The sequence below is a fragment of the Bos taurus genome, chromosome 10, assembly GCF_002263795.3.
Source record: "Bos taurus isolate L1 Dominette 01449 registration number 42190680 breed Hereford chromosome 10, ARS-UCD2.0, whole genome shotgun sequence".
Lineage (NCBI taxonomy): Eukaryota > Metazoa > Chordata > Mammalia > Artiodactyla > Bovidae > Bos > Bos taurus.
In genome coordinates this window covers 2,413,250-2,557,428 of record NC_037337.1, presented here as the reverse complement: position 1 = coordinate 2,557,428, position 144,179 = coordinate 2,413,250, and the positions used below count along the sequence as shown (strand labels likewise).

At 38.9% G+C, this 144,179-nt stretch overlaps 2 protein-coding genes across 3 annotated transcripts; one reads left to right on the top strand and one right to left on the bottom strand.

Moving 5' to 3' along the window:
* The first annotated feature begins 53,795 nt into the window (after positions 1-53,795).
* LOC104973030 (uncharacterized) lies at positions 53,796-59,799 on the top strand. Its single transcript, XM_010808855.1, is given in 3 exon segments — positions 53,796-55,552; positions 55,554-55,888; positions 59,498-59,799. Coding segments are annotated over 3 exon segments (2,394 nt in total).
* Positions 59,800-70,142: 10,343 nt separating this feature from the next.
* On the bottom strand, positions 70,143-143,864 carry YTHDC2 (YTH N6-methyladenosine RNA binding protein C2). 2 transcript variants are annotated; one of them, NM_001192811.1, is made up of 30 exons: positions 143,492-143,864; positions 141,421-141,511; positions 135,078-135,274; positions 133,554-133,753; positions 131,932-132,098; positions 128,054-128,156; positions 127,078-127,234; positions 122,367-122,474; positions 119,799-119,947; positions 118,115-118,250; positions 112,963-113,089; positions 112,510-112,575; positions 107,395-107,573; positions 107,059-107,155; positions 106,893-106,980; positions 106,726-106,806; positions 104,781-104,863; positions 102,068-102,173; positions 100,273-100,392; positions 99,681-99,953; positions 94,071-94,197; positions 92,811-93,016; positions 92,267-92,462; positions 91,303-91,412; positions 88,917-89,209; positions 84,555-84,732; positions 74,236-74,439; positions 73,314-73,496; positions 72,030-72,117; positions 71,390-71,916 (listed from the first exon to the last, which is right to left on the bottom strand). In NM_001192811.1, exons 1-29 carry the CDS (start codon positions 143,673-143,675, stop codon positions 72,037-72,039), a joined length of 4,290 nt encoding a protein of 1,429 aa, NP_001179740.1. In that variant the 5' UTR covers positions 143,676-143,864; the 3' UTR covers positions 71,390-71,916; positions 72,030-72,036. The 2 variants fall into 2 exon arrangements, with proteins under 2 accessions (XP_059746587.1, NP_001179740.1); XM_059890604.1 differs by lacking the exons at positions 135,078-135,274; positions 143,492-143,864 and having other exon boundaries at positions 70,143-71,916.
* Positions 143,865-144,179: the final 315 nt, after the last annotated feature.

The following is a 144,179-nucleotide window of genomic DNA, read 5'->3' as shown; positions in this document are numbered from 1 at the left end:
TACTGCTGGCCTAGAGCACTGTCTGCTTATAGGAATATACCAGTGTCTCCTTCCACCGCTTCTAGAGCACTGTCCATTTACAGGGAAATACTAGTGTCTCCTTCCACAGCTGGGCCTTATGCTGAGTGCCATGCTCAATGCAGGGTGTTACTGTAAGCCTCCTGCCAGGTATTCTCAGAGAGGGATTATACCACTTAACACACACCAGAGCCTCAACTGTACATACCACCCTCACACACACCCCCACACACACCCAGCCACAGACAACCTAAAGGCATAGAAACTATCCAAAAAGCTCGCTTTTCATCACACTTTGGGCTGCCAGCTTATTTAGCTTTTGCTCCATAAAATTTCAAAAACCATTCAGTTTGGCTACCTCTCCACAAAATGGGAAGAAAACTGCTTAACCTCAGACTTTTAATCCCCATATCCCTTCTCTATAAAAGAGTGAGAACTCAGTCCTTTTTGGTTTTACCATATTGCTAAATTACCCATTATAAAAGCTGGTTCTTCTTTTAGAAAAGGATGGCTAAAGAATTGATTTTTAAAGGAAATAAAATCAAGCAATTGGGGATAATTTCCCTAGTAAGTTTTGGGTGTTTTCGAGGAAAAGTCACAGCAAGCGGGCAGAAGAGCTTGAATTGCTGAAAATGCAGGATTAATCCCTGTCCCTCCACTCCCCTACTCCTCCTTTCCCCCTCCAGAAAGCATGGGGTTTCCCTCTGGCTGCCAAGCAGGAACTCTGTTACCTCTGACATTATCAAACTCTGATTTTCATACAGCTTAGATTTTAAGAACAACTGTGTCCCTTGAAACATATTAGCCACCAAGAGGTGAATGTGATTGGTTCAACCTTAATGAGGAGGAGGGTGTCTGTGTTTGGAGGGTGGGGGTGGTTCTTTAACCTCCTGCATAAAGAACCACAGCTTTCCTGAATCAGAAATAAAGTAAAAAAGGAAATCTGTGGATACTCTGGTTACCTGGCAACCCAAACCCATGGGCGGCCTGGCCTGCATGCTAAAGCCCTGCAGCATGAAAGATGCAGTCAGAAGGGATTCCCTTTATGTGCAGCTTCTGGTCCATTCATTCAGCCTCAATTATTTGGTTTCCAAGTCAGTAACCCAGATTTCTTCAGGCTATAATACCTGTCTCTGCCAGAAAGGAAGCTTCCACTAGGGAATTTACCATAACACCTTTTAAAATGAATAAATGTTTTGCAAACCCCTCTGGGAAAATGGTATCGAAAGGGAAAATCAGGAGTGGATGGGGGTAATACCGCATGGCTGCCCCGCAGTTCCTTCCCATGGCTCGAGGAAACCTGCAGCATCTTGCCTATTTCATCCCAACCTCACTGCCTGAGGCTCCACTCGGGAAACTGGCTATCACACTGCGATGTATCTATAAATAATCAGCCCGAACAGCCACCTGCCTAGAATAACAGTAAAACAGAAAGAGCTGCAGCCTTCCACACCTTTGCTTCAGCTTCGGAGGTTCCAGTTCCACCCCTACTCCAGGCTAAGCCCCTGTTCATCATTTTTTGTTCCATCTATTACCTAAACTAGAAATAATATTCTAGTGTTGTTTCTGTTGCTGCTGCTTTGAGTTTGTGAGTTAAATAAACGATCTGGAGACTACTTGAGAACCACGTGCTGAATTCTAAACTAGAAAACAATATTAATAAACATTTCACTCTTGACAGAAGAAAAAGGCTGTGTTATCTCCCTAGGTTTTTAGACTAAATATCAATGGTTCTTACAGTGATTTTGTTCATCCCCACCCAACCAATCAAAACAAATTTATCCACTCAATGTCTTTTAAAAATCTAGTTTTCCCAGAGCCTGGTCCATTGTTCTTCATTTACATGTCTCCGTTCAGTTCAGTTCAGTCGCTCAAGTCATGTCTGACTCTTTGCGACCCCATGAATCGCAGCACGCCAGGCCTCCCTGTCCATCACCAACTCCCGGAGTTCACTCAGACTCACGTCCATCGAGTCAGTGATGCCATCCAGCCATCTCATCCTCTGTCGTCCCCTTCTCCTCCTGCCCGCAATCCATGTCTACCAGTGACTTAAAAATTTCAGTGAAAATCAAGTCTTAATGTTTTTTCAATTTATCAGCATTTTTGTCAAAAATTTCTATGAAGGATGGGGAATTTATAGGTCTTACAATATAGAAAGAAAAGTTAATCCCCTGTAAATTTTATTCATTTAACAAAAGAAGATTGAGGAGCTAACATATATGACACTCTGCTGAAGTGTGTGTGTGTGTCTGAGGCAGGAAGACAAACAGAACACAGTCTATTCTTAGAGAACTTAAGTTCTAAAAGGAAAGACATTATATGTGTGTATACATTTTACTGTTACACAAGAAAAGTGCTGAAGACAAAAGAAACAAGCAAATGTACTCTGACAACCATGTGAGATAGTTACTAGTATTTTCCTCTGGGGTGATAGAAAAAGCCAAGAAGGCTTTAGGGAAACAACAGCTTTGGATGACGCGGACGGATGGGTAGAATTTCAGTAGGGATGGAAAGGGCAATCAAGCTGGAGTAAATGGAGTGACCATAGGCACAGCAGACAAGAAAGTTCAGGCAACGCCCAGAAACTGGTCAAGGGTCCAGTACAGACAATGCACAGGATACAGAGCTGTCCATTTCAAATAGGGAATATCAATTAACATACAATGATGCCTTCCACAATTCAATCCCTCATTAATTCAGCAAACCCACTCGACTCGGCAGGGGCTTAAAAATATTTTTTTAAAAACCTTAAACCTAAAATTCTGCTATAAATTTTGATAAGGCCCTTCCCCAGAGTTGTTGATCAGAAATCATGTCTGCCTTGAGACAGTTGATGTTGCTCAAACATTCTGTGTTTAATATACCATTTATGAAGAAGTTTCATCATTCCAAGGAGGCAACAGAACAGTTTGTTGTTGAAGGAAACTGGTTCAAAGCAAAAAACTTTCACACCATTACAACCATCCTGACTACATGCAGTCACGCAAAAGTTATTTCTTGGGTTTCAGAAGAATGTCTTCAATAAGTCCAGGTGGGAGAAGGCGAGGGTGGGATGATTTGATTTGAGATGATTTGAGAGAATAGCAATGAAACATGTATATTACCATATGTGAAATAGATGGCCAGTCCAGGTTCGAGGCATGAAACAGCCAGTGCACTGGGACAAACCTGAGGGATGGGATGGGGAGGGAGGTGGGAGGGGGCTTCAGGATGGGGGACACATGTACACCCATGGCTGATTCACGTCAATGTACGGCAAAAACCATTACATTGTAAAGTAATTAGCCTCCAATTAAAATAAATTAATTAGAAAAAAAAAGTCCAGGTAAACAGTAGCAACTGCAGCAGCAGTGAAACTGAGAAAATAGCTTTGAGAAGTGGCAAACATTTGAAAATTGGTAGGAAGCTTCATCACGATGCATCCTTACCTCTAATATTGAGATCATGTGATGTGGCCTGTATTACGAAAGTTAATCCAAGCTAAGGTACAGCTATAAAAGTCACTTCCATCCAAGCACCTTGACAGCAGTCTTGTCATTGAAGGTATTAGCCTTGATTTAGAGAGTTCTCACATTTATATTTTGGCTATACTATCTGAGCCACCAAATAAAGCAAGGACATTAGGTCAGCACAAGTCATTACAACATTATAATGGCTAAAACTGAGTTACCTAATATTTTTCTAAACCATCTTTGCAGGTCAAAGGTTATTAGTTAAAGACAGACAGATAAAAACCAACAGTTATTAACTGCTTGTTCTGTGCCACATTAATTATCACATCCAAGAGACAGAGGAATGCCAAAGGGAATATAATTAAAGGTAATGCTTTCATTTAAGCTGTGATAAACATAAGTCTCTGGCTGAGACTAGCCCAACATCTCTTGACCTCTTTCCCCCAGCATTTTCCAGGACATTTAGGGGTTATCTAAATAACCCCTAAACATCTAGGATTGAGATACTAGAGCAGACTGAGGCTGAGGCAGAGTTGCAGAGATCCAAAACTGCTCCTCAAGAAGGAGGCTCAGGAAGGAGGGTCAGCAAAAATGATTACCACAATTAAACAGACGGGATTCAAAGCAAACCGATCCATGTGACATCGTGGATTCTTCCAGGGTGAGGAGAATAAAGGACACAGCACCAGGATTCTCATGACTTCCTCTCTGCAAGAAGAAAGAGAGAGCTGAACCATGTACATATTACACAGCATTCAGCTTCAAAGGGCTCTACTCACTAGGGAACATTCTTCACATTCACATACATGGACACAAAGTTTTCATTCACATTATGAATGAGCTTGATTTTCCTTGAAAAATCCATGTCAATGGAATTCCATGGGTTAGCACTACAAGAATAATGAGGGAGATCTCCTTATTTGTAGACACTGAAAAATAAGTCTGAGGATTTTTAATTATTATTAACTAATTTCTCTCTTTTATTGTTACCCACAAAAGATTTTTTTTGTCTTCAAATCAACACCAATATTTCAACTCCATTTTGATGACCTACATCAAAAGTCATAAAAACTATGTATAATAATATCCCTGAAACCAAAGTATGTAATGCTACGATCATAACAAGGTATTTCCTGATTATTTGAACATTGTAAGTATTTAGCCTAATTAGAGAATCAGTTCAGTTGCTCAGTCATATCCGACTCTGCAACCCCATGGACTGCAGCACGCCAGGCTTCCTGCTCCATCACCAACTCCCAGACCTTGCTCAAACTCACATCCATCAAGTCAGCAATGCCATTAGAGAACAGGCTTGAGCAAATGAGATCATACACGTGAAGACACTCTGTACCCGCAGAACACAACATGAACCTAAGGGGCTTGCTCCCTTCCTATTCCCTGTGCTCTTCAGATACTACTGACTCACAGTAAACAGGGATAAAATCTGAGGCCGTGTCTCCTGTAAGTAATGTAATGTCTCAGTTACTGTCACAGTCACTACTGCTTTATGATAAGCCTTACAGTTGCATTCAAACTGGGTATGAAGTTTACTACCATAATTAGACTGAATTATACAAAATGCTCATATTCAATCATTTTTAACCTACAAGAATGGCCATTCCATGTTTCAACCAAATATAAACCATTAGCTTTTACTTTTTACATCCCTAATTACACATATCACAAATAATTTGCTAGGATTCTGATAAGATTTACATTTAAAGAAGATGAGTAGGAACTATACTGTGCCAAAGAATGAGAGTACTCCAGAAGAATTCAGAAGAAGGAGATAGGAAAGGGGCAGCTTTTCTGACTGAGATTGACGGGAACGTACATACCAGGAGGGGACCAGTGAAATAAAAGAAATACCAGATAAAACACGTCTTACACTGTGATCTGGAGACGTGCTGCTAGCTGCCTGTAAAATGATATTAAAAGCCTCTCTCTTCTCTCAGAATATCACCTAATGCCCACAGCTGAGGATAATAGGTACTAAGAGCCCCCACATTCTAAAGCGAACTGCCGGCATGCTTCTACAGAACTAACAGCCATGCAGCCATCACCCACTACTCCCACCAGCCTGTATAAGTAACAGATTGGAAATTCTAGAATCCCTACAGGTTACTGAGCTGTTGGTCTAGCAGTGGTTCTCCAACCAAGTAGAGGCTGAAAATGTGAGGAGGCATTTTGGGGAATGTTACTGGCATTTAATGGACAGGATCCAAGAATGTTAAAGATCAATGCAATATAAGGAGAGCCCTGCACAGCAAAGAATTTTCCTGTCCAAATTTGCAACAGTGCTCATATTAAGCAATACTAGCATCAGGAATTCCTTGGCAGGCCAGTGGTTAGGACTCCACATTTCCACTAAGAGGGGTCCAGCTTCAATCAGAGAACCAAGATCCTGCAAGATGAATAGCGAGGCCTAAAAAAAAAAAAAAAAATAGGCATAAGTATAAAAAGATGAAAGCTTCCCATTTGTTATGGATGGACCTTGGGGGTATTATGCTAAGTGAAATAAGCCAGATGGAAAAGACAAATACTGTATGATTTCACTCATTTGTGGAATATAAAAAATAATTAACAAAATAAACACACAGATACAGAAAACAGAGTAGTGGTTACCTGATAAGAAGGTGGGTAGATGGAGGAAGACAGAGTAAAGGGGGTCAGCTCGATGGAACTGGATGAAAACTAAACTTTTGGTCATGAGCACACTGTGGTATATAAGAGTCCAAAATACAATGTTGTTTAACTGAAATTTGTATAATAATATAAACCAATGTCACCCCAATAAAAATCCACACACACACAAATACATAGCCAAACAAAGGGCTTTAAAACATGAAAAAAGAAATCCTGGCATAAGGTGAAAGTCCCATGGCTGTTCCACTCTGCTCTGAGGACAAGGCTATTCTCTTGCCCCAGAGCTGAGTGGTATGGGATTTGAGAAATTAGCAGTGGCTGCAAAGAACACCGGACATCCGTTCCCCAGCCAGACACCACGTATTTGTGGACTTCTTGATCTGCCTCTGCGACCTTTTCAGCAAAGAATACAAGGAATTAGCTGTGGGAAGATGATGGCCGAAGAAAGGGGTGGCAATGTAGTGGTCTGCCCCCCACCTTAAGTGTACCTCCTCTGAGTCAAACGGACACCGTGGGAGCCAGGCAGACTTGAGCTGTGTGGCCAAAGGGCAGCCTACTGCACAATAAAAGCATTGTCATTTGATAACAGCCATACAGAGGACATGGCCAGCCAAGGATGATACAGCATTCTCAAACAGGAAACACGTGCCCCTTCCTCCATTCTTCCTCCCAAACCTACAAGAAAGAGGAGCCCCAGGAAAGGGAAGGAAAGGGAGCTCAGAACGAAACAAGGAGCAAGCCAGGCTCCCACCAGTGCAGTCCCCTCACCAACACAGGTCTTGGGGGACTCAAGCCAAACCTGGCAGAGGAGAGTTCTCTACTGGGGATGAGGCTGAGGTTTTAGTCTGATTAAATTAAGCTGGCCTGGAATTTTATGCCCAAAAGTATCCAGGAAGCAGTGAAATCTGCCCAAGACACTGTTGAGATGGAAAAGACTTGGCAGCACATGTTTGATGGTAAAAAGGAAAAAAGGAGATAAGAAACCAAGCTATTTCACATTTGCATCTCACCAAATCCTGGTTAATAACAAACGTTCTTGGCTGACACTTTTTCTACATGAAAGTAGAATGGAAAGATTTCTAAAGTAACTAAAAACTACCAAAAATTTCATAATAACAGCTGTCTGTATTGGTCAGAGTCAAAAGCTACAAGCAACAAATGAATTTTAGCTCTCTTAGGCAAAGAGTGAATTTGCTGGAGAATATCACAGGCTTACAGTGTTCGTTCATTCAATAAATACTTATCAAGCACTACTATGTATCAGATATTATTCTGGGCACTGGGATACAACAGTGAACAAGAGCCAAATTTTCTTCCTTCATGAAACTCAACCTCTAACAGGAGAGGCAGACAAAAAAAAGATGGTAGATGATGCTAAAATAAAAACTAAAGCTAGGATGGGGAGAGGGAGTTCTGGGATAGGCGGGCTGCTCCTTTAAATAAGAACAGTTTCAGGAAGATGTCACCTGTTTAAGTTAACATGTGAGCAAAGTCCTGGCAGAGGTGAAGACATGGAGCAATCCTGGCAGTAGATATGGGCCTTCACCCCCGGACGCTCCAACCACTGCAGATGGCACCGATGGGCTGTGACCACCAACAAATTCTAACCATCCCTTCATTGGTCTCCCCCACTGGTTCTCACCCCTCACTCTTAGCAGAACATCTATATGGCTGAAGGAAACCAGGATATGTCACCCCAAAATGTACCTCTTTGATATAAAAAATAATTTCAAGCTGAAGGCAATTGGGCAACAGCAAATGCAGGAAACACTCCCCATATCCTCCCCCGTTTTCTGCCGAAAAGCAGGATATAAATTCTGCTTTAACTTACCAGCCCAGAGACCCCACCAGAGGAACCTGTGTGCAAACCTTGCTCATTAGTTCCCTCCCAGATATTTACCTTCCCAGTCTGCAGTCCTTGGAAGCCTAAAATCACTTTCCTCTGTCTTGTCACTTCTCCACAAATGTACTGTTCTTCGCTGAAGACTCTATGTAAGCCAGACTTCTAAGCCATCATCTGAGTTACTCTTTATAATGGACACGCACTGCACGTTAGTCAATTGTCTCTTGTTAATGTGTTTGTTTTTAAAGAGCCCCAGCTGAAAAGCTTTCTGCATGTGAGTATGCATTTCAGTAGCGTCTGACTCTTTGCGACCCCCTAGACTGTAGCCCTGGAGAAGGCAATGGCACCCCACTCTGGTACTCTTGCCTGGAGAATCCCAGGGACAGTGGAGCCTGGTGGGCTGCCGTCAATGGGGTCGCACAGAGTCGGACACGACTGAGTGACTTCACTTTCACTTTTCACTTTCATGCATTGGAGAAGGAAATGGCACCCCACTCCAGTGTTCTTGCCTGGAGAATCCCAGGGACAGTGGAGCCTGGTGGGCTGCCGTCAATGGGGTTGCACAGAGTTGGACATGACTGAGGCGACTTAGCAGCAGCAGCAGCAGCAGCAGACTGTAGCCCACCAGGCTCCTCTGTCCATGGAATTTTCCAGGCAAGAATACTGGAGTGGGTTGCCATTCTCTGTTCCAGGGGATCTTTCCCTCCCAGGGATCGAACCTGAGGCTCCTGAGTCACCTGCACTAGCAGGCAAATTCTTTACCAGGGTGGCTTCCCAAGTGGTAAAGAATCTACCCGCCAATGCAGGAAATACGGGTTTGATCCTTAATCCGGGAAGATCCCCTGGAGAAGGAAATGGCAACCCACTCCAGTATGCTTGCCTGGGAAATCCCACGGACATAGAAGCCTGGCAGGCCACAGTCGGTGGTATCACAAAAGAGTTGGACAGCACTGAACGACTACACAACAGGAATGAAGCTGAAAATGTAAGGTGGTTGGAGGTAGAGTCCTGCCCTGCCCTGGGGCCAAGCCAGGTTATGTGAACCCTGCCCTGGTTCCAGGGCTGGGCAGAGGGAGGACAAGCAGAAGCTACATTCAGTGGGGTTCCTTCTGCTTTGGAAGGATGGATGACTACCACACTGTTGCTCTTGAGAACCTACTCTGTCTTTAAAGAGGTTAAATGGCTTACTCTGGCGCTATGAGGTGGAGCAGGAATTCAGACTCGGTTCTCAGCTAACCCCAAATCCCATGGCCCTAATCACAATGAGAACTGCCTCCCCACGTGAGCAATTCCTTGTTTCTTGCCAGCAGGTAAGCGGAGGGAATGACTGCTCCCAAGATCACTGTCAGCCATGGACTCCCTAAGAAAGTATTTTGTATCAAGTCTCAGGGTCCTCACTCTCATTTCAGGTCTTCCTTACAGCTTGCCTCTCCTCATGTTCTCCCTGCAAGCAGCCAGCTCCTAATCAAACTAGCTAATGGTCTGACCCTCCAGGTCAGGCAGTCAGTAAGTTCAGTCGCTCAGTCAAGTCCGACTCTTCACCACCCCATGAATCTCAGCACACCAGGCCTCCCTGTCCATCACCATCTCCCAGAGTTTGCTCAAACTCACGTCCGTCAAGTTGGTGATGCCATCCAACCATCTCATCCTCTGTCATCCCCTTCTCCTCCCACCTTCAATCTTTCCCAGCATCAGGGTCTTTTCCAAGGAGTCAGTTCTTCGCATCAGGTGGCCAAAGTGTTGGACTTTCAGCTTCAGCATCAGTCCTTCCAATGAATATTCAGGACTGATTTCCTTAGGGTGGACTGGTTCCTTTAGGGTGACCCTCCAGGTCACTGCTTCTCAAAATGTGGTTCTCAGAACAGCTGCACATCATCTAAGACGTCATTAGAAATGCCGAATCTCATACCCCACAGCCAGATCTACTTAATCAGAAACTGGGGGTGGGGAAGCAATCCGTTTTAACAAGGCCTCCCCTCCAAGTGATTCTGATAGAAGCTTCAGTTGGAGAACCACTGCTATAGGTCCGCTGTTGCAGACACGGTACCTTCTCAATGTGGGTCCCCATTTGGAGCAGCTGTTGACCTATTTGTCAATAAACTCCTCTCTCACAGACACTGACTGGCTTCACAAAGCACCCCCAGCATGTGCACAGGAAATCTCGACCTTAAAAAGGCTGTAAGAATTTGTTCTTACCTATAAAGTCTACATCAAGCCTACAAAACCTTCAGAAATTAAAGTCAACATTCTTCTAAAGAGAATGTGCAGATACGTACAGTCCTGCATTCTGACGATCATTGGTGGGATAGATGCCATGATACCTTGAATTATGAGGCCACTGGGAAAAACTATGTGTTTATATATGGCATCCATGATATTAAGAGTGCTTGATAAATATTTTAAAAATACTTTTTGATTTATTAGAATAGTTGAATCCTGACTATCTTGTTGGGTAACTATGTATCGTAGGCTTTCCATGGGTACAGAGTTCACTCACAGTGAAATCCACAGAAAGGCAAGATGATTAAAAACAGTGAAATTGTTATGGCTTTTATAAACGCAGGTTCATACCCCTGGGCAAAGCTTCCTACAGCTCTTTTTCACCAAAGCAAAATGAGACTCCTCTGTTTCCATGGATTTATGATTCTCATGAGCTTTGGGAAAAACATTCCAGTATTCATCCCCAGTGAAATTTTACTTCATAATACCTCACAAAATGACTTTTTTCTGACTTCTAAGTAACTTGCACATGTCTTTTGATAGCTTAATTTATTTATTAATAACATTTAATTGTTCTTATTACTGAAACTATATATATTCATTGTAAAAATGACAGGTTAATTTTGTTAAATCACTACTTTGTGTTTTTCTTTTCTTTCTAAAATTCAGTTTTATAATTAGTAGAACTTATCAGGTGATGAACCCATTTTTTTAGAGCTTAATGCAAGAAAGCAGTGTTGGTTTCTCTTTCTCTGATGCCAAATAGCAGCCCTATCCTTATGTTTTTCTGAAGATGCTGGTTAACAATATTGAATAAAATGCACACTGTATTTCAGTGAAAGTATAAGGTCAAGTTAAGTAAAATATAGTTATTTAAAATGCATTTAATATCTTCCTGCAGTCCTGAGTCACGTTTTTGCCCAAACTTTTCTTAAGCCAGTGAGAACAAAACAATCTGCCCCTCCTGTACTCTTCCAAGGACTGAAGGCTGTTTTATAGATGAGACTATTGAGAAACTCTAAGAGTGAGGAAAGACAGGGTACAGAAGATACAGTGTCTATCCATGGTGATCCAGTGTAGCTACAAGGCAGCTCTACCATGCTGCTCGCCACTATTACTGCAGTCTGTCTTGATAGAAAGAGAGCATCATTTGTTAGCAATAAAATAGATGAGCAGTTCAAATTAGATAAGAATAGGGGTACGCTTGGAGAAGGCAATGGTACCCCACTCCAGTATTCTTGCCTGGAAAATCCCATGGCCAGAGGAGCCTGGTAGGCTGCAGTCCATGGGGTCCCTAAGAGTCGGACACGACTGAGCGACTTCACTTTCACTTTTCACTTTCATGCCTTGGAGAAGGAAATGGCAACCCACTCCAGTGTTCTTGCCTGGAGAATCCCAGGGACAGGGGAGCCTGGTGGGCTGCTGTCTATGGGGTCACACAGAGTCGGACACGACTGAAGTGACTTAGCAGCAGCAGCAGCAGGGGTAAGCTATAGAGTTTTTCGGTAATTTTTTTATATTTGTGATAAGAAAACGTATGTGATGTGTTAGGTCCCATCATCTAAATATATCTAAACACGCTTTGCCAGACACAACATGTTATCATTGATTCCAAGGTAGTACTTCATTAGATCGCAAATGTAACAAAGAACCTTCAGAAAAATAAACATAATGAAGCCTAAAACTCGAGGAGGAGAATGTATTTTCAAATCTTTATTTTTTTAGCCAACACGGAGTTTCTGCAGCAAAGAGCCTAAAGCTGAACCACCTCTGTCAGATAAGGGGGCTAGCAACTCTCAGCAGAGGCGGTCAAGGGGCCTCAGAGTGCACAGAGAGCAGCCTGGGCTTGAGGGCTTCATCACTATGAACCCACACCAGGAGCACAGTTAGTGGCCATTCCACAGCTCTTGCTGGAGAATACAGGCAAGGAAAAGGGCATTAGTCTACTATAGAGCTGACATGGTAAACAGGAGTCAGAATTCTTGCAGAAAATAAAGAAGTGTTCCATTTCTGCCACCTGATGTAGCAGGCAGACCTTAATAATCCCCACTTCTTGATGCTAATGCCTTTGTAAAATCCCTTCCTTTTGAGTGTAAGATGCATGACTTGTTCTAACCAATAAAATATAGCAAACATGATGGGCTGTCACTCCCACAATCATGTTACATGACTCTGTCTTAGCGAGAGTCCTGGGCTGGCCTTAAAGAAGCAACCAGCCATGTTAGAAACCAGCTATGGAGGGGACTTCCCTGGCAGTCCAGGGGTTAAGACTCTGCTCGAGGGGCACAGGCTGCATCCCTAGTCAAGGAATTACGATCCTGCCTGCCATGCAGCCTGGCCCAAGAGGGGAGAAAGTGCCGATCAGAAGCCAGACGTGGAGAAAGTCGCATGGCTGGTAACTGCACAGCCTCTAGGATCCAAGAGGGCTTCCAGCCAAGAGCCAGGGAAGCAGGGGTCCCCAGCCACTCAGTCACAGGAGTGAGTTCAGGTCTAGAGCCAGTCTTTCCAGTCAGGCCTTCACCTGAGAGTGTGAGCCAGCTGGCATTCTGACTGCAGCCTTGTGAGTGCCTGGGCAGGGGGCCCAGCCAGCCGTACACAGCCTCTTCACCCCACAGCAACTGTGAGGTCATACACGTGTGTTATTTTAAGCAGCTGAGTTTGTGGTAAGGTGTCATGCAGTGTAGAAAACGGATACACTGAGTCAACATGGAATCTTTCCACCTTGAATCAACCGAGTTTAGCTGACCTTCTTCCCTCATTTCTTTGTAATGATTCCAACCCTCACTACAGCGGACCTGACACCTCTGTGAGGTTTTCTTAACTTCAGAGAGGTCTCAGGTTTTAAGTGAACCATCACACATACTTAATTCTTTCACAGAACTAAAGATCACATCTATTGGAGATAATGAAAGGAATTGTCTAAGTATAGCTTTGGTATATATTAAGCTAATCTTAAAGAATGGAGAACTGTGGAAAGCAAAAATAGAACTTCTGGATTCATTTACTTTATCATTCTATAAAGTAAAAACACAAGAATTCATTTAAGTAGCAACAAAAATGTGACTCGGTTAACTTTTCTTGCAGTACATGAACCACAAAATATCTCTGAGCAAGGAAGAGTTCATTCTTAAGGGATTTTTATCTGGATAATTTTTTAAACTTTTTGTATAAAAACATATATGGGAAACATGGCTTTACCAGGCTTTACCAGGCTTGAGATACCACCAACAATTTTTCACTAGTTCAATAAATATTTACAAAGAACTCTGTGTCCAGTCATTCTTCCAAACATTTTTTTTTTTAATTTACAAGTCAGTAAATAAAGAACTTTTCCCATATGACACAGCTCAGTGAGAGAGTAGACGATAATAAAAATAACAAACAACTAAATAATTTAGTGCCTTAAAAAGCGAAATGCATGGTGGAAAAATAGAATAAGAAGGGGTAGGTGAGAGCTGGAGAGGTGAGCATGATGCGTGGAGGCCTCGGTGAATACATGAGATCCGAGCAGACTTCCTGCAAGTGATGGATTCAATCAATCAGGTATCTGAGGGAAGCATATGCCACATGGAGATACAGTAAATGCAAAGGCTTGGAGATGGGAGCATGTCAGCCTTTCCTTAAGGAAGATAGAGCAGCCACTTAAAAGTTAGCCCAGAAGTGCTCAAACTTTCTCAAAGGTCATGGTACCCCAAGGTTGTCAGTAATTTTTTTTCATGGAACCCCATGCCAAAATAAATACCTAATAGTTCCTTTCATTGAGTAGTTAGATCCCAAACACCAAGTAAGTATTCACGTCCTAACAATTTTAGTAGCCATTTGAAAAAATAACACACATAAACTGAAGGGGAAAAAAATAGTTTCACTTATTGTAAACTACAGTCACTTACAAACGAGGCGTCTATGAGCCTTTTGGACACTGCACGACTCCCCAGTTGTCAGAATCAGATCAGACACTGCCACCCTCACTATTACACGTTGATTTTTACATTTTTGTTCTTCAGTCGCCCAGTCATGTCCGACTCTTTGCAACTCCATGGACTGCAGCACGCCAGGCACTCCTGTCCCTCACCATCTCCCGAAGTTTGTCCGAGTTCATGTCCATTGCTTCGGTAGTGTTAAAATAGTGCTTGCTTTTTATCCCCTTAACCTCAATAAAGCCAGCTTTGCAGAAACACGTCATTTAAAGGAATATGAGCGCAATCCAATACCGTAACTCTGAAGTAGTTTGCTTGGTTTCTGACAGGTGATGCTGTTTCTCTCAAAAATCACAGAGTCACAGGGCATCTCTGTGAGTTTGCTGCAGTTCCCTGGGGTGTCCCAGCACACAGGTTAAGATCTGTGGTGTTAACATACACCTGAACTTCTTCCCTTCTCTTAGATCAAGCTATTTCTAGCCTCTTCAGTAGCTTCTCTGGCTTTTCTTTCAAGAATTCCTCCTCCCTCATTTCCATTCTGAGTATCTGCTATAAGGAATCTTTTTGCCGGTTCTTTACCACTAAAGCCACCTGGGATGCCCTATTGCCTCTGTGCTTGGTTGCTCAGTCATGTCTGACTCTTTGCAACCCCGTGGACTGTAGCCCACCAGTCCCTGGGGATTCTCCAGGCAAGAATACTGGAGCAGGTTGCCATGCCCTTATCAGGGGATCTCCCCAACCCAGAGATTGAACCCAGGACTCCCACATTGCAGATGGATCCTTTACCGTCTGAGCCACCAGGGAAGCCCCGTGATTGCCTCAATAAGGGATAAATGTATAAATAACGAGGCAATCATTCCGAGGCCTTTATTCTGGTGAAGAACTCATTTCCTTTGTCCTCTTAAGTTCTTTAAAGGATTTATCTCCTTCTGAATGTTTTTAACACCAAACTGATCATAACACAATGAACGAATCAAAACACATCTCCTCACAGCACCTGTAGACAATGGGAAGCTGCGGGGAATAGTCCCTCTGCCCACAAAAATAATTCTGCTTATTATGAAAGCCAGTAATCTCTTCTGCTAAGCATTTGCTGTTAGACATTACCTTAAGGCTTAACTGTTCAGTTATCTTAAAAATCATACTAATAGTCTGAATCATTGTAAACTGTTTTTTAAAGGGCAAAGGAACATTTCGGTCCATTATGGGAATTTCCAAGAACTATAAGAAAACCAATACTTTCATTCTGATGAAAATTAAAGTCAGTAGCTTTCAGAGAAGGAAAGACTAGTAAACATATTCTCATCGTGAGAATCAATCACACACCTCCGTCTCTCCAGACCTCCAGTCATCTTCCGACTGCTCACGTGAGACAGAGTCAGTGGTAGGAGGGCCATTATAGCCCATTACCAATACCACACACCGTGAGACAGAGCTGCCAGCAGCCTGGCACTCTGTCCCTCAAAGTGAGAATTAAATCAAATTGCATTTGCTTTATGCAGAGGTAAAATCAGACAGTAGGTCCCTGGTCACCCCTTCTCCTCCAAAATAAAAAGGTCAGGATTTCTTATCAAGGAAAACGGGAAGAAAGTGGCTTAAAATAGACCTCTGCGTATCTGCATCCTTGGCTAATTACAAAATGAGAGATTCCCATCGCTGCCAGCACTGCCGGTGGGCCAGTCTTCTGCAGTGACGGAGCGCCATCTAGTGCTGACATCCTTGAGACACTGAAAAGCACCGAATAAAGGGCTCCCACAGGGAGAAGGCAATGGCTCCCCACTCCAGTACTCTTGCCTGGAAAATCCCATGGACGGAGGAGCCTGGTAGGCTCCAGTCCATGGGGTCGCTAAAAGTCGGGCACGACTGAGCGACTTCACTTTCACGTTTCACTTTCATGCATTGGAGAAGGAAATGGCAACCCACTCCAGTATTCTTGCCTGGAGAATCCCAGGGACAGAGGAGCCTAGTGGGCTGCCGTCTATGGGGTCGCACAGAGTCGGACACGACTGAAGCGACTTAGCAGCAGCAGCAAGCAATACTAAAACAAAACAAAATCAACAGAGTGCCTACTATGTATCTTGTGCTGGCTTTTTCTTCACAATCATGCAAAAGCTTTCAGAGACTTAAACTGCCCTAAGTTTTGTGGAAAAGGCTTAAATTGTGGTAGCAGGGGAAAAGATGCTCTATTGGAAGTTTTGCCGGTGATTCTCTCAACATGAACTGTGAGCGTGGAGGTGGCCATTAGGCAGCTCAGCTTAAGCAGAACCCTGATTACATTTGCTGCACCTCTTCCCAGAAAAAAACATGTGGCTACTTAGCATTTATATTGCACTTTTCATCTCTAAACCACTTTACAGAACCTCTCTGGTGAATTCCCCCAATGCCCTGGCAAAACAGTTATTACTCTATACTATTAGCTTCTTTATGAAAGCTTCTGATGGCCTTTTCCACTGCATGGCAGTGAACTGCGTTTACCAAAGGGAATTTCTCCAAAGACTCATGTCCAGAATCAAAGAGCAATTATCATCTGAAACCTTAATGTTCCTCCTTTTCTTTTCTAGGGGAAAAAAAGGCTCATCATTAATTTACATAGTGAACATACTGACCCTTTCCCATTCAAAGACAAGACTGTCAGAATAAAGGAAAGACTGCATCGTCAATGTTCCTAATCTTCCATTACTGCTATCACAGCGGAGGACCCTGCCCTAAACCAACAGCATCGTCGTGTCCTTAAAATAAAGAAAATCCAGGAGACAAATGAGATGGGCGGGCTGATAAAACAGGACCTTATAAACTAGGATTCTGTGATACATTAAGGACCTGACCTTTTTTATTTAAAATCTAAGCATATGTCATTCTTAATCATATTTCGTGGAGCAGCTATTCCTTATTACATTTCAGTCAGTGGTGTAATTTAAGAGAGAATAGGTTAAGAAGCTGTAGTCACATTTTCTGTATATAACTGAAAGCTGAGCATCTTAACTGGACTTTTCACTTTTTAAAAAGAAAAAAAATTTTAGCAATCACATTTTCTAGATTACATAGATATTTAGTACCTGACTCCCATACAGTATGTGATAAAATATGAGTGTTCCAAGAGAAAGAGCACGCGGTGAGACGCATCTCAAGGAGGACAGCAGAGCAAGCAGGAGAGTTAAGAGGTAGAATCCTCAGCAAAAATCTCACATCACTGGCGGGAGAGGCCTAGACACACCAGAAACCTCAGGGAGAGGCCTGGCTCCCTCACAACTTTCATGTTTCTGCTTTCATATTTATTTGCCTTTATCCTAGAGATTACCAACCCAACAGATATATATATATGACAGGCATTTCACAATGCATATTTTATGATGTTAAAAGTTTCACATTAGAAATAATCATCCAATATTTTCAGCATTTTAAAAAGTGATTATTCCATTCCATGGTACGTGGGAAGCAGTAAGTTAGAATTAATGTATCACATGTCATTTCCAAAATCCTTTCTGCAGACCTGAGAGGATGCTTTTGGTGATGTCTCAATGCCAACTTTTTACAAACAATCTCTACTTATAGCCACTTTACATAAGGGGATTGATTCATCACTCTCCTGCCACCTAATGCATTTTAGTATATTTTAGAATTTAGGAAGAAAAGATAGTGTGAACTGAAATAAAAGCTCTAATGAGCATATTTATTAGGCCAGACTTTTCCTAACAGGAAAACGCATCATTTGAAGTAAAAAGAGGTTTTCCTTTGGTTTGCTGGGAGGAGTGAGGACGATCTTGTTCCAGCAGCGTGTGTCCATCTCTGAAGAGACTGGAGGTTCAGGAGAATGGAAGGGAAAGAAGGTGAAGCTATAGCTTCAGTCTATAGCTCAGAGAGAGACATTAGGGCCAACAAAAGCTTAAAGTCACCTCTCCCTCGCAAATGAGGTGAAAGTCCTCAGCTGGGGAGAGTGGATACTCACTTATTCACACTGCAACCCGATGTGACCTAAGAGCTTAGTGTTTTCTTTCTGTTAAGACTGACCTGATCTTCTTCATCAAACTCCCACCAAGCTCAGGAGCATAGATAGTTTAGATGTGCCATTAGTAATATTTCACTGTCTTTGATCTTAAACAGTCAGTTTAAATGATTTCATTTAAATAGTCTATGCAAAGCTAGCCTCATAGCAACAGCTAGTTCTCCTGATTTCTTTTGGATGGCATAGACCTTATAATCAAAATTTCAGTCTTTTAGCCTTTGCTCCCTTACTTCCGACTTCCCTGAGATGGCCACTGTATAGATAAAAGACACTTACCCGCCCTCCTGGTAGTGGCAAAGAGGGACTGTCAGACCACAACAGCATCCTCTGAGTCCAGTGGCCCTTGCTGCTGAGTGGCTGGATTGCCTGACCCCATGGGTGCAGCTGTACCCATCACAGACCAGTTCACACTGGTCTGGTCTGGTCTGGACCTATCATATCAATAACAGGATGTCAAAGCCATCTTACAGGGGCACTGAGTCTAAACTGAGTCATGTCACTGGAGCACATGCAGAAGGGGATATTTTGACCTGAGATACATCCAGGCACCCAAGTTTCTCCCCACCAGGGAATCAAAGGCCTGGGACACAAGCAGACCTTGAAAGCCAGATCTTTCTTCAGGAGGAGGAAGGGGTCCGTTTTCAGGAAGATCCACAGGTAGAGCCCTTTTTCAGACTTTATCATAAATTGTCTTGCTTAAAATCCTCCCAATCAAAATCTGACCTGCCAGTGCTTCCTCATACCAACCCATCCTTCCCTAATTCATAAAGTTTGACCAAACACATAATTAGGGAGATGGATTTGCCCCTCCCTCCTGTCTCCTTGTTGGTGGACCTTGTGATAAAACTTTCTCTTCTCAGAAGCCAGGGCCACGGTATCGGCTTCTACATGTATCAGGCAGCAAGCCCTTGCTCCATGATACAGTTGGTCAAGTCTGGCTGCTTGGAGGTGATGTGAGAGCATCCATCTCTACATCTACTGTCCCAGCTGCTTGTCCCCAGTCTAGATGGCCCCACAGATGGTAACCTCAATGTTCTTACTCCAGGCCTCCATCAGGTCTTATCACAGAGGGCACCTCCACATCCCCTCCCTGGGGCAGAAAGGGATTCCTGTATCCTTTGCTCATGACTCCAAGTCCATGAAACCAGAAGGGCTACCACAGGCCTGTTCATTTCCACCATTGCTGCTGGCTACCATCTGCACTTTCCATGTTTGTAGTGGCCAGCTGCAAGGCTGCTTTTAAATCCTGCAGCATCTCATAGCATAAACTGAGACCGTTTACTACTAGAACTAGTATCTTGGGCTCCCTCATACCTATCTGACTAATTCTGTAATCCTTGATGCCTGACCTCATTGGCTTCCCTTCTTTCTAAGCCTTAGAGAAGGGGCAGAGGGACCACAGACTTTTCTTTTTCTCTGCCAATGTTTCTAGTCCTTTTTCATAACAATCATAAAAGTTCACCATCTTTGTTCTGCACACTGGAGGAGACTTGGGGACATCTATATGTGGCCTGCTTAAAAAATTATATTACATTGTAATTATAATTTTGATAAATAGACAGGAAACAAGAAAGTTGTTAAATTTGAATTTGTATAAAACACATAAATATTTTTCAATCTTTTAAAAGAAACTTAGGTGTGACTCTTTATGCATAAATTCTGTATCAGTTTTTATCCCTCAAATAAGTATACAAGTAATTTCTGACCTAGTTTTTAATGATGAGCTCTTCAAATTCAGAAAGTTGACCCTGATAAGAAGGTTTTTTTCCCACAAAGATGTGATACATTTAGAACCATTTTTTTTGTACATCAAATATTTTGCAACTATTCAAAATCTGGGGATTGAATAAAACTTCAAAAATTTATAATAGTTGAAATAGTGACATTTAAAGAATCTATGAGCTCTTTCTTTTCTTTCATAGACAAATGAGTTATTGAAATCGTAAGTGATTATGTAAAAGCACCTCAAATGCAAGTATACACACTCATTAACGGTAAAGTTAATTTGAACAGGACACACGCGCTGTTAAAGCAGCCTCTCCACCCATAGCTTGGGCCCCATGAAAGAGTGCATCTGCTGCAGCTGAGCAAAAATATATCATCTGTGGGAAAACAGCCATAATGGGTCTAGTGGGAGTCTGTGCCAGGCCTCTCTGCCTCTGAACTTTGACCACAGGCCCTCAGGTCACACCCCACACTCCAAGCACCTGGAAGATGAGCTTCCCCACAGCCCTATGCAATCCCCTGCGTTCTTGCCTGGAGAATCCCAGGGACAGGGGAGCCTGGTGGGCTGCCGTCTTTGGGGTTGCACAGAATGGGACACGACTGAAGTGACTTAGCAGCAGCAGCAGCAGCAGCAGCGTCGGAAGCCACATGGCCACAATGGGTAGCAACATACCTGCCCAGCAGCTGGCTGGTGGAGTCCAAACTGCAGAGCATCTCCTAAGCCAAGCATAGGCAGAGTGCCTGATTCCATTGCTCAAGCCACATACAAAACTGTTCATGTGAGAAACTGCCAGCCAGGTGCCACAGCCACTAGCCAAGGGGCATGGCTACCTCAGGTCATGCCAAGCTTTCCTGAAAACTAAGAGACAGGAGATAAGCTCTCACCCACTGGACTGGGAAGCCCTGCTCTGCCTTATTCCTGATTCAAGCCTCCAGGCATAGACAACAAAAGACACAGGGGAATCTTTAAACACTGTAGCAGAAGTCCGTCCTCCGAAGCCCTGGGCTCTGTTCTCAGCCTGATAAAGGAATTCAGAAAGCAATCCTTCTTTTAAGAAAAAACTTGGTTCCCAAGCTTATTGTCTTGCAGCTAAACCCTATTTTGAATATCATAAGCTAAATAACAATACTTGGTTTTCATTTGCATTTCAACTTAAAGAATTCTAATGTCTGTGCTCTAAAGGAAGTTGTATGCTTTGGCTGATGATGGAGAAACTCAAGTACATAGAATTTAAAAAGAGATAACGTGTTACCATTTTTCAATACATTGATCCTAACACATGGACATTCCACACCCCTTAGAAGTAGCCTCAACCTAACTCTCCAAATTCACCTCTCCCTACTCCTCTCCAGGCAGAAACATCACCAATCCAGACAACACAGCATTCCTTCAACAGATACCATGTAGTCCCCTTTGCTCATGCTATTCACTCTACTTCGAAAGCCTTCCCTCCCTGCCTCCAGCATTTTTACAAAATCTATTCTTTTCCTTCAAGATCCATCTTTTGCTGAGTCTCTCACCACGTGTGCCCCATGATAAACTTGATGCCTCTTTCTCCTCTGAAGCCCTACAGCATTCTGCAATCTCATCTGCACCTCTGCTACTTTACCTCGTGCCAGAGTGAGTTGCACAGGTTTCTGCCCTTCATGCCAGCTTATGAGCTCCTTGAGAACAGTGATGATCCCCTGCCACCTCTGTGTGTGCTCAACACTCAAAGACTCAAGTTTGAAATGCCTAGGGTAGCAGTGCTGATTAGAAGTGGGTTTAGCTACAAATCGGAAAGAAAAATATTACAGTAGCTCAAACACAACGGGTGTATTCTCTCACATAAGAGCATTCAGGTATAGGGCTGTTGGTCTGCGGTCAGGTAGTCCAGGGCTGGGGGCTTTGCACCCTGAAGTTGTCTGGGATCCAGCTCCTCTTAGTTTCCTGCTCTTCCACCCTCAGAATCTGACTCACCTACTCAAGGACACCTTGCGGCTGTTCCTGGTGCCATGCATGAGTTACAGGCAGCCAGAGGAGAAAACGCAAGAAAAAGCTCAAAGGGTACTCTGGTATCTCCAAAAGATAAAATTTCTGTAAAAATAAGGACAGCAGGCCTCCCCCAACCCAACACAGGAAATACCTGACAAAAAGCCAAGTCACAATTTGTGCCCAGTTTTTCAGGGGGTGAAGGGACACAAGGGGGACTGTCAGAGGCAACTCAGGGGCACAAAGGATTCAAATAATTCTTTGATCCTTCTAAGTCAGGATAGGAAACACAGAGAAGATGATTTACAGCAGAATTTTCCACACACAAAGGAGGCTCCATCGGGCGTCTGAACAGTCAGAAAGGAGGCAGGAGAGTCAGAGACCAGTGAGTGTCCCTGATACTACCTCTGCCCTCTCTGAGCTGAAAGAAACCACCATAATTTGAGGGGTGTGAGAGCAGATAAAATCTGAACCTTGCTTCCTAAACTAAGTCCTAGAAATTACCTACGGCTGCAGGGGTGGAGCAGAAATAATGACCAGACAGAGGGAACTTCAGACAGCCCCACTGAGCTCTCACAGCCCAGTGTGGTGTGGGAGACCATCAGAGATTCTCCTTTTACTGGACTCTAGGGTGGCTCAGTGTTGCAGAGAAAGCTCAAGGACCTGAAGAAGCTTGGAGGTCAGTCAGATTGAGGGAACAGAGAACAGAATGAAAAGAAATGAGAACAGTTTAAGGGACCTCTGGAACAACAGTAAGCACACCAGCGTTCACAGTATAGGGGTCCCAGAAGAGAAGACACAGGAAAAGGGTTGAAAATGTATTTGATAAATTATGCCTAAAAACCTGAAGAAGGAAACAGATATCTAGGTACAAGAAGCACAGGGGGTCTCAAACAAGATGAACTCAAAAAGACCCACATCAAGATATATTATAATTAAAATGGCAAACTTAAAGATAAAAAGATTTCTAAAAGGAGCAAGATTTTACAGTAAGAGTCATATACAAGGGAACCTCCATAAAGCTATCGATTGATTTTTCTAGAAAAATTTTGCAAGCCAGAAGGGAGTGGCATGAAATATTTACAGTGGCTGAAAGGGAAAAGCCTGAAACCTAAGACACTCTACCCAGCAAGATTATCATTTAGAATTAAAGGAGAGATAAAGAATTGACAGAGGATGAGATGGTTGGATGGCATCACTGACTCAATGGACATGGGTTTGGATGGACTCCGGGAGTTGGTGATAGACACAGAGGCCTTGGCGTGCTGCGGTTCACGGGGTGGACACGACTGAGCGACTAAACTGAACTGAAAGAATTGCTCAGGTGAGCAAAATCTAAAAGAGTTCCTCAAAACTAAACTAACCCTAAAAGAAATGTGAAAACGTCTTCTCTAAGTGGAAAAGAAAAGGCTGTAACAAGAAGTAAAAACTTATCAGTTCAGTTCAGTCGCTCAGTCATGTCCAACTCTTTGCAACCCCATAAATTGCAGCATGCCAGGCCTCCCTGTCCATCACCAGAAAACTAAGATCATGGCATCTGGTCCCATCACTTCATGTGAAATAAATGGGGAAACAGTGGAAACAGTGTCAGACTTTATTTTGGGGGGCTCCAAAATCACTGAAGATGGTGATTGCACCCATGAAATTAAAAGACGCTTACTCCTTGGAAGGAAAATTATGATCAACCCAGATAGCATATTGAAAAGCAGAGACATTACTTTGCCAACAAAGGTCCTTCTAGTTAAGGCTATGGTTTTTCCAGTGGTCATGTATGGATATGAGAGTTGGACTGTGAAGAAAGCTGAGCACCAAAGAATTGATGCTTTTCAACTGTGGTGTTGGAGAAGACTCTTGAGAGTCTCTTGGGCTGCAAGGATGTCCAACCAGTCCATTCTAAAGGAGATCAGTCCTGGGTGTTCATTGGAAGGAATGATGCTAAAGCTGAAACTCCAGTACTTTGGCCACCTCATGCGAAGAGTTGACTCATTGGAAAAGACTCTGACGCTGGGAGGGATTGGGGACAGGAGGAGAAGGGGACAACAGAGGATGAGGTGGCTGGATGGCATCACTGACTCAATGGACGTGAGTTTGAGTGAACTCTGGGAACTTATAGGAAAGGAAAAATCCCACTAGTAAAGGCAAATATATAGTAAAGACTGTGGATCAACCACTTAAATCAGCAAGTATGAAAATTAAAAGACAAAAAATTATAAAATTAACTGTAATGACAATAACAGTACAAGGATAAACATTTGCAAACATGGATAGACCAAGAGGATATTATACTTGGCAAAATATTAACAAATCAAAGACAAATATTCCGTGTTTCTCTTATACAAGCAATCTAAAAAATAAAGCAAATAGGATGAAATAAAAAAATGAAAATAATAAAACAGGAATAGACTCACAGACATAGAGAACAAATTGCTGCTGCTGCTGCTAAGTCGCTTCAGTCATGTCCAACTCTGTGCGACCTCGTAGACAGCAGCCCACCAGGCTTCCCCGTCCCTGGGATTCTCCAGGCAAGAACACTGGAGTGGGTTGCCATTTCTTTCTCCAATGCATGAAAGTGAAAAGTGAAAGTGAAGTCACTCAGTCGTGTCCGACTCTAGCGACCCTATGGACTGCAGCCTACCAGGCTCCTCCGTCCATGGGATTTTCTAGGCAAAAGTACTGGAGTGGGGTGTCATTGCCTTCTCCGAGAGAACAAACTAGTGGTTACCAATGGGGACAGGGTAGAAGGAAGGGACAACATAAGGACAGGAAATTAAGAGACACAAACAACACAAACAACCATGTTTATATGAAATAAACAAGCAACAAGGATATAGTGTTCGGTACAGGAAAACGTAGTCATTATTCTGTAATAATTTTAAATGGAACATAGTCTATTAAAGTATTAAATCACTATATTGTACATCAAAAACATACATTATTAAAAGTCAACTGCACTTCAATCAATCAATAAAAATGATTTGCAAAAATATTTTAAAATGCTATTCTCACTATTGCTTGCTTTGGAAATTTTAGATATTTCTCATAAATGTGTGTTGTTTATATTTACAAACAATAGGTTTTTATTGTTGTTTCAAAAAATTGCAACATGGTAAATATCAATTGATATAACCAACATAAAACAGAATCTCTTTGGAAATTTCAGTAACATTTAAAGTCATGTAGAGAGTATCTGAGACCACAGAGCTTGAGAATCAGTGCTCTGAAAAGCTGAACCTGAAAGACTCCAGATCTGGGGACATCTTGAATAACAGAAGGCAAAGATAAGGCATGAAACAAGGAAAGAATTTAGAGTCTACATCAGTTCAGTTCAGTCGCTCAGTCGTGTTCGACTCTTTGCAACCCCATGAATCACATCATACCAGGCCTCCCTGTCCATCACCATCTCCTGGAGTTCACTCAAACTCACATCCATCGAGTCGGTGATGCTACATACTGATCTATAAAATCTTTCTTTCCTTTACTCCCATTGAGCATGTAAGAATCTAGGAGCAAGGATTATACCACCTCACCCCCAACAAGAGATGGGAGAATTTTATTCTGGAGAAACTAATCAACTGAGGGAAAAGTCTAATAAGTGACTGCATACTCCCAGGATCATACTACAGTGAAGACGTCAAAGACAGGCTCTGGCCATGGGCGCCATCAAACCAGCTTGTTACTGCTTCATTTAAAGATGAATGGACAGCCCAGGGTCACCAACCATTTGCAGAACGCTCCTAATGTGAAAGATAAGACCAAAACAAACAAGCAAGAAGAGAGGAAGGCCATGAAGCAAAAGAAAGTAACAGAAGAAAATTATCATTGCCATGCTAGGTAACTGATATTACCTCAAGAAACAAGGGAGGGATACTTGAAGGAACAGAGGATTGGAAATTAAAAACAAGATAGTCAAAATTTAAAAGGTCAGTGGAGGTTTGGAAAATATAGTTGAGGAAATGTCCTAGAAAACAGAGCAAAAACATAAAAAAAAAAAGGACATATGTTATCCTATGGTTGATTCACAGAAACCAACACAATATTGTAAAGCAATTATCCTTCAATTAAAAAAATGTTTTTTAATGGGAACTAGGAAAGAAAGCTAATTAAAGTACTGGTAAAATCAAGTCCAGTTCATTAAATAGCATCAACTTTTTATTTTAAAGTTTTTTTTCTTTCTTCTTTTCATCTTACCCCTCTAACTTCAATATCATGCTTGTTCAGTAATAATTAACTAGTACCAGATGCCTTAAGAATGTAGCCTGTGGAGAACAAGATACCGGAGGAGTAGGTGGACATGGAGTCCATCTCTCTCCATGGAAACATCAGGAATACACCTTCAGACACAGAAGTGCATGCAGCACACCAGCTGAGAGCAGATAGGAGGACCTGACCACAGGAAAAGAACACACAGAACCACGCAAAACTCAGTAGGACGAAGGAACTAGGGGGAAAAACAGAAGTGTTAGTAGGACTGGACCTGCCCTGGGCAGGTGGGGGAACTGAAGCAGGGGTCCAATCCCCATAGCGGGGCAACTGTCTGAGTCAGAGGAGAAGGCTGAGAGTGAAACAGCTGATCTGTGGCAGCCTAAATGGAGTGAGAATCAGACAGTCTTTGTGGCAACTGTCAAGCGAGTGTATACTCCTTGGTTCTTTGTCTTGTCACAACAATGATTTGGAGCGACAGACATTAAAGCCCTCTGCGTGTCACAGCTCTCGGGTCTTGAACAAACCGTGTCATAGCTCTTAGACAAATCAGTGTTACAGCTCTATTTTATTTAGAAAGCAGCAGGAGAATCCATCCTAAGAAGAAGAGAAGAGAGTGGAGGAGCACGCCAGTGCCCGCGCGAGGTGGGGGTGGGGGTGGGGGGAGGGGGGAGAGAGAGAGAGAGAGAGAGAGAGAAAACCTACGTATGTAGGAGAGAGAGAAAGAACGAACGCAGGAGAGAGAGCGCGCGCGCTTGGCTCCTCCTCCTGCTGGGCCTGCCCTATGCAAATTGGGCTCAGCCAGGAATGCTGTTCTACCTGAAGTCCTCACTCCAGTCCTCGGACCTTCCTTTGACCTTCCTCTGTTCTATTTTCATGGGCTTTTCTCTTCCTTGTCTTTTAGCCACTGCCATTTTGGACTCCTTTTCCCTATTCTATCTACATAACATTCCCCCCTCAAGAGATGGGAGGCCAATTCTTGGGAATAGGGGCATCAAGGTCTTTCTGGCTACTTCCTGCTGAACTGGGACAGCAAGAGGTATTGTGCCTCCCCCTCTTGCTAGTCTCAGGCCTTAGAGTCCTCATAGCGGTGTCCATCTAAGGGTGAGTTGTATTTTCCATGGTCGGCTGTAGTTTTGTATCTTTGTTGAACTGGGACCACATGTTGTAGCTTGTTGACCTGAACAGAGACAAACAGGTTAGACAATTAATAATGCATGCAACAATCATAAGCAGCATAAATATGGCGTGACAAGGACTAGTAGGAGCATTAGCCAATTCCAAATTCACATCGCCAGGATGGCTCAAGTCCCTCCTTGTTCAAGGATCAGAAGATTTATCTCCTGCCTGTTTTTGGAGTATAATCCCTGCCAAGCTATGCTGGCTCTTTAGAGCTATCCTGAGAAATCTTAACCCCAGAAACCAGATTTTGGGGGTGTTCATTAGAATGGCACTCATTGGTAGTCCTGAATAGGTATCTGAGATCTCCTAGGGGCTCACAGGTGTATTGAGTGATCTCTTCTGTTTTCTTCCATGGCTTGACTCATGAGTAGTGAATCCAGGAGTCATGTCCTGGTACCTTGACTGCTGTGGGGATAGAAAGTATTATAGGATAGGGGCCCTTCCATGTGGGCTGGAGTTGAGCCTTTGGGGACCCATCTTTCCAGACTTTAATTAGGACTTGAGCCCCTGGATGGTGATTCCTTAGAATCTTTTGGGTCCTGGTTCATACCCTACAAGTATATATCCTGTTGGAATTGTCCAATGGCCATGGCATAATACTGGAGGGTCTGAACCTCTGTATCTAGGAAGAGGTCATTGACATAAACAAAAGGTCTCCCATATAGTATCTCATAAGGACTAAGACCAACCTGTTCTTTAGGACCAATAGGGGTGCAGAGGAGAGCTATTGGTAAAGCCTCCTTCCATCCCAGGGAGGTCTCCTGGGTTATCTTTTTTACCACTGATTTTAAGAATTGGTTGGCCCTTGCTACTTGTCCTGAAGACTGAGGCCTCCACGCACAATGGAGGTAATAAGTAATGCCCAATGCTTTCAAGACTCCTTGGGTGACCTTAGAACTAAATGATGTCCCATTGTCACTTTGGAATGACCTGGGCAGACCAAATCTTGGAATGATTTCATGGAGCAGTTTTTTTTACCACCTCCTCAGCCTTCTCAGTCCAGGTGGGAAAGCCTTCGATCCATCCTGTGAATGTATTTATCATGACTAATAGGTATTTATACCCTTGAGAAAATGGCATCTGGGTGAAGTCCATCTGCCATTCCTCTCCTGGATAGGTCCCATGTCATTGGATGGGCTGGGCCACCTGGGGTCTTTGAGCTCCTTGGAGGTTGTTTAATTGGCAAGTGGGACAAGAGGAGACCACCTGTCTTATAGATGTTTGGAAACCTGTTCCTCTGAAGGAACTTTCTAGTAATTTTTGGAGGGCCTTTTCCCCTAAATGAGTGGTGGCATGTAAGGAGTTAACCAACTTCCATTGGAGGTTCCCAGGCAGAGAAAAGAGTCCCTCCTTTTGGAACCACTGCATATGATCTTCTTGAAAGCCCTCACTCTTAGCTTTAAGAGTCTCACTTTCAGTATATGAAGGAATTTTTGGCAAATTGGTCTGGAACTAAGGTGGCAACCCCTATTAGGTCATGGTTCCATAATGCTGCTTTCTTAGCTGCCAGATCAGCTGCTTGGTCCCTTCATGCCACTTCCGTGCTCACTTTTTGGTGTCCTTTACAGTGGGAGACTGAAACTTCAGTGGGCAGATGGACTGCCTCCAAGAGTCTAAGAATTTGATCACCATATTTGATTGGGGACCCTCGGGTGACCAAGTGGCCCCTTTCTTTCCAAATAGCTGCATGTGCATGTAGCACCAGAAAGGCAGACTTGGAGTCAGTATAAATGGCTATTCTTTTTCCTTTTCCCAGCTCTAAAGCTCGAGTCATGAACCTCATTCCATAGTTCATCAGGCACTCTATCTATCAGATCTAGGCCCTTAAATCTATTTCTCACTTCCACTATGTAATCATAAGGGATTGGATTTAGGTCATACCTGAATGGTCTAGTGATTTCCCCTACTTTCTTCTATTTCAGTCTGAATTTGGCAATAAAGAGTTCATGATCTGAGCCACAGTCAGCTCCTGGTCTTGTTTTTGCTGACTGTATAGAGCTTCTCCATCTTTGGCTGCAAAGAATATAATCAATCTGATTTCAGTGTTGACCATCTGGTGATGTCCATGTGTAGAGTCTTCTCTTGTGTTGTTGGAAGAGAGTGTTTGTTATTACCAGTGCATTTTCTTGGCAAAACTCTATTAGTCTTTGCCCTGCTTCATTCCATATTCCAAGGCCAAATTTGCCTGTTACTCCAGGTGTTTCTTGACTTCCTACTTTTGCATTCCAGTCCCCTATAATGAGAAGGATATCTTTTTTGGGTGTTAGTTCTAAAAGGTCTTGTAGGTCTTCATAGAACCGTTCAACTTCAGCTTCTTCAGCATTACTGGTTGGGGCATAGACTTGGATTACTGTGATATTGAATGGTTTGCCTTGGAAATGAACAGAGATCATTCTGTCGTTTTTGAGATTGCATCCAAGGACTGCATTTCAGACTCTTTTGTTGACCATGATGGCTACTCCATTCCTTCTGAGGGATTCCTGCCCGCAGTAATAGATATAATGGTCATCTGAGTTTAATTCACCCATTCCAGTCCATTTTAGTTTGTTGATTCCTAGAATGTCGGCGTTCACTCTTGCCATCTCTTGTTTGACCACTTCCAATTTGCCTTGATTCATGGACCTGACATTCCGGGTTCCTATGCAATACTGCTCTTTACAGCATCGGACCTTGCTTCTATCACCAGTCACATCCACAGCTGGGTATTGTTTTTGCTTTGGCTCCATCCCTTCATTCTTTCTGGAGTTATTTCTCCACTGATCTCCAGTAGCACATTGGGCACCTACTGACCTGGGGAGTTCCTCTTTCAGTATCCTATCATTTTGCCTTTTCATACTGTTCATGGGGTTCTCAAGGCAAGAATACTGAAGCAGTTTGCCATTCCCTTCTCCAGTGGACCACATTCTGTCAGATCTCTCCACCATGACCCGCCCATCTTGGGTTGCCCCACAGGCATGGCTTAGTTTCACTGAGTTAGACAAGACTGTGCTCCTGGTGTGATTAGATTGACTAGTTTTCTGTGAGTATGGTTTCAGTGTGTCTGCCTTCTGATGCCCTCTTGCAACACCTTCCGTCTTACTTGGGTTTGTCTTACCTTGGGCGTGGGGTATCTCTTCATGGCTGCTCCAGCAAAGTGCAGCCGCTGCTCCTTACCTTGGACGAGGGGTATCTCCTCACCGCTGCCCTTCCTGACCTTCAATGTGGGATAGCTCCTCTAGGCCCTCCTGCGCCCGTGCAGCCACCGCTCCTTGGACATGGGGTTGGTCCTCCCGGCCACCGCCCCTGGCCTCGGGTGTGGGGTAACTCCTCCTGGCCACCACCCCTGACCTCGGACTCAGGGTAACTCCTCTCGTCACTGCCCCTGACCTCGGACGCAGGGTAGCTCCTCTCGGCCGCTCCCCCTGACCTCAGGTGCAGGGTAGCTCCTCTCGGCCGTTTCTGTGCCGTCTCAGCCTGGCATTCTCGGCCGCTGCCCCTCACCTCAGACGTGGGGTAACTCCTCTTGGCTGCCACCCTTCGGGCATGGGGTCCTCCCGGCTTCTGCCCCTGACCTCGGACATGGGATAGCTCCTCTCGGCCGCGCTTAGTGTGCCAGTCGCAGCCACAGGGGACAGGGATCAAGACCATCCCCATGGAAAAGAAATGCAAAAAAGCAAATGGCTGTCTGGGGAGGCCTTACAAATAGCGGTGAAAAGAAGAGAAGCGAAAAGCAAAGGAGAAAAGGAAAGATATAAGCATCTGAATGCAGAGTTCCAAAGAATAGCAAGAAGAGATAAGAAAGCCTTCCTCAGTGATCAAGGCAAATAAATAGAGGAAAACAACAGAATGGGAAAGACTAGAGATCCCCTTCATAGCCTGCCAAAAAATTTGCTAAATATCTGACCAATGCTCACAGTTTTCATTGGCCTGATTCTTGGCACAGAGAAGAGTAGGACAGAAGAACCCCCGCCAGCTTGGGTAACAGCTACTGGGGCCCAGCAGATAGTGCCTTGGGACATACCGAAGAGTAGCCTCTCCAGAGTCCCTCAATTGCGCCACTGCCACCCGTCTGTTCACAGGGGGTTCAAGGAAACAAGAAACGAAAGACTGTAAAGGAATTAAGATTTTGTTAGGCATGTCCCTCCAGCCATAGGAGCGAAGATCCCCTACCTTAACCGGAGGTCTTCTGGAATCTGAGGCTGAGCCACTTGAGCTTTCTGCTGAGTTTGTTTTTCACTATCCCGGTTCCCAGCACGATGGGCCTTCCCCAGAGCTGGGTTTTCTTCGCGTTCCGCTTCTACCGCAGGAGCTTCACTGAGTTGGGCTCCTGCTGTGCTTGGCCTCTTCCGCGCAGAGGTTGTTTCAGCCAGGTTAAATCCGAGTCACAGCACCATAGATGTCCGGCGAGTGTATGCTTCTCAGTTCTTGTCTCGTCACAACAATGATTTGGAGCGACAGACAGCTCTCGGGTCTTGAACAAACCGTGTCATAGCTCTTAGACAAATCAGTGTTACAGCTCTATTTTATTTAGAAGACAGCAGGAGAATCCAACCTCGAAGAAGAGAAGAGAGTGGAGGAGTGTGCCAGCACGCACACGGGGGAGGGGGGTAGAGAGAGAGAGAGAGTGTACACACACAGGAGAGAGAGAGAAAGAGCATACACACGTGGGAGAGAGAGAGCGAGAGAGCACTGGACTCCTCCTTTTATATGTTTTCTTCCTGCTGGGCCTGCCCTATGCAAATTGGGCTTAGCCAGGAGTGCTGTTCTACCTCAAGTCCTCACTCCAGTCCTCGCAACTTCCTCTGACCTTCCTCTGTTCTATTTTCATGGGCTTTTCCCTTCCTTGTCTTTTAGTCACCGCCATTTTGGACTCCTTTTCCCTATTCTAATGCTCAAAATTCTCCAAGCCAGGCTTCAGCAATACGTGAACCATGAACTTCCAGACGTTCAAGCTGGTTTTAGAAAAGGCAGAGGAACCAGAGATCAAATTGCCAACATCCACTGGATGATGGAAAAAGCAAGAGAATTCCAGAAAAACATCTATTTCTGCTCTATTGACTATGCCAAAGCCTTTGTGCAAATCACAATAAACTGTGGAAAATTCTTCAAGAGATAGGAATACCAGACCACCTGACCTGCCTCTTGAGAAACCTACATGAAGGTCAGGAAGCAACAGTTAGAACTGGACATGGAACAACAGACTGGTTCCAAATAGGAAAAGGAGTATGTCAAGGCTGTATATTGTCACCCTGCTTATTTAACTTATATGCAGAGTACATCATGAGAAACGCTGGTTTAGAAGAAGCACAAGCTGGAATCAAGATTGCCAGGAGAAATATCAATAACCTCAGATATGCAGATGACACCACCCTTATTGCAGAAAGTGAAGAGGAACTAAAAAGCCTCTTAATGAAGGTGAAAGAGGAGAGTGAAAAAATTGTCTTAAAGCTCAACATTCAAAAAAAGCTCAACATTCAGAAAACGAAGATCATGGCATCTGGTCCCATCACTTCATGGGAAATACATGGGGAAACAGTGGAAACAGTGTCAGACTTTATTTTGGGGGGGCTCCAAAATCACTGCAGATGGTGATTGCACCCATGAAATTAAAAGACGCTTACTCCTTGGAAGGAAACTTATGACCAACCTAGATAGCATATTCAACAGCAGAGACATTGCTTTGCTAACAAAGGTCTGTCTAGTCAAGGCTATGGTTTTTCCAGTAGTCATGTATGGATGTGAGAGTTGGACTGTGAAGAAAGCTGAGCACCGAAGAATTGATGCTTTTGAACTTGATGTTGGAGAAGACTCTTGAGAGTCCCATGGACTGCAAGAAGATCCAACCAGTCCATTCTAAAGGAAATCAGTCCTGGGATTTCTTTGGAAGGAATGATGCTAAAGCTGAAACTCCAGTACTTTGGCCACCTCACGCGAAGAGTTGACTCATTGGAAAAGACTCTGATGCTGGGAGGGATTGGGGGCAGGAGGAGAAGGGGACGGCAGAGGATGAGATGGCTGGATGGCATCACCGACTCAATGGACATGAGTTTGAGTGAACTCCGGGAGTTGGTGATGGACAGGGAGGCCTGGCGTGCTGTGATTCATGGGGTCGCAAAGAGTAGGACACCACTGAATAACTGAACTGAACTGAACTGAACACAACCATACATATGCCAGGTAGGAATGCAGGTTTCCTGGAAAGGGCAGCGGCTGGGAGCTGGAGTTTAGGGATTGTGAAGCAATCCCAGTGCAAGGGCTGCTGTTGACTGTGGAGAGACGGACCGAGGGGATGTGAGGGAGGAGATCGTGGTGGGAAATGCCTGTGGAGGAAAGCCAGGAGGCCATGGAAGCAAGGCGATACTGCTGATACTTCTCTCTCCACATGCCAGCATCGGCAGCTGAACAACAGAGGCTGGCCCATCAAACGCCTGACTACAGAACTACAGAGCAGGACCCCACTCATTGTGCTCCTTTCAGTGACTGATGCACCGAACTACAAAGCAGGACCCCACCCAGGGTGGCCCTCTAAGTGCCTGAAGCCCGAACAACAGAGATGGACCCCAGGCAAGAGATCCCTCTAAGTGCCTGAATGGGGGGAGCTACAGAGAAAGACTGGCCAAAGAGGTCTCCTGATCACCAGCTACAAGAGGCTGGAAAAAAGCCTCTGATCGGGCCATAACTCCTGCCGCGGAGGCAGTCCGTGTCCCTGCACACTTGGCGCCGCCAGGGTCCCCCCAAGACAAGCAGCTGCACCACCTTCACGCTCAACCCTCACTGGGGCAGAGCTGCCACAGGCAAAAAAAAAAAAAAAAAAGTCTTGTGTTTATACGTGCAGGGTCGCTTTAGTTCTGTCCAACTCTTTGCGACCCTGTAGACTGTGGCTTGCCAGGCTCCTCTGTCAGAGAGGGGTTCTCCAGGCAGGAATACTGTAGCATATTGGCCAATACTGGTTGTCATACCCTTCTAGAGCGCTATATTTCCTGCTGCCCTAGCTGCCAACCCCCCTGAGTACCTGGTACTGCCAGAACCCCTGCAACCCAGGCAGCTGCACCACCTCCACCCCTGGCCCTCACAGGGGAAACCCAAGTCCTCCAGGGCAGCCTCAGGACCTAAACCCCATGCAGAGGTAGAAATAACACCACAGGTGAAACCCAGGGGCAGTGTGGCTAGGAAGAAGACCCAAAACCTTCCCACCAGCTGTACAAGCTGCAGATTACATCCACACAATCAACTAGGCAGACTCCGTGCCTATGGAATATATAAAAGGCCACTGAGAGCTCCCACAGAAGAAAACGTGCTAGCTCTGATAGCTGTGGACACTGGAGGCAAGAACACACAGGAGTAGGACCAGATGAGAATCTGAGCTGCCCCACAGCAGATCCATGATCAGCACAGGAGGGCATCCTAAGGAGACAAGGTGGACTGGGATTCCCAGGGCAGGAAAGGACTCACAGCAGAGACTCAAGATAAACCTTTATTATTTTCAGTTTTTGACTTGTTCTGTAGACTATTTTGGATTTTTTTTAACCTTTTTTGCCCCCTCTGTTGTAGGTGTCAATTTTATTGGCACTAAGAAATCCAATTAAGCTTTTAAGCTTTTTTTTTCCCCTCAGTCATATTTTTTATTTTTGTCATAAACCTCTGCCTCTATGTTGGGTTTTTGCAGTTCTGTGGAGTTTAACTCTTTTTTTCTCTTTTCCCTTTTTTTAATTTTTAATTTTTTTAACCTATTATACTTTTTCTACATCTATTCCTTCATCTGCTTTTCCTATTATTCTTTTCCTCTTGCAGTTAATCTTTAACATATATAAATCTTTACCTCTATTTAACTTTGCATATGTATTGTTTTCTTTCTCTCCTTTCCTCTCAACGTATTTGTTAGTTTTATTTTCATTGCTTTATTTCCCAGTTGGCACTTTGCTTTAGCTTTTCCAGTTTGTGCTTTAGTTAGTTTTGTTCTGGTAGATATAATTTTTGGTTTCCTTTTTTCGCTGGGTCAATCTGTTGTATTTAATTTTTGCTGGACTGTTTTGATTTTGCTTGTGGATATATATGTATATGTGTTTATTCAGTCACACTTTCTTTGTTATAAACCTCTGTCTCTACATTAGGCTTTTGCAGTTCTGTGGAGTTTTCCTTTTTTTCCCCTTTTTGCTTTCTTCTTCCATTTTTTTCTCTTTCCTCTCTTTCATAATTTTAATTTTTTAAACCTATTATATTTTTCTACATGTATTCCTTCATTTGCCTTTCCTACTGTTCTTTTCCCCTTGAAGTTAATCTTTAATGTATATAAATCTTCTTTATCTGCCTCTATTTAACTTTTAATATCTATTCTTTCTTTCTGTCCTTTCCTCTCAACATATTTGTTAGTTTTGTTTTCATTGCTTTATTCCCTACTTGGCACCTTGCTCTAGTTTTGTTTTCTGGTTTGTGCTTAAGTTAGTTTTGTTCTTAACTGGTAAATATAATTTTTTATTTGCTTTGTTTGCTGGATCAATCTACTGTACTTTATTTTTGATGGACTTTTTCACTTCGCTCATAGGTGTATATGTATATGTGTATATTCCATTATTTTAATTATTATCTGCCTGATTTTGTAACTGCCATTTGTATGGGATTCATCTTTGATTTCTCATTTTTGGATATTTGTTTTACTCTCCCTTAATGCCATAAAAAACCACTTCTGGAATCTTTGTTCCTGACCAGAGACAAAACCCTGAGCCTTTGGAGTGGGAGCACTGACTCCAAGACCTAGACTACCAGAGAACTCACCCTGCTGCTGCTGCTGCTGCTAAGTTGCATCAGTCATGTCCGACTCTGTGCGACCCCATAGATGGCAGCTAACCAGGTTCCCCCATCCCTGGGATTCTCCAGGCAAGAACACTGGAGTGGGTTGCCATTTCCTTCTCCAATGCATGAAAGTGAAAAGGCAATGGCACCCCACTCCAGTACACTTGCCTGGAACTCACCCTGGGGAGTATCAAATAGTGAGAACTCACACAAAGGAAATCACTTTATTACAAGACACAGCATCACCCAACCACCAGTAGCACCCTATGCAGGACGCCTCATCTAAACAACAAACAAACAAACAAAAAAATACAAACCCAATCATCAGCAGACAGGAGTACCACCTCACTCAGCCTTGGCCATCAGAGGAACAACCTCAGCAAATTTAAGGAAATTGAAATTGTATCAAGCATCTTCTCAGAACCACAATGCTATGAGACTAGATATCAATTACAAGAAAAAAAAGTGTAAGAAACACAAACACATGGAGATTACACAACACGTTTCTAAATAACCAACAGGTTACTGAAGAAATCAAAAGGGAAATAAAAAACTTTCTAGAAACAAATGACAACGAGAACACAACAACTCAAAATCTGCGGGATGCAGCAAAAGCAGTCCTAAGAGGGATGCTGATAGCAGTACAATCCTACCTCAAGAAACAAGAAAAACATGGAAAAGACAGCCTACCTTTACACCTAAATCAACTGGAAAAAGAAGAAAAAAAAATAAAAAAATAAAAACCCAATGTTAGTAGAAGGAAAGAAATCATAAAGACCCGAGCAGAAATAAATGAAAAATAAATGAAGGAAACAATAGTAAAGGTTAATAAAATACAAGTATTCTGCTTATAAAAATAAATCACAGTAAATAAGAACCCCTAGTCATTAAAATTTAGCCTTGAGGTGGAATCATGCACGCAGGAACATCAGGGCATGTCTAGAGACGTGTACCCTTCACACTCGCTCACCCCCATCGGGGACAGGCCTCTGACTGCTACCTGCACTGATGTACAGGGAGAGGTCTGCTGACACTTCTGGGACAGAGGCAGCTGCTGCCATGAGGACACAGGTCTGCAGTTATTCCTCTCTGCCCCCAAAGGACTGAGCTTGTCTGAGAATGCAGCCCACGTGGAGCGGACAGAGCTGCCATATGCAAAGAATTCTGTCCCGTTTCCACTATTTAATCCTCGATGTAAGCTATTGAGCATTCCACTAGGACATATCAGTCAATCATCTACATGCCAGTTTGGAGGAGGTCAGTTGAACTCTCTGTCTCAACTGTAAAATTCCTAAATGATACACGTGTAAAAGATATTTGAGGCTGAGGAGGTTTTGCTTTAGCAAACGATGGCCTGCCAAGCTGTAACTCCAGCAGAACTCCCCACAATGGGAACATGTGAACCTGATACAAAGCTGCCCTGTGGCTATAATTCATGTGTAGCAATAAGCTGTCATCCATCAACTGCATCCCTCATTTTAGCATCTACTCTCCTACTACAGCAGCACTAGGTAATGTATTGTTTTCTAGAGCTGTCATAACAAGTCACCAAAAACAATGGGAATTTACTCTCTCACAATTTTAGAAGTCCAAAATCAAGATGCTGGCAGGCCACACTCCCTCCAGAGGGTCTAGGGTCCACTCCTTGCCTCTCCCAGACTCTGGGCATTCCTGGGCTTGCGGGTATATCACTCGTACCTCTGCCTCCATGGTCACAAGGCCTTTTTCCCCTTATTTGTCTAATCTGCCCACCTCTTAAAAGGTCACTTGGCATTGGATTTAGGGCCCACCCAGGGCTTCCCTAATAGCTCAGTTGGTAAAGAATCTGTCTGCAGTACAGGAGACCTGGGTTCGATTCTTAGATCAGGACGATTCCCTGGAGAAGGAAATGGCAACCCACTCCAGCATTCTTGCCTGGAGAATCCCATGGACAGAGGAGCCTGGCAGGCTACAGTCCATGGGGTCACAAGAGTCAGACACGACTTAGTGACTAAACCACCAAACCACAGATAAGCCAAGATGATCTCCCCACTCATCATCTTTAATTTCACCTTCAAAGACTCTTTTTTGCTAAATAAAGTACCATAGGAAATGGACATATGTTTTGGGGTGCCACTACTGAGCCCACCACCGGTCACTAATGTCGTTTAAAGCCTGTCACAGATCATAAAAGATCTTCTTGAGGAAATACTCTGACATGCTGGTTCCCAAACTCTGCTTACACACTAGAGTCATGTGGAAAAGTCCTAACGCCCTGCTGGCACCCCCAGGCCAAACAAACTGCAATGTTGGAGGAGAATCAGGCATCAGCAGTTTCTAAAGATGCCCCAGGTCATTCTAATGTGCTACAAGATTTGGAAACCACTGCTTTCATAGCAGTTCTTTGTTTCATATGTTTTCACTATCTTCAAGTTCAAAACGATCCAGTTTTACTTTTTTCTGCATGCTTATTAAACTTTCCCTTGTGGTTATCTGTATTAAAATGAAGCCTTTTATAAAAACAAAAGAATATTTTATTGAATATATGGTTATGTTTTCCTATTGATTGTGCTCTGAGATCTTAGGACCTGATCTTACCCCAGAGATCCACAAATCTGCTGGTCTTTGCCTCGGAATACATATTTCTGCCAAAGGCAAAAACAAGCTGCTTCGGATTTAATTCCTTTGAGTAGATCATTGAACCCACTGGAAATCCATATCATTTTAAATAATTGCTCTAAAAAGAATGATTAAACATTTAGAGCTTTAAGGTCTATAAAGTATTAACCTCAGAGAATAAAGGAAGAGATGGGGTTTTAACGGAATCTAGATATGAGTATGGAAAAGAGGTACTCATGGTTTGGAGTACTTTCAAGTGAGGTCCATGATCTTAGAGAGGATCGGAATAGTATTTGTCCTGAGACATGCTAAGTTGATCTTTACAAAGAGAAGTTCACCTTGAGCCACATATGTGGTCAAATTAGCTCTTAGATATTGAAACCAGAGACCACCTTTCCATTTGTATTCATCTTTTCATTTTTATTAACTTCTTATCAAACTTGCCAAAATTCCAGTGAAATATTTTAAGTAAAAATATTTCCCAGTATATATCTCTCTTCACACTAAATCTTAAAGTTCTCCACAAGGATACAGCCAAAAGTTGCATGATTCAAAAGTTCAGAACAGAGAAGAACACAGCTTGTACTTTACCAAAGGAAGCATTTACATTTTATCCATTTATATTACTGCAAGTGATTTTTTCCTGTGATATAAGTTTGAACCCCAGAATAAGGTATTTATCAACATAGTTCATTTTAATATGTATTTATAGTCTAATAAGATTCTTTTCACTTGGTATACCCACATTTGATAAAGAGTTTAATAAATCCCATATGCTATACTCTCTGTCTCCCAAGATCTTATAGCCAAAAGACATAGAAGGGCGCAGATCAAAATGATTAAGCAAATACCTACTTAATGCCTACTTTATGCAATGCATTTTTCTAGGAATAAGATACCAGAGTTCTGATGCCATTCCCAGGCTGCAGAGATTTTGCTTGGCCTTCGTTGAAGACCAGGACTTGGACAAAGAGAGCTGCTAAGGAAGAAAATCAATAGGAGGAAAGGAGCACTGATACCAAAGCACCTGCCAGGGGAGCAGATATTTGTCATTGTTGGTAATTAATTGCACCCCAGCTTTCCTTTGGAGATTGACTCCTTTTTCACTCTCAGTTTGCCACAGTTTACAGATCCTGACAGAAGACACAAAACTCTTGGGTCAGAGTGAAAACACTTGGCTACTCATAGCAACAGCAGTCACCAGAGTACTTGCATTTTCTTGTGTCAGCTCCCTGGGCCGTGGTTCCTGGAAGGCAATGCAAAGACAGTCAAGGGACACCTGCATATACAGCAGGGTGAGTTGCAGGAACCTTAGCTTTTTTACAAGGACAGTAAGCTTGCCTCTCATTTGCTTCAGAGGGGGACACTGTCTCTGTCTTCCAAGGCTGTTTGCTATACAAATGTGAACAAACAACAAAGTGTGTTGTTCACCACCCTAGTTCCATTCGGGTTAAGTGGTGACCCACTGCTGACCCACAGTGCACTCTGAGAGGAAACTGAGATAACGGCATGAGGCATTCTGTGCTTTGGACAAGGAGGTCCCTTATACAGTTAGATGTGTATCTGACCCCAGGTTCTTGCATCTCCTCATACATAGAAAAGCACTAAAGTCATTCACCTGAGATATCTGTTTTTGGTGGTTAGCAATAATCTTTTGTCAAGATGTATGCTTGACTGTACATATTCCCTAGCCAAAAGTCAGGTATAAACTGGTTTCTCCCCTACCTTTTCAGAGCAGTTTCCTCAGAGCTAAGTCATTGCCTCTTGGGCTACAGTCTTCAGGAATAAAATTTAAAATAATACAATAATTAAATTTAATATTCACAACTCTTAAGCTGTGTATTTTCCTTTAAGTCAAGACAAACACTGAAAACAAAACAAAGTCACTCAGTGCTTCTGCTCAAAAGAAATACAGAAATGCATGAGACACAAGGAGAACTGTCTGCTAACATACACAGTTTTGTTTTTCACTTCATTCTTCTCAAGAAGTATACTGAGTATCACTTCAGTCAGTTCAGTCACGTCCCACTCTTTGCGACCCCATGGACTGCAGCACGCCAGGCCTCCCTGTCCATCACCAACTCCTGTGGTTTACTCAAACTCACGTCCATTGAGTCGGTGATGCCATCCAACCATCTCATCCTCTGTCGTCCCCTTCTCCTCCTGCCCTCAGTCTTTCCCAGCATCAAGGTCTTTTCCAGTGAGTCAGTTCACATGCAACCACTCAATTCAAAACCGCTAGTCATCTGGAGCTTGTTTCCTTAATTTCCGAGCAAAAAGTAAGGACCAGAATATCTACATTATGTGTCGTATTTAGCAAGGACTCAGAAATGCACAGAAGCCTCACTGAGAAAGTTGGTCTGATACAACAGTCCCCAAATTCTAACCCCTGAGAGAGGGCTTTGGATTTCACAGTGATAGACAGTACACAGCCATTTTAAGAAATTATCTGTTTTTTACTCGTGTGTAAAGAACAATGTCTTCTGATCTTTGGTAAATAATCTAGCTCAGTTGCCAGTCTACTTTCAAACTATCTCATTTCAAAGATTAGTATGCAAAATGAAAACAAAAACAACATTTTCCTCATTCCTTTTGTCTGAAAACAAAGTGAAACTTTTTTGTTTGAGAGAGGTGGTTTAATTACAAATAAAAGGAATTTCTACACAGTGTGGGGGAAAACTGAGGGAGCTCATCCCCTTTAAGAAATTATGTCAGTGAATTTTTTCAGATTAGAAAAACCCATGGGTAAGAAATGCAAAATAAAAAAAATAAAAATAAAAAGAAATGCAAAATAAGTTATGCGTGCTAATTCGCTTCAGTCGTGTCTGACTCTTTATGGCCCCATGGACTGTAGCCCGTCAGACTCCTCTGCCCATGGGATTCTCCAGGCAAGAATACTGGAATGGGTTGCCATTCCCTTCTCCAGGGTATCTCCCTGACCCAGGGGTTGAACCTGGGTCTCTTATGTATCCTGCATTGGCAGATGAGTTCTTTACCACTGAGCCACCTGGGAAGCCCAAAACAAGTTATACAGAACACTTAAATATTAAGGGAAATTATACCGAACCATGAAATGAGCTCTAATGTGACATTAAATATACACATACTAAGCTAATTCATAACTGGTTTCTTAAGTCTTACGATCATATTCTGATGTCTGAAAGTGGAATTTAGTATGATGAAACACAATGGAATTCTTCTTAATGAACTACTCATATTGTAGTCTTTTTTTCTGCTCTTTTTTAACCAGGTAAAAGGATGATTCACTATCAACTAAAGAATCTGAAGATTTAGAATAAAGTTGCTACCAAATATACAAACTCAGGACAAACTCAGAGAAGCTCCCCTAGCAAGACCGCTATGATTTATTCCTAGACAGTTCCCAAGTTCATTTTCACATAAGGCAATAGAGAGTCCCTATTTTTAAGTGAAAGTGAATATTTATGAGCACTTATTGTGCATGCAAGTATGCTCAGTCACTTCCGACTCCTTGTGACCCGATGGACTATAGCCTGCCAGCCTCTTCTATCCATGAAATTTCCCAGGCAAGAATACTGGAGTGGGCTGTCATTTCCTACTCCAGGGGATCTTCCTGACTCAAGGATCGAACTCACATCTCTTGCGTCTCCAGCGTTGGCAGGTGGATTCTTTACCACTGAGCCACTTATTAAAGTGAAGCACTTATTAAATATTACACATATTAACCCATGTGTCTGAAAGCCACCCTTTGAAGATGTTTGATCCTTCCCATGTTCAGATGGGAACACAGATGCAACCTGGCCAAGTTCCAGTGCAGGGAATGGTGTAGTCTGGAATTGAGCCCAAAGCCTGCACTCTCACCTCTACACCCACTGCCCTTAGGAACAGTAACCCATATTCCATACCGAGTGGACAGCAGTCAGAATCAACCCTCAAGGTATTCAGCATTTTCACAATACATTTCTAGAATTTAAAAATGTCAAGGGTTTCCTCACTTCAATTTGTTGTGGCTGTCATTTGTCATACTATATACTTAAAGAGTTTTTATTGATTTATTAAGGCTGTCAATTTCCCACCCTTGGTTGAGATAGGCAGCAAAAATGCACATTTTTAAAATCTTGCCTATAACTCTTCTACAGTGCTGACACACCCACGAGCTAGTAGCAGAAGGAAGGCATTTACATTTCAGTCCGATCTAGTAATCTGTCTGTCTGAGATCATACTCTGAAGTATCTCTTGAAGAAACTCATTGATCCCTCCTGGGATCATACTGGAGATACAGACAAACATCTACTGGGACTCTCAGGCTCAGGCCAAGGCCAGACTTTGAGAACTCCTCCATCCACCACCCCTGTCCTCAGATGGGGCGCTGCTCATGGCAATGGACAAAAGGATCGAATAATCTGAGTGGTGTCCTCTTGCTTCTCTGACCTCTAGATCAACTGAACTAGTCAGACTGGTCACTTGTCCCTCTGCCAACACTTACAACAGAAATACACACCTGGTATAGTTTGTAGCTTGGTGTCTTTGGCTTCTTGTGGGCCTAGCATTACTTGTTGGCTTACTTGGCCCCTGGAAGTGTATGTCTCTTGTATGATCCTGGCCCACGGGTTCTGCCTTGCAGTCTTCAGCTACATGGTAACTTCCTCCCACTCTCCCCTATTCACACCTAGAACAAATGGCAAAATTTTCTGTCATTCCTAAAGAATATTGGAAGCATCTGGTTCTTGTCTAGGCCATGAACCAAAGGTGAGTGAGAAAACTAAGCTTAGCCCCTCTTTCACAACTAAAACCACTAAGTCACCAAGTTTAATTTGATGTTGTCTCTCCCACAAACTGGGGCTTCCCAGGTGGCACAGTGGTAAAGAATCCACCTGCCAGTGCAGGAGATGTGGGTTCGATCCCTGGGTCAGGAAGACCCCCTGGAGAAGGAAATGGCAACCCACTCCAGTATTCTTGCCTGGGAAATCCCATAGACAGAGGAGCCTGGCAGTCCATGGGATCAGAAAAGAGTCAGACACAACTTAAGAGACTAAACAACAACAACTTTCATAAATTATGTTGTAACTTAAAAAAATTAATCCCCTTACTCTCACACCAAAATGCCAATCAGGGACATAGGTCCCTGATCTTGTCATTTCCTTTAGATTATTTAACATATTTTAGCCCAGAGAGGAGAGACTGGGATGTCTCTCATTCTCTACCGTCAACTTAAAAAATATTCACAACATAAAAGTTGAGGGTAATCTTTCATTTGGCAGGAGTTTTGGGGGCTTCAAGCCTGGAAGGTAGCATCTCAAGTCACATTGAGAGTACTGTTCTGAGGAGTTGAAGGGGGAGCTAGGATATATATGAGTTTCACAACAAAGGTCAGGTAATCAGAACATCAATAGATGACTGTTAAAGAAAACCAGAAACTGCAAGTTAAAGAATGCAGTGCTTTTCTATGTACGGGAAGATGCAAGAGTCTGGGTTTACTGAAATCATCCCTCTGATATGCACCTCAGCTATTTGTGACCAGTATCCTATGTTTTTGTATCCTGAGGTTCCTCAGGGTTCAGGCATTGGGAGTGGTTGCAGTCTGATGCCTGCTAGATGGCAAGTGTTCCTTCTTTGCTGAGTTCTCTCAGGCTCAGTAGCTCTCCACAGGCTATGGCTGCAGCCACTAATGACTATGATATCTTTTGTTTACTGATATGGCAGGAAATACTCCATTCCTCACTATTTACTCTATCTCTCTCCTCCATCTTTATTCCATAACCCCTCATGACAAGAGGATTTCATTTCATCCTTGAGGCCATATGCCTCATGGAATAGTCACAGACGGGCATTTATTTTTGTTTACCTTTATTGAAGAAACTCTGATACTCTAATCCAAACCCCCCTTGCTTTGCTCTTGATGTGCTAAATTTGAGAAAATTGTCTCTTCCTCAATAAAGTTTGTCCTACAAGCCTGTTGCCTTAATGCAAAATCCTGTTTCATATGGCAGAAATTGAATGTGAATTCCTTCTTTCTCTTTATATTCCTACTGTAACAATCCTATAAGTTCATCCCCACCATCAGCCATATGAATCCTTCAGGCTGTAGAAGAAAAATACATGCAAGGAGACAAAAAAGAAAAATACAACACATTTTTAAGACTATTACCCCAGTTGCACTCATGTTTAACATCAATAAGTATGTGCATATTTTCCATTATTCTTACATGCAAGTATTGCTTCTACTTTTTTAAAAACATGTTTCCACACAGCAGAAACTAATGCAACACTGTAAAGCAACTGTACTCCAATACCTATGTAAAACTGTCTGATACATAAATTAAGTTCATTAAAGCCCCTGAGGTTAAAAAAAAAAAAAGTTTTCTTATTCAATCTTGAAGACATCCTTTTATAACATATGCCACTCATGAGCTATTAAATTGACCTTTCTCTTGATTAATAGTGGATCTGGGTCAGAAAGATACCCTGGTGGAGGGCATGGCAACCCACTGGCAACCCAGTATTCTTGCCTGGAGAATCCCATGGACAGAGGAGCCTGGTGGAGTAGAGTCCATAGGGTCGCAAAGACTCAGACACAACTGAAGTGACTGAGCACACATTGCACATATATATGTCTTTACTACTAAGATAAAACTACAAGGGATAATTACCGTAATGTCAGAAAGTGCTCTTCATTTTATTTCCATCATTTAGCAGCAGTTTGCTTAGGTATCACTTCATTTCTGAGAAACCTTTACCATGGTCACTGTCATTTTACAGTATGTTTAGTTGTGTGGACATTCAGGGGTGATAAACTATCTTCCCATTTTCTCCTGGTGTCAGCGACAACAGCAAGCCAGAAGCAAATGCCTAAGATCTCAGCTCTCCTGAAGACAGAAAAAGGAATACAACACACCAAACAGAAGCAGTGTGATCCATGTAACTAACCATCCGGGAAGTGCAAATAAAAACTGCAGTGAGATCACCGCATGCTGTCAGAATGGCTAGTGGCAAAAAGACAACAAACCATAAATGTTGGCAAAAATGCGGAGAAAAAGGGAGCCCAGGTACACTGCTGATGGTCATGTAAACTGGCACAACCACTGTGGAAAAGTATGGAAATTCCTCTAAAAATTAAAAACAGAACTAGCTTATGATCCAGCAGTTTCACTTCTGAGTATTTATCCAGAGAAAAATGAAAACACCAATTCAAAAAGATACCCACCACCCCTGTATTGACTGCAGTATTATTCACAGAAACAAAAGCAGAGACCCCAAATGCCCATCAGTAGATGAATAAAGATCACGTGCTCCTGGAGCCAGAGATAGAAAATGTATAAAAATCCTTAAATTTATGTAAGGTCTCTATCACACGTTAGCCCATTGCCCAAGGAAATAGGCTCACGCCGCGCTCCGCTAGAAGACCGCCTCTGCAAGGTCTTCCGAGCCAGCCCCCGTGATGCTCCCGCCCGGGAGGCTCACCAGCGAGATGGCCACTGCGCTCGGTCAGGTCTGCAACCAGATGCCAGACCTTTGTGCGTCGTGTCCACTGGAGCTGCGCCACCAGAAGCGACCACTACCGCTCCTGCTGCTCCCTGGTACGGAGCTGCGCTGAGTCGTGCGGGCGGATCTCTGCACCCCAAGCTGCCCAACCACGGCCAACGCCCAGGTCTAGGGTGTCCTGCATCTTTGGAAGAACACCACGCTGAAAAGAGGCTCCAAATTCGGTACTGCAGGTGGTGCCGGCTGCCCTGCGGCATCCGCCTCATCGTCCCCAGAAGCAGGCAATTTATGTTGATTAAACTACCCCCCGCCCAACAAACGTCAATAATGTCGGTTAGGATTAGGAAAGTCAAACCAACCAACACGTTCAAAAGCTGATTGGCAGCATACTACTCAGAAAGATTTTGTCATCAGAGAAACCTTTGAAACTAGCATTAATTCATGAATTCTGTGCTTCAGAGTGGCAGGCCAGGCCCACTTTTTCTAGTCAAAGAGTTGAGAATATCCTCCTTTCTATCCTGCTGGGACACTCTTCAAGGATGAAAACGCTAACCCAAATAAGAATACATAATGCCCCAACCCCAAATTGTAGACGTGTAGCTTTTCACGGTAACAGCACTAAGCTCTCAGACGTTTGCGCTCTCGTACTCATAGCCGCAGCATTCACAATAGCCAAGAGACCAAAGCAAACCAAGCATCTATTGACAGACGCATTAACAAATTACGGTGATGCATATACATGTGTTTATATTTGTATACACACACACATACACAAACTGGAATATTATTTACCCTTAAAAACAAAGGAAATTGTGACACACGCTACAACATGGATACACCTTAAAAACATGAAACAGGCCAGCCACAAAAGGACAAATATTGTATGATTCCACTTCTATGAAGTATCTGCTGCTGCTGCTGCTGCTGCTGCTGCTGCTGCTAAGTTGCTTCAGTCGTTTCCGACTCCGTGCGACCCCAGAGACGGCAGCCCTCCAGGCTCCCCAGTCCCTGGTATTCTCCAGGCAAGAACACTGGAGTGGGTTGCCATTTCCTTCTCCAATGCAGGAAAGTGAAAAGTGAAAGTGAAGTCGCTCAGTCGTGTCCGACTCTTAGCGACCCCATGGACCGCAGCCTACCAGGCTCCTCTGTCCATGGGATTTTCCAGACAAGAGTACTGGCATGGGGTGCCATTGCCTTCTCCAGCTGTATAGCATGCTGCTGCTACTGCTGCTAAGTCGCTTCAGTCATGTCCGACTCTTAGCGACCCCATGGACGGCAGCCCACCAGGCTCCCCCGTCCATGGGATTTTCCAGGCAAGAATACTGGAGTGGGTTGCCACTGCCTTCTCCATGAAGTATCTAGAAGAGTCAAACTCATATAGACAGAAAGGAGAATGCTGGTTTCTAGGGACTGAGGAAAGGGAAGACCAGGGAGTCCATGTTTAATGGGTTCAGAGTGTCAATCTGGGATGAGGAAAAGCTGTGGTAATGGTTGCACAGTATTGTGAATTTATCCAGTGCCACTGAACTGTACACTGAAAAACTGTTAAAATGGAAAAGTCTAAGTTATGTATTATTTTACCACAACATAAACACACATGCACATGTGCACGAGCGCACAAGCAGAGCTGTCCTTGCTCTGAATATGAAACGTTCCTTAACCATACTCCTCTACTAGATTCTGTACTACTAAAAAACTGATTTTCTTTTTAGAAAAAGTGCGGCATACCTTCACCAGCTGTGAACCCCCTTCTGTGTCCCAAGGTTGTGGTCTGTGGCCATGCACACTGGACAGCCAGACCCTCATCCTGGACTGGAGGAGGCAGAGGGGACCCCAGGACCTGAGCATGTCTGATGGAAACATCCACTGACTCGGGCGCTCTCCCTGTTTTCCACAGGGGATGACTTCCACTCTTGGTGCCAGCTGAACTCGGTGAACTCCTTGCCCCCTCGGAAAACATCCTGACAGGGAGATGGTATCATGTGGACTTGTATTAAATATTCGGAAGACGTTGAAGCTTTACACTGTGAAGCAGGGAGAGAGAAGAGCCAACATCTCCTGGCGCTCACCCCAACTCCTTACTGAGGAAGGGGAGTGAAGGGACCTGATGGTTATGTTAGAGACTCCTCTAGTTATACTTCCATCTCCTGTCCTTACACTAGATCATATGCGTGCCTTCAGGCTTGGCCTCTGAACTGTCTGGGCAGTATTACATCACCTCTGGGCTCAAATGCCTTTCCAAGTGAGTTGGAGTAAGGGTTAAAAACTGAGGTAGTAAGTGCTCTGACCTGCAGCCTTAAAAAGGTTTTTTTTTTTTTTTTTTTAAAATATGGAATTGGAATATGACTAGAGATATATATTAAGGTCCAGTCATCCAGAAAGCCCCACACACCTGCTCTTCCTTCTGGCTCCTCTGTCAACATCTCATCTGAATGGAGGACAAAGAGTTAAGCTTCAGAGATGCACTTCTCCAGTGTCATAAAATATTATTGTGTGCATCCTCGTATCTGGCTATTCTTTCTTAAGGCTTTTATCAGCAGTTGGTAAATTTCAAAAGTCTTGGGATGCAAACTTCTTAGCAATGTCACAGATGGACTTTTTGACAAGTGTAGATCAGTCCTGGTGTCTTTGCAGAGTTTGTAGATTTCAAATATGTCTTCATTGTTGTAGTGCTCACAGTGACAAGTCTCAGACCTGAGACCTTTTGTGGAAGATTCAAGGAATGAGGCAAAAACAACACCAGTTGAACTGGAATGAAAAAGCATTTGAGGTAGGTGCACTTCAGTCTTGAATTAAACCTCTGAATCTCCTCTAAGCATTTGACAGCAATTTCACCCACAAACGGCTTACAGTATCATTTAATTTCCCACTGGAACTTTGGGGAAAACAATGCTACTAACAATGAAGTGAAATAATATATGCGTCAGCACCAACCTCAGTGCCTAGTGCAATTTCAGTACTTGATTGAACTTGGAAAACAGTGATAACTTCTTTTATTAGACCCGTTGTGAAGCATTGTTTATACTTTATAGCAGTGTTGAACGGGGATGATCATTTGTCTGTTGGTTGCTTCATCTGCCTGTAGGAGTGGATTAATCTCAAACAGATATGACCTCTTGGACATGGGAGCGAGGGCAGGCATGCACAAGGCTTCTACACCCAACCAACAGAAAGTAAACTTAGATGACTCAATTCAGCTCTCTTTTCTCAATTCCAAAAATGATAATGCTTCAGAAATGGGACCTATCTAAGTTTAGACAACAGGACAAAAAAAAAAAAAAATGAATCTACCTTTCCTCCTCTCCAGTCTGATCCATGATAGAATTAAAAATGCTAAAGAGCACACTAGTGACCCCATGGAAACACAACCAACTTTGGCATTATTTATTATCTTCAATTAAGGAGAGAACTGCAGCCTCTTTACACATCATTTGCACTCTGAGTGCCATCCCAAGTGAAAGGAAATTGATAGAGCAAAGCACCTTTATTGTTAAAGGCTTGCTTTTTCAAAGGATTGAAACTTAAATGACAGAACTTGGTTTTATGAGACCTAAATGGAAAAAAATTTCCCAAACAGATGTTGAATTCCCCCCTAGTCACAACTTGCTCAGCAAGATGATATGCTTCTTAAATTCCCTGAACTGCCTGAAAGTTTTTAATTTAACCTTTTTGCTTTGAAAAGGGCTTCATTTACTGTGTGCCTTTGGCATTATTATCTTCAATTGTATTTTCTAAAACACTGTTGTCCTAGATTTTGCTCTACCCTGGAGTCTATTTTTAATCCTTTAAAATTGATTAAGTGGTTCATTCATTTGTTTCCTTCTATTTCCTAATTTTAGGTTCAGCACAAATAAAGAATTGTTAGGGTATGCCTGATGAGATAATGGTGTCCTCTTACTATTCACATTCTTACTTCGGAAGCCCCTAGAACTATCATAGAAATGTGCAAGCAGAGAGGAGAGAAATTGTGCAAACACTGAAAAAAAAAAGATTATGCAAAATATATGTCTGATAAATGTCCAAGGAAAAATATCTGGTACAATAAAAGCACATAATTGGGATTTGACCAAGCCTGAACTATCTGAGGAGGCTCCAGGAGGAACTTTTGCTCTGAGATCTGAAGGTATGGACTGAAGGGAGCCCTGCTGAGGGGAGGGACACCTCTCACCTGAAGGACTTTAAGACAGCATGCAGCCAGTGTAAAGGAGATGTCAGGCAAACCTGGACAGACAAGCAGGGGCCAGATCAGATACACTTTGTGCCCACAGCAAAGATTTGAAATGGGTCAGTGATGTAATCCAACATGGTTTAAAGGATCACTTGAGTGGCAGAAAATGGATTGGAATGGAAAAGTGGAAATGGAGAGACCAAGCAGATGGCTACTTAAGTACGGGTAAAATGTGAGGATGGTTTATCAAGTGCAGTGACAACGGAGAGAAACATTTGAAAGATATGAAGTAAACTGGTCAGTTGTGGTTGTGGAAGGTGAAGCAGAAGGATGTCTCCAGATTAAGAATCATGCCCAGATCCTGGCATATGCATCTAAATAAACTGGAGTATCATTTGCTAAGCTGGGAAATCAAAAGAGGAAGGGGGTGAGGCGTGGGGGAAGGGGGAATCCAAATGGTGACCTTGGTAGTTAGACATGGCGATTTGTTTCCTTGGAGACATCCGGTGGAAATAGTGGGTAGGAGGCAGTGTTGGCCTTAAGCCTTTTACATGGCCTCTGAGCACACTTAGACATTTATCATAGGGGAAAAAAAAAAAAGAAAGAAAAAAAAGGTATCAAAACAACATTCTTTTCATGTACCTCTCTCACTCCTTTCTCCATTTTTCAAAAGAAATTAATGAAGCCAGAGGTACTATTCTTACTAGGACAGACTCACTCTCAAGCCATGACTCTTTCTGAAGGGCACTACAACCTATAATCTCTGAGAAACAAAGATTCCTGGTCCCTGAATACTAAAAATAATTATTGTAATAAAATATTTAGTGCAAAACAACTTGGAGAAGACCTTTAAAAGTCACTGTATGCACTGAACTCACCATTGGGTGCATACAATTGTACTGAACATTGGATAAGTTGTTGAGAATGATTATGAAACTATATACAGAGATCTTCCTTACAAAAGGAGAGGGATTATATAGAGGAATAAGACTTTGCACAGCAACAATTTTTCAAAGAAAATGTGAACATCACTTTTCCTTAAAAGGCTGCAGATGTATTCTGTATGAATTTAATACTTAAGCACTAATCATTAATAATTCAGGAGTTCCCATAATACCACTAGCCTAATAAACCAAGATAACATTCATAGCATCAATGATCAGTGCTTAAATGAAGGAGACTCATTTCATCATCACAAAGGAGTGGGAATAATCAATCTAACATGCTAGTATGTTAGCCAAGGTCAAATCACCCTTCAAACTTCCCTTTTGTTCTAATAGCCTTCCCTTATAGCCACATGAATTTCTGACTTGCTGCTTCTGCTTCTCCTTGCATGATACATCACATTCCCTTAGTTCCAACTATAAATTTATTAATTATCACCAAGTAAAAGTTTGTTTTAAATGCCCAGAGGATGTGTACTGTAGGTTCACAGATGTAGATCCAGCAGAGTTTATGAACTCATTGCCAGTGAATTAGGAGGCTTCCATATGCTCAGAGGCCATTAAATGAACCAAAAATAAAATTTCTAATTATTCCCATGCATAAAATGTCCAGCAGAATGCTATGCTAGCTAATTTTGAAAATGTAGAATAATGTAACAGATGTCATGAGTGGGCTAGCACCAGGGATGGACAAAGTCCTTCAATGAAGGAAGCATTCTTTGTGGCATGATCATGTTACTTATGAGTTTTCATCATTGTCTTAGCAACAACAATATATTATTAGGATACCCTCTCTGTCCCAGACTCTAAATCAGGTGTTTTCTGTGAAATATTATTTAATCCTTACAATCTTATGAGGCACACATTATCTGCATTTTCTAAGGCAAAACCTGAAAACACTGGGAAGCTTGCCCCAAGTCACACAGATAAGTAAAGGCAGAGGTTAATACCTTGTCTTTGGACAACAGACTCTCTATAGGAAATAATGATAAGACATTATATAACTTGTGTATACTGAAAATCAAGGAAGTACGAAAAGAACTCACCCAATGACAAAGATTTTCAACATGATTTTCACCTCCAGTCAACTCTTGATCATCAACTCAGTCATCTTGATACAGAAAACAGAAATTACCTAAACCAAGAAAATCATGGAATATCTCCAGATTTGCTTCACCAGTTCCTTTTCTTATTTAGTATAAAAAAGTGTTTAGGGAAAAATAATCAAACAGAATTAGAGTAAACTATGCATGTAAGTGGAAGTGAGAAATAGATTTAAGGGACTAGATCTGATAGACAGAGTGCCTGATGAACTATGGATGGAGGACAGAGGTTTGTGACATTGTACAGGAGACAGGGATCAAGATCATCCCCATGGAAAAGAAATGCAAAAAAGCAAAATGGCTGTCTGAGGAGGCCTTACAAATAGCTGTGAAATGAAGGGAAGCAAAAAGCAAAGGAGAAAAGGAAAGATATAAGCACCTGAATGCAGAGTTCCAAACAATAGCAAGGAGAGATAAGAAAGACTTCCTCAGCGATCAATGCAAAGAAATAGAGGAAAACAACAGAATGGGAAAGACTAGAGATCTCTACAAGAAAATTAGACATACCAAGGGAACATTTCATGCAAAGATGGGCTCGATAAAGGACAGAAATGGTATGAACCTAACAGAAGCAGAAAATATTAAGAAGAGGTGGCAAGAATACACAGAAGAACTGTACAAAAAAGATCTTTATGACCCAGATAATCACGATGGTGTGATCACTCACCTAGAGCCAAACATCCTGGAATGTGAAGTCAAGTGGGCCTTAGAAAGCATCACTACGAACAAAGCTAGTGGAGGTGATGGAATTCCAGTTGAGCTATTTCAAATCCTGAAAGATGCTGCTGTGAAAGTGCTGCACTCAATATGCCAGCAAATTTGGAAAACTCAGCAGTGGCCACCGGACTGGAAAAGGTCAGTTTTCATTCCAATCCCAAAGAAAGGCAATGCCAAAGAATGCTCAAACTACCACACAATTGCACTCATCTCACACACTAGTAAAGTAATGCTCAAAATTCTCCAAGCCAGGCTTCAGCAATACATGAACCATGATCTTCCAGATGTTCAAGCTGATTTTAGAAAAGGCATAGGAACCAGAGTTCAAATTGTCAACATCTGCTGGATCGTGGAAAAAGCAAGAGAGTTCCAGAAAAACATCTGTTTCTGCTGTATTGACTATGCCAAAGCCTTTGACTGTGTGGATCACAATAAACTGTGGAAAATTCTTCAAGAGATGGGAATACCAGACCACCTGACCCACCTCTTGAGAAACCTATATGCAGGTCAGGAAGTGTTGGGGGCCAGCATGAGGCACTCTGCCCGTGGCAAAGGTCATAAGCTTCAAACTCAAAAATTGAAAGAAGGGGAGTTTAAGTATAGCTCTCCCCAGCAAATCTTGCAACATGCTCTTTTTGTAATAAATATTTTAAATGCCAATTCTGCCGGAACTACTGCAATGCTTCACCATTGGTGCCTGGAGCAATTGAATGCAAAGGCATTAGTCAAATGGAAGGACCTCCTCTCCGGACAATGGAAAGGTCCCGACCCGTTGTTAACCAGTGGTCGAGGATATGCTTGTGTTTTTCCACAGGACGCAGATTCTCCAATTTGGGTTCCGGACAGATTGATTCGTCATGTCTCAGCCCCTTGGATACCGGATTCCACGGCTGCTACGACCCTGAAAGAGGAAAGGGCCTCCTCTGCCTCCGCTTCCCCCGCCAGCACGCGAGATGCCACCGACATTGAGACAACTGACTTCAGAGACCTCTGAGGAGCAAGGAACGGATCTGCCCACTGAACAGATGTCTCAGCTTTACATACGGGGCACTACTCCCCCTGATTCCCTGCGCCGCAGAAACATCCCAGGCCGCCTAACTCAGGTGACCCGGAATGCCCCCATACCCACTTGGGGACAAATAAAAACACTCTGCCACCAGGCACGGGGAATGACTTCCTTGCAGGGATCTCCAGCTTCTCCTGAGAAAATGTTTATTGCCATGCTTGCTTTGCTTTCCTGCCAGGTAAGCGCCTCCCCTATTCCAGCTAAGTATTGGGCATATCTCCCAGATCCTCCAACTTTCCAGGTTGTTACCTGGAATAACGAACCTATACGGGTCAACGCAGACCAACCTCAGCTTTTGGGAGCATTCTATACTTCTTACACTAAAGATAAATATCCGGTTAATTTTAATTATACCTTCAGGGGATTAATAGACGATCTTCCTGTTTGCTTTAACTTCCCCAGTAATCCAAAGAGTTTTATTACACCCACTAAAGAAGGGTGCACTGGGGCCTCTACAAAAATAATTATAACAGATTCCTCAAAAATAGATACCCAGTCTTTACATCATCGAGTAGTTTGGGCATTAGTGGCCCACTTGCCCAGGATCCTTGACCCTTATGTGACCCTGTGTTTTACACCCCCTCCCGGTTATCCAAAGTGTTATAAGGTTGCTCCTTCAGATGAAGTGTGGAAGACCATAGATGGTCATACTGGGTATCCGACCTGGACAACTTGTACTTATAGTTCAAGGATTGATTATAGGATACCAGGCGGTGGGAATTATACTATTCAGGACTGGAGCAACCCGAATCCGTGTGAGGATCCATTGATCAAGAAAACATTTGAAGGCAGATTTGAGAATTGGAATAGGATCCCTCTTCCTTGGACTACACAAGCCACTAGATGGCATACTAACCAATTTGTTCCTCCTATGCTGTCTTATACAGCTAAAAGCAAAACCTATTGGCAACCTGAGATTTGGAGAGCCCTCTCTGCTACTGCCGTCATTTCTTTATCTCGCCCAGATAACGATTCCACTTGTTCTGTTTTAGCTTGTTTACCCTCGCCTTATGTTTTCCTTTTTACTAATGACTCCAACAAACTTAATGTACGCATGAATTATTCAGGTGGACCTAACGTGGTAACTTGTGAACAATGTATGCTTTCATCCTGTTTGACCCCTCAATATAATGTTTGCTCTTTTGTGGTGTTACAACGCCCACCCTATCTCATGATACCCGTGACCGTGACCTCCCACTGGTATGACAATAATGGTCTCGCCATGTTACAACAACTGCAAGATTTAATGAGACAATGGCGGTTTGTGGGTCTACTTATTTTGGGAATATCAGCTTTAATAGCAGCAATTACTTCTGTTACTATGGCAGCAATATCATTGACTCAACAGGTGCATACTGCCCAATATGTTGATGCCATGTCTAAAAATATTTCTTTAACTCTAGCAACACAGGAAGCTATAGACAGAAAGTTGGAGATGAGGGTAGACGCCTTGGAAGAGGCAATTATGCACATTGAGACTGAATTACAGGCTTTAAAGGTGAAGATGGCTTTGACATGCCACGCTGATTACAGGTGGATATGCGAGACATCTTGAATGGGAAAAGATTAAAAATCATATCTCAGGTGTTTGGAACAGTTCTGATATTGGCCTGGACTTAGGGAAACTTCATAATCAAATACAGACCTTGGTACACTCTCGACTAGCAGCTAATGACTTTTTTCACACCTGCTCTAACTTTATTTCTGGAAAAAATATTCCGTCTAATATCCTTAGTTATGCTGCCATTGGTGCTCTAATCCTACTTCTCATAATCATTCTTCCTTGTATTGTCAGGATTCTTCGGCAGAGCATTCAGAAGTTCACGACTGAGCTACATCTGGCTGTTTTAAGAAATAAAAAAAGGGGAGAGGTTGGGAGCCAGCGTGAGGCGCTCCGCCCATGGCAAAGGTCATGAGGAAGGAGGCTCGACATATGCAAAGGCAGGATCGAGCCTCAGGAGTCCCGCTGGAAATTCTCGAGCATCTACTCCCATAACCAGAATCTGCCTACTTTACTACTTTGTGCTCTCACCTACACCTCTGACTTTACGGGGGGCTGTCCCCCACCACCTCTTTCGGAGAAGGAGTTAACTTAGAGCTCCAGTTAATAATAATTCCTGGGCGTGACAGGAGTGCTCCAAACTTACAAACTCCTCTGAAGGTTCTCTAGCCCGCCTGACAGGCTTTTCCGGCCACATGTGATTGCTCACAGCCTCCCAACCATGAGAGGCACGAGATGCTTTAAACCTTCTAAAAACAGGTTCCTTAGAGAAGTTAGAAAACCATTAGTATAAGTATAGTGGGCTGATTAGAAATTGTATTGGTGAAGGGTTTCTCATTTGTTGAGCCAATGTTTGCTGCTAAGTCTCCACATCCCCTGCCCTTACACACATTAATGAATATATAGAAGAAATAAGTATTAACCTTTGATATAAATCACATTAGACCTTAGGCTAAGTACATTCTTTCCTTAATTAAAACCCACTACACCCTCACCCTATAGGAATGTAACTTTATTTGGGTGGTGTCTGTTTTAAGAATAATCACCCCTGGAGAAATAAGTGGTGACTGACCGCTGTCACAAGGAGAGGGTCATAAATTGTCAGCAGGCCCCCTGGCCAGAAGATGATGTAACACCCCTAAGACCTCTGTATACATCTGTATACTTTAATAAAAGTCAAGACTGCTGACCCCGCGTGACTTTTGTATAACACCTCAGTGTATAAAAACAGACTCTGGAAAATAAAGAATTGGGATCAGTTGCTTGAAATACTGGTCTCCCCATGTCTCTCTCTCTCTCAAACTCTGGCTGAGTTTCCATCTGGAGCGTGGAGCCCGCCAAGCTTACTAATTTTGCCTGGGCTTCTAAGATCTGACCAGAGAGGCCTCAGTGTCTCCTCTCCTTTGGGAGAACGGAAGGATGCCTGCGGCCTACGTAAGTGGTGCAAGCTTCTTGTCTTGAAGTTTTATTGGTCTCCCGCATAAACCAAGCTACTCAGCCTCTTTTCTCCACTGAATTTTCCTGCTGAGCTATCCTCATTCTACTACTCTTTATATCTCTAGTTAATATTTAATTAAAGCCAGTGTATTTGCTGATGCTGTCTCTCTTTCGAATTTCCCTGGATACACCAGGGCTGGACCCCGGCAAGGAAGCAACAGTTAGACCTGGACATGGAACAACAGACTGGTTCCAAATAGGAAAAGGAGTTCATCAAGGCTGTATATTGTCACTCTGCTTATTTAACTTATATGCAGAGTACATTATGAGAAACGCTGGGCTTGAAAAAACACAAGCTGGAATCAAGATTGCCGGGAGAAATATCAATAACCTCAGATATGCAGATGACACCATGCTTATGGCAGAAAGTGAAGAGGAACTAAAGAGCCTCTTGATGAAAGTGAAAGAGATGAGTGAAAAAATTGGCCTAAAGCTCAACATTCAGAAAACGAAGATCATAGCATCCAGTCCCATCACTTCATGGGAAATAGATGGGGAAATGGTGGAAACAGTGGAAACAGTGTCAGACTTTATTTTTTGGGGCACCAAAATCACTGCAGATGGTGATTGCAGCCATGGAATTAAAAGACACTTACTCCTTGGAAGGAAAGTTATGACCAACCTAGATAGCATATTGAAAAGCAGAGACATTGCTTTGCCAAGAAAGTTCTGTCTAGTCAAGGCTGTGGTTTTTCCAGTAGTCATGTATGGATGTGAGAGTTGGACTGTGAAGAAAGCTGAGTGCTGAAGAATTGATGCTTTTGAACTGTGGTGTTGGAGAGGACTCTTGAGAGTCCCTTGGACTGCAAGGAGATCCAACCAGTCCATTCTAAGGGAGATCAGTCCTGGGTGTTCATTGGAAGGACTGATGCTAAAGCTGAAATTCCAATACTTTGGCCACCTCATGCAAGGAGTTGACTCATTGGAAAAGACCCTGATGCTGGGAGGGATTGGGGGCAGGAGGAGAAGGTGACGACAGAGGATGAGATGGCTGGATGGCATCACTGACTCGATGAACATACTGCTACTGCTAAGTCACTTCAGTCGTGTCCGACTCTGTGCGACCCCATAGATGGCAGCCCACCAGGCTCCCCTGTCCCTGGGGTTCTCCAGGCAAGAATACTGGAGTGGGTTGCCATTTCCTTCTCCAATGCATGAAAGTGAAAAGTGAAAGTGAAGTCGCTCAGTCGTGTCTGACTCCTAGCAACCCCATGGACTTCAGCCCACCAGGCTCCTCTGTCCATGGGACTTTCCAGACAAGAGTACTGGAGTGGGGTGCCATTGAAAACTCCAGGAGTTGGTGATCAACAGGGAGGCCTGGCATGCTGAGATTCATGGGATGACAAAGAGTCGGACATGACTGAGTGACTGAACTGAACTGAACTGATGCATGTAAGAAAATGACTTCAGAAACTTTTCATTCTTCTTCTTACTCTAAGTTCAAACCAAAATCATACATTTCCTCAAGATATTATAGCACTGACTAGTACCCTATTTCACTTCTTAATCATTTTATTGTCAAAACTACCTGCTTTAGAGTATCTTTGACACAGACATCACTTTCCCTTCTAATTTTTTTTTTCTTTTGGCCTTTACATAGAAACCTAGGCTTAATATAAATTCTTTTCCTACAAAACTCATTAACTCTCCGTTATATAAACATGTTGGTATTCTCTTAGGCAGAGAAGGCAATGGCAACCCACTCCAGTACTCTTGCCTGGAAAATCCCATGGACAGAGGAGCCTGGGGGGCTGCAGTCCACGGGGTCACGAAGAGTCAGACTCAACTGAGTGATTTCACTTTCACTTTTCTCTTTCAGGCATTGGAGAAGGAAATGGCAACCCACTCCAGTGTTCTTACCTAGAGAATCCCAGGGATGGGGGAGCCCAGTGGGCTGCCGTCTATGGGGTCACACAGAATCGGACACGACTGAAGCAACTTAGCAGCAGCAGCAGCATCCTCTTAGGATCCTGGCCATTTTGAAAATTATCCCAGCAGATCTTCAACAGTAAAGTTTGTAGGCACTTGGTACCTTTCAACATCATCTCCTTTCTTGTTTTTGGAATATGTCACTTTTGGAAATGTGGTGCAGACAACTACTTCTCCTTGATCGACTCATATGATTACTCCTTATAGCATCAAGGTAAAGTTGCTAGTGGGGTTCTCTCTAATTCACTATTGTATATTTTGAAATCTGTCCCTTTCCCAGTATCAGAGGACATAAGACTCAGCTCTGAGCATCCCTCTCTAATTTAGTTCAAATGATATTGTCTCTCAAAGATATTATTTAACCTTAAATAATGTTTAAGGTTAACGGTTAATGTTTAAGGTTAATAAATGTTTTCAAACTCAGTCTAATAAAACTTGACCATTAACATTCCAACTTGAAAATTGACACATAAATCCAACACCACAAACAGACATTTATAAGCAATCTCATATTATAGAAATTGAATAGTTTCACTGAACAGGTCAGGGTTTTTGAGTAAAAACAGATGAAAAGATTGAAGCGATTGAACTGAAGGGTCTGTTTACAGAGGAGAAGGCAGGGTTAGAAAAAAAACAAGGGAGAATGAAGCACCTGAGGACTTGCCAGCACAGGAAGCTTCTGCCTCCCCTAGACCCAAAGGAACAAGAAGCTGCTGGAAACCACAAAATCCCAGCGACAGGAGAGACTTATCTGACAGGAGCTAACCAACTGCAGGAGAGAGTTATCCGACAGAAAGTACGACTTCTAGCAAAGGATGGAAGACACAGGGAGCCTACCTGTGACCAGGCAGAGTGTGTGCATTCTTAGTTGTGTCCGACTCTCTGTGACCCCATGTACTGGGCCCGCCAGGCTTCTCTATCCATGGAATTTTCCCGGCAGGAATACTGGAATGGGTTGTCATTTCTTCCTCCAGGGGATCTTCCCGACCCAGGGATCCAGCAGAAAGGCAGATTTGTTACCACTGTGCCACCTGGAAGAAGACAGGCATAGGGAAGTAACTTCTCAGCTCTCTACCCTCTCACCTTCCTATTTCTTGCTATTGCCTCCCAGTAGCCAAACCCAGCACGAAGTCAGAGGACATGAAAGCCAGCATCCTGGGTAGAAACGAGAGTGATCAGTAGAGTCAAGAACTATCCATCATAGTGACCTTCACAGTAGCTTACTGAAATTTAAGACACAGCATTGAATTTTAGATATAGTTACATACGTTTATCAGTGCAAATGAAAAGATTGCTCTTTTAAAAGATACTTTATTGACTCAATATTATTAGCTGTAGTGGAAAGAGGTGTAAATGGTGAGCACTTTAGTTCCAGTCTTGGCTACAGTGTGGCTGAGGATATTACCAAAATTGAAAAGGATCATATAAAAAATAAAATAAGGAAGTGGAGGGAAAAATAGCACACCTTTTGGAGACTTAGGTACTTCAAGAACTCTAGGAGGAAAGGAAAATTCCCAGGCAAATCAGTGGTTAGGACTCAGGGCTTTCATTGCCATGGGCCTGGGTTAGACCCCTGATAGGGAAATTATTAATATCCTGTAAGCCTCACAACATGGTCAGGAAAAAAAAGAATTTTGGGTGCTGAGAGGTGGGTCCTGAGTACATGCCACAGTTCCTCCTCATAATTTGTTTAGTGGTCTGTACACAAGGATTTCCAGTAGTCATGTATGGATGTGAGAGTTGGACTGTGAAGAAAGCTGAGTGCCGAAGAACTGATGCTTTTGAACTGTGGTGTTGGAGAAGACTCTTGAGAGTCCCTTGGACTGCAAGGAGATCCAACCAGTCCATCCTAAAGGAGATCAGTCCTGGGTGTTCATTCGCAGAACTGATGTTGAAGCTGAAACTCCAATTCTTTGGCCACCTGATGTGAAGAACTGACTCACTGGAAACGACCCTGATGCTGGGAAAGATTGAAGGTGGGAGGAGAAGGGGACGACAGAAGATGAGATGGCTGGACGGCATCACCGACTTGATGGACATGGTTTTGGGTGGACTCGGGGAGTTGGTGATGGACAGGGAGGCCTGGCGTGCTGCAGTCCATGGGTCTGCAGAGTCGGACACGACTGAGTGACTGAACTGAACTGAACACAAGGGATACTACAGAGAATCTATACAGCCACCTTGCCCAAGTGGTCTCCCCATTTGACTTGAGTTTCCTCTCTCTTCGTTTCTGAGAAGGAATCCAAACATCAGTATATAGTATGTTCCTTATGTGTCATCAATATTCTGTATACACACATTTATTGGGTTACCTTTGGCTGTGGAAAGAACATAAAGCACATAACTGCAAGGTATGCGAAGGCAGTAAAGAAGCTTAGTCAAAGGAAGGCTCTGGGCAAGCTCCCTCTTCAACCAAAGCCTCTAGGCATTACCAAGATCCCTTCTGCCTCAGGGGAGAAAGACAGGCTTTCGTCACAAATATAACTAAAATATACAAATGTTTCAGTGCCAAAGAGTCAAAGTCTGCAACCAGTATCACTCCAGTCCCTCAGCGGCCAGATGCACATCAGTACAATGTGTTATGACAGAAGAGCCCAAGCTTCAAGTGTTCCTTCCCATCAGGGAATTCTTTAGATTTTCCCAAAGACCTGTTTTCAGTCAGACCTCTCCCTTAACCTGTGGGCAACAGGTTCTTCACCGGTGGGGGGGTGGGGGTGGGGAGGGGGGGAGGTGTGTGGGAAATCATGAACTTTGTGATTTCTTAAATTCTTTCCAACCCTAAAATCATCTTGAGAACGTGCCACTTAAGCGTGCCATTTAAATGCACTTTTTCTTTCATGTCTGTAATGCTTGCGATTGGTTTGAAAACGCCATGAAACACCGCCATCTAGTGGATACAGGAAGTAATACCAGTGACAATTAATACAAACAAAAGGAAATTTCACTAGGAGAAAGTAATCTTATAGAACGTTCCACGTGATATATATATTTTTTTAATACATTGTGGGCCCCTTCGAGATTCCTTCCCCCGCCCCAGTGAGAAAGCCACATGTACCAAAATTCTACATACAATTTCAGGGAACATAATGGCCCTCTCCAGACTTCTCCAATCATGCAAGAGCCACAGTTTAATAGGCGCCTGTACTGTTTGCATTATTTCAGCCACTGGGAAAATTTGAAACGATCCTGTAATCATCAGGAATCAGAAGATGCTATAACAGATCTATGTCTCCCTTAAAAAAATAATAATAACCGTAATTCAAACCTCCTTGTTATTGGGAGGAATACTTCATTGTATTAGGGCTGGTAGGAGGCAGGGTCCCATTTTCCATGGCAGAAGAGGCCAGAACCTCCCGCTTCCTACTCTTTGACAGGAAGGGTACCTGCTTGGCCAGGAATTTGATCCCACCAACTTTCATTCTTGAGAGGGTGTGGCAAAGATACAGGGGAGACGGGAAAAATCACTGAAGGAAGAAGTGGGATCTAGTATTGTCAGTGTCCAGTAGCAGCAAAGCCAGGAGTAAAATCCTGGACTGATCTTTCTTTGGCTGGAACTCCATCTACCCACTCCCCTGGCCATTTCCATATCTGGTTATTCAATCTCATCAGTTCTCTAAACTCTTTGTTTTGACGTGTGTGTACGAAGTTGCTTCAGTTGTGTCTGACTCTTTTCAACTCTGTGAACTGTAGCCAGTCAGGCTCCTCTGTCCATGGGATTATCCAGGTAATAATACTGGACTGGGTTGCCATGCCCTCCTCCAAGGGATCTTCCCCGCTCAGGGATCAAACCCGCATCTCTTGTCTCCTGCATTGGCAGGCATGTTCTTTACCACTAGTGCCACCTCGGAAGTCCCTTTGTTTTGACATCCTGTAAATCCTTTTACCAGAGAAGGCAATGGCACCCCACTCCAGTACTCTTGCCTGGAAAAATCCCATGGACGGAGGAGCCTGGTAGGCACGACTGAGCGACTTCACTTTCACTTGTCACTTTCATGCATTGGAGAAGGAAATGGCAACCCACTCCAGTATTCTTGCCTGGAGAATCGCAGGGACAGAGGAGCCTAGTGGGCTGCTGTCTATGGGGTCGCACAGAGTCAGACACGACTGAAGTGACTTAGCAGCAGCAGCAGCAGCAGCAAATCCTTTTACAGTATAAGCAGAAAGTTACACAGAAGCTTTTGATTGATCAGATCAGATCAGATCAGATCAGTCGCTCAGTCATGTCTGACTCTTTGCGACCCCATGAATCACAGCACGCCAGGCCTCCCTGTCTATCACCAACTCCTGGAGTTCACTCAGACTCACGTCCATAGAGTCAGCGATGCCATCCAGCCATCTCATCCTCTGTCGTCCCCTTCTCCTCCTGCCCCCAATCCCTCCCAGCATCAGAGTCTTTTCCAATGAGTCAACTCTTCGCATGAGGTGGCCAAAGTACTGGAGTTTCAGCTTTAGCATCATTCCTTCCAAAGAAATCCCAGGGCTGATCTCCTTCAGAATGGACTGGTTGGATCTCCTTGCAGGCCAAGGGACTCTCAAGAGTCTTCTCCAACACCACAGTTCAAAAGCATCAATTCTTCGGCGCTCAGCCTTCTTCACAGTCCAACTCTCACATCCATACATGACCACAGGAAAAACCATAGCCTTGACTAGATGGACCTTTGTTGGCAAAGTAATGTCTCTGCTTTTGAACATGCTATCTAGGTTGGTCATAACTTTCCTTCCAAGGAGTAAGCGTCTTTTAATTTCATGGCTGCAGTCACCATCTGCAGTGATTTTGGAGCCCAGAAAAATAAAGTCTGACACTGTTTCCACTGTTTCCCCATCCAAATTCTTAGAGGTGACCCAAAAGGTAACTTTCATTCAATGCAACATATTTTATCATTTACTTACCAGCACTTCTACTTTGTACTTTTCAGTGTGTAAGTTTTTCCACATCTCTTGCAAGTTATTCCTAGGTATTTTATATTTTTAATGTTATTGGTATGCCATTTCATTTAATTTACAATTGTTTGTTGTTAATAGCAATACATTTTTAATACTGACCTTGTACCCTGCAACCTCATTAAACTCACTAATTCTAGTAGCTTTTGGTAGTGGATAGCTAATAATTTTGCTTTCCCCAGAATCCTTACTCTAGTAATATTACTTTGATATTCCTTTAGAGAGCCATTTCTCTTCTATTCTTGGCCCATGTGTTTGGGGTGAATATTTTACACAGATTTGGCCAATTAGCATAGTAATTGGTGGAATGAGAAGCACATGACCAACTGACCCAGTGAGAATCGATCCTGGAACTTATGAGGAAGCTAGTGAGAAAACATTGTATTTTCTAGCTGGTTTAAAGTAGGATGTTACTCGTTTATAATTTAAGTCTATTGTGGTAAGAGAACATTGCATATTTGAATCATTTTTAAATTTATTGAGATTTTTAAAGATAAAACTATCTTATGATCCAGCAACCCCACTTCTGATATATTAAAAAAATTGAAATCAGGATCTCAAAGAGATATGTGCAGTCTATGAATAACTGTATCATTATTTACAATAGCAAGATACAGAAACAACCTATCCACAGATTTCTATCCACAGATAAATGGATAAATAAAATGTTGTCCATCTTAGAGTGAAGTATTATTCAGCCTTGAAAAAAGGGGGAAACTCTGCCAAACACATCATGAATGAACCTGGAGAACATTATGCTAAATAAAATAAACTAGTAACAGGAGGATAAATACTGCATCATTCCACTTTATATCTACAGTAGACAAAATCATAGAGAATACAATGATTGCCAGGGACTAGGTGGGGAATGGGAATTGCAGATAAGTTCTACAAATATACTATACAACACCGTGCCTGTAGTTAACATGATTGTATTGTGCATTTAAGAATTTGTTGAGGGTAGACCCCAAGTGAAGTGCTCTTACCACATTTATAAAATCAATTAATAAATAAATGTATTGAGATTTGTATCATGACCCATAAAGTGGTCTGTCATGATAAATATTCTGCGTGCACTTGAACAGTGTATATTCTGCTGCTGTTGGGTGATAAGTTCTGTAAATACTAATTAGGTCAAGTTGGTTGATATGCCTCTTTAAGTCTACAATATATTTGCCGATTTTGTCTACTGTATCAGTTACTGAGAGGTATTGAAATCTGACAATACTATGAACTTACCCTTTCAGTTTTATCACTTTTCACTTAAGTATTTTGAAACTCTTTCAATTAGGTGACTAAATATTTAGCATTATTATGCCAATTGATTCTATTATTACTGTCTTTATCCCCTGTTTATAGTCTTTGTTCAAAAAATGCCATAATGGTGGCTCAGAGGTTAAAGTGTCTGCCTCCAATGCAGGAGACTGGGTTCAATCCCTGGGTCGGAAGATCCCCTGGAGAAGGAAATGGTAACCCACTCCAGTATTCTTGCCTGGAGAATCCCATGGACAGAGGTGCCTGGTAGGCTACAGTCCACGGGGTCGCAAAGAGTCGGACACGACTGAGCGACTTCACTTTCATGACTTCACTATAGTCTTTGTTCTGAATACTACTGCCCTTCTAGTTTTTTTTTTTTTTAACTAATAGTAACATGGTATAACTTCTTTCATTTTTTAAAACTTTTAACCTATTTGTGTCTTCATTTTTAAAGTACAGTTCTTATAGGCATCATGTAATTGAGTCTTTTTTTAATCCAGTCTGACAAGCTTTCCCTTTTAACTGGGATTGTGAGGCAATATGATTATTGATGTTTTTAGGTCTATCATCTCATTATTTGTTTTCTGTTTATTTGGTTTCTATTTGCTATTTTTGTGTGTTCTTTCTTTTTCCCTCTTTTCTGCCTTCTTTTGTATTTTTATCAGTTTGGCTAGTGGGAAGAGATACTATTCCTGGCCAAGCACCATCTCCTTTAGTCCTTTCAGAGAACTCCTTGCGTCGGGTAATCTCTGTGCATGCACTGAGGTGCGCTCTGATGGGGACTGCAGGGAGCCTACCGACAGGCTTCTGGGCCTCACCTCTATACAGTCCTACCCTCTCTATTCTGCTCTAGGAACTCTAGCTGCTCGGGTTTCCCCACTCTAACCTCCGTCTCCTCAACTCAGAAACTCTCAACTTCTGCTCCAGTTGCCCTCCCTGGGCCACAGCTTGGAAATGCTCTGAGGCAGTTAAACTCGGGCAATTGTAGGGCTCACCTTGTTTCCATGTCTCAGGGATTACTGTCCTTCACCTGATGCTCAGTGTCTTGAAAACGGCAACTTCATGTATTTTGTCTTTTTTTTTTTTTAATGTTTCAGGAAAAAAAGTAAAGGTCCATGTTACTCCCAATCTTAGAGGTGAAACTCACTATCCAATTTCTAAAAATTACCCTAAAATACCAATAATCAAGACTTCAGTATTGGTGATGGGACAGATACATAAACCAATGGGACATAATAGAGAGTTCTGAAATACAGCCAAAGAAATAGGCAAACTTATTTTTGTTAAAGGCACAAAGACAATAAAGATTAAAGTCTTTATGGTGTTGGAACCACCGGACATTCATATGCATTAAAAATGAACCTCAACCTAAATATCACAACTTGCACAAAAATTAACCCCAAATGGGTCATGAATCTAAATATAAAGCTACAGAACTTTTAGAAGGAAACAGGAGAAAATCTTCATGACTAAGGATTAGGTAAAGGAATTCTGAGAAATGACACCTAAATCATGATTCATAAAAGAAGAAAAACTGATTAATTATACTTCATTACAATTTAAAAATACAAAAAAAACAAAACCCACTACTGTTAAGAGAATTAAAAGACAAGCTACAAATAAAGGAAAAAATTAATCACATATCTGACAAAGAACTTGTATTATAAAAGCATAATGAAAGCCTCAGACTCAACAGTAAGAAAACAAACCCATTTAATTTTTAGTCAACACACTTGGACACTCACTTCACCAAACAGGACGTATGGATGATGGCTAGAGGCTGGATGTTTGTGTGCCCCCAAAATTCTTCTTTTGAAATTCTAATGTCCAATGTGATGATACTAGAAATATTCCTGGGGCCTTTGGTAGGTGGTTAGGTGATGAAGGCTGAGCCCTCATGAACAGGATCAGTGCTTTAATAAAAGAGGCCCCAGAGAGCTTGCTTATCCCCTTCTAACATGTGAGGACACAGCAAGTGGTCAGCAGCCTGCAACCAGGAAGAGGGCTTGCACACGTGGCACCTTGATCTTGGCCTTCCAGCCTCAGAACTGTGAGAAATAAATTTTGGTTGTTTACAAGCCACACAGTTTGTAATATTTTATTTTACCAACCTGAACAGACTAAGAGAGCACATGAAAAGATGGCAAACAGTAACAGTCATTAGAGAGCTACAACTTAAAACGATGATCAGATACTATTGCACATAGCATGGTAGAAATAAATGTATTAGCAACAGTAAGTGCTGTTAAGTATGCAGAGCAACCAGGAGCTCTTACAGGAATGCAAAATGGTATAGCCACACTGGAAAATGCTTTGGCAGCTTCTTATAAAATAAAACATAAACTTACCATGTGATCCAGCAATTCCAGTCCTGGGTATTTACTCAAGAAATGGAAACATATTTCACACAAAATACTGTACACAAATGTTTAGCTGTTCTACTTATAAAAATGGAAATAAAAAATGGAAAACAACCTACATACCCTTTGACAAATAAATGGTTAAAAATAAAATGCAGTACATTCTATGCAATGGAATACTATTTGCAATAAAAAGAAATAAACTTTGATATACACAACTTGGATCATTCTTAAAGGCATTGAGATGAGTGAAAAAAAAAGACTCAAAAGGTTACATGTTGTATAATTTTTTTATATATTCTCAAAAGGAAAAAACTAGAATGTTAGTGAATAGACCAATGGCTGGCAGGGGTTAAAGGTGGGAGGAGTATGTAACTACAAAAGGATAGCATGAGGGAATTCTGGAGGTGATGGACCTGTATCCTCGTTGTGGTATAGATTACATATATCTATACATGCATGAAAACTCATGAGCTATATATCTAAGAAACATTTGATTTTACTGTTTGTTAATTTTAAAAGTTAAACTGCTGTTATTCAGACACTTTGCAACCCCAAGGACTGCAGCATGCCAGGTTTCCCTGTCCTTCACTATCTCCTGGAGATTGCTCAAACTCATGTCCCTTGAGTTGGTGATGCCATCCAGTTATCTCATCCTTTGTCATCCCCTTCTCCTCCTGTCCTCAATCTTTCATCAGGATCTTTTCCAGTGAGTTGTCTCAGCATCAGGTGGCCAAAGTATTGGAGCTTCAGCTTCAGCATCAGTCCTTCCAATGAATATTCAGGGTTGATTCCCATTAGAGGGTTTGATCTCCTTGCTGTTTAAAGAGACTCTCAAGAGTCTTCTCCAACACCACAATTAAAAAGCATCAATTCTCCAGTGCTCAGCCTTCTTTATGGTCCAACTCTCACATCCATACAGGACTACTGGAAAAACTATAGCTTTGACTCTATGGACCTTTGTTAGCAAAGTGATATTTCTGCTTTTCTGATACACTGTCTGGGTTTGTCATAACTTTTTTCCTAAGGAGCAAGTGTCTTTTAATTTCATGGCTGCAGTCAATATCCACAGTGATTTTGGAGCCCAAGAAAATAAAGTCTGTCACTGTTTCCATTTTTCCCCCATCTATTTGCCATGAAGTGATGGGACTGGATGCTATGATCATAGTTTTTTGAACATTAAGTTTTAAGCCAGCTTTTTCATTCTCTCTTTCACCTTCATCTTTATTTAGTTCCTCTTCACTTTCTGCCATAAAGGTGGTATCATCTGCATATCTGGTTATTGTTATAGTTTCTTTAAAAAAAGAACTTTACAGTAAAGCTAACACTAAATGATGACAAAACTAATTGGCCAAACAGATATTCTGAGAAAGGCATTCCAGGTAGAGTGAGGAAAGAAAACTAGTCTCTGATGCTGGAAGGTACCTGATATTGAAGGAACAGTGAAGAGGTCAATGTGGCTAAAGTGGAATGAGTAGAGGAGGAGAGCAGAGGAGAGATGATCAGAGAAGTAATAGGGGACCAGATCATAAAAGGGGACCAGATCATTATGCCATTATAAGGACTTTGGCTTTGAGTGAATCAGGGAGCCAATGCAGGGTTTTGAGCAAACAGAATAACACAAATTGATTCAATGCTTTTAAAGACTGATTCTGTGTTGAAAATAGACTGATAGCATGAGGAAGGGGTAGAAAAGAGAAGACGTCTTAGGAATGAAGGTGGCTCAGTCCAGAGTAGTTGTGACACACGTGGTGAGAAACAGCTGGAGTCTAGACATATTTTGAAACTGAACCCAAGAAAACTTTCCCATGGATTGGACTGAGAGAAATAAAGCAATCACATATAACTCCAAGTTTTCTGGTTTGAACAACTAAAAGAATGAAAGTGGCATTAATCAAAAACAGGACAACTTTAAGTGGAACAGATGTGGTGAAAGAATTGTGGCTAAATTTTGAATATACCGAATTTGAGATTTTATTAGACAGCCAAGTAGAAAGTCATATTTGGCTAGAAAGACCACGATGCAGCCAGTGGCCCTGGCCACCCTGCCTGCGCTGTGTGGGCCTCTGGGCAGACAGCAATCATGGAGATTTCAGCAGCACAGTGAGGATCTGAGTATGAGAAGCGCACTCAGACGAAGACGTGTGGTCACCTGTGAAGTGTGTGTCCAGTTTTTCACTCTGGTGTTGATTCAGGTGTAAAGTTCATTTGACTTATTTCTCAACATTTTCTCTGTCTCGGGATGTAAGATGTTAAATGGTGAAGAATGAGTCTCTGAGAACAAATTCTTAAATGAACACATCTTTCCTTGAAGTACTCAATTGAGATTATGCTTTCCTTACTGTTTATCTTTGCTGTAATTGGTAGAGTGAGGCTGGATACAATGGCACAGTACCTAATGCATTGTCTTGAGAACACAAGGTGGACAGCTACATAGCCTATTAATAATCAGAAGATTTTATGTTAAAACATGTCTTGGGATTTTTCTCATGCCCCTATCATAATAAGGTAATTTTTTCTAAGGAAAGGTACTGATATGAGGCCATCACCTTCTACTGCAATTTAGTATTCTTCAAAGTGTATGAAATTCATTAATATCTCAAGGGATAATTGTTGATCATTGATAATGTCAGAAATAACAAAATCTAAATGATTTAATAGAATTTCATTTAATAAGTATATTTAAAGTTCATCTCTCTCAAAAAAAACAGCATTTTAATTACATTCAAATTGTGTTCATCTTAAATATCAACAAACTCATTATTTACATACAGGGATAGATATTAGAAAACAGGTGGAAATTGAAACAAGTTCTATTTTTTAGAAGTTCTTACTTCCAGATTAGAATACTGTGAACTGCTAAATATATACCTAAATAAATGTATACATTATCAGAAAACCACAACTTGCTCTAATAGGAAAAGAACTGTAATATACATATAGTGGAACATAATTCACACAGGCTCAATTTACAGGTATGTTTCAAAGTATAAAACAAACAAAATTCCAGTAACTACAAGTACAGGCAAAAGTTACGGCCGGCATTTTAAACTAATGCCCCAACATACAATGCTTTCCCAGAGAAAGTAGAGAAGAGTGCCCAAAATTTTATGTTGATGAATGACTTTTCACTTCTTTATTTTTAAATAAAGAAGCAGAGCACTTACTCTTTTGTGTTTAAATTAGTTTCATGTTGGTTTTTGTTACATAGCAATGACCCTAATGCATCATGAGAAGTGCTATCAAACCTGTTTCACTTAAAACTCAGTAACCAAGACATTTCTTTCATTTCTCCATGAACTTCCATTTCCCTTCAGAAAGCCTCTAAGGAAATTTTATAGACAACTGTGGTAAAAGAGATCAAACCAAATAATTCTGAGATGGCAAAGAAATGCCAAGAGTTGGCACTAACATGGGTTTACAAACAGTTACTCTCCGTTTATTAAACCACAAATGCAACAACAACAAAAAAAAAGAGTGAGAGAGAAATCTTACCTGGAAACATAAGTAGGATAAAAGGTACTAGAAAACATTGTGTTTTGTTTGGGAGCTTCAGTTTGGAAAACATGTAGAAACCAAGTTACCATTAACTGTTACAAGCATTTTTTTTTTTTTTCCAACTTGTATAACTTGCTTAAATTTTTAACTTGTCTAAATAAAGTTTCTCTAGCCAAAACAAAGAGTTCATAATCACTGTTTTTGTATCAGAAATAAGTGAAGATTGTCATGTAGGAGAAAGGATGGTTTGGACACATCAGGTTAATAGAGGTAGCACCTCTATTAAGCACTTAATCTGATCTGATTCAAGTCAGGAAGGAATTCTGCCTTTCTTCAGTTTTTACTGTGTTTCATATAGTTGCAGAAAAAGAAGATTCTTTCTTCTTCTTTTTTTTTTTTTTTCCTTAATGTACTTCAGGTTAAAAATGGCAGAATGAATAGTCCTTAATTAGCACACACTTTTTTAAAGGGACATTTTTAGATTTTGGTCATTTGCTTTTCTTTGCTTGTTTTTAATGATAAATCTTTAGAGTTGACTCTTCTATAAGAGTGCTCAGGTGGACAGATAAAATCAGACCTTTCTTAAAAGTAAACAATTTATCTTGCATTAAAACAAATCACCAATTAGAGATCTAAGTCAGTGTTTCAAACAAATGTTTAACTTCAAAGTAAATATGTTAACTGCTGCTGTGTTAAATAAAGAAACAACTATTTCATTCAATTATAAACATATTAACAAACATATAATCATTCCCTATGATCACTATAAAAATTAAATTATCCTTTTCTCTTTTATATGAAGATGGTGGTCCTCAAGCAACACTTTCAACCAGAAAAGCTCATTCATAACACAACCCCATCTCAGTTTTTGGACGTCAGTGCATTCAGTGGTTATAAGGAGGCATGTTGTTCTTCTGAAGCTAAGAGTTCTGGAAGGGTTAAAAACAAAAAAAGAAGAAAAAAAAAAGAAAATATAAATAATCTGAAAATTTCCTTAATGATAACAAATAATACCTGTACTCAAAGTTAAGTATGGTATAACCTGAATATTAATCAGTTGTGGTTTTTTCTCCCAATGGAAGGCGTTCCCATAACTGGAGCAACTGTTCACCAACTTGAGGTTCTAGTTCCTAGATAAACCAAAAGTCACAATAAACATAAAAACAACTAGATTGAAACCTATACTGATAAAAATGTAAGAAAATCAAATTTCATATTTCTACTAAAATCATGTGTTATGCCTTCACTGCTCTAATGCTTTTCATGAAGATTTAGAGTTGACTTCCTGACATCCAAGATTGCAGTTAACCTGCAAATATTACAACTACCCATGACAAAATGGTGAAAAATTTCTGGGGAGTTCTTCTGGAATTTTTTCTCCCAGGAAATAGTGAATTTTGTTTTCATGAAAATTTAGCAAAAGTACTCAGCTTTTGTACTTCCAAAGGTTTATGTTAATACTTAGCATATTAGATGTTTGCGTTTTTTCCCTCAAGAAACCATCTTAGATACTATATAATACTCTTAAGGAATGAAATTTATTTCAAAATTATTATCAAATAAAAATTAAAATATTCTTACATATTGAAAAGAATGTCATTTATTGTCCTCTTGTGACATCATGTGCACTTAAAAAGAACCTTAACAGTTTTCAAGTGGTTATTTGAACAGTCACACTTGTTCAGATGAAGTATTAGATGTAGCCTTAGCAAGACTAGATAACTCTCTAAATAGATTCTCTGAATCTATTTTCTCCTACAAAAAACTTGGTCAATAACTTATTTTAGGCTTAAGAATTGAACTACCTCATATAAAGAAGCTAGCACAGTCATCAATATATATGTTAATTCCCATCACCTTAACTAGTTTAAAATGCCTATCAGCAGTATCATGAAGGCAAAGCATAACAGAAATAAAAAAAGCCACAAAAATATAAAATCGCTATTTATACCATTAGTTAAATCCATAAAGAACTTAGATACTGTTCTTATCCTTAGACTTTAGTGAAATTACTTCAGAATTACACTAGGTTTTGATCATATTAAGTTAGTTAGACAATAGGAACCTCCAAGAACTGACGTGAAAGATTATATATACAATGACAGAGCAAAGTCAGGTTTACAAAATGATAAAAAAAAAAAAAAAAGAGCTCTGTTAGGCACTTTGCAAGTAGGTTTTTAATTAACTCTTCTACAAATTTGAACCATTATCTTCCCATGTGCACATGGAATATACAATTTGTATTCTTGCATTTGTTCCTCAAACAAATCACTGAATAACAGCCAAACAAAACAGTGGAAGAAAAATATTAAATGCCATCGTATACCTGCCCATCTCTGCTTATCTGGACTTTCTTGTTGTCATTCCAAGGATTGAGTAAATGGTGTGCAAACTGAAAGGGAAGACTTTCTTTCCGTATCCACTCCACCTTAAACACTCCTCCTAGTCCAGCTGAGCCCCAATCCTGACTCTTCTCCCTTCCTATCTCAGAAGACATTCTAGAAAATCCCTGTGAATAAAATGAGGGAAAAGGGGTGGATGATATTAAGACCTCTGAATTCAATTTATCTGAGAAAGCCCTGAGGTTTTGTACTTTTAAGGTAACAATGTAATATAAAAATAATAGATACCTAACAAAATTCCAGAAAGCTACTCATTAAGCATTTCTTATAAAAAGATGAATTAAAAAATGTTAGAGGAAAGACCGATTTCAGCTTTCTAATGTAATTTAAATACAAACACATATTTTCTAAATAATGTATCATAGTTCTAAACCCACATTTATTCCATTACCTTATGAATACAATGTAACTTCTAGGTTTTTAGTTCAAAAATGATAATTATATCAAATAATAAATCCATTATTTTATAAATACAGATATACATTAAGTCAAGCTGAGTTAAGAAACACACTTAGTTTCTGATGGTCAGACTAATCTCTTTGGCACTATTTAAATAAACATTTTATCCAAAAGTCACACTTCTCATTACTTTTAATCTACCGTCTTAAGTTGTCCTCAGAAGGAAAAGTTGTTTATCTGGAGAGACTCTAGGAAAACAAGGCAAAAATAAGGATCCCTATATATCATTCCTTTGAAAAGGTGCAATTTATTCCTCATCCTCAGTCAAGCACAGTGCATGCTTACGTTCCAATGCAATAAAAACCCAGCTTGTTTTTAACCTCTATGATTTAACTGATCTAATCTATAGCCAGAATAATGCCCTTTTACTGTTTCAGGATGGCTCACCTGGAAATGTCCAGATCCTTGAACAGAAAATACCAAGTACACCATGCTGCTTTCCCAAAAGGCTCGATTTAGCTTCCGCTCATTACTAGGAGTTGTAGACCAGATACCCTTCTGTTGAGAAATTTCAAGGTTTCTCAGATTGCTACTCTTCATTATGAAATATCGAATAGGCATGTTTGGTTTTGGTGAAGGAGATTTTGAGCCCTAAAAAAGAATGGATAATTCTTGAAATGAAACTTGACCTTTAAAAATCAATAGGCTCGATAGGGATTGCATTGAATCTATAGATTGGTTTGGGTAGTATACTCATTTTCACTATATTGATTCTTCCAATTCATGAACATGGTATATTTCTCCATCTGTTAGTGTCCTCTTTGATTTCTTTCATCAGTGTTTTATAGCTTTCTATATATAGGTCTTTAGTTTCTTTACATAGATATATTCCTAAGTATTTTATTCTTTTCGTTGCAATGGTGAATGGAATTGTTTCCTTAATTTCTATTTTCTCATTATTAGTGTATATGAATGCAAGGGATTTCTGTGTGTTGATTTTATATCCTGCAACTTTACTATATTCATTGATTAGCTCTAGTAATGTCATCTGCAAACAGTGGGAGTTTTACTTCTTCTTTTCCAATTTGGATTCCTTTTATTTCTTTTTCTGCTCTGATTGCTGTGGCCAAAACTTCCAAAACTATGTTGAATAGTAGTGGTGAGAGTGGGCATCCTTGTCTTGTTCCTGACTTTAGGGGACGTGCTTTCAATTTTTCACCATTGAGGATAATGTGTGCTGTGGGTCTATCATATATAGCTTTTATTATGTTGAGGTATCTTCCTTCTATTCCTGCTTTCTGGAGAGTTTTTATCATAAATGGATGTTGAATTTTATCAAAGGCTTTCTCTGCATCTATTGAGATAATCATATGGCTTTTATTTTTCAATTTGTTAATGTGGTGTATTACATTGATTGATTTGCAGATATTGAAGAATCCTTGCATCCCTGGGATAAAGCCCACTTGGTCATGGTGTATGATCTTTTTAATGTGTTGTTGGATTCTGATTGCTAGAATTTTATTGAGGATTTTTGCATCTATGTTCATCAGTGATATTGGCCTGTAGTTTTCTTTTTTTGTGGCATCTTTGTCAGGTTTTGGTATTAGGGTGATGGTGGTCTCATAGAATGAGTTTGGAAGTTTACCTTCCTCTGCAATTTTCTGGAAGAGTTTGAGTAGGATAGGTGTCAGCTCTTCTCTAAATTTTTGGTAGAATTCAGCTGTGAAGCCGTCTGGACCTGGGCTTTTGTTTGCTGGAAGATTTCTGATTACAGTTTCAATTTCCATGCTTGTGATGGGTCTGTTAAGATTTTCTATTTCTTCCTGGTTCAGTTTTGGAGAGTTGTACTTTTCTAAGAATTTGTCCATTTCTTCCACGTTGTACATTTTACTGGCATGTAATTGCTGATAGTAGTCTCTTATGATCCTTTGTATTTGTGTTATCTGTTGTGATCTCTCCATTTTCATTTCTAATTTTATTGATTTGATTTTTCTCCCTTTGTTTCTTGATGAGTCTGGCTAATGGTTTGTCAATTTTATTTATCCTTTCAAAGAACCAGCTTTTGGCTTTGTTGATTTTTACTATGGTCGCCTTTGTTTTTTTTGCATGTTCATGGATTGGAAGAATCAATATAGTGAAAATGAGTATACTACCCAAAGCAATCTATAGATTCAATGCAATCCCTATCAAGCTACCAACAGTATTTTTCACAGAGCTAGAACAAATAAATTCACAATTTGTATGGAAATACAAAAAACCTCGAATAGCCAAAGCAATCTTGAGAAAGAAGAATGGAACTGGAGGAATCAACCTGCCTGACTTCAGGCTCTACTACAAAGCCACAGTCATCAAGACAATATGGTACTGGCACAAAGACAGAAACATAGATCAATGGAACAAAATAGAAAGCCCAAAGATAAACCCATGCACCTATGGACACCTTATCTTTGACAAAAGAGGCAAGAAGATACAATGGAGAAAAGACAATCTCTTTAACAAGTGGTGCTGGGAAAACTGGTCAACCACTTGTAAAAGAATGAAACTAGAACACTTTCTAACATCATACACAAAAATAAACTCAAAATGGATTAAAGATCTAAACATAAGACCAGAAACTATAAAACTCTTAAGAGAACATAGGCAAAACACTCTCCAACATACATCACAGCAGGATCCTCTATGACTCACCTCCCAGAATATTGGAAATAAAAGCAAAAATAAACAAATGGGACCTAATTAAAATTAAAAGCTTCTGCACAACAAAAGAAACTATAAGCAAGGTGAAAAGACAGCCTTCAGAATGGGAGAAAATAATAGCAAATGAAGCAACTGACAAACAACTAATCTCAAAAATATACAAGCAACTCCTGCAGCTCAATTCCAGAAAAATAAACGACCCAATCAAAAAATGGGCCAAAGAACTAAATAGACATTTCTCCAGAGAAGACATACAGATGGCTAACAAACACATGAAAAGATGCTCAACATCACTCATTATCAGAGAAATCCAAATCAAAACCACAATGAGGTACCATTTCACGCCAGTCAGAATGGCTGCGATCCAAAAGTCTACAAGTAATAAATGCTGGAGAGGGTGTGGAGAAAAGGGAACCCTCTTACACTGTTGGTGGGAATGCAAACTAGTACAGCCACTATGGAGAACAGTGTGGAGATTCCTTAAAAAACTGGAAATAGAACTGCTATATGACTCAGCAATCCCACTGCTAGGCATACACACAGAGGAAACCAGAATTGAAAGAGACACGTGTACCCCAATGTTCATCACAGCACTGTTTGTAATAGCCAGGACATGGAAGCAACCTAGATGTTCATCAGCAGATGAATGGATAAGAAAGCTGTGGTACATATACAAAATGAAGTATTACTCAGCCATTAAAAAGAATACATTTGAATCAGTTCTAATGAGGTGGATGAAACTGGAGCCTATTACACAGAGTGAAGTAAGCCAGAAAAAACAACACCAATACAGTATACTAACACATACATATGGAATTTAGAAAGATGGTAACAACAACCCTGTATGCGAGACAGCAAAAGAGACACAGATGTATAGAACAGTCTTTTGGACTCTGTGGGAGAGGGAGTGGGGGATGATTTGGGAGAATGGTATTAAAACATATATAATATCATATAAGAAACGAATCGCCAGTCCAGGTTTGATGCAGGATACAGGAAGCTTGGGGCTGGTGCACTGGGATGACCCAGAGGGATGGTATGGGGAGGGAGGTGGGAGGGGGGTTCAGGATGGGGAACACGTGTACACCTGTGGCAGATTCATGTTGATGTATGGCAAAACCAATACAATATTGTGAAGTAAAAAAAATGAAATAAATAAATAAATAAAAATCAATAGGCTCAATTAAATAACATCTTATAAATATATAAACCAAAATATTTTACCAAATATTCAACAAATATAAGTAGCTCTATCATGGCTGAAAACTTACACAAGGCTCAATCAAAGTGAGGTCAAAGAACCAAAACCAAGTACCAATTTTCAGAGCATTCAGAATAGTCAACTCTGATTTATACTCCAAATGTACTTTCAGAAAATATATTAATAAACTTGCAAAGACTGAAAACAAAACAAAAACTGCTCCAGCTTACTGCCTGGATACAATTTCCAGGTGACAATACAGGAAGGGAAACACAAACGGAATCCAATGGTCTCACTGAACTTACAGTTTAGAGGCCACATTAACTAGGTTTTGCATGGCAGTGTACCAGATAGACAGAGAAGGCAATGGCAACCCACTCCAGTACTCTTGCCTGGAAAATCCCATGGATGGAGGAGCCTGGTAGGCTCCAGTCCATGGGGTCGCTAAGAGTTGGACACGACTGGGTGACTTCACTTTTACTTTTCACTTTCATACATTGGAGGAGGAAATGGCAACCCACTCCAGTGTTCTTGCCTGGAGAATCCCGGGGACGGTGGGGCCTGGTAGGCTGCCGTCTATGGAGTCGCACAGAGTCGGACACGACTGAAGCGACTTAGCAGCGGCAGCGGCAGCACCAGATAGAAGGGAGCTGCATGGGAAGAGAACAGGGGACTACAGAAGGGGTCCTCACAAGGTTCTGGCTAAGTAAAGACCTGAACATAGTAAGAAACAATGACCTGAAGCAAGGAAAAATTCAAAGTAAAATAGTTCTTAGAGCTCACACATGGTTGGGAATATTTCATCTTTTTCCCAGACAAAATGGAAAGAACGTGTAAAACCTAGCACATCAGCCCATGGAAATCATACCTTAGTACTGGAAATAAATTAGGACCAGAATAAAAACTGCCCTGTGCCCAGACCCAGCCTAACACAGCTTAAAAGTAAGTCCTGGAAGGATTACACTGATTGTAACTAATTTAACTGTGTATCAGAACAATGTCTAACACTATTTAAATGAATAAAACAAAAATCTCGCATCCAAACAAAATTTTAAGGAATGCAAACAAACAGGACTATGACCACAACCAGGGAAAAAATTAATCAACAGGAACAAATTGAGATATGACAGATGATGAAATTAGGAGACAAGAATTTAAAGAAGCTCTTCTCAATACATGGCACTATGTTTAAGAAGGTAGAAGAAACATAAATATGATGAGAGGAGAAATAGAAGGTATTTTTTTTTAGAGACTCAAAGGAAGGTCTGGAGATGAAAATAAAGTATTTGGAGGAAAAGTACACTAGAAAGAATGCATATCAGATTAGATACTACAAACAAAAAATCAATGAACTTAAAGATGCAGCAATGGAAACAATCTCAAATGAAGAGACAAAAATAACTGAAAAAAACGAAGGGAGTATCAGTGACCTGTGGAACAATATCCAATAGTATTACATTTGTATATCTAGAATTCTAGAAAAGAAGTGGGGAAGAGGTGAGATATAAAAAATACATGGTATTAAATTTCCCAAAATCAATGGCAACTATACATACACAGATTAAGGAAGAAATATAAAGAGGACCAGGCCAAGTCATATAAAAATCAAATTGCCAAAAATCAGTGATAAAAAGAAAATCTTAAAAGCAGCTAGGCAAAAAAAGACAAATGATATATGCAGAAAGAAAGATAAGAATGATAGTAGACGTCCCATCAGAAACTATATAAACTACTAATGTGAAAGTGAAAGTCACTCAGTCCTGTCCAGCTCTTTGCAACCCCATGCTGGAATGGGTAGACTTTCCCTTCTCCAGGGGATCTTCCCAATCCAGGGATTGAACCCAGGTCTCCCGCATTGCAGGTGGATTCTTTACCAGCTGAGCCACAAGGGAATCCCAAGAATACTAGAGTGGGTAGCCAATCCCTTCTCCAGTGGATCTTCCTGATCCAGAAATCAAAGCAGGGTCTCCTGCATTGCAGGCGGATTCTTTACCAACTGAGCTATCAGGGAAGCCCATATGATAGTATTATAGTAATGAAAGAAAATCATCTGTCAACCTAGAATTATATACACAGTAAAAATATCTTTCAAAAACAAAAGTGAAAAAAAATTTTTACACAAAAGCTAAAATAATTCATTTCCCGCAGATCTGTACCTAAAGAAATGTTAAAAGAAGGTTTTCAGGCAGAAGTATATGATCCAAGATAGAAATTCATGTCAACACAAAAGAATAAAAAGCACAGGAAATGTTAGACATTGAGTAAATATAAAAGACATTTTCTTGACTTTTGATAAAAAGGTAATTGACTGTGTAAAACAAAAACTAATATATTCTGACATTTGTACCATGTAGAAATAAAATGTAAGAAACCAATATCAACAAAGGACTGAAGGGTAATATAAGCATACTGTTGCAAGGTCCTCAAACTATAACTGAAAGGGCATAATACTGATTCAAGATACATTAGGTGTCAGGGAACATTTAACAGGAGGATTCCTGCATGCCGTTTTCTATTTCTCAAGGATTCTCTGTTCCTTATCAGTTCCTATTCCAAGAATGAGTACAGCTGCACACAGTTCTCAGGACTCAGGTCATGAGATGAAACAGGCAATGACTCTTTTCAGTGTCAGAGACCTTGTATGTATTAGACTATCCATATTGTGGCTATTGATAAAATTTCATCCTGTGTAATAGCTGAGTAATCATCTTACTAAAGATATACAAGCCTGCCTTTCTGATAATAAAGCACCTTTGCTCCATCAGAGCTTGGGTCCCCGTGTCTTTCTTTCTCTCTCTCTCTCTCCCCTCGGCTAATTCTCTGGAGCGCAGAAACCTGTCTTGCTCACTCTCCTTCCTGGGCTTCTACGACTCTCTCGAGAAGGCGCCCTGTACCTTCACCTCCCCCTCAAGAGGGCACCCAGTGCCTTCATGAGAGACGCAAGTCCTGTGTCAAGGACTTTATTGGTTCTCTGCGTAAACCAGGGAGTATCAGCCTCTTTCTCTCTTTCACTTTTCTTATTGTCACCTCTGGACCGCCAGGTCCCGGTCCATTAAAAGACCCCAACAATTAGGAAAAGGTAAAAATGACTTAAGTAGTGAATTCCATCAAGCACTTAAGGAAGAAATAATATTAAGCCTATACATCTCTTTCAAAAAATTGAAGTTAAAGGACCACTTCCCCACTAACTATAAAATAACCACACAACCCTGATACCAAAATCATACAAAGATAACTAGAGAATAACATCCCTCATAAACAAAGATCCCTCATTTAATAAAATTTTTGATGGAACAAAATCAAATCCAGCAATATTTTAAAAGGGTAATACATCATGACCAAGAGAGGTATAGCATGCAAAGAGTTCCAACTATAAAATCTCTAGAAGAAAGCACAGCAGAAAATCTCTGGAATCTTTGATTAGGCAAGGGCTTCTTAGGACACAAAATAAATGAACTGTAATAGAAAATACAGATGAAATAGAAAAAATAAATTAAATGGACTTCCATCAAAATTAAAAGCATTTTTCTTTAAAAGATAACTGAATTACTTTGATGTTCACCTGAAACTAACACAATATTATAAACCAACTATACTCTAATATAAAATAAAAATTAAAAATAAATAAGTAACAAGGACACATTGTATAGAACAAGAAAATATAACCATTATTTTGTAACAATTTTAAAGGGAGTATGATCCATAAAAATACTGAATCATTATGTTGTACACCTAAAACTAATATGATATTGTAAATCAATTATACCTCAATAAAAAAGTAAAAACTAAAAAAAGTTAAAAACACTCGTAAATAAATAAAGTGATGGTTACATGAGGACAAAAAAAGACACCATTAATAAAATGTAAATGCAAGCACAGACTATTGAAAAAAGTGTTTACAACACAGATAATTAAAACTTGTATAGAGAACTCTTACAAGTAAATAAAAAACAGACAACCAATAAACAATCTAAAAAAGTTAAACAAAAACTTGAACAGACCACCAAAGATTCAGAAATGGAAAAAAGCATGTGAAATGATGGTCAATATAATACTTAATCATTGGGAAAATGCAAGTTAAAACTACAATGGAGTATCACTATACACCTAAATAGCTAAAATTAAGAATCTAGTAATGTCAAGTACTGTTAAGAATATTGAGCAAATGGAATCCTCATAGATTATTGAAGGGGACAGAGAAAAGTGCAGCTATTTTGGAAAACAGTTGAGTAGTTTCTTGTAAAGTTACACTTACCACACAACCCAACAAACATACTCATGGGTATGTACCCAAGATCAGAAAACATATCTGTACATAAAGATTTGTACCTGAATATTATTCATAATAGTCAAAAAGTAGAAACAATCCAAAAGTCCATGAATGGTGAATAGATAAACATATTGTGATACATCTGGAATCAAGATTGCCAGGAGAAATATCAATAACCTCAGATATGTAGATGACATCACCCTTTTGGTACAAAGCGAAGAACTTAAGAGCCTCTTGATAAAAACGAAAGAGGAGAGTGAAAAGTTGGCTTAAAACTCAACATTCAGAAAACTAAGATCATGGCATCCGGTCTCATCACTTCATGGTAAATTAATGGGGAAACAATGGAAACAGTGACAGACTTTATTTTTTTGGGCTCCAAAATCACTGCAGATGGTGACTGCAGGCATGAAATTAAAAGATGTTTGTTCCTTGGAAAAAAATTTCTGACCAACTTAGACAGCATATTAAAAAGCAGAAACACTGCTTTGCCAACAAAGGTCCGTCTAGTCAATACTGTGGTTTTTCCAGTCATCATGTATGGATGTGAGAGTTGGACTATGAAGGAAGCTGATTACTGAAGAATTGATGCTTTTGAACTGTGAAGTTGGAGAAGACTCTTGAGAGTCCCTTGGACTGCAAGGCGATCCAACCAGTCCATTCTAAAGGAGATATGAGTGACCTGTGGTGGTCCTGGGTGTTCATTGGAAGGACTGATGCTGAAACTGAAACTCCAATACTTTGGCCACCTGATGTGAAGAACTGACTCATTTGAAAAGACCCTGATGTTGGGACAGATTGAGGGCAGAAGGAGAAGGGGACAACAGAGGATGAGACGGTTGGATAGCATGAACTCAGGGGACATGAGTTTGGGTAAACTCCGGGAGTTAGTGATGGACAGGGAGGCCTGGTGTCACAAAGAGTCAGACATGACTGAGTGACTGAACTGAACTGAACAGGATATACCCACACAATAGAATACTTACTATCCAGCAATAGTAATAAATATTACTATTTATTTAAATAAAGTAATAAAATAATATAATAATTATAAAATAATAATAATATATAACTAATATATATAATTACATTAATCTTCCACTTATATTATCTTCCACTTGCATAATTAATATATTATTATATTATATCTTATTTATATATAACATTTATATATTTATATATAGTACTTATTTATATATGATATATTTTATTTTTATATTATATATTACATATTATATACTATGTATTCCTATATATTTATATTCATATATAAAATATATAATATATTGTTCATATTATAATATATATCATATAATCAATATAATTATAATATATCATGATATATTATACATAATATTAATATAATATAAATATTAATGTTTATTATATGATAGTATAAAATATTATCAATATAATTTAATTAAATCAAATATAATTTAATTAAATTAAATATAATTTAATATATATTATATATAATATATATGATTTTATATAATATATATAATTTATATAAAATACAATACAATATAAATTAAATATAATTTAATTTATAATATTAATATTGTAGTAATACTAATATAATACATATATAACTATAATTATAATACAGTTATTTAATTATGACATATTATGTAATAATATATTATATATATTTTATATTAATATTATATATTTTATATCTAACTAATAATATAATAAACTCAATTATAATTCAATTTCAAAAGTCAAATAAGCCAGTCACAAAAAGTTATATACATTTCATTTACAGGAAGTTCCAAAAAAGGGCAAAACTTTAAGAACAAAGAGCAGTTTAGTGGTTACCAGAATCCAGGGGTAATGGGACTGCTCTCCATGAGACGCAGTACAGTTCATGATTGCATACACTTGTCAAAATTCACTGAATTGAACAGTTTAAATTGGTGAATTTTATCATGTAAATTATGCTGTAATAAAGGCACTTAAAAACAAAAATACTCTTAAAGCCTAAGAATATAAATCTGCAAAAACATTTCTTTTCCTCTTATTTAACAATAGTATTTTAGCAGACATTTTCACCAGAACTACATCACATAGCTAAAAAACACTAACCAAATACTTATTCAGGTATTAAATTAAAATTATTCTAAATAGTTGAAATCATTTATATCACAAACTTTTTAAAAGATACATAGTTCTCAATTCTTTATCAACATTTCCTAACCCCATCTAGTGTTGTATTTTTAATATAACCACTGAATTGAAGAAATCAAGTAAGAATGAAAAAAATAATTGTTTTCAATTTTGAAAGTATGAATCAAAATTAATTTAAGAAATTCCTCTTGTCATTTGTATTTAACAAAAGAAAGGTTCTAAAGATACAGAAAAGGAATCATGAACTGCTTAGCCACATGCCATCAGGGAATGATCTAATATGAAAACTTCCCTGGATGATACCGACCAAAAATATCTGGCAAGCAGGGGAAACTAAAAAATTTACTGTTTGCAAACTTTTATTTGTAACTAGAACAGAGGCCAGGATTAGTGATTTAAAAGCAGAATTATTTATAATTTTGTTTAAATATGTAACATCAGATGTGCTACAAATCCCTGATACTCTACCTTTGCTGAGGATGGAGGAGAAGGACTAGCACAAGGACTTGGATAATTACTGCTGTCTGTAGATTTCACAGAAGATTGATCTGACCGGTCCTCAGTGCTTCGTTTAGGATGCAAAATTCCTCTATCTTTATACTTCTGAGGTTGGTGTAGTACTGGAGCTGGAGATTTCATCAATACTCTTGAGTGAAAAGGAGGAAGCAAAGATCAGTTACACATAAGATCATAATACAAAGCAGACCCCATTTCAAACCAAAGTTCAATGATTCTGTGATTTATGGAATAGTAATTTAAAAGGCAATTTCATTCTTCTATTACATTTAGAAGAAAGGGTTGTACTATTAGGGTACACTTACAAAGATAACATTTTTTTAAAACAATACAAAAATACATTAAAAACAACCTATAAAAAATTTTAATTTAGATATCCAAGTATTATTTCCCTTACAAAACTCCTAACCTCTTTTATGACGGTCTAGAAGAAATCCTAAACAATTATAATGTCATATATTGATGCCTAATGTCTTTTAACATTTTAAAATTATTTAAATACCTCTATGCTAATGGCCTTTACTAGAAAATCACCTACTCTACCTCTCTTCCATTTGCATATATCTTAAAACCAAACAGATTTCAAAAGCATACTAAAAATTACAGCATGGCAAAATGGAAATAATACTGCAATAGAGTCAGGAGAGAGGATTTTCAGACAGAACTAAATTTACAACTAATGAGGTAGGTGATCCTGGGCAAGTCTTTTAATTTATCTGAGTTTTAATATCCTTAGCTATTAAATAAAGGGATTAAACTAGATAAATGCCAAGATTCTTCTGTTTTAAAATTCTATGAATAAATGCAGCAAAAATGGCAGTCAAGAATTTTATAATTTTTTTTTAAAAGTATACATCTCAGTGGAAAACCAGACATTAAAAAACAAAGAAGACATTAAGTACTTCCTAAAGCAGTATAATATAAAGTTCATAGCATTACCTATAAAATATTCTTTCCAAAAGAAAAAAAAAATGTTCTTGCCAAAATACTGGATCTAATCAAGCCTTGAGAGCTAACCACATCCATGAAATATGCAGGATATAGCAATAAAAAGAGACATATCCAGAATGTGGTACATCTCATAATACCACTGACCTAGTTCCCTAAGAAAAGTCAACAAAGGAGCTCTAGATCACAAGAGATTCAAGAAACAAGACACCCTAATACAGTGCATGAGTGAGTCCTCCCTGAATGCTGTTTCAAATAAACATAGTTTGAGAACTGGAGAAATGATTATTTTATTAGGACTGATTATTGGATTTTGATTGTATAGGAAAAATGCCTCTATTTTTTAAGAGATTCAAATCTAAATACAGAGGAGTAAAATGACATGATGTGAGAGACTGATTTTTAAATCTGTGAACAAAAAAAAAATAAAAGGAAGCAAGAAAAAAATAATTGGGTAGATACAGCAAACAGGTGAAAATCGTCAGAGGATAAGATGGCTGGATGGCATCACCGATGCAATGGACATGAACTTGGGCAAACTTCAGAGGAGATGGTGGGGGACAGAGAGGCATGGAATACTGCAGTCCATGGGGTCACAAAAAGTTGGACACAGCTGGGAGACTGAACAACAATCATTTACTTTGCTGTGTTTATATATAATAAATAAACAAAACATAAAAAAATAAGTCATAAACAGTTCATAAACTTCCATGAGCCTTGCAATTATAATTACTCTGCCTTCAAAATAAGTTAAAATAGCTTATCCCCACATTTTGCTTCTCTTTCAATAAATATCTTGGATTCAATATTTCTTTCACAAATAAAATAGCTAAAGCCTAAAAATGCTAACAAAAATATATAATGAATAAACGTGAATAATTATTAAGAACTTGATGAATATAATAAACCAACTTTTCAGGGCTTTTGTCTTTAAGAATTAAAATTCAATGAATTATCAAGTTATACCTCTAAAATCCCATCATTCTTACCCTGGCAGATTATTTACCTGAAAACTAGGTAATAGAACTTAATTGAGGGTAATATCTTATTAAAATAAAAATGATACTTCCAATAGAACTAAATGCCTACTTTTGCAGTTTCCAATTTGATCTTTGACTCTCTGCTCTATTCTAGCTTTTCTCTCTTCCTCCCCAAATTTTGGCTCCCCCTCAAATTTCATGCATGTAGAAACACAGCATTTGTATAAACCCTTCCACCTACATTTTCATTTAAGAGAATCAAAGAATTCTAATTCAGTTATACCTCATTTTTATTATAGAAAAGATGTTTATTCTTTGTAAGCAAATTATTATGTAAAAAACAACAACTTAAAAACACTGGTTTAATTTTAACATGGGATATGGGCATTTTCCATGTTTTAATAGTTTCTTAAACTTTTTAAAATAACTTTAATAAAATGTTTTTATTAAAAGAAATTATCTGATCTATATTTTGCCATCCTAGTGTGAAAACTCTAACTATAAATACCTTTTCTTCAAGAAGCAATTCCAGAAAGATTATAAGGAAAGATTATTCTCCATTCAAAAATACATCTTCAGAAGAGTCCTTAATCTATTCCTCACCAAGCTACATCAGTTTCAGGCCTTGTCTATTAAAACTACAAAGTCTAAAAGTATACAAAATTCTTTATCTCACTGTTCAAAAGATAAAAGAATAAAGAAAGCAAGGCTACAACCTATAAGGAAAGGAAAATGGCAGATATTGGTATCACAGGAGAAAAAATGAATTTATAAGATAATCAGTTTCTAAAGCATAACAAATATTATACTTTATTATAATTGTGATTTTCTCCTGTATTTCTAATTTTTTTAAATGAGTATACATTACTTTTATAAAGAAAATAGGAAAATTTTCCTCATAAATGTATGTGTATAGTATGTATGTATATGTATATAAACACATGTGTGTATAAATAGTCCCTCTGAATATATATATATATATATTTTTTTTACAGAGCAGTCTATAAATAAGTCTACCACATAATTTCTATGCAAATGTATTCACATATTCGAAATAACCCTTGTTCAAGGAAATTTTTCAAAAAATCTTTTAAAAAAGAGGAGTATCTAAGCAGAAAATGTATTTTTTACTATTTTCTTTTTTGCTTGGCAGTATCTACATCAGAGAAAATGGTTTAGGGACACACATTATTGTAAGCAATTGGTTGAATTATTCCTAAAATGTTATATATGAAAAACTTGGAAACCATCATGTATTATTCCTTTTTACTGAAGTCTTAACTGATAACACGCCTTTATGCTTCATTCAAATAAGTAAAATCTGACCAAAAGATAGTAGGTACTAAATATTCCATCTGATCCTTGAAAAATAATAAGCATCACATATCTTTTATGCTTCCATTATTTCTATTTTCAATTTTTAACAATGAAATAATATTCTTAGCACAGAGATAATATCTACTATATTGTTCAAACTAGCATTCCAGGCAAGAATGTTGTCTCTATTATCCATTCTATCAGGGTAAAAAAAAAAAAAATTAACTGATATAAAGAAATACAAATTGGGTTCTAACAAACATTTTTACAACCAGAAATATTTCTAAATCATGGCCAACCATTCACTATAAATACAACATTACCAAATACATTTTGGAAAAATGATTCAATATAAGAGCTCTCAATAATCATATATTAAAAAATTCACATCTAATTGCCAAATGATAGAAATGATAAAAGAATTTAGCTAAATTGTAAGAAATTTTGCCAAGACAGTAAATTTACTTTTTTAATATATGTATTCCTCTATTCAACAAAATGTAACCTTTCTGAAGAGATCTGTTTTTCATTTGTTATACATTGCTATATGCCTCACACCAAGAACACTAAGCATTTAATATGTCCCTGTATGAACAAATGAATAAAGTACTTTTCTGTACAAAAACCAGTCAGTTTTATTAATATCTAGGTAAGACTTGGAAGGAGACAGTTCTTCTAAATGGCCATAGCCAACACTTTTTGCTGTATCTAGGAAAGATATGACTTGACATATATGAATTAAAATGCATCATAAAAAATGCTGTTATCTTTTTCATAGACCCTAAATTTGTAAATTCTGAAAATTAAACATTTTGAGCTTTTCCTGACAAAAAAAAAATTCCTTTTTAAATAATTCAAGACCCCAGGAGCTTGAAATTCTTCGTATTATCTAACACTTAAAAGAATTATGTTTTAAAAGTAATAAATTCTTCCCATTTTATTGTAACCTTTTTGCATATCTCAGATTATAAGAAAGTAATTTTTAAATATTATAAAAGCATGTGATTCTATGATAAATAACTATTTCCTAGAGAAAATATCTCATTTTAATAAAATGCTATAAATTTACCTTTCTGCAGTAGTAGACTCATCAGAAAATTCAGTATCTGCTGAACTTTTTCTACTATTATTTGACCTCCAAGACGATGCCAAAGGAAGTTCTTCTGAAGACATAGGTCTTGGCCTTTGGCCAATCCCAGATGGCTGCTGTAAGCCTGCAGATTGTTCTTCAGTGCTTAAAACAGCTATAATTGCTCTTATAGTAGCTTCATCAACTTGAGACCAAGGTTTGGATGGAGCTCTCATTCGACGTAAAAATAAGCTGTGCCACTTCTGTCTAAGTTGCAGCAATAAACTGGCTGCCTGTAATAAAATAGCTTTTTTTCAGTTCAAATGAAAGTGAAAGTCGCTCAGTTGTGTCCAACTCTTTGGGACCCCACAGACTAGACAGTCCATGGAATTCTCCAGGCCAGAATACTGGAGTAGGTAGCCTTTCCCTTCTCCAGAGGATCTTCCCAACCAAGGGAATGAACCCAGATCTCCCGCATTGTGGGCAGATTCTTTACCAGCTGAGCCACAAGGGAAGCCCAAGAATACTGGAGTGGGTAGCCTATCCCTTCTCCAGTGGATCTTCCCGACACAGAATCGAACCAGGGTCTCCTGCATTGCAGGCAGGTTCTTTACCAACTGAGCTATCAGGGAAGCCCTCAGTTCAAATAGGTAACAGCAAAATACGTACCACACTTGCAAGACAATTATTTATTAGTCTGAAATTGTTTCCAAGGAACACATTTCACATTTTATATATTTTATTATCAATTTCATTCATTTTGTTGCATGAAAAAAATAAAATTTCTTTACCATTTTGAGGCACTAGAGACACAAAATCAAGTTATACAGTCCAATGAGAGAGAAAGAAAAACAATGTGTGGTAAGGTGTGATTAATACTGGAAAAGTGACAGCAGGGTAAATAAAGAAAAAATACATTTAATTTCATTCATACTTTATTTTACTGCCAAATGATGATGTCCAGAAACCAGCTGAATTCATACAGAGAAAATCCTAAGCTAGAGATACAGATAAGATGGGCCTAGAAGTTATCAATGTATAAATGATTACTAAATCTACATGCAGAGGTGAGGCCCCTAGAAACTGCAGAGACAGTGTACGGTAAAGAACATACTACTGGTGAACATCCAACATTTAAGGTACAAGCACATACAAGAGAGTACATGAAAGAACCTAAGAAGGAACAGCCTCTCTAGATAGAAGAATCAGCAAAGAGTAGTATTATAGAAACTAGTGACAAAGAAGTTGGACAGGGTTGAGGAAGGAAAATGGGGAGGGAATGGGCAATAGTGTTAACTATGAGAGAAAGGCCACATTTATCAATAACAGCAGTCTGGCTGTGACAACATGGAGGAGATAGCATCGACAATGACAAGTACAGTTTCAGTGAAGGGAAAAATTGATGGGAATGGAAATGAGACTGCAGTAGGTTGAAGTGATGAAGGAATGCATGTAAAAAAGTAAGCTCTAGCCAGTATCAACTTTTGACAGTTCGTATTGTCCCCTAAAAGGATATAAAATGATCTTTAAAAGTAAAGATAGAATTAAGGGAAGGCTTTGGCCTACTATACAGAGTGAAGTAAGCCAGAAAGAAAAACACCAATACAGTGTACTAACACATATATATGGAATTTAGAAAGATGGTAACAATAACCCTGTATACGAGACAGCAAAAGAGACACTGATGTATAGAACAGTCTTATGGACTCTGTGGGAGAGGGAGAGGGTGGGAAGATTTGGGAGAACGGCACTGAAACATGTATAATATCATGTATGAAACGAGTCGCCAATCCAGGTTCGATGCACTATACTGGATTCTTGGGGCTGGTGCACTGGGACGATCCAGAGGGATGGTATGGGGAGGGAGGAGGGAGCAGGGTTCAGGATGGGGAACACATGTATACCTGTGGCAGATTCATTTCGACATTTGGCAAAACCAATACAATATTGTAAAGTTTAAAAATAAAATAAAATTTAAAAAAAAAAAGAAAAATTTTAATCTGATAACAAACATTCATCTTTCCTACTTGAGAGATACATGTAAAGAGAAAAGAGAATGACCTCATATCTTTCCCTTTAAACAGAGTTATATAAAATAAAAGAATTTCTTGTGTCCCCAGCACTCAGTATTTTCTTATATGAACAAACATACTCAAATATCACCATGCTCAAATACTAAGTGACACCTAGGTTTTTCAAATCCTCTATAGCAGTAAACCACAACATGTCAGAGAATGTAACAGGGCCCTGTGAAAACTGAAAAACAAGGTGTATTCTATCCTCTCACACTAAGGGCTCAATTTTAAAGAGACAGTTTTCATCACACCGTGTATAGTTCATACAACTGAATGAAAAAAATCTATCACACTACTAGAAAGCAACTCACCTCTGGCTCCAGTTTGAAACTGAGCCACTCATCAAGTTTTAAAGTTGCCAGATTAGCAGTAGTCCTGTCTTCCATTTCACTATCACTACTGTCATTAGGAATACCATCCGCTGTCCAAACACGTATGGAAAGGAAAAGAAATTCACTTTTACTATCTAACATCACAGCAAAAAAAGTAAGCCAATACAGATACTCTGCATTTATACAAATCCTCCAGATATACTAACAATTTGTGTGGAGAGTTCTCTAAACACAGCAGGTCACAAATTAAAACTCAGCATCTGGCCATTCTTTATTTCTCTACTCAAATTCTAAATATCAGAATTTCTCAAATCTTTTTCTCAAATTTTTACATCCTCAATGACTAGCACAATAACTGACATAAATAAATATTTGCTAAAACACCAAATAACAAAAAATTGAAAATAATCAAAATATCCAACTATAAAGAAATATTTTAAATGCATTCTGTCACTTTAATGTGACAGAATATTTTCCAACCATTAATATGAAATATTAAAAATGCTTTCTATATTTTATATTTTGTGAAACAAAAATAGAATATAAAATAACAGTATGGGTGAAATACCTAAAATATTTAAACACACAGAAAAAATACATAATATTAAAAAGTGTCTGCATAAAGGTAGTAGGATTATGGGTAACATTTCTTTTAAACAATTACCTTTATTTATGGTAAACTATCATTTAAATTCAAGTGGAAGAAAAAACTAAACTTCCTATCAGCAAGATTAATCAAAAATGCACAAATCAATATCAAGCTACCTTAGAAATCAATTTCAAGAATAGTGGTATATTTTAATATTTTTTAATTCTTATTACATCAAAAGGGAGCTACTACCACATAAATTTCTGCAATTTCAAATTTTGTTTGGTTTAATAAGAAAAAAAAAAAAACAGTTTTCTCTCAAATAGATTTGTACTTCCATCATAATATATTTACCACGAAAAGATGAAGGTTCCTGAAGAGCATTACTTGCCAACCTAGCTGGTCCACAAAATACCAACACAGTGACAGGTGTCACTGCTGAACAGCATCTAATATTAGCTATCCTATGAGCTCTGGTCATTTCATCATAAATAAGCCAATCTGTGGGCAGTGCCTGGATTGCTGCAGTTTGACCGTTAGCTGGAGGAATCTATTAGGAAAATAAATTTTAAAACTGTTAACTGAATTTATCACTTAACTTACTGGTAATTCTTTTAAAATGTACAAAGTCCCTCAGCAAAATAGATGATGCATATATTACTACTCAAACAAGAATTAAAGCAAATCATTGCTCACGTAGTTTGTACAAAGGTCCCTTAATACTTGACACATTACTTCTTTCGAGTCTATCAAAATTTTGTTCCAATGTTGAATTGTACATTTATAACTAATTAATTTTGCAAAGCATGTTGGTATTGAGAACATTTTTCACTGACTTTCAACTATTTAAATTAGACAAGTTTTACCTCAAGACCAAAAAGCATTCAAAAAGTTTTACCTTTTTATATTGAGGCTGACTGAGAACTGAAGTGGGATGAAACCGTACTTTTTTCTCCTTTGGCCCTGCCAATACTACATTCTCTCTGTCCACATGAACTAAATGAGGATACATGCCTGCAACCAATGCAGCTTTAACAACAGCCCAATTCTCAGAATTTGTGTTAACATCTCGAATGTCACCACCACCTCTTGCTCTCACAAAACCTAGAAAGATGAAAGAAACCACACCAACATTTTCTACTTCACAAGATACACTTTTAAATCTGTGGTTTTCACAAAAAAATAATGTATAACTGATACAAGTTTAATGATTCAAATTTCACAATAATTCATAAAATTTCTTCTGAAAAGTTTAACATATAGAAGCAATGTTCTAAGAAAGTTTAGGTTTACTTAGACTAAAGTAAGCAGTAGATACACTGGGAAGTTGTGGACAAAAAAAAAAAAAAACATACTCTTACAATAAAGTTCTCCATAAACAGCTATCAGAAGCATCCTAAAATCATACCTAAAAACCTAAAATACTCTGCTGAATGGTATTAATATCATGTTGGTTGTGATAGACACTAATCCTGGAAGTGAAGTCAAATAAATATAAAGTATTCTTGCTTGAATTTCAATAGTCCTTCATATTTCCCCATATTTGAAACAACTCTAAATCCTCTGGTTCATGCCTTATATCACTTTGGCACTTGAACTATTCTAGGAATCCAGGCTCAGGTACTTTTCTTCTATTTCCTCAAGATAAAATGTCACTCAAAAAGAAATTCAAAGAAACAATTCTAAAATGATATAGCAAAACTGGCATTCTCTTAAAAAAAAAATCAAGTGCCTTCATGTGCTTACTAGTTGTTGTATGTTCCAAAAATATAAAGGACAGCATTCATATCAATCTACTTAATTTTTAGCAATTTCTCTTCCATAAAATTAATTATTTATTAATAGCAATAAAATATAACAAGTACCATACCTAAATCTATTTTCCCAAAAAATATATTATAAATTGTTTATTGCCAACATTATAAAATCATTCATCACCCACAGCTTCTATAATATCCTTTTTTTAATCAACAAACAAAAATTAATATCATGCAGAAGTCTACAAAGTTAATACAAAGAAGTTCATTAACAAAAGATATACAACATGATAATGTTATAAAGATAATGCAAGATGGCATTAGTTAACATAACAAGTACTATAAGGTATAGGCAGGGTACTCCCAGTAGTTGAAATAGGTTCTTTGGAGGAAAACTTTACCTGACGCTCTAAGTTGACCAAGCAACTGAGTTCTCATGCCTATGATTATTTCCATGGTAGCTTGTGAAAGAAAATTCTTTTCACAAAAGGCTCGTTCCCACCCATCACTTCGAGCTTTCTGCCATGCCTATAAAAATAAAATTACACAAAAGACACATCACTTCTCAGTTAGGAAGCAAAGTAACTGAAAATCATTATATTAACCACTCAAAGTCAATTCTTTTTCTAATTCTGTTACAAATAAAGAAAACAAGCAAACAAAAAAATACTCATAGATATAGAGAACAGATTGATGACTGCAAGAGGGGGGAGGTTAGGGGAGTGGAGGGTGGGTGAAACAAGCGAAGGGGATTAAATGGTACAGACTTAAAATTATAAAATAAATTGCCAGGAGCCATCTCCCGGCATATTGCATATTGAGTGCAGCACTTTCACAGCATCATCTTTCAGGATCTGGAATAGCTCAACTGGAATTCTATCACTGCCGGGAGCCATCGTGAGGAACTCCGCCCGTGGCAAAGGTCATGAGGAAGGAAGCTTGGCATACACAAAGGCGGGATCCAGCCTCAGGAGTCCCCCTGCAAATTCTAGAGCATCTACCCCCAAAACCAGAGTCTGCCTACTTTACTGCTTTGTGCTCTCACCTACACCTCTGACTTTACAGGGGGCTGTCCCCCACTACCTCTCTCTGAAAAAAAGAGTTAACTTACAGCTCCAGTCAATACAGTTCCTGGGTGTGATAGTGTTTCAACCTACAAACTCCTTTGGAAGTCCTCTAGCCTGCCTGAATAGGTTTTTCCGGCCACATGTGATTGCTCAGAGCCTCCCAAATGTGAGAGGCATGAGATGTTCTAAACTGTCTAAATACAGATTCCTTTGAGCAGTTAAAAGATTGATTAGAAATTGTATTGGTGAAGGGTTTTTCACTTGTTGGGCCAATGTCTGCTGCTAAGTCTCCATATCCCTTACCTGCTGTGTCCCTGGCAGTGTATTGATTAATATAATTGGTGTAAGTAGTAGCTTTAATGTTTGTAACCTGGGACCCTTGAGTTAATTCTTTTTCTTGTTATAGCCCACCACACCTTTGCTCTGTAGGAATGCAAACTTATCTAATGCTTTTGGAGGGTGGCGCTTGACCAATCACCTTTAGAGAAAAATAAGTTTTCTGAAGAAAGGGTCTTAAAATGTTAACAGGCCTCCAGGCCAGAAGATCATGCAAATCACCTAAACTTTTGCATATGATAAGTTTGCAGGAAGAAAGCCTGGCTCACTGCATGACTCTAGCCCTTCCCCCATTATCCTCTATGCATAACTTAAGGTATAAAAACTACTTTGGAAAATAAAGTGCGGGCCTTGTTCACCGAAACTTGGTCTCCCCATGTTGCTCTTTCTCTCACCTTCTGGCTGAATTATTCAGCCTCTTTTCTCCACTGAATTTCCTCACTGAGCTATCCTTATTTCAGCCTCTTTTCTCCACTAAATTTTCTCACTGAGCTATCCTTATTTAACCACTCTTATATATCCTTAATTAAAGTTTAATTAAGCAATTGTTTCCTGATCCTCACCGACGCCGTCCCCGCTTTGAATTCCCTGGATCCACCGGGGCTGGACCCCGGCAATAAATAAGTCCTGGGGATGTAATGTACAGCATGGTCTATAGTTAATAACACTGTATGGTATATTGTAAAGTTTCTAAGAGAGTAATTTTTTTCATTTTTGACATGAACATTTATTTTTTAAGTAATTTTTATTGGAATATAGTTGATTTACAATTTGTGTTAGTTTCTCTGCACAGCAAAGTGAACCAGTTATGCACACAAATATCCACTCTTCTTTAGACTCTTCCCCTACAGGTCATTACAGAGTACTGAGTAGAGTTCGCCATGCTGTACAGTAAGCTCTCAATAGCTATCTATTTTATTTATAGTAGTGTACACATGTCAATCTCAATCTCTCAATTTATCCCTCCCTCCTCCTTTTCCCTTCGGTAACCACAAGCTTGTTTTCAACATCTGTGACTCTATTTCTGTTTTGTAAATAAGTTCATCTGAGAGTAATTTTTGTTTTTTGGCTGCACCACACAGCATGTAGGATCTCAGTTCCCTGATGAGGGGTCAAACTTGCACCCCCTGCGCTAGAAGCACAGAGTCTTAACCACTGGACCACCCGGAAGTCCCCAAGAGTGACTTTTTCTATTGAGACATAATTGACTTACAACATTAGCTTTAGGTGCATAATATAATGATTCAATACATGTATATATTGTGAAATGATAACAATTTTAGTTAACAGACTAGAGGGTAGATCTTAAAAGTTCTTATCACAAGAAAAAAAATTTTAGCAAGGAAAGGTAAGAAAGCCTTCTTAAGGGAACAACGCAAAGAAATAAAGGAAGACAACATAATGGGGAAGACTAGAGATGGAGGAGCCTGATAGGCTGTAGTCCATGGGGTCCCTAAGAGTCAGACTCGACTGAGTGACTTCCCTTTCACTTTTCACTTTCATGCATTGGAGAAGGACATGGCAACCCACTCCAGTGTTCTTGCCTGGAGAATCCCAGGGACGGGGAGCCTGGTGGGCTTCCATCTACGGGGTCACATACAGTCGGACATGACTGAAGCAACTTAGCAGCAGCAGCAGCAGAGATCTCTTTAAGAAAACTGGAGATACCAAGGGAACATTTTATGCAAAGATAGGCACAATAGAGGACAAAAACGGAAAGGACCTAACAGAAGCAGAAGAGATTAAGAAAAGGTGACAAGAATACACAGAAGAACTGTACAATAAAGCTCTTAATGACCCAATAACCACAATGGTGTGGCCACTTACCTAGAGCCAGACATCCTAGAGTGTGAAGTCAAGTGGGCCATAGGAAGCATTACTATGAACAAAGCTAGGGGAGGTGATGGAATTCCAGGTGAGCTATTTAAAATCCTCAAAGATGATGCTGTGAAAGTGCTGCACTCACTACGTCAGCAAATTTGGATAACTCAGCAGTGGCCACAGGACTGGAAAAGATCAGTTTTCATTCCAATTCCAAAGAAAGGCAATGCCAAAGAATGTTTAAATTACTGTACAACTGCACTCATTTCACATGCCAGCAAGGTAATACTCAAAATCCTTCAAGCTAGGCTTCAGCAGTATGTGAAATAAGAACTTCCAGAGGTACAAACTGGATTTAGAAAAGGCAGAGGAACCAGAGATCAAATTGCCAACATATACTGGATCATAGAAAAAGCAAGTGAATTCCCATAAAACATCTACTTCTGCTTCATTGACTATGGTAAAACCTTTGTATGGATCACAACAAACTGTGTAATATTCTTACTGAGACGGAAATACAAGACACCATTACCTGCCTCCTGAGAAACCTGTATGCAGATCAAGAAGCAACAGTTAGAACTGGACAAGGAACAACTGACTGGTTCAAGACTGGGCAGAAGATTGTATACTGTTACCCCGCTTATTTAACTTATATGCAGAGTACATCGTTTGAAATACTGGGCTGGATGAAGCACAAGCTGGAATCAAGATTGCTGGGAGAAATACCAACAACCTCAGATATGCAGATGATACTACTTTAATGGCAGAAAGTGAAGAGGAACTAAAAAGCCTCTTGATGAAGGTAAAAGGAAAAAGCTGGCTTAAAACTCAATATTCAAAAAACAAAGATAATGGCATCCAGTCCTATCACTTCATGGTGAATAGATGGGGAAAGAGTGTCAGATTTCATTTTCTTGGGCTCCAAAATCACTGTGGATGGTGACTGCAGCCACGAAATTAAAAAATGCTTGCTCCTTGGAAGAATAGCTATGACAAACCTAAACAATGTATTAAAAAGAAGAGACGTAACTTTACCAATGAAGGTCCACCTAGTCAAAGCTATGGTTTTTCCAGTAGTCATGTATGGATGTGAGATTTGGACTATAAAGAAGGCTGGGCGCTGAAGAATTGATGCTTTTGAACTGTGGTGTTGGAGAAGACTCCTGAGAGTCCCTTGGCCTGCAAGGAGATCTAACCAGTCAGTCCTAAAGGAGATCAGTCCTGGGTGTTCATTGGAAGGTCTGATGTTGAAGCTGAAGCGCCAGTACTTTGGCCACCTCATGCGAAGAGCTGACTCTAGAAAAGACCCTGATGCTGGGAAAGATTGAGGGCAAGAGGAGAAGGGGTAACAGCGGATGAGATGGTTGGATGGCATCACCCCACTCAATCGACATGAGTTTGAGCAAACTCCAGGAGACAGTGAAGGACAGAGAGGCCTGGCATGCTGCAGTCCATGGGATCACAAAGAGTCAGACACGACTTAGCAACTGAACAACAACATAGTGACGGATGTTAACTAGACTTACTGTAGTGATCATTTCACAATATATACAAATTCTGTCATTAGGCTCTACACCTAAAACTAATATAATGTTATATCTCAACTATATCTAATTTTTTAAGAATAAATAATTTTAAAATAAAATCTAAGACTTTATAATCAAATAGAATTATCATTAGATAATTTATACTCAAATGCTATGATGCTATGAAAGCCACTGAGTTTATAAACTCCCAAGGAGAATGAAGTATCAGGTAACCTAAATACCCAGCTATGTAAAAATATTCACCTTTTTATAGATGTGCCTGCTAATTTTCCTCCACTAAAGTATGAGAGATTTCCAACTAAGCCATCATAATACCATTATTATCTAAGAATCCTGTCACTCCAGGCCTCTAAAAATAACCTTTATATCAACTTCCTACTCTGTGTGAGCATGGAAAGTGAGATTCCTAGAAATTACCTATATGTAGTATAGTAAAGCTTCTCTTTGAAAATGAGTTCTCTTGCTTCAGAATATAACTGAAAAGCTGGGTAAAAAAACAGACTAGATAGGAATTCTACTCCAAATCTTCCTCTGATTACAATATTGTCACTTAATATTATAATATACAGTATCTAATATACCCAATTAATAACAATGCATCAACCTCTGTTCAATAATGCCCACAAAAGAGCTTACAATTATTATTTTTTAATTGCAATATCATTTCCTTTACTCAGGCTCACTATTCTTATCCTTTCTTTCCTATTTATCACTTTCCTCAATTTCTCACATTATCTTAAAATTTTTAAGTGATTTTTGGATTTTGCTTTATAAAATTAAATTCTTAATATACTTTCCTGAGTACACAAGAAAGAGATATACTCTAAAAAAATCAATAAATAGATATTAAATTCAAAATAATTTTCTTCTGAGTTTTGTTCTATACACTTTGAATAACATACAGTTGTTTCTTAACTAAAATTTTACAGCATTTCTGAATAAGATATGATTAAAGATAAAGAATTTGAGCTTATTAAGAAATAAATATACATAAAAGTAAAAAAATATATATATACACATATTTCCACAAGGAGACAGTTGAAAAAATGAAAGAAACTAGAGAAAAATATGATAATTTTAACATATTAGTAGTAGGAAGATATTCTTCTGCGCTATTAATAAAATGTGACTTTATAATGAAATAAAATTAATGGAATCATATCTATTTTTTAAAATTTGTTACCCTTACTCTAGAAATGTGTTTAGCAACATTTCAAAACTAAAATGACAACAATATTACCTGGAATGCTCTGAGAAGTGCCATGTGGTCACTGAAAGTTCCTGCGGTGAAACGTTTCCTACAAAGCATAGCTGCACGTTTCTGAGAGGCCTGAGTTGGCAGGACGAAAGGATCTCGATAAGCTAACGTGCAGGCAATTGTAAGGATGGGATCCAGACACTTCAAAACAACAGCACACAGGACCATTTTACCAAGATGTGGCTCTACTGGCAAGTCAGCCAAATGGTATCCAAGTTCAGTGAGATCTTCCCATGCATCCATTGCATCTATTGTCTAAATAAAATGATATAAAATAGAACTTGACATGATCAAAACTGTTTAATCAAACCCTATACTTAAAAATCCATAAGCAAGATATAAGAACGTAAATTTTCTTTTGCTATTACATCTCATAAAAAAGTTTCTGCTTCAAATATATCATGTAAAAATGAACTATACCCACTGTTTTACTATAATTACCACAAAAGAATTATTCAAAATACATGATTATTAAGATAATTTTTTAAGGTACAAAAGTAGTTAAGACATATTATCAGTTGGTTTAAATTTCAAGTAAAATAGCCAGGTAAAATAAGTCTATAAAGATACCAACCTTAAGCATTTGTACAGCATTTCTTACAATTAAAGCTGGTGGAGGTTCAGGAGCTTTCATAAGGAAATCAGCAATAGCACAATTAACTGGGGCTAACAGCTTGGTATGTAAACACAGTTCCTGTAAATAAAAAGAGCAAATAATTTTGAAATGTTGACATTTATAGCTGATTTTCATTTTTTAAAAAATCATATAAATTATAGATCCCCAACAGAGACTAGTAGAGCCCCTGATTAAAATGAACAGCAAAGGAAATAATCTCATTCCATGAAAGATCTTTCTATGAAATATGGGCTCATACTTTAGTGTGAGAATCTTAATAATCATCTTCCATCAACATCTATCAAGATTACTACTGTCCCTGCTGGCAATGTCTTCTCACATAGTCCTTATATATAACAATAATAGTCACTGTCCAAAAATCTTTTTTCCCCCTTTATACTGCATTCTACAACCTTTTATCCATTCAACAAATGTTTAAGTGCTTGATAGATGCTAGGCACTACACATCAAGTTGGAGAAAAAGAAGAGCATAGGCAGACACTGCCCTCATGGATTTTCATTGTGTGTGAAAAACAGAATAATTATATAATTAACTACTTAATTACAGTTGTGATAATGAAGGATAAAAGGAACTAAAGACGTAAACATGAGGTTCAAGAAACGGCAAGAGGAGGTGGCCATGGGAAGTCAAAGACAATTCTCTAAAGAAATGACACAAATTAAGATGTAAAGATTGTGCGTGCTAAGTAGCTTCAGTCGTGCCTGACTCTGCGACCCTATGTACTCTAGCCCTCCAGGCTCCTCTGTCCAAGGGATTCTCCAGGCAAAGATACTGGAGTGGGTTTCCATGCCCTCCTCCACAGGATCTTCCTGATCTAGGGATCAAACCTGCATCTCTTAAGTCCCCTGCATTAATTCCCATGTAAAGATTAGTTAATCAGAAAAGGAATAAAGGGGTAGATTCTATGGAGAGGGGATGGCACATGTGAAGGCCCTGAGATACAAAGAAACAAAATGTGCCTGAAAAATTGAAGCTACTAGTATGAGTAGAGAGAAGAGGAAAGGTATGCATTAAAAATTAAAACCAGAGACACAAGCAGGAGAGATGATTTAGGCTCTTGTTAAGAATTCTGCATCTTATCGTAAGAAGAACAGAAAATGACACATAGGCATGGAGAAGTGGGAAGTAATCCAGGTATATGGATGCCAATAATATGATCCACTGTCTCTTTAAGATTTGGAAGCTAGCATGTAGCTTGGCACACCAAAGAATCAAATTAATGAACTTCTGATAGTTTTCCCAACAAACTACATAGTGTTTGATTGTTCCATTAAGTCAGAAAACTTAAAGGAAAATAATTAATATAGACTAGTAAATCTCAGTGAACTCAGTTCCAAAACTAACAAGGTAAGCTCAGCAACTTGAACTGAGATTTTGATATTATCGTTTGGACCTTGAATGATTTGTTTTCTACTTCTCATTGAGAATTTAAAAGGTGAAATATGGATGTGGTTGACAGAATCCTAAAATGTTACAGTAAAAAATAGTATATTTACAAACTATACCATAACTGAAATGCACTCAGGCAGCTCTTTAAAATTTTGGAGGTTTCTGAATTAAATTTTCTTATAGGAAAAAATATTAGTTTTATATAATCACCCTCCATAATATATATTTTAGAATTTTATTTTATAAATTGATTTATTTTTAAGTCCAATCTGTCTAATTTGAAATGACCCCTTTCCTCCCTCACCCACAAAAATAGCATTTTAGAACGTAGTAAATTTCCACCTGTAATGGCATTCTCAAAAGTTCTGGAGTCTGAAATTCCAACATATTCTGGAATCGAAGTCTACTGAACAGTCGGAAACAAATTCCAGGTCTGCATCGCCCTGCCCTTAAAATTAAAACACAAAATTAAGGCTCAAACAAGGAATAAAAACCATAACAGGGAAACTGTAAAAGCAATGTGATTTAGGAGACAGAACAATAAACCAGTATCAGGTCATCTCAGTTTGAATCTGTACTCTGATACTGATCCCCTAACCTTTGAAAAGATACTTCATAGGTGTGAAATTCAATTATTTCATTTACAAATGAGATTTATGAATGATATCTACCTGACAAGTAACACTTCTAGAAAATGGTAAAAAATTTAATGCATATACATACATATATATATATACACACACAAATAAAAGTAAATAAAAAATAAAGTATGAATAAATATATAGCAATTTAATCAGTTTTATGAAGCTGATACCAAGCACTGTGTTTAGGTCCACTGATTAGAGTTGTGGAAGTTATGCATTTATACAACTCTAAAGGAGTGTCATTTACCCCATCATCAGAGACTTGCATAATTTTCTGGAAAGTACCAGAAATATACCTTGAAGAAAAGCAGTGACTTTTAATTTCATTTAATGTCCTTGTATCAGCTAATAGCAAGGCTAATACCAAGTGACAGAGATACAGAAATATCCCTATTCCCACAAAGTTCACAATCCACAGAGACAAACATAACTATAACACAGTGTGATACAAGTTAGAAAATCTGACATTGTTGGACCATTCCTTCCTTCACCATTTCCCTGACTACATACACATTAGTTTTCCCACCCGATCTAGCCTCCTCTAAGAAATTCCTATCCTTCCACAGTCCTTAAATGCTGACGTTCCTCTGAGGTCAGACCTCAGATCTCTGCTCTCCTTACTCTACTCTCTCTCCCAAGTGATATTAATAATCCTCGTAACTTCAAACTTCATCCATATAGGTCTCATTATCCTAATCTGGACCTGTATTTCAGAAGTCTCTTAGCTCCCCCTGGATTTTCCACAGTCAATTCAAACTCAACACAATCAAAAATTAACTGTCCTCATATCACCAGTTTTCACATTTCACCTAACAATAGCACCACCATCCACAAAATTTTCTTAGAAACCTGTAAGACATCCTTCATTCCACTTTATTCCCTACCCCTGAACATACAATCACCAGTATTACTCTCCTGAGTACCTCTTGAATTATTTACAGGCATACCTCAGAGGTATTTCAGGTTCAGTTCCAGACTATGGCAATAAAGCACACATAATAAACATAATAACAAACAACAATAAACAATATAGCACACACAATAAAGCAAGTCACAAGAATGTTTTGGTTTCCAAGTACACAGAAGAGTTGTTTTACACTATACTCTAGTACACTAAGCATGCAATACCATTACATCTAAATCAACAATGTGTATAATCTTAATTTTAAAAATACTTTATCACTAAAAAAATGCTAGCCATCATTTGGGCCTTCAAAGTCATAATGTATTTGCTGGTGGAGGGTCATGCCTCAATGTTGATGGCTGCTGATCAGCTGAAGGCTGGAAGTTATGGCAATTTGTTAAAATAAGACAACAATGAAGTTTGCCACATTTATGGATTCTTCCTTTCATAAATGATTTCTCTGAAGCATGCCATGATATTTGATAGCATTTTACCCACAAAACTTCTTTCAAAATTGGAGTCAATTTTCTCAAACTCTGTTGCTGCTTTATCAACTAAGTTTAGATAATATAATCTTTTGTTTTGTCCTCCTTCTCAATCAACAACCGCTGTTTTTTAATGTTCTCTGCCTTGACAATGTATGTCTAAATACATATATAAACATATACAGATACTTTTTAGCACAAGAAAATACTAGATATATGCTTTATACCTTACTTTTTCAATTAATACAAGTTTCTGAAAACTTATCCACATAAGACACATATATCTACATATTTCCTTTTAACAGTTACTAAGTAAGACATTATGTGGCAATAATATAATTTGCTTAACCACTTCACTATTTATGGACATTACAGTGTTCCCAGATTTTTCACTACTAATAATATACTACTAAAAGCATTCTTAAACATATATCTTTGCACACATGTGCAAGTATACTCGGGATAAATTATGGGAAGTGGAATCCACTGCAAAAAGGGAGATCTGGATAAACAATTTCAAATCATCCTGTGAAGAAGTCACACCAATTTACACTTCCAATAACAAACTATGAAAGCCTATGATCTATGCTTTTTCCAACTTAAAAATTTTCATTGATACCAATCTGATAAGCAAAAACTAGTACCTCATTAATTTGCCTTTCTTCACATATATGCAAGATACATGCAGCATACATGAGGTTAATGTAGTGATCTTAATTTAACTGATTTATTCCGAGTTTTTTTGTACAGTATAGAAATTAGTCTTATCTTACATTGCTTTTATTTTCATTTTTTAAATTTTTTACATGTTCTGAGTGTAGGTTATACAAGGCAAAAATTTTTACTTTTAACATAACCTAAATTTGACTTTAAAATAAGTATTAAAATTGTCTGCTTTGAAAAAATAATATAAAAATTAAGACAAACATGAAGATTTCAACATTTTATAGAAAGTAGAATATACATTAAATATGTTCCCATTTTAATGGGAATTGAATGAATGTTCATTAAATATACATTACCTGCCTTTTCGTTGTATGGCGCTAGCTTTGGAAATCCATACCATTTTTAACATTGTAACAAAATTCAGTGCATCAAAGGATTTCTGTAATATTTAAATCACCTTCATGTTAATACATAAAAGGTATTTAAGAAGAAATAGGAAACATTATGAATATATTTTAACATGCCCAGTTTAATTCAGAGTTCTTTTTGACTAATTAGCACAGAGTACTGATTTTTTTTAAAAATCCAGATTTCTGGTTATAATCATTCTAAGGGAAAAAAAGGAAAACTAAACTCTGAAGAACTGTAAAACTTCCTCATGCTGTGCCTTGCTACGCTATCTGTTTTACTCTACTACACTTGGATAATGGCAGTCAGTTCTCATAAAGCATCAAGATTGTAGAGAACTGATCTATTCTCTTAAGGTCATTTTCTATCAGATTTACATCACTGTGGGGAATAGGAGTCATCAGGGAAAGACATTTTCTGACATAATTTTCAGGAAGCTGATCGGCGAGAACAGTAATAATCACTAAAGTAATCCTATTTCCAAATGAAGAATTTTCAACCCCATCCATTTTATCTCCTGCTGAACTACTAATGTATTAGCCTATCCAGAATGTTACAAAAGAGAAAGTAAAAAAGAACCACTACTAACCCCATATTTTCACTACTAAAGTGAAAATTTACTATAGAGAAATATTTTTAAATAATACATTGTTAACTAGAATATATATACTCTAGTGACTTTATACCTTCCTTTTCATAAAATAACTACATAGATAAATATAAATGGGTTCTCCTAATAGTTTATTATGACATTTTTAGAAAAGATGCTGCTTATTTTGTTTTTAATAAAATATTACATTTGCCAATTTTGTGTATAAAATAACTTTTGACACTACCATCAGTTTTCTTAATAACACACAAAGGTAACTTGTTTTCACATTAAAAATGATAATTTATACCCACTAGAGCAGACATGATGTATTTTCCCAACATGGATAGCATTTATTTCCTTGAAAAACCAAAAATTTTCAATTCTTTCATGAAAGGACTGACCAAAATTAGGAATACTGAGAATTGGTGGGCACTGCAATACTACAAGGAAATAAACACTGACTTTTATTTATATCAGGTGTTGGCAGAAATTCTTTAGCCTTTGCAGAGGGACTCTGTTGCAACTACTCAAATCTGCCATCGCAGTGTGAAAGCAGTCAGACAATGGGTAAAAGTGGACAAGAACAAGGCATTATTCCAATAAAATTTATTTTTACAAACGCAGTTGATGGGCCCAATTCTTATGGTAGCCATCATTTGCTGAAGCCTGGTTTTATATTTGTTTTCTTGAACTAAAGAAGGCTTTTTTGAACTAAACATTTTTTGAATACCCATTAATACTACATGCAGAGCACTGGAAATGTAACAATGAACAAGAAGGACACAGTCCATGCCCATAAGTAGAAAGAAAACATACAAAGTACGTAATCAAATTTCCACATTGACAAAACTTTCAGTTACTAGCCAAATGATTCATTTTCTTCCTAATATTTAGTGTGTGTGTGTGTTAATCACTCAGTCATGTCCAACTCTTTGCAACCCCGTGGACTCCTCTGTCCATAGGATTCTCAAGGCAAGAACACAGGAGTGGGTTGTCATTTCCTTCTCCAGGGGATTTTCCCAACCCAGGGATCAAACCTGGTTCTACTGCATTGCAGGAGGATTCTTTACCATCTGAGCCACAGGGAAGCTGCAGAAGCTAAACTGTTAGAATAACAAGACAAACCCTACAAACTGAATTAAGGTAGAATATTCACTTCAGTGAAACCAACATTTACTATGTCAAATTCATCATAGAACCAGAAGTTTCCTCATTAAGATGAATTCTGCTCATAAAAATATTTATTGTTATGGAACTTAACCTTCTTCATTTAAGCAAAAATGCAATTTTTTCATACGTACCTCTTTCACCTTACCAGAATCAATAACAAAGACAACATCATTGACTGTGATGCTGGTTTCGGCAATATTGGTAGAAAGGATCTGCAATAGAATATTATATCATAGTTAATATGAATGCAAAACCAATGACTAAAAAAATGGAAAAATGAAGATTTTATGAAGCTTACTATTTTTCGAACACCTGCAGGTGGGTTTTTTAATACCTTCTTTTGATCAGATGTTTGCATGTTTGAATGAAGCATAAAGACTTGGTATCTGTTGACAATTAAGAGAAAATATACTGTGGTACCTAACTGTTATTAAAAGTAATAAATGCAAAGTGTTAGCGTTTACCTATGTGCATTTTCAGCAAACCGCTTGTCATCAAACAGGATGCGATCCCTCAGACCAACAATTTCATCATATCCAGGTAGAAAAATCAATATTGCACCTTGAAGAAGAATGATTTTTTTAACATTTAATCTCTTTTAAAATAAGAATCAATCAAAACTAAACATAATGAACTATATATGTGTTTTCAAGTACTGATAAGCTCTAATACTTATGACATTTAAAGAGACTGTGCATTATTATCAATGGAATTATATAAAAATTTATATACACAAAATATTAATTTCTAAATCAAAGAATATATTTTTGTTCCAGTTCTTTTAGACAATACTCATTTACCAGCTTCACAACTATGGCAGATATTGTATAGAAGATGCATAATCAAATCCAAGTCTACTTTTTCATCATCAAAACTATGGTGATAAGCTTTCAGAAGCTCTCTGTCTTCTGCACTGAGATCACTTCCACTTGTTTGAACCAAAGAGCTTTCATCCAGATTTCCAAATTCCAAAGAAGCACTAGAAGAAAAAAAAAAAAAAAATAGATCAAGTCGAATTCCATTAAAGAGAGTAACCCTTGCCAATTATTCCCATTATGTCCACCTTCACATTTTCAATATACTCTAAAAGGTCAAGTGACAATTAATTCTCCAGCTATAATGTAATTCATATTTTGGTTTCAAGTATATTATTCAAAGTAAAACTTGGCAACAGGTGCTTTTTAAAAAGCTCAACTTGAAGACATTTCTTCAAAGCAAATATAGCAACAGCCAACTAGCACATGACATCATTAGTCATCAGAAAAATGAAATTCAAAACCACAATGAGATACCACTTCATACCCACTAGAATTACTATTATCAAACAACAAATAATAATAAGTGTGAGAGAGGATGTGAAGAAACTGGAACCGGAGTGGAAATGTAAAATGATGTAACCACTCTGGACAACAATGTGGCCGTTTCTCAAAATGTTAAACACAGTGTTACCATGTGCCCCAGCAGTTAGACTCCTAAGAATATAGATAAGAAGAAATTAAAATATCTGTCCACATAAAAATCTGTACATAAATATTTATACCAGTAATTATTCATAACATCCCAAAAGTGGAAACAACTGAACTGTTCATCATTTAATGAATGAATAAACAAACTAGTCTGCCCAGAAAATAGAATATTACTCAGTCATTAAAAGGATGTTACAACATGGATGACCTTTGAAAACATTATGCTAAGTGAAAGAAGCCAATTATAGAAGACCACAGATTATATGATTCCATTTATATGAACTGTCCAGAATATTAATCTATAGAAAATGGAAGTAGATTAGTGGTTGCCTAGGGCTGGGAAAGTTGAGGAAAATAAGAGACTTCTAATGAGCATAGGTTTCTTTTTGGGGTGATGCAAATGTTATCAAAACTGACTGTGGTAATGATTGCATAACTCTTTGAACATACTAAAAACCACTGGAATATACACTAAAGTAGGTGAATTATATGATATGTGAATTGAATATAAATAAAACTTAAAAAACACAAACTTTTGGTGATCACTTATATTTTAATAGGTTGTTTCTAACTACTCATTATTATAAACAATATTCTGAAAAATAGTTCTCATTAAAAATAAAAGAACTGTACAGGTACCAAGTTAACATGACTGTTAATTTGGTTCTCCTATACTAAAAGTAGGCTTCCCTAATAGCTCAGTTGGTAAAGAATCTGCCTGCACTGCAGGAGACCCTGGTTCAATTACTGGGTCGGGAAGATCTGCTAGATAAGGGATAGGCTACCCACATCAGTATTCTGGCCTTGAGAATTCCATGGACTGTAAAGGCCATGGGGTTGCAAAGAGTTGTACATGACTGATCGACTTTCACTTCACCTCAAACTAAAAGTAGGTTGATTGTGCTATTTCCCAAAAGCCAGCATCAGCAGAAATTACTGCAATAATCCACTTGTTTCTTCTTGCTGTATGTAAAAATATAGACTATTGCCATCACTAGAAATTATCAATATGATTTCTAGAAAGTTCAGTTCAGCTCAATGTCTCTTAAAGAGTTTAGGAGAAAAATAAGACTGCATTCAGTAGGAAAAATATGAACCTTTTTCAACTTTATAACTGTAGTATTTAAAATTTTTAAGTCCAACTTACACCATTTCAAGTTTATTGTTTTACTTTTGTGTTGTTTAAAGCTATAAACTTTATCAATCCAGGAAACCTAATGAATTTAATTTAAATATTTTAAATTTATAATTGACAATATCATGATCTATGGAACAAAAAGAAAGCTGACTTAGCCGGGATAAATAAAATATTATCCAGATAACTGCTTTATGTGGTAATCTGTAGTATCCAGTAAGCTAGACCTAACACCATAAGAATGGAACTTTCAAAGTATTAGCATTAAAAGGACTGCAAGTTCTGGGTGCAATTAATGAAATGACAACAAAACCCACCACCCCAGAATTAGCATTTGGATCTGCCAAGAATTTTGAGACACTACTTTATCATTTAATGAAATTAAAATGATAAAACTAATTTCATACGTCAAATGTTTACTTCATCTAATAAATATTCAAGACTAAATCTATAGATGTTCACTTCAGTCGCTCAGTCGTGTCCAGCTTTTTGCGACCCCATGAATCACAGTACACCAGGCCTCCCTGTCCATAACCAACTCTTGGAGTTCACCCAAACCTATGTCCATTGAGTCGGTGATGCCATCCAACCATCTCATCCTCTGTCGTCCCCTTCTCCACCTGCCCTCAATTACTCCCAGCATCAGGGTCTTTTCCAATGAGTCAGCTCTTCGCATCAGGTGGCCAAAGTATTAGAGTTTCAGCTTCATCATCAGTCCTTCCAATGAACACTCAGGACTGATCTCCTTTAGGATGGACTGGTTGGGTCTCCTTGCAGTCCAAGGGGCTCTCAAGAGTCTTCTCCAACACCACACTTCAAAAGCATCAATTCTTCGGCACTCAGCTTTCTTTATAGTTCAACTTTCATATCCATACACAACTACTGGAAAAACTATAGCCTTGACTAGACGGACCTTTGTTGGAAAAGTAATGTCTCTGCTTTTTAATATGCTGTCTAGGTTGGTCATAACTTTTCTTCCAAGGACTAAGCGTCTTTTAATTTCATGGCTGCAATCACCATCCGCGGTGATTTTGGTGCCCAGAAAAATAAAGTTAGCCACTGTTTCCACTGTTTCCCCATCTATTTCCCATGAAGTGATGGGATGGGATGCCATGATCTTAGTTTTCTGAATGTTGAGCTGTAAGCCAACTTTTCTTTTTCACTCTTCTCTTTCACTTTTATCAAGAAGCTCTTTAGTTCTTCTTCACTTTCTGCCATAAGCGTGGTGTCATCTGCATATCTGAGGTTATTGATATTTCTCCCGGCAATCCTGATTCCAGCTTGTGCTTCCTCCAGCCCAGCGTTTCTCATGATGTACTCTGCATATAAGTTAAATAAACAGGTTGACAATATACAGCCTTGACATACTCCTTTTCCTATTTGGAACCAGTCTGTTGTTCCATATCCAGTTCTAACTATTGCTTCCTGACCTGCATACAGGTTTCTCAAGAGGCAGGTCAGGTTGTCTGGTATTCCTAACAAATATTCAAGACTAAATCTATAGATGTAATACAATACAAAAACCCAAGTCAAATAAATATTTTGTATTCCTGAATAATAGACATTTTAATATATTTTAACTTCATGATCTGGCATTCTCATCTCTTTAAGAATTTTCCACAGGTTGTGGTGATCCACACAGTTAAAGGCTTTGGCACAGTCAATAAAGCAGAAATAGATGTTTTTCTGGAACTCTCTTGTTTTTCTGATGATCCAACAGATGCTGGCAATTTGATCTCTGGTTCCTCTGCCTCTTCTAAAACGAGCTTGAACATTTGAAAGTTCATGGTTCACATACTGTTGAAGCCTGGCTTGGAGAATTTTGAGCATTACTTCACTAGCGTGTGAGATGAGTGCAATTGTGCGGTAGTTTGAGCATTCTTTGGCATTGCCTTTCTTTGGGATTGGAATGAAAACTGACCTTTTCCAGTCCGGTGGCCACTGCTGAGTTTTCCAAATGTGCTGGCATACTGAGTGCAGCACTTTCACAGCATCACCTTTCAGGATTTGAAATAGCTCAACTGGAATTCCATCACCTCCCCTAGCTTTGTTCATAGGATGTTTCCTAAGGCCCACTTGACTTCACATTCCAGGATATCTGGCTCTAGGTGAGTGATCACACCATCGTGGTTATCTGGGTCATGAACATCTTTTTTGTACAGTTCTTCTGTGTATTCTTGCCACCTCTTCTTAGTATCTTCTGCTTCTGTTAGGTCCATACCATTTCTGTCTTTTTCAAGCCCATCTTTGCATGAAATGTTCTCTTGGTATCTCTATTATTTTTAAGAGATTTCTAGTCTTTCCCATTCTATTGTTTTCCTCTATTTGTTTGCATTGATCACAGAGGAAGGCTTTCTTATCTGTCCTTGCTATTCTTTGGAACTCTGCATTCAGATGCTTTTATCTTTCCCTTTCTCCTTTGCTTTAGCTTCTCTTCTTTTCTCAGCTATTTGGAAGGCCTCCTCAGACAACCATTTTGCCTTTTTGCATTTCTTTTCCTTGGGGATGGTCTTGATTACTGCCTCCTGTACAATGTCACAAATCTCTGTCTATAGTTTTTCAGGTACTCTATCATCTAATCCCCTGAATCTATTTGCCACTTCCACTGTATAATCATAAGGTATTTGATTTAGGTCATACCTGAATGGTCTAGTGGTTTTCCCTACTTTCTTCAATTTAAGTCTGAATTTGGTGCTAAGGAATTCGTGATCTGAGCCACTGAAAGCTCCCAGGCTTGTTTTTGCTGACTGTATAGAGATTCTCCATCTTTCGCTGCAAAGAATATAATCAATCTGATTTTGGTATTGACCATCTGGTGATGTCTTTGTGTAGAAGGGTCTCTTGTGTTGTTGGACAAGTGTATTTGCTATTACCAATGCATTCTCTTGGCAAAATTCTGTTAGCTCTTGCCTTGCTTCATTTTGTACTCCAAGGCCAAATATGGCTATTACTCTAGGTATCTCTTGACTTCCTACTTTTGCATTCCAGTCCCCTATAATGAAAAGGACATCTTTTTTGGGTGTTAGTTCTAGAAGGTCTTATGGGTCTTCATAGAACCATTCAACTTCAGTTTCTTCAGCATTACTGGTTGGGGCATAAACTTGGATTACACTGATATTGAATGGCTTGCCTTGGAAATCTTATTAGCAACCTATAAAGTAACTGAAAACTATTAGAAAAAGTTCTTAGAAGTACAAAAAAATATATATAGCTGGATAAGAGACTATAAATAGCTTTTATAGGTCACATTCTACGATTTATATGGCTAACCTTTTTCAAAAGGAGTTAGAATTAAAAATAGCAAAAAGTTTTACCTGTAAGATTCTAGAAGATCCACAATTTCAGTCTGGCCAAAATGTTTAGCCCAATCTAAAGCCATCCTGGCAAAATTCAAAGGTATCAAATTAAAAAAGAAATAATGTTCTCAAAATTAGGAAACTAATTACTCAAAGTTATTCATTCATTAATTAAAGTAGAGATGTATGAGCAATTTTACACAACAGCTTTCTTTTTTTTTTAAGTTTTGTTTTTTTTTTTTTTAGCAACTTTATTTATTTACTGGCTGTGTTGCATGGTCTGTGGGATCTTAGTTGCCAATCAGGTATTAAACCCATGTCCCCTGCAGTGGAAGCTCAGAGTCTTAACCACTAGACCAGCAGGGAAGTCCCCTCACAATAGCTTTTAATATAAAGGCAAATATAAAAATTCAAAAAAGATATATGTAGCTATACGAAGGCATACAAAGAACAGATGCAATTAAAAATTACCAGCCATTTGATGCTTTACTATGAACATTGGCTCCCATACTAATTAACTGTTCTACTTGACTTGAGAAGCCTCGTCCTGCAGCAACCATCAGAGCTGTTGCACTGGTTTCACTATGTCTATAATCAACTAAAAGAAAGAAAAGATATGTAAATGTTAAATTTTCAAATTATTTAAATACATTTTAATTTCTTTGACTGTTAGGGGAATTAACCTAGGACATGGTCATTTACCTAAATACATAACAGCACTGTATAACCCTTAACTCAGATCATCTAAGATCTGATACTGATGTGTCATTAGTATAAGCAGGATAAAATGGGTACCACAAGTTGGAAGGCAGGAGAAGGAAAGATAGTGTTAATCAAAGCAGAAGGGAAAACTACTAACTTTGTTGAACTCTTAAGTAACCTTCTTAAATCTAGATTCTGCCTTAATCAAATGGCAAGATATAATTAAAAAGTTAATTGTCATCAGAATCTAGTAGTGAAAGTTAAAAGGGCAAATGAAAAATTTTAAATGATTTTTTGACATCCTTTTATTTTGCATTTATTCCTCCATCAATCCAGGGTCGTCTTATAAGATGCTTAAAGAGAGTAACACTGGCAGAAAGTTTACTTCCCACAAAACCCCTCCATGAGAAAAAAAAATAAACTTTTATTGAATTTAAATTCCATCTTAAAATATATTTCAAGCAATGCAAAGTATTATAATTACTTAGAACTGATGTTCATAAAGTACAAAATTGGTAATTTCAGAAAGAAATCACTACTGAGAAAAACCCTCTATTAGTAAAACAGGTTAACAACCCTCTAAAACATGGTATCAAATATTAATATAAACCAATGGTTCTTAAGGTAGACAGGGGGACTTATAAGACCTCAGGGGGACCTCAGGCTTTTTATCTCTGAAAGCACAGATAGCTATGCCTTACTTCTAGATTCAGATTCAGTAGTCTTGGGTGAGAAAGCACATGCATTATTAAAAAGATCTGCAAAGATTATGATTTGTGTTCACTATATGAGGATTGGCCACCTCATGCGAAGAGTTGACTCATTGGAAAAGACTCTGATGCTGGGAGGGATTGGGGGCAGGAGGAGAAGGGGACGACAGAGGATGAGATGGCTGGATGGCATCACTAACTCGATGGACATGAGTCTCAGGGAACTCTGGGAGATGGTGATGGACAGGGAGGCCTGGCGTGCTGCGATTCATGGGGTCGCAAAGAGTCAGACACGACTGAGCGTCTGATCTGATCTGATCTGATCTGAGAATTACTACTTCAATGGAATATTCAATTAGGGGTACAGATAAGCATGGGAGTTAGAAAATGACCAAAAATTCACTAATACTCTTTCCTTCAAGGGGTGGAGCCTAATTCCCCTCTCCTTGAGTGTGAGCTGGACTGTGACTCATTCTAGCAAATAGAATAAAGTGGAAAAAATGCTGTGCAACTTTGGAGACTAGGACATGAAAGGTACCTACAGTTTCTTGCTTGCTTTTCCTTTTTCCCTTTTGAATCACACACTCTGAGAGAAGCCAGCTGTCACATTCTGAGAAGAACAAGGCAATCCTATGGATGGTCCAGATGGCAAGGAACAGAGGCCTTCTGCCAACAGCAGAGACAAACTGAGTTCTCTGACCAACAGCCACAAGAGTGAGCCATCTTAGAAGCAGATTCTCAGTCTCAGTAAACTTTCAGATGACTGCAACCCCTGCCAACAGCTTAACTATCAGTCTACGAGTGACTAGGAGGCAGAACCACTCAGTTAAGCCACTCTCAGATTCTTGATTCTCAATAACTATGTAAAATAATAAACGTCTTAGGTTGCTAAGTTTGGGAATCATTTCTTATGCAGCAACAGATGACTAGCATCCAGCATTCCACAGAATGCCTATTCCTACTAAACCAGCTAATTACTACCTGGCTACACAAGATCACACAGGAAAATTGATACAGTTAAAAAGAAATCTATGAGCAAATGAAGCAACTGACAAACAACTAATCTCAAAAATATACAAGCAACTCCTACAGCTCAACTCCAGAAAAATAAATGACCCAATCAAAAAATGGGCCAAAGAACTAAATAGACATTTCTCCAAAGAAGACATACAGATGGCTAACAAACACATGAAAAGATGCTCAACATCACTCATTATCAGAGAAATGCAAATCAAGACCACTATGAGGTACCATTTCACACCAGTCAGAATGGCTGCGATCCAAAAGTCTACAAATAATAAATGTTGGAGAGGGTGTGGAGAAAAGGGAACCCTCTTACACTGCTGGTGGGAATGCAAACTAGTACAGCCACTATGGAGAACAGTGTGGAGATTCCTTAAAAAACTGGAAATAGAACTGCCTTATGATCCAGCAATCCCACTGCTGGGCATACACACTGAGGAAACCAGAAGGGAAAGAGACACGTGTACCCCAATGTTCATCGCAGCACTGTTTATAATAGCCAGGACATGGAAGCAACCTAGATGTCCATCAGCAGATGAATGGATAAGAAAGCTGTGGTACATATACACAATGGAGTATTATGCAGCCATTAAAAAGAATTCATTTGAATCAGTTCTAATGAGGTGGATGAAACTGGAGCCTATTATACAGAGTGAAGTAAGCCACAAAGAAAAACACCAATACAGTATACTAACGCATATATATGGAATTTAGAAAGATGATAACAATAACCCTGTGTACGAGACAGCAAAAGAGACACTGATGTATGGAACAGTCTTATGGACTCTGTGGGAGAGGGAGAGGGTGGGAAGATTTGGGAGAATGGCATTGAAACATGTAAAATATCATGTATGAAACGAGATGCCAGCCCAGGTTCAATGCACGATACTGGATGCTTGGGGCTAGTGCACTGGGACGACCCAGAGGGATGGTGTGGGGAGGGAGGAGGGAGGAGGGTTCAGGATGGGGAGCACATGTATACCTGTAATGGATTCATTTTGATATTTGGCAAAACTAATACAATTATGTAAAGTTTAAAAAAAAAAGAAAGAAAGAAATCTATGAAGCCAAAGGTTTCCTGGATCACATGAAGCATTTTGAACTTCTGGTGCCTTAAAATTAAGCATTGAGATTTTAGAAGAGAAATAAAAATATGGAAAGTAAATTACTGTTCATAGAGATATGCTAACATTTTAGTTCACTACACGTGGCTTAAGACATTAGAATACTGGGCTCTGGAGAATGTCCAATAAAACAATAAAGGAGAGATGACCATTATCAAAGTAATAGTCTAGTAGTCACAAAAGAAATATCTAAAAAGAGGGTCAAAGACAATACAAAAATATTTTTAAATGTTTCATAAATGTTTTAAAGCAATGTGTCTCAAAATTCAAATTTCCTAACTTATGGCTAGAAACCTAAATGAAGTAGGTATTGGACCATATTAGATCATTTCAAGCATAAAAAAAAACAACAAAAGCAAAGGCCCAAAGACAGGAATGAGACAGCATATATGAAGAGCAAGAAGATAAGAGTGGCTAAATTACAGTGAACAAGGAACAAGGCAAACAGTAGAAAATGAGATTTAAAAAGAATATCAGAGACTAAATCAGGGGAAAAGACTTTGACTTTTATTCAAAGTGTAACTGAAAGCTATCGGAGAGTTGAGAGAAGAGAAGTGGCATGATCCAATTTCCTTTTCGAAAGGATCAATCCGATTGTTCTCTGGAGAACAGACTATAAGTAACATAAGAACAGAAGCTGTTAACGGGTCAGTGTAACAGCTGAAAATGTTACACTGACCAGGAAAAAATGTTGGCTTGGGCTAGGATGGCAGCAGTATAGGCAGTAAAATATGGTGAGATTCAGGATTTATTTATAAGGTAAAACTAACAAGATTTGCTAATGGATTACATGTGAGGTATGAGAGCAAAGTCAAGGATGATTTTATATTTTGTTACCTTAGCAACTAGGTGAATGGTAGTACCCTAAGGTTAGATTCTGTGTGCCTGGGATGGCCAGGCACTTGCATTTTTAATGGGGTCTAAAACTGATAATGATCACTAGAGGAACATTCACGAAATAGCAGGCTGAGAGAGAGGTTAGGAGATAGAAAATCAAGTTGTTTGGCGTAAATCTATTTTTATTCCCCTAACAGACTTCCAACTGGAGATGTCAAGTAGTGAGGTATATTGAAGTGAGCGGGGAGGTCAGGATTGGAGACGACATAAAGTTAGGAGTCATTTTAAATAAATATTTAAAGCTATGACTAGATGAGATTCAACTCAGGAGTAAGAGTAAAGAGAAGTAGTTTAAGGATTGAGGGCTGGGACATTCCATATTTGGAGGTCAAGAAAAAGAAAAAAATGCTGCCAAGGAAACCAAGACCTACCAGTCAGAGAGATGAGAAAAAGATAAATCAAGTATGGAATATCAGAAGTAAACTGAAGAACATGTTTCAAGAAGGGAGTGGTCAATTATAATAATGCTGAGACGTTCAAGTGAGGGGATAAACTATTTGACACCTAAGTCCTGAAGGTACTGACCTTCCATTACCATCATTCTACCTTTTGCCTAAAAGCCTTTAGGGTTCTAAAACTCACCTCTGATTACTAATATCCATTATAATCAACTGATGAAATCAGAATAAATCATTAATGAAAATATGTCACATGATATAATGCAGGTACATGTGATTCAGAACTTGAGCCTAAATAACTAAAGGTATACTAAAATTTTTCACTTATTGAATGAATAATCTAGAGCAAAAGATATTAACATTTTTCCCTGTTTTGAAATCATAAATCTCTTTGAAAATCCAAGATATTTGGATTTTCAAGGAGGAAGAGGGGTGATTTGGGGGTAAGTATATTTATATCACAAATCTTATACACATTAAAAACACTTTTGCATATAATTATCATATATTCACAGACCCCATAAAACTGTTCTGGAGACATTAGGTTAAGAATCCTTGATTTAATACAATATTATTCTATTGTACAATATCTATTCTACTATGCTAATAAGAAAAATCCTCACTTGTACATTGGAAATAAGTACTCCAAAAGAACAAATTATTGATAGTGAACAAAAAGTGAATCTTGAATTTTATGAATTAAACTATATCTCTATCATAATAAATAACTGCAAGAGTAATTTAAAAAACTGAAATAATTTACACTTACCACTAACATTTTCAGTTAAAATAAGGTGAAAGACCTGAGCAAAGGCATCAACATCTTTATGCAGCCATATGTCAGAAAGACAAGCATCCATTTCCTTTATTAACCATGGTTCAAGGCAATTCACATCTTTTTCTGTCTTCAAAAAGAAGCAAAGATTATAAATTACTTAACCTTTGCTGGCAAAGAATACAAGATGGCCATAATGACAATAAGAACTATTAGTCATACAGTGTTATATCAAAGGATTTGACATAAAAGTTTGTCATTTCATCATAAACATTATCATTTCCAATATTGTATCTTGTTTTCATATTCATCTTTTATCTGAGAATAAGCTTGTGAACAAAGCAGTATGATCTAGTCACAATATTAACTGTGCTTCTGACACAATGTTGCTAAATATACCTGCAGATCAGTGGTCTTTTCTCCCAACTGTACCACAGAGGAAATGTCACCTGGAGCTTGTCAACACTGAAGCCAAGTCCCACCCCAGAGCAAGAACATCAGAATCTCTGATGGAGGCCAGATTCCACAGGACTTTAAATGTTCCTCGGGAGATGCTAATATGTAGCCAGGCTTAAGAATCACTAATTTACAGGATCAAAATGCTATATTCACTGAACCAAATGGATGTTCCCAACATTAAATAACAATTTTTAAATATTCTTTAAAAGTATACATTCTTTACAAGAAGAGTTCATTTGGATGCATCAGAACTTTAAACAATGGGAGAAAACTGCCAAGCATATTTGCATTCTCATGCTCAATACAGTTTAATTCCTTTTCTAAAAAGTACACAGTCCCAGCCATTGCTCTAATCACCAATGCCTTTTTAAGAACTCTGAGTGAAAGTTGCTCAGTTGTGTCCGACTCTTGCAACCTGTGAGGCTCCTCTGTCCATGAGGATTCTCCAGGCAAGAACACTAGAGTGAGTTGTCATGCCCTTCTCCAGAGGATCTTCCCAACCCAGGGATCAAACCCAGGTCTCCCACACTGCCTGCAGATTCTTTACCATCTGAGCCACCAGGGAAGTACTTAAGAATCCTAAACCAAAATAAAAGACCAGAAGGAACCTAGGAAATTCATTAGTTTGTTTTCAAATAGACTTCATGGAACCCAAAGTAGCACACACCCCACCTAGGGAATAGAGGTGGAGAGTGAGGGGTGAGCAGGCAGGATGTCTACAAAAAAGATTTTGTAGAAAGATTTTGTGGCAAAATAAAAGGGAGAAAAGAAACTGAGGTCTATGATGGGTAACTGACTTTACAGTCACATAGCTTTCTAGTGGAAACCCTGGTCTTGATTATACTTGCCTTAATACCAACAGTATTTTCTCAGTTTTTTCCTAACTTAGCTAATCTTACATTGCTTTGATCATAGGTCCTTAAATTTTGACATGATAAAATATCAAGCAATGATAATGTATTTTCTTGATAAACTATTTTCTTGAAACAATTTACAGAAAATATTGAAATAATTTTAACTCAGAATGAAACAATAAAATATGTCACATTATTCGAAAAAAAGAATTTATAGAAAGTTATTCTGAAAAATGTGTTGTAGTCTAAGATAAAGTAAGGGAAGTATGCTTTAATAATGCAATAAAAATTATAATCTCATAAAATACTGTTTAAAGTATACAATTTTCACTCAAACTATCAGTGTAAAACCACTGAGGTCTTACCAGCTGACTGAAGACAGCGTCACCACCATCATCCAATAAATCATACTCTTCAGTCACATTTGGGATAGCTCTCTGTCTCTGAGATTCAGGCTTGAAACTATTCTCTTGAGCTGAGTACCATTCTGTAAGTGTGGTTTGTTGTTTTTCCTCTAAATTAATTACCAAAGAAAATAAGTAGATACATTCTTTGCATTATGAAATACATTTCTTTAAAAAAATTAAGTGAATTTGAAAATACCTAAAAGTTGGCCTTATTTTAAAGTTACTTTTTAAAAAAATTAATTAATTAGAAACATTCAATAAAACATGTTCAGTTCAGTTCAGTTCAATCACTCGGTCATGTCTGACTCTTTGCAACCCCATGAATCACAGCACGCCAGGCCTCCCTGTCCATCATCAACTCCCGGAGTTCACCCAAACTCATGTGCACTGAGTTGGTGATGCCATCCAGCCATCTCATTCTCTGTCATCCCCTTCTCCTTCTGCCCCCAATCCCTCCCAGCATCAGGGTCTTTTCCAATGAGTCAACTCTTCACATGAGGTGGCCAAAGTGTTGGGAGTTTCAGCCTCAGCATCAGTCCTTCCAATGCATACCCAGGACTGGTCTCCTTTAGGATGGACTAGTTGGATCTCCTTGCAGTCCAAGGGACTCTCAAGAGTCTTCTCCAACACCACAGTTAAAAAGTATCAATTCTTCAGCGCTCAGCTTTCTTCACAGTCCAACCCTCACATCCGTACATGACCACTGGAAAAACCATAGCCTTGACAAGATGGAACTTTGTTGGCAAAGTAATGTCTCTGCTTTTGAATATGCTATCTAGATTGGTCATAACTTTCCTTCCAAGGAGTAAGCGTCTTTTAATTTCATGGCTGCAATCACTATCTGCAGTGATTTTGGAGCCCCAAAAAATAAAGTCTGACACTGTTTCCACTGTTTCCCCATCTAGTTCCCATGAAGTGATAGGACCAGATGCTATGATCTTAGTTTTCTGAATGTTGAGCTTTAAGCCAACTTTTCACTCTCCTCTTTCACTTTCATCAAGAGGCTTTTGAGTTCCTCTTCACTTTCTGCCATAAGGGTAGTGTCATCTGCATATCTGAGGTTATTGATATTTCTCCCGGCAATCTTGATTCCAGCTTGTGCTTCTTCCAGCCCAGCATTTCTCATGATGTACTCTGCATATAAGTTAAATAAGCAGGGTGACAATATACAGCCTTGACATACTCCTTTTCCTATTTGGAACCAGTCTGTTGTTCCAGGTCCAGTTGTAACCATTACTTCCTGACCTGCATATAGGTTTCTCAAGAGACAGGTCGGGTGGTCTGGTATTTCCATCTCTTTCAGAATTTTCCACAGTTTATTGTGATCCACACAGTCAAAGGCTTTGGCATAGTCAATAAAGCAGAAATAGATGTTTTTTCTGGAACTCTCTTGCTTTTTTGATGATCCAGCAGATGTTGGCAATTTGATCTCTGGTTCCTCTGCCTTTTCGAAAACCAGCTTGAACATCTGGAAGTTCATGGTTCACATACTGCTGAAGCCTGGCTTGGAGAATTTTGAGCATTACTTTACTAGCATGTGAGATGAGTGCAACTGTGCAATAGTTTGAGCATTCTTTGGCCATTGCCTCCAAAGAATAAAACATATTATGTTGAACCAAAAGGAGACATGAAACTGCTTTTAAAAACTTCATCTGTTCATCTACTGGTAAGAAGTTTACTTCTATATAAGTACAAAATTTAATGAACAGTATTTTATCCATGTAACAAATATTGTTTGAACCAATGACTAATATCCATATAGCACTTTGAAGGAAATCATTTACTGAGTTTCTACCACCAAGCTAGTTGTTTGAGATACAAGTTATAATCAGAGCCAGAAATTTTATAATGTACATATTAGTGATTCAACATTGCAGTGTGAAACAGACATTGCTAATTGCTTTTTTCAAGCAAAGAATACAAAGAATTTAAGATTATTTGTCCAAACAACTAAACAAAGGAATCAAAACTTGAAGTCAAGTCTTCCATCATGAATAATGTAGTTAAAAGTAACCAGAAGGAACTTAACCTTAATTCAAAAGTGGACATATAGCATAAATCATAAGAGATGTATTAACAGGCAGGTCATGCTACATTCAAAATTCAGACACAATTGATAACAATATCAAGATTTTAAGAACTCGACAGTTATGAGAAAGATGAGCCTTTCATCACTCACATACAACTCCCTTCTTTACTCACCTGCCTCTCACTCCCACTCTGTAACACATGCTGGGGGACAGCCAGCACATCATCTTGTCCTTTCTTAAAACAGTGGCTGAATCTCTGGATGCAGACATTCAGCTCTGGCATTCCCTTTCAATTCTTCTCCATAGATTATAACTTTTGGACTTAAACCACAATATAAAAGATCCATTTGGGACAGTAGTCTAATATAATCTACAACCATACACAGAAAGAAATACTTTCAAGTATCCTAGTATCTGCACAGTATAAGACTGGAGTACTCTAAAAAGTCAGTATCAATAGTAATTTTCTTTTATATTTGTTTCATAAAGAGCTTACCTCGTTGTTTTTCCTTTTTGTATTTTAACATTTCTTTGTTTGTATATCCAGTAGTTCTTAAAATGTCTTCCAAAAACATTTCTTTTACTTCAAATGGTCTTCCCTGTACTAAATAATAGGAGTATTTTAATCAGTCAACTTGCATCTTAGAGGTAACTTGCATAAAAACATGAGATTTTCAAATTAATAAATCTAAATGTTAATCTAAAGGCAATTCCATAGATCAAGTAATCCTCATATTGCCCTTTAAATATAACTTTGATAGACAACTGTTTATTTGCATGTTTTTTCCAATGTTTGCTATTCACTTGTGTGTTTGGCATTATACTAGGTACTAGGAATATAAATGGCAAGTAGAAACAGAGTTCCTCCTGTTCTCCTGAAGCTTAAAGATTGCAGTCCAGCAGGAGAGTCAGACCTTAATCCAGTAATTCAGAACAACCATGTAAAAATAAAGTTGTGAAAAGTCCTACGAGAAAGAAGTACAAGATACCATGACAGTACATAATAGGAGAACTTGAATGAGACAAGAAAAACATCTTCACTGAGAAAAATGAGAACCAAGAGAAGGAGGTAAACAAAATAATTAAGCTACACAGAGAAGAAAGAATGTAATATGAAGAAGGAAAAAACACAAAACAGTATGCACAAAGGCCCTATGGTGTGAAAGAATATGATGTTCTCAAGGAACTAAAAAGCCAAGCTATTTGGAACATGATGTGAGGAGTGGTATGGAGAGGGGGCTATCGTTCAAGATGAGGCCAAAGAAACAGGTCTTATTAAGGGTTTAGGTCTTTATTCTGGGGTAAAGGTCTTTCAAAGTTTTAAGCTCATGAGAGTTTTTAAATCATAAAAATTTCATTTCAGAAAACAACACTCTGGCTGAAACCTGGGGAATGGATTTAAAAGAGAGCAGAGTAAATGGAACAGACCAGTAGGGGCAATTACAATTGTTCAGGCTGAAGAGAACAATAACCTGAATAAGACTGGTGACAGTAAAAACGGAAGGAGACAGACAAACTCTAGATAGACAGGAAGTAAATCCACAGAACTCAGCATTAGATTAAATATGGAGGAATGATAAGGAAGTGTCAACCACAGCTCTTAAAAGTCTAGCTTAAAAAACTGGATAGAGGAAGATGTCATTCTCTGAGGTTGACAAGGAAAGCTAAAGAAAAACAAGTTGGCTTATAGGAGATGGGGTTTGGTTTTATACATGTCAAATGTTAGTTGCCAAAATGAGCTTCCATTAGCAGATGCATAAATTTTATGTGCCTTCAGTTCAGTTGCTCAGTTGTGTGCGACTCTTGGCGATGCCATGGACTGCAGCATGCCAGACTTCCCTGTCCATCACCAACTCCCAGAGCCTGCTCAAACTCATGTCCATCGAATCAGTGATGCCATCCAACCATCTCATCCTCTGTTGTCCCCTTCTCCTCCTGCCTCTAATCTTTCTCAGCATCAGGGTCTTTTCCAAAGAGTCAGTTCTTCATATCAGGTGGCAAAAGTATTGGAGTTGCAGCTTCAGCATCAATCCTTCCAATGAACATTCAGGACTGATTTCCTTTAGGATGGACTGGTTGGATCTCCTTGCAGTCCAAGGGACTCTCAAGAGTCTTCTCCAACTCCACAGTTCAAAAGCATCAATTCTTCAGTGCTCAGCTTTCTTTATGGTCCAACTCTCACATCCGTACATGATACTAGAAAAACCATAGCCTTGACTAGACGGACCTTTGTTGGCAAAGTAATGACTCTGCTTTTTAATATGCTGCCTAGGTTGGCCTTATGAACAAAAAGTCCTACAGGTTGTGACTTAGGTGATTTGGTCAATGGTATGATTAACTAAAACAGGCAACACAAAAGAAGCAGATTTTTTATTTATTTTTCATGTTGATATATGGCAAAACCAATAAAATACTGTAAAGTAATTAGCCTCTAATTAAAATAAATTTAAAATAAAATATATATATTCTTCTTTTATTCTTATTTTTTAAATTTATTTATTTTAGTTGGAGGTTAATTACTTTACAATACTGTAGTGGTTTTTGCCATACATTGATATGAATCAGCCATGCATGTACATGTGTCCCCCATCCTGAAGCCCCTCCCACCTCCCTCCCCATACCATCCCTCAGGGTCATCCCAGTGCACCAGCCCTGAGCACCCTGTCTCATGCATCGAACCTGGACTGGCGATCTGTTTCATATATGATAATAGACATGTTTCAATGCTATTCTCTCAGATCATCCCACCCTTGCCTTCTCCCAGAGTCCAAAAGACTGTTCTATACATCTGTGTCTCTTTTGCTGTCTCATTTATAGGGTTATCGTTACCATCTTTCTAAATTCCATATATATGTATTAGTATACTGTATTGGTGTTTTTCTTTCTGGCTTACTTCACTCTAAATAATAGGCTCCAGTTTCATCCACCTCATTAGAACTGATTCAAATGTATTCTTTTTAATGGCTGAGTAATATTCCATTGTGTATATGTACCACAGCTTTCTTATCCATTCATCTGCTGATGGACATCTAGGTTGCTTCCATGTCCTGGCTATTGTAAACAGTGCTGCGATGAACATTGGGCTGTATGTGTCTCTTTCAATTCTGGTTTCCTCAGTGTGTATGCCCAGCAGTGGGATTGCTGGGTCGTATGTCACTTCTATTTCCAGTTTTTTAAGGACCCTCCACACTACTCTCCATAGTGGCTGTACTAGTTTTCATTCCCACCAACAGTGTAAGAGGGTTCCCTTTTCTCCAAACCCTCTCCAGCATTTACTGTTTGTTGATTTCTGGATAGCAGCCATTCTGACCGGCGTGAGATGGTACCTCATTGTGGTTTTGATTTGCATTCTTTGCATTCCTCTGATAATGAGTGATGTTGAGCATCTTTTCATGTGTTTGTTAGCCATCTGTATGTCTTCTTTGGAGAACTGTCTGTTTTTGATTGGGTCATTTATTTTTCTGGAATTAAGCTGAAGGAGTTGCTTGTATATTTTTTAGAAAGGATTAGTATTCAGTTAGGGCATATTAGATGTGAACTGCTTATAAACTTCCTAAGTCCAAAGCTCTGGAGAAGAGGTTGAATTAGGAAATAAAGATTCAGGAGTCATCCATATAAGAAAGTAGAAGTCAAGGGCAAGAATGAGATCTTCCAGGGAAACAAACTATGCACTCCCAGTATCAAGTACAGAACAGCATAGAGCAGGAAAGAGAAAAAGCAAAGAAGTCAAAAAAAGAAGGGAAAGGAGGGGAAGGGGAGGGAAAAGAAGAGAGGAAGAGAAAAAAAGAATGGATCATGGGAATAATCCTCAAAAAAAACAATATTTAAGCACCATGCAAAAGAAGCCCACAGAGGAGACCAAGAAAGTACAGGCTATAACACAGAATGAGACTTAGGAAGCAGTGCTGGCAAACAGATGATGGGGATGTGAGCATTTCACAAAAAAAGGGGGAATGATTATGAGAAATACTACAGCAATTTTAAGTAATATTTTTATATAAAATTTGAATAACAGGCTTGGCAATTAAATCAGTTTCAAAACAACACTGTTAAGAATGTATAAATGAATAGCCCCATAAACTTCAGAAATGTGAATCATTTCAGCCTTTTGGAAAAGTAAAATGGCAAAACCATATTATTGTTAAAATTAAAAATAGACATACTTTTTTACTCAACAATTTCACTTTTAAGAATCTATTCTCAGAAATAAGAGCACCTATATATTGGAGAAGGCAATGGCACCCCACTCCAGTACTCTTGCCTGGAAAATCCCATGGAAGGAGGAGCCTGGTAGGCTGCAGTCCATGGGGTCGCTAAGAGTCGGACACGACTGAGTGACTTCACTTTCACTTTTCACTTTCATGCATTGGAGAAGGAAATGGCAACTCACTCCAGTGTTCTTGCCTGGAGAATTCCAGGGACGGCAGAGCCTGGTGGGCAGCCGTCTATGGGGTCGCACAGAGTCGGACATGACTGAAGTGACTTAGCAGCAGTAGCGGCATATATATATATATATATACACACACACATATACACACACACACATGTATATACATATATATATATAAGAATATATGTATAAGGATGCTCATAACAATGAAGTTTATAGTTGGCAAAAGGAAGGATCCAGGACCAATGTGAATGTCTAAAAATTAAGAAATGGTTAAATAAATCATGGTACATTCATATTAGGAAATATAAAAGCAGCTGTTCACTATAATAAACTACATCCTACATGTTTGAACTGAGGTAAACCATTGAGTAAACACAACTTTTTCAATTTTTGAGAAGAAAATTAAAAAATTTTTTAAAGATTGGTGAAAAAATAAGGTGTGATTAAAGGATAAGGACAAAAGTTCAGTGGCAACATATTCAGAAGTACATGGGAAATAAATATGGGAATACGACTACTCTGTGAAAGAGTCTAGCAATAAAGGTGAAGCTGTAAGACAGAATTTAAAGAGGAATACAAAATTAAAACATATCTCCTTTTAAGACTAGAAAACTGGCTCACTACACAATAACAAAGACTGAAAAAGAGAGGATGAAAATATATAGAGATGACTGATTCAGTACATCTCAGAGAAAACAGAAAAGGATGCCCTATACATCAGAATATTCCTTAATATTTCTATTTCAATAAATAAAATCAAGCCAAAAAATAATTCTTTCATAAAATCCTGAAGAAATCTGATAATTTTACTTACTATATATCACTGGACAGCTCCCAAAATATCTTATAAAAAGATTTACATCTAAGGCAGCACTAGAAAGAATTAGTTTCAAAGTTGGGTGCTTCTGCAGTAAATCTCTTAACTTTGTAAGTAAAAAATCACTAAATCGATCTCTTTCATGAACTTCATCCTGCAGTAAACAAAAACAAACCATGGAACAGTTAAAACATAAAATAAGTGAAGTCTTTAAAACTATGGAGCTGCTGAGTTTCACACTAAATCAAGTTAAATGTGGAAACAGTCAATTAGTGAAATTTGTTTTATGGACAATTTAGAAATACTCAGATATTAACAATCCTCTGTGGGTAACGTATTGCCCTTTTTCCCACAGAATGTAAAACTGCAGAAACTAAAACAAATTCTGAATTAGTACAGTCTAATTTAATATAATTTTAATAAATCTAAAATCTATTTAAATATGCTTCTGTTAGCATCAGGACCAGGTGCATATTGTGGTTTGAATGCAGAGAACTAAAAACTTTCCAAACCTGCTTATCACAAGCTTATAAATCTTAATCTAAGTTTTCTGACACAAACTGGATAAAAGCTTAGAATTCTTTAATAAGGTGCTAATTCATCTACTTATTTCATCAGCAGCTAGTTAAAATAACAGGATAACCAGGAAGTTAACTGACTTTAAGTATTCTCCTAAGATATGGAAGAGAAAATAGATGACTAAGCACAGAGAAAAAAAGAAAACTTTCACTATTCTGGAGACTCTTGAAATACATGTATCATTTTTATACATAAAAAGCACTTTTTTACAAAGCTATCTATTTTCACTCATGAAAACTGATGGCAAGAATATCTTTAATACAAATATTTATTTCTAATAATTATGGAAAATAAAAAGTAACTTGATTAGAAGAGCCTGTTTTAAAAAAAAATTGGTTCTCACATATATCCTATTCTAAAATCTTAATTAGCTATTTAAATTTAAATATCTTACCACAATAACATGTGTCACAGTTGACAATGTACTATCTCCTGCCATCAGTGTACGAAGCAGTACCCCATTGGTGCAAAATGTCAGAAGTGTCTTTGGAGAAACCCTTTAAAAAAAAAATGTATAATAACAAATCTTTTATACAATTAAAACATGGCCCTATTAAAATGCAAGTAGCCTTAGTATTTTAGTAAGTATTACTAACATAACAGTGTACTGGTTCAGTTCAGTTCAGTCCAGTTCAGTTGCTCAGTCATGTCCGACTCTTCGCAACCCCATGGACCACAGCATGCCAGTCTTCCCTATCCATCACCAACTCCCAGAGTTCACTCAAACTCATCTCCACTAAGTCGGTGATGCCATCCAACTACCTAACCATTTGTTGTCCCCTTCTCCTCCTGCCCTCAATCTTTCCCAGCATCAGGGTCTTTTCAAATGACTCAGCTCTTCACATCACATGGCCAAAGTATTGGAGTTTCAGCCTCAACATCAGTCCTTTCAATGAACACTCAGGACTGATCTCCTTTAGGATGGACTGGTTGGATCTCCTTGCAGCCCAAGGGACTCAAAGGTTTTCTCCAACACCACGGTGTAAAAGCATCAATTCTTTGGCACTCAGCTTTCTTTATAGTCCAACTCTCACATCCATACATGACTACCAGAAACCAAAACCTGATCAGATGGACCTTTGTTGGCAAAGTAATGTCTCTGCTTTTTAACATGTTCTCTAGGTTGGTCATAACTTTCCTTCCAAGGAGTAAGCATCTTTTAATTTCATGGCTGCAGTCACCATCTGCAGTGATTTTGGAGTCCCCAAAAATAAAGTCAGCCACTATTTCCACTGTTTCCCCATCTATTTGCCAAGAGATGGGACAGGATGCGGTGATCTTTGTTTTCTGAATGTTGAGCTTTAAGCCAACTTTTTCACTCTCCACTTTCACTTTCATCAAGAAGCTCTTTAGTTCTTCTTCACTTTCTGCCATAACGGTGGTGTCATCTGCATATCCGAGGTTATTGATATTTCCCCTGGCCATCTTGATTCCAGCTTGTGCTTCTTCCAGCCCAGCGTTTCTCATGATGTACTCTGCATATAAGTTAAATAAGCAGGGTGACAATATACAACCTTGACATACTCCTTTTCCTATTTGGAAAGGGAAGTCTGTTGTTCCATGTCCAGTTCTAACTGTTGCTTCCTGACCTATATACAGATGTCTCAAGAGGCAGGTCAGGTGGTCTGGTATTCCCATCTCTTTCAGAATTTTCCACAGATTATTGTGATCCACATAGTCAAAGGCTTTGGCATAGTCAATAAAGCAGAAATAGATGTTGTTCTTGAACTCTCTTGCTTTTTCCATGATCCAGCAGATGTTGGCAATTTGATCTCTGGTTCCTCTGCCATTTCTATATCCAGCTTGAACATCTGGAAGTTCACAGTTCACATATTGCTAAAGCCTGGCTTGGAGAATTTTGAGCATTACTTTACTAGAGTGTGAGATGAGTGCAATTGTGCGGTAGCTTGAGCATTCTTTGGCATTGCCTTTCTTTGGGATTGGAATGGAAACTGACCTTTTCAATCCTGTGTCCACTGCTGTGTTTTCCAAATTTGCTGGCATATTGAATGCAGCACTTTCACAGCATCATCTTTTAGGACTTGAAATACCTCAACTGGAATTCCATCACCTCCACTAGCTTTGTTCAGAGGGATGTTGCTTAAAGCCCACTTGACTTCATATTCCAGGATGTCTGGCTCTAGGTGAGTGATCACACCATTGTGATTATCTGGGACATGAAGATCTTTTGTTACAGTTCTGTGTATTCTTGGCACCTCTTCTTAATATCTTCTGTTAGGTCCATAACGTTTCTGTCCTTTATTGAGCTCATTTTTGCCTGAAATGTTCCGTTGGTATCTCTAATTTTCTTGAAGAGATCTCTAGTCTTTACCATTCTATTGTTTTCCTCTATTCTTTGCACTTATCACTGAGGAAGGCTTTCTTATCTCTCCTCGCTATTCTTTGGAACTCTGCATTCAAATGGGTATATCTTTCCTTTTCTCCTTTTCCTTTCACTTCTCTTCTATTCACAGCTATTTGCAAGGCCTCCTCAGACAGCCATTTTGCTTTTTTGCATTTCTTTTTCTTGGGGATGGTCTTGATCCCTGTCTCCTGTACAATGTCACAAACCTCTGTCCATAGTTCTTCATGCACTCTATCAGATCAAGTCCCTTAAATCTATTTATCACTTCCACTGTATAATTGTAAGGGATTTGATTTAGGTCATACCTGAATGGTCTAGGGTTTTCCCTACTTTCTTCAATTTACGTCTGAATTTGGCAATAAGGAGTTCATGATCTGAGCCACAGTCAGCTCCTGGTCTTGTTTTTGCTGACTGTATAGAGCGTCTCCATCTTTGGCTGCAAAGAATATAATCAATCTGATTTCAGTGTTGGCCATCTCGTGATGCCCATGTGTAGAGTCTTCTCTTGTGTTGTTGGAAGAGGGTGTTTGCTATGACCAGTATGTTCTCTTGGCAAAACTCTATTAGTCTTTGCCCTGCTTCATTCTGTATTCCAAGGCCAAATTTGCCTGTTACTCCAGGTGTTTCTTGACTTTCTACTTTTGCATTCCAGTCCCCTATAATGAAAAGAACATCTTTTTTGGGTGTTAGTTCTAGAAGGTCTGGTAGGTCTTCATAGAACCATTCAACTTCAGTTTCTTCAGCATTACTGGTCAAGTCCTAGACTTGGATTACCGGGATACTGAATGGTTTGCCTTGGAAATGAAGAGAGATTTTTTTGTCATTTTTGAGATTGCATCCATTACTGCATTTTGGACTCTTTTGTTGACTTTGATGGCTACTCCATTTCTTCTAAGGGATTCTTGCCCACCGTAGTAGATATAATGGTCATCTGAGTTAAATTCACCCCTTCCAGTCCATTTTAGTTTGCTGGTATACATGTAGTGTATTGGTACATATATACATTTAGTGTACTGGTATACATGCTTTGTTAACAAAGTTATATGAAATACATATTTTATGTTTGATAATATCACAAATTATTACTAACAGCCTTTTATTAATTATTTTGTTAAAGAGTCCAAAGAGATAGTTTTTAAGATCTGAAACATTTTTAACTTGAGGATAAGATTATATCATAAATGAGATCAGCTTTTTGAATCATTATACCAAAATAATTATGAGCAAAGAAACAGTACTACTTGTCAAGCAGGCACTACTAAGTACTACTATTATCAGTAACAATAATTCAGTCACTAGCACTTATTGAGTGCTTTTGTAAACTTCACATCAAACTTGTGCTCTAGATGCTTTCAATAACCACACACTACAGATGAGGAAGCTCAGGCTCAAAGAGATGGTACAACTTGCACTTTATCATTAAACTATGAAACAGGATTTCTTTTCAAACTATTTATTTATTGAAAACCTCAATAAGTTTAGACATGACCTCAATGTTCTGTTCGCACTTACCTGAAGCAAAATGACCACCTCATTTTTCAACTAACACATTCTCTGCTGGCTGCTAAGTCACGTCAGTCATGTCCGACTCTGTGTGACCCCACAGACAGCAGCCGACCAGGCTTTCCCATCCCTGGGATTCTCCAGGCAAGAACACTGGAGTGGGTTGCCATTTCCTTCTCCAATGCATGAAAGTGAAAAGTGAAAGTGAAATCGCTCAGTCGTGTTCAACTCAGCGATCCCATGGACTGCAGCCTACCAGGCTTCTCCATCCATGGAAGTTTCCAGGCAAGAGTACTGGAGTGGGTCGCCAGTGCCTTCTCCAAACATATTCTCTATGTTTAGTGAAATGCAAATATTTAGTCTTTTCTAAGAATGATAAAAGGTAACAGGTGAATTGTCTTTACCTGCTTTCTAAACGGATCTGATATCCAATTGTTTGACCAATCCTTTCTCTCCTTTCTGCAGCAACTCTTTCAGCCACAGCAATAGCTGCTAAGCGTCTTGGTTGAGTACAAAATATACGGCAGGGAATACCATTTTTAAAGCAATCATCTAAAAGGAACTGAGGAATCTGAAAGAAATTTTAAAGTACTATAAGATGACATAACTGTATATCCAGAAAATCCATGTCAACTGAAAAATCATTAGAACTAAAAAACTTATGTAACAGGTCCAAACATTAAAAAACACACACACACACTTTTCATGTTAACTGCTAATAATCAGCTGCTGCTGCTGCTGCTACTGCTAAGCTGCTTCAGTTGTGTCTGACTCTGTGGGACCCCATAGACAGCAGCCCACCAGGCTCCACTGTCCCTGGGATTCTCCAGGCAAGAACACTGGAGTGGGTTGCCATTTCCTTCTCTAATGCATGAAAGTGAAAGTGAAGTCGCTCAGTCAGGTCCGACTCTTAGCGACCCCATGGACTGCAGCCTACCAGGCTTCTCCGTCCATGGGATTTTCCAGGCAAGAGTACTGGAGTGGGGTGCCATTGCCTTCTCCAATGTAAAAAGTGTAATTTAGAAAGATTTTGTTCACAAGAGAAACTAAAACATTTAAAAACAAAAGTATAAAGAAACAGTTAAGGTTTACATGAAAAAGATTATAAAACACTGCTGAAAAACATAAAAGATGGGAATACACTAAAAAAATATGACATATTCCTGGGCAGGAATAATCAATATTGCAAAAATATCAATTCTCTCCAAAATATCCTATAAAGTCAATGAAATAAAATTCTGTTGGAATCTTTTAAATAGTGAAAATTATAAAGAAATCAGAAATAGCCTAATACCAGGACAGCAAACACTCTTCTATAATTAAATTCAAACAGGTCAAAGAGATTTAAAAAATAAGGTAAAAGTCTTGCCAAGCCCTACCATTACCAACAGTCCTCTTCACAAAAGTAACTACTGTTAAGTTTCTCATAAACTCTTTTGGGGGGAAAATATGCTTATACAACTTAAAATATTTGTGTATATAAACAGGTTTTTATTCACACAAAGTCATTATTATATTTAATGTTTGTAATCTGTTGATGTCACTTAACAACATATCAGATCTACCTAATCTATTTTAACAGCTGCACACCTAATCTATTTTAACAGCTGCACAAGCCATCTAATAATTTAACAAATATGACTACATATAAAGTAACGTCCAGCTTTTTTAGGTTTGTTATTATTGATGTTGTTGCTTGCTATAAAGAACACTGTAGTGAGCATCTATCCTCAAATACTTTTGCAAAGACAAAAATATGCTGAGTCAAAGAGTATATAAATTTAATTTTCATAAAAATGATCAATCAGCCCTTCAAAACAATTTATACTTTTATCAAAAGAGCAGAAGATGCTGTTTTCTCATTACCTATGCAAATGCTGGATTTCATGAATTTTTAAATTGCAGCCAAACTAGTAGTTTAAAAACTATAATTATGTTTACTTTGTATATGTAGTATAATTTGATGCAAAACTATCACATGAAGTAAAATATTTTTTCTTCTATAAACAACAAAGTAGAAACAAACCTGTGTAGTCTTTCCAGATCCAGTTTCTCCTACAATCAAAACTACTTTATTTTCCTTAATTATTTTAACAATTTCCTCTTGTTTTTCAAACACTGGCAGAGATTGTCTGAAAGAATCAAATTCAGATTCTCCTCTTTTTACTGGAATCTGAGGTATGCCGTTGTTGAGTCGCCCACTTGTCTTGCTCATTTCCCGATTTTCTTTGAAAATGAATAAGAGAACGAAAAAAAAAATGTATATCAACAATACAGTTAAAAACATAAGTAATTAATACCTTCTAAGTGTTTCTTCTCTACTCAGTCAACATAAAATTAGCAAGCAATGCCTCAGCTGCTTTACTCCTACACAATATTCTTCGAGAACATTTTACACATTTTGATATCAATTAGAAGGCAAATTTCTCAGAAGTATTCCTAGTGTATAATGTTTTAAAATGAACAAAAATCATTAAAAATAAAATCCAATAAAATCCTAAAATGATTCTCAAACTTGTTTCTATCAATTAGAACAAAATTTTAGAGTAGGAAACAATATACATTATACTTGTAAAGTCTATTGCATGCAGTATGAAAAGACGTATGAAAAAGAAAAAACGCCTCTTGAAATCAGCATGTAAGATTATGTGATCAAACAGAATAACATGTAAATTTAAGGCCTTAATGCTTAACAAATCTCCTAATTGTGCATTTTAGCCAACATCTATATTTAAGCAGATAGGAACAAAAAAGGCATGATGTGTTTTATATTCTTCACATAACAAAATATTTCTGTGTGAATGTATTTTTATTAATAAAACTCCTTGATAGCTAGGACCATGCATTTTCTACATTCTGCAAACCTACTTTACAAATAGAAACTCTGTCATTGGAGATAATAAAAGAAATAAACTTCTCATTAGGAAAATTATTTTTCCAAACAGTAAAATTATAACTTCACTTTATAACCTAAATATATATATTTATCTACCTCTGAGCAAGTTAATATACTGAAGATTCTGTCCTATCTCTTCCCAGAAGCTGAAGCCCTAATTCAAAATTCCATTCATAGTGTATCATGGCAGCATAATATATAATAGTAAAGTCCAGATAGTGGAGTCAAACCTCAGCTCTGCAGTTTACTAGCTGATTGAGTGGCCTTGAACAAATTATTAAACTTCTCTGAGCCCAGTTTCTTCACGTGTGAAATAGGGGAAATTCTTACCTTGGAAGGGTTGCCATAAGGCTCTATAATCAAGTTTACTATGCTGTCCAGCACACAATAAGTGCTCAATAAATGGTTAGCTATTACTGTAACATGCAAAAAAAGAAACAAAAACAAAAACCCTGTCTAACTTAATGACATGCCTTAACACTGCATTTCATTACAAAAGTTTTACAAATTCTAATCATTTCAAACAAACTTATTCACAATGAGAAATCTTACTTAATGTTGTTTTAAAATGTTAAAAATGTTTTAATGTTAAGTGGAAAAAGAATAGTCATTCAATAAAAGGATAAACAAGGAATCTCCCCAGAAAATACATACCAGCTTCAACAGCAAACACATTTCCTCTTTCTGTTTTAGGCAGAAGTTCAGTACGCTCTTTATTGGTGACAGGAAATCTCTGAATTAGGCTCCTAACAGCATGTTTTGTATTATGAGTCAAATTACAGGTCATCATTGCATGAGCTGTTTCTGATCCATCTTTCTTCTTCACAGTTAGGTATCTATTTGCTCCCTTTCTGAATATTAATAAAAATCATTTATTTACTATATAAGTCAATTTGTTCACATATGATGTATGGCTACTTAGAAAACATGTCTCAAGCAAAACATTGAAAAAGATAAAAATGCTTTGAGATAAAATGCTGAAAATCTCCAAAAAATCCAGTAAAGAGGAATTGAGTGCTAAAGAGGCCACAAGACCATTTTCAATTAAAATTTCAAAATGCTGCAAATCCAATTTTAATCAGCAAAAAAGGCTTACTTACCCTTAAAGTTTGTCTTAGCAGGCTTCATGGTGGATGAAACATCACCAACTAATACATGCTGGGAAATATACAGAGGGATAAAATCAATTTGAACAGCAGAATCTAAAAATGATAATGAAAATGCCACAGTGGTCCAGTTATGACAGTGATCCAGACTAATATATCCCACTGAGTGTTTTCCCAGTATGCTGGTAATGTCACACTCCCATGAAAAACCTGTTAAGAAAGCCAAGTTTAGTGGGTGAACAAAAAAAATCAGCATTATTGATAAGCATTTTCAGATGTATACTGGAAAAAAAAAATAAAAAGAAATCTTTCAAAGTTTACGACTCCAGCTTTTGATTATAAGGTAATGATGATTTATAACTGTTCTCAAGTTACTAGATTCTTCAATGAGTCCTAATTATATTTTTGATGACTTCTGTAGCTTTAAGAGTACTAAGTACAATGTCACACACAAAGGAAGTCCTCAGATGTATCTTGAAGGATTTAATAATACATGTCTATAATCTTGTACAATGTAGTATTGGTAAAGAGCTCAGGCTCTGAAAGCACATGGACTTGGATTTGAATCCTACCTCTACCACTTACTAGCTGTGCGACCACAAGCAAATTATGTAATAGCTCTGAGCCTAAGATGATGATGATGATACCTGCCTCAAAGAACTATTAACATGATTAAATAAGATAATGCATAAAGGGCAGTATCTGTTACTGTGTACATACTAAATATAATAAATGAAAGCAATTATTATAGCCAGGAAAAAATATCATTTCTTATACTAAAAAGTTAACCAAAACTTTATAAGAACATTTTTACAATTTGTTAATGCCAATATCACCTTACAAAAATGAGCAACAAAGCCACAAATACAATGAAAAGGACATGTATAATTTTTCTAATTCTCATTAGATTTAAAATTTTTTCAACAATACCTTCACTATAGAATGACATGAAACTGAAGATTAACCTATACAGTTTTAGCTATCTAAGTCTTCTAAGTCTTGGTCTTCAATTTACCAAGATTTTTAATTTCTGAAAATTCCTCAATGAATTATAACCTTTCTATGCCATCATCTACTCCTGAACAAGCACTTAGTGATGCTTCAATGATGACATAAAGATGAACTTATTAAAATTTAATCTTATCTATAAATTTTAGTCAATTCCATGGTAAATCAGAATTATTGGATTCTAGAGATGTTCTCCGCAGTAGGTTCTTTTCCCATCAGTCACTCATTCCCCTTCTCTCCCATTTACTTCATAAAATTTTAACTACAGAAGGCCAGAAGTGTGCTGAAATGAGCACTAGAGCAAGAGTCACTAGAACACAAGAGGCCTGTGTTCACTTTCAAGTAACAATGTGATCAAAAATAAATTAATTTACTTCTCTGACACAGTAGAACCATTAATTTTAAAATCTCGAATATGTCTATCAGTTCCAAGATGTTTTAATTTTCTCAAAAATCATCTCAGCAAAGTTTTCTAGATTTTACTTTTAATTCTCTTTTATTCAATCATTCATCATATACTGAATACCTACTGTATGCCAGGGACTATGCTAGAGGCCAGGATTACAAAGTTGAGGAAAATACACTTTTTCCTCTGTAAGCTCACAACTAAATTAACAGGTTAGATTGAAACTTTCCCAACACAGATTGCCTAATAATCATACAGAATTAATGTATAAGAATGAGCTTCCCTGGTGGCTCAGTGATAAAGAGGAGATGCAGGAGATGCCACTCTGATCCCTGGGTCAGAAAGATCCCCTGGAGAAGAAAATGGCAACCTACTCCAGCATTCTTGCCTTGAAAATCCCATGGACAGAGGAGCCTGGTGGGCTACAGTCCATGGGGTTGCAAAAGACAACAAAACAATGTATAAAAATAACTCATATTAAGCAGTGGGAATACTTAGCCACTACCATTTAAAATTTACTAAATTTGGTTTGAACATAGATGGTGGACAGAAAGATAATACCAACTTGCTAGTTTTTGTTTTAGTAAAAAATTCTACTTGTCAATATTAGTGCTTTTCCTATACCATTCAACACCACAGTAGCACTGATATACAATTCAAAAATTAGTGAAATTTTGGCAAAATATTCACTTGTTATTGTGCAGATGAAAACATTCTATACAGCAGTTGTCTTAGGTAAATTAATACAATAAAATTTCATTCCATGATTTTATTCCAGAATAACACACTACCATGAAAATCTAGTAGTCCCTTCACAAAGCAAAATTAACTAGAAACTACCTGCAAAATGTGGAAAAGATGCTAGATAAGTGAAGTTTTAAAAGTTTTTTAAAACACAAGAAGTTTTAAAAATATAGTAACATGCAAGCCACATATGTCATATTTAAGTATAAATGGACTGAAAGTACAGGTAAGAACATTGTAACTTCTAACTTTTCAAAGGGAAAAGTAATCATACGTTATAATGAAGTTCTGATATTTCCATAGCTTCTTCCTTTTAAAGAAATGATGATATAACTAATCTAATTTGATACAATTTTAATATTAATAAATTGTGGTGACCCAAGGATGAAAGAGCAGATAAAACCAAGGAGGGCCTTGGAATGTAGGAACAGAAAAACCAGACCCTTATTGTCCTTCCCTACCACACCAATGTTGTAACTATTAACGAATTTCGGGTCCTCCTGAGCAGTATAACCTGTCTCCCCTTCTCCCTGCAAGACCCCTATTCTGTTCCTTGTGCCCTGGTTATAAAAATAGACCAAGGACCTGTTCAATGTCCATTCTCCCTTGGGCCATCCCGCTGTTCTAACAGCATCCTCCACTCTAATAAACTTTATTTCCCTCTCATTCTGTCTCATGTCTAGAAATTCTTTTCCAACACGCACATGGACCATGACATAAATGTTGCATTTACATAGAATGTTACTGAATAATTTACCTCAAATACAACCATACAGCTATTTCCCACTTTACAAACCTGAGAACAGTTTACAAATCTGCTGAAGAGCCAAAATCTGAAATCACTACTTAAAAGTTCTCAGCCACCAAGGAATTAATGTCTCTATACAAAGATTCAAAGTCTTCCCTCATAGCTCAGTTGGTAAAGAACCCACCTGCAATGCAGGAGACCTTGGTTAGATTCCCGGGTTGGGATGATCCCCTGGAGAAGGGACAGGCTACCCACTCCAGTACTCTGGCCTGGAGAATTTCATGGACTGTATAGTCCATGGGGTCGCAAAGAGTCAAGCACAACTGAGCAATTTTCACTTCACTTCACAAAGATAATACACATTTGTTTAATGTCTAGCAAATACTTAATTTCATTTCCCTTTAATCTGTACTTGCACTAGGCAGATAGAGGGTCTTCCCCAATGGCTCAGCAGGTAAAGAATCCACCTGCAGTGCAGGAGACACAGGAGACGCCAGTTCAATCCCTATGTCAGGAAGATCCCCTGGAGTGGGAAATGGCAACCCACTCCAGTATTCTTGCCTGGAAAATCCCATGGAGAGAGGAGCCTGGTGGGCTACAGTCCAACGGGTGGCAGAGTCAGACACCACTGAGCGACTAAGCACAGGCAGACAGATGCAAAGACCTAACTCCAAACCATTTTATCTTCAATACTGCAATACAAATATACAAATTTATTGAAATTTATACCACACAAATCTGTACTTTTTATGATTAGCTCAGAAATAATAAACTGAGTTAATTTTGTCACTAAACACAATTATTTCCATGTCATGCTCACTATGTTTGTGACAATTTTTTTTTCTTTTTGTGACTTAATGGACTATAAACAACTTAGAAATGAGCATTATCTAATATTTCTCTCTTAACTACTCATAGTTCCTAAAACATTGCTATGAATTCACTACAAACAACAAAAATTAATTAGCTAAACACTAACTATGTTTGATTGTTGGCTCTGCCACTTGCTAGCTGTGTGAACTTGGGAAAACTAATATCTCCAAGCTTGACTTGCCTCATCTGTTATATAGGAACCAGGTATTAAAAAAGTAGAACCTACCATACAAGAATGTTGAGGATCAAATGATAATTTACTTAAAGCACCTAGCACAATGCCTGTCACACAAAAGCACTTAATAAATGTTAGCTACTGTTACTATTATTTCTGTACATCACAGGGTTTTAATGGATTTCCAAAACTTCACTAACAGGCTTCCTCACTTTTAACCCAATTTTCTTATTTTAGCTAGGGGAAGAGAGGGGGAGTGCAGCATTCAATCTTCTAGGGCAAAAGGTAAGGGAGGCAATAATTAAAATCTGAAAGGGAGGTCTTGTTGTAGGGTGAGAAAGATACTTGCATGCGTGCCTGCATGTGTGTGTGCTCAGTCGTTAAATTATGTTGGACTATTGTGACTCCATGTCCCACCAGGCTCCACTGTCTAGAGGATTTCTCAGGCAAGAATGCTGGAGTGGGTTGTCATTTCCTCCTCCAGGGGATCTTCCCATGCCAGGGATCGAAACAGCATCTCCTGTATATCCTGCATTGGCAGGCAGATTCTTTACCACTGAGCCATCTGGGAAGCCTAAGCAAAATACTTGGATACCTATTAAGCAGCACCTTCAGCAATCACAAGACTGTACTTGGAAAACCTGCTTTCTTATACTTATATCTATTCTCTCTACAAGGTTTTAACAAATTTACTTTGTAAGTTTCATTTTATCTAACTTGGACTAAGAGGAATAGGAAACAATTTTGTTTTATTCATGAACAAATTAAAGACTCAGAAAAGTGTGCTCTTAGAACCAAAACATAGTGATACCAGTTCAGGAAAAATGAAACAAATTATAAGGAGGTAAAATCCGGGGTATGGGAATATTTGACTGGAATTTCTAAGAAAGCATAAAGATATAGTAAAGAACACAAAACAAGTGCTATTCCAACAAGAGTATTTTTACCAAAAGGTGAACAGTTATTAAAAAAAAAAATCAATTCAAAGTAAATTCAACTCTCTAAAAGGAGATGAAAAACAAAATCCAACACACATAGCTTCATTTCAAAAGAAAGGATAGTAAAAAAAAAAAAAAGTGATCAGAAAAACAACTGTAAATTATCACACAGTAATTCTGCAATCTGTTTTTAAAACTCAAGTAAGAAGCTCAAAATAAACTGCAGGATCACAGAATCTCAACTACCACAAAGAGATTAACTCTTTCATTTTTTTACATTAAAAAAAAAAAACAAAACTGGCATTTAAAGTTAAGGGACATGATCAAATTAAACAATGAAGCACTGAGAGACTGGGAGTAGAATCTAGGTTTCTTGCCCTTTTCTTCATACCTCTCAAATAGGTATAATGGAACCATAATACCAGGCACAAAAGAAAAAAAAAGAGAGAGAGAGAGAAAGACTAATTTGCTAAATTAACAAAGTTAATTCTAGATTAAAAAAAAGATCTTTACTCAGGAGTGAACATAAGTTCCATTTTATTTAATCATTTCTAATCATCAGCTTTGTGACTTGGTATGAAAGAAAACAACAAGCATGTGTTCCAAAGCATACCATTATAGTACAGTAGCTTTGAAAGAGAGAAGTTCTGTTAATAATTGTATTTATTATTTTAAGGTTATCCATTCTTCAAGGAAAAAAAAAGAGTTTTGGTTTCTATAAAAAAAGAAAATATCTTTCTGAATGCAATCAACTTCAACTTTTAAACCATTTTACTAACATCTTAAAATTTACCTTCTTCCCCCACTCTCTCCAACCAGGGAAAACAAAAAAAAGGGGATAGGAAGAAAAGCAAAGAGCTGAGTTTGGTACAAACATAAATCAGATCTTCTATATACAATATAATTAAGGATGTGAATCTAAAATGGTTTAACTATTTAGTCAAAAACCTTTCTCTTTTTCAGTAAAGTTTTTTTAATTAAGAAAAGTTATCAGCTTACCCTTTACTTTTAGAAACCAAACCAAGAGACTGACTCAATCGATGAATAAAGGCTCTTTCTGTACTGGTCAAAGAAGAAGGAAATTCCATTTCTATATGGAAAAAAAAAAAACCCACAATGCATCATTTACTTGATAGGCAAATTTCTTTCAAGGTATTTCAGTACACATATATTTATAAAATTTGAAAAAATCATATAAGCATATAATCACATTTACCACATTTTATGTGAAAAGTCGATACAGGTATACCTCAGTGAGATTTTGGGTTTGGTTGCAGACTCTTGCAATAAAACAAATATAATAAAAAATAATAAAGCAAGTCATACAAATTTTTTCGGTTTCCAGGGCCTATGCTAGTTTGTTCCTGGCCCTATTTATGGTTACACTAAAAGACTCTGATGCTGGGAGGGATTGGGGGCAGGAGGAGAAGGGACGACAGAGGATGAGATGGCTGGATGGCATCACTGACTCGATGGACGTGAGTTTGAGTGAACTCCGGGAGTTGGTGATGGACAGGGAGGCCTGGCGTGCTGCGATTCATGGGGTCGCAACGAGTTGGACACGACTGAGCGACTAAACTGAACTGAACTGAACACTATAGTCTATTAAATGTGCAATAGCATTATGTATTAAAAAACAATGTATACACAGTAATTTAAAAATACTTTATTGATAAAATATGCTAACCATCATTCGACAACAGAGAATTGTCACAAACCTTCAACTGTTTAAAAAAGAAAAAACTATTTAAAAAATCTGCAAAGTACAATAAAATGTAATAATCAGATATACCTGTACTAATTAACCACTTAATGTCTACCAGAATTCTGGTATCAGTAACACTTAAACCTAAATATGATAAAGGACTCTGATGTTCACCAAAGATTACTACTCTTACCTGTGCTGAAATCTTGAGCTCCTATAAAAACTGACGAAGTTTACTATCTTAACTTACTTGTTTATTAACAAAATGCTTATTTCCTTCAATGATGAGGTATGCTCAAGAATTTTGAACGCTCAGCATCAGATTCCATTGTCTTTGCCTTCAAAACTGCACAGAATTCATATTTTACTATCTCAGACTGGATATGTTGCATATTTCTGGGGCTTCATATCTGTTTTCTTCTTCTTCTTTTTTTTTTTTTTAAGACGCTTTTAATTAAGCTTCCGGAGTAAGGGGGTCTTGTATTTAGACCACCAAATCAGAATGAGCACTTAATATATGCTGTACTGATCACAGGTCGACTGCTGATTCTGCGCTGTGTGACTCAAGTCGCTTTCTAACCTTAAGAGGTGTGGAAGATGCTTTGTCTACCAGGAGTTTAACTCCTTTTTTTAAAACTATTTAATAGAGTGATGCTTCCAGGATTTAAGCAAAGGACTGCATGTTGCCACTTCATTTATCTGAACCGTTTCCTTCCGCTTCTCTACTTCCTTAACTCAAACTAAACCTGCTGCTGCTGCTGCTGCTGCTGCTGCTAAGTCGCTTCAGTCGTGTCCGACTCTGTGCGACCCCATAGACGGCAGCCCACCAGGGTACCCCGTCCCAGGGATTCTCCAGGCAAGAACACTGAAGTGAATTTCCATTTCCTTCTTCAACGCATGAAAGTGAAAAGTGAAAGTGAAGTCGCGCAGTCGTGTCCGACTCTTTGCGACCCCATGGACTGCAGCCTACCGGGCTCCTCCGTCCATGGGATTTTCCAGGCAAGAGTACTGGAGTGGGGTGCTAAACCTACCTCGATTTAGAAAAAAGAAAAAAAAGCAGGGGCTAAACAACACCTAAGAGTTGTGGCAAAGCTACCGGAAGCCCTCTCCCTAGGAAAAGAAATGCCTCCTGCTACGGAGCAACCTGATTTTTTCGTTTTCGGACCCCACGAAGGGTCCCGAAACTTGGCTGACCCGCAGGACTCTGCGGCTCCTCGCAGCCCAGGAGAGGGCGACCACGCCGGCCTCTGCCCCCCGCCCGGGCCGGGCCGTCTTCCCTCCCACGCGTGAGGCAGCCCCTGCCCACCGAGGGGCCGGGCTTCCGGGAGGTGGGGCAGCCGGCGGGGTCCCTGTCAGGAACCTCACCTCTCTGGTCCCCATAGCGGAAGCGCTCCAGAGCGATATTGACTGCGATCTTCACCTCCTCGTCTATACGAATGTCCTTCAGCCCCTTGGCACGGCCGCCGCCCCCAGGGCAACAGGGCGCGGGGCCGCCTCCGCCCCCACCGGGAGCCGGGGGCCGCGGGGAGACGCTGCTCGGCCTAGACATGGCCCTGAGGAGACGTTCTCCCCGCGATAGAGCGGCCAGGCCTGCCGGCTGACAGCCAACGACCGCGAGCCTGGGCCTCTCGGGCGCTGGCTGGGGCCGGACGGCTTCACAGGCGGCCTGCACTGCGCAGGGAGCACCAGAAAGAAGCCCTCGGTCTCCACAACAGCCGGCGAAGTGCCGGCGCCAGTGAAGCTCCAGCCCGGCGAACAGCGCGGCCGTGATGACGTCACCGGAGCCGGCGCCCGTGACCTCAGCGCGCAGGCCGCCCAGGCCTGGGGGCGCTGCACCCCAGTCTCCAGCTCGACAGCTGTGTTTCTCCTCGTTGTCTCCGGTCTTCAGCTACACCCTCACCGAGGGGCCCTTATTCGATCCCTATGTGGTTAAATCCTTTGTTAACTCATCCAATAAGCATGTGTGGGCTCTTACTCTGTGTCCTAGATATACATTGGGAAACCGGACAGAAGGAGTTCCTGCCCTCAAGGAGTTTGCGTTCTATTGGGGGTA

Bases quoted from the DNA above. Each gene is read 5' to 3' on its own strand.
- YTHDC2 (NM_001192811.1), bottom strand. From the start codon at position 143,675: ATGTCTAGGCCGAGCAGCGTCTCCCCGCGGCCCCCGGCTCCCGGTGGG. The intron at 132,099-133,553 runs GTTTGTTTCTAC...AATTTCTTTCAG, and splicing joins GATCTGGAAAGACTACACAG to ATTCCTCAGTTCCTTTTAGA. The intron at 102,174-104,780 runs GTAATGTATATT...TTTAATTTTAAG, and splicing joins GCCATACAACGAAAAGGCAG to GGCAGGGCGATGCAGACCTG.